This window comes from Botryllus schlosseri, chromosome 16, assembly GCF_051294905.1.
Source record: "Botryllus schlosseri isolate E-star chromosome 16, Bs_hap1, whole genome shotgun sequence".
Lineage (NCBI taxonomy): Eukaryota > Metazoa > Chordata > Ascidiacea > Stolidobranchia > Styelidae > Botryllus > Botryllus schlosseri.
Genome location: NC_137251.1, coordinates 5,559,108 through 5,703,286, shown reverse-complemented (window position 1 = coordinate 5,703,286; position 144,179 = coordinate 5,559,108). Strand labels below are relative to the sequence as shown.

The following is a 144,179-nucleotide window of genomic DNA, read 5'->3' as shown; positions in this document are numbered from 1 at the left end:
TAAACATAACACCTTGATAGTTTCCACATCTTACGTTTATATATACCGTCTGCTATCGGCACAACAAAGTATTTAAAAATAACAAAACAGATTCAACATACCACATATCTTGCAAAGGCTTTTGCTTTCATTCAATATGTCATCAAACTTCTTTAAATCCTCCTCTGTGGTGAGTGGCTTTGGAATTCTTCTAGGATCAATTTCGATATCGTTTTATCATATACAATCTATGGCGGAATAAAAGTTTCGGATAAGTTCTAAAACGAACACAATTTTCCACACAAAAGTCAATTGCCACACGAAATGCCAAATGCTACGGTCCCATTTTACAAGGTATGGCGAGGTAACGTAGTTGGACGTTCCATTATAGCTAAACACCAATGAATTGCGGGTTCGAGCCTGACACGTCGACTCCATAATTCCTACCGAAGTGTTGGCCGTTTATCTAGGCTCCTCCTCGCCATCTGATCCGCATAGCCATGTCTTAAAAAGCCTAGGAGTGGGCCGTGCTATAAGTGGGCAGATGGTTGCCGATGAACTCGGCACTTGGTGAATTCGGCTATTAATATGAATTATTAAACTAATAATAGTATTATCAAGTGATTCGTGAATCTTGTAAGGATGTCAGGGCATCCGTAGATCACGCAGTCACGGCGTGATTAGATCACGGATTGCGTAGCCGCAGGAAATGACGCAGCGCTCATATACCGACCACGCGCGGTCTGCTTGGAATCGATGGCGCGAGTGACGGGCCTGTGCCGTGCAAGTTTTGAGAAGATGGATCTTGTCGTTGTATGTGAGATCGAAGCTGTGGAACATCAAGCGGCGCTTCTTCGTTTATCGATCACAAGCCAGTGTTCCTCATCAACAAATGTTTCGCATGATCACGTCAAAATAAACTATTTTTTGCCTTTGGAGAGACGATTCCACTCTGGGTTAGGGTGTCTCGATAACAGGGTTGAAGGATCCCAAGATTACGAGATCTACCGCGAGCCACGACACGTTTAAATTTCCTCTTTGATACTGTTCATTCATTTAAATGCATTTCTAATGCGAAGGTGTTCTAGTGCCAATTCCTCTAAGGGCCGAGTTCACCAAGTGAAGAGTGTCGCGTTATTTCCCCGCGGTTACGTAATCTGTGAACTAATCACGCCGTGACTGTGTGATCTACGCATGCCCTGACCCCCGTACAACATTGCCAACCACTCAAAGTGCCAAGTTCACCAGAAAACAGTCCAGTAACCAATCATGGTGACCAGGGGCGTAGCCAGGGGGGTAGAATTGAAGAACGTTCTACCCCCTTCCAGGCTCGATTATATCCCGAAAATCCCAAGTAAACGCTACTGCTATAACAACATTTCTTCACGATATCGCCTAATTTCAATTTGCTACGCGCGGCGCCGATCGCCGACGCTTATTACATGCCTTTTTCTCGTCGATCTCTCATCTGCGGAAGCGCGTCTATGCAAGCGTGAAAGGGGCATTGTTACATTTTTCTCTCGGCGAGGCAAGCTTAATCCCCTTCATTCTGAATGCAGTCGTCGAGCAATAATAACATTTGTCGCGTCGTTCACGCATTGGTTTTCTCATCAATAGTTCATTGTAAACGATAACGAACATTGATAACATGAAAATGACAACTTATAACTGAATTAAATCATCTTTTGAAGCAATAGCATCTGATTCGTGCTTTGCCGAACTCAGGCCTGTTCCCAAAACAGCGTGAAGACACAATACATTCGATTCGCATTTTATTTTAGACGCCATTGTTGTGCCTTGTCTTGACCTCGATGACCATCTATACGTCATACTAGATTATGCCTTTCGTGATCGGTATCCCACCGGGACGCATTCAGCCTTCAATAGCCGCGCCGAAACTTGTTTGCGATTACCTCACTTTGCGAATAAGTCATTATTCACGCGCCGATACAATTAGTATATGCGCCATGTTCGAAATGAATGGAATTGAAACGCCGAGCAGACGTTACTCTTACACGCGAATTGAATCATGTCAAAATTCATGAAGATATAACAGATTCTGCGCTGTATAGATTGTTCGTGTGAAATGTTGTTCTTGTATTGTTTCAAGGTCGATTACTTATTTGAATGCAAATAAGATCACCTGCACTGTAACAGGCTGAGCGCGTGCGCATCGTAATATGATCCCGTGCAAGTTGTTGATTGCGCACTCGCTTTCAGTAATTAGATCCACCAATTAGTTGCGCTCTCTAAAGCGTACGGGATACAGAAGTCGCTATCGCTAAAGGTATGACGCATAGAGGCTCATTCTGCCCCCTTTATTCAGTTCTACCCCCTTTTTATCACGGCTGGCTACGCCCCTGATGGTGACCGGTACCGCTACGAGATCTACCACGGCCGAATTCACCAAGTGCCGAGTTCACTGGTAATCGGGCAGATACGGAATAATAAGAAGAAGAACCGGCCTGGTGTAAAATGACCAGTGTCGAACCACCACCATGAACACCACAAACAAACAAACATCTAACATGGAAAAGAAATTACCTTTACAGCCTTTGACAAACACAGTTAACATTGAAACCAGCAATTTAGGTCTTATTCGAAAGCAGAATAACAAATGTTTTACCGGACATATCAAATCAAATGTTGTAAAGTTCATGTAAAATAGCCCAAAATATTATCTTACTGTGACCATATTCTATCAATATGGACTGGCTAGCAAAATTCTCTGGGCCAACATAAACAAGCTGCGTTTGGTTTCAACGATTAATAATCTTGTCACTGGATTCGAGGTATAATTGCATTCAAATATCAAATTTTGCTCCATTAATCAACATCAAGTTGAAAATGTCCATTCTTGCACCAACTTTTCTAAAATCAGGATGCCAGTACCAAGGCAGGTAACCTACGAATCAGTGTTCTACAGGTATGTATCTATATGACTTATAGGCGTAGAAAATTCAAGCATAAATATTATGATATAGGTATAGAAGGTAGGCCTACCGGTAATTCAGATGTTTGAAGCGACTTGGACAACTAGATAATTCTAGTGGTCTAATTTCACTAAATTAGAGCGAAATGCCAGTAATATAATTGTAATCTAATTCGGAAAAAACGGTTTAGCTCTATAATTCTAACCTGGAAACGTTGAGACTTTTCTACAGTTATGTCTACGCCTGGTTTGAAGAAAGTCAAACAGCTCTGGGCGTCATATACTACAGGCAATTCGAAATACCCCATAAGCTATATGCTACTGCATATATACCTTTTACCCGCTACCTCATTCAGTCACAATTCCTATATATTTACGGCATTTACCATACAGAAAGAGCGAACTATGCCTGGCTGCTACCTGTTGCGAGTCAAATCTTTGTCACGCGCGATGACGTAAATTTGAATCGCCGATATATTCTAGAGGTCACGCATCGATAATCATATGCCTAAACGTACAACATCTCACTTATTTAGTTATTCTCTGAATAAAACTATTATCCATACTCGTTGAACATACGAGATTACCGAAAGAGCGAATATATATCTAATGAAGATCATATATATCAGAAGAAAACGAAACTGTTCGGCCTTAGAGCAACAACACGAATATTCAACACCGGTGACATCCTCACGCAATAAAACGAAGGTAGAACATTGTTTTCTAATGGATATAACGAAGCTACCGCTTGAGATCGAACAAAACCGGATAGTGATTTATCGTTATTGAATGTAACACAAATATTATCCTTTCTACGTCTTTTAGACATACCCGCAAGCGATAGAAAATTCGCATTATTAGGTTAACAACGCGATATAATGAAGTCTAACGCATGCCATGGAACAGCACCGAGTTGGAATTTATTCTGATTGAATATAACCACAAGACAACCCTACTACGTATTTTAGACATTCCCCCGACACTTAGAAAATCAGAACCTAATCGAGATGATCCCGGATTATCCTTTTACGGTTTTGTGTTTGCTGGGGCATTGTGTCTTATCGCATTGTGCATTGTGTGTGTCTTATTCATAGATGAAAATATAGTCTTGACGATTATATTTAATTTTTATTATTTTTGATGACATTTCAAGTTTTGTCCAAAACGGGCTGGATAATACTTGCCTAAGCTACTTTCCATTTACTCAGAATTGCTTTACGGGCCTGATGTAAGAAATCCGCACGAATTCAACGAACCCAGGAATCCGAAATCCGAACCTGAATGAATACTAGTCAGCCCTCAACATTTACCGACCCACGACCTGGCGCCGACTGATTTTGTGGCTTATCATTATATATTATCTTCTTTTACTTTCATTGAGTGTACAAACGTAGCTACCGGAGATGAGCATGTATTAGGATTAGGATGAACCAATGATGATGATTTGAGAAAACCGGATTTGTGAATATTTTGATGGATTTGGATTAGGATTAGGATTGGATTTACTGATTTTCGGGGAGATTGATGTCCTGTGGCGAACGGCGACAAAGTTTTACGTCCTACCAAAGTTAGTTAATATACTTCGTCACCCATTGAGACGTATATTTCTTTTCACAGAATAATAGGCACAATACGTCGGCTTTCCAAGTGAAATTACAAGCGCACAAGTACAACACACGAGCGAGATAGTGTAATGGTTATGCGTCCGGCTTCTCGAGCGGTAGGTCGTGGGTTCGGTCCCCGGCCGGGTCATACCAAAGACTCGAAAAATGGTATCCGCAGCTATCCTGCTAGGCGCTCTGCAATCGCGGATAGCATGGGGAGAAAAAAAAACGGGGGCGCAGACTAGATGACCTCATGGGGCGTATCGCAACTCCGTCGCCAAAGCATCTCGATGGTGCAGGCGAGAAAGAATATCATATCTCTCTCTCTCTCTCACGCGCGTCCACGTCGTCCAAATATCACGTGATCGACCGAAAAGATCTGTCAAATATACCGGACCTGATATGTGGAACAGTATCCCGCCGGCCATCCAACAGTCAACGAGAATGTCCACATTCAAGTCGAAATACAAGCAATTACTACTAAATAAATACAGTCCATCCTCAAGATTACCGGGCCACGACTGACCTATCGATCTCGATCGCTTTCCATGACATGCCGACCTATTTCTTGTCGCTTTTTTCTATACTATCTTCTTTACTTTTATTCAGTGTGCATGCCTCCTCTTTACATCGCCTAGGCCAAGGTGGGTGTCTGATTCATTTTTTATGATTGGATTTATCGATTGGCTAATGGTGACAAAGTTTTTGTCCTATAACGATTTTACAAAGTTATTACTTCCTGTACTTTTACACCCATTGAGCGTTTTATTTCTTTTCACATAATTATATAGGAATAAAATGTCGGCTATAAGTATATATAGCTTTCTAAGTGGAATTCAAAGTCAAGTATATGCCGGACCCCAATTGTGGAGCAGCATCATCGCCGGCGATCCGACAGTCGTCGAGCATGTCCGCATTCAAGTCGAAATACAAGCAATTTCTTCTAAATCAAACTAGCCAGTCTTCAGGATTACCGGACCACGACCTAACATCGACCTCGCCCTCCGCCACATGCCACCTCATTTTGTCGCTTTGCGTCTTATATTCTCTGCATTACTTTTCATTCAGTGTGCATGCCTCGTATTTACTTCGCCTTCTTGGCTAAGGTGGGCGTCTGATTTTAATTGTTACTCCAAGTTGTGTCGACACCTTCCCATCTTTTCATTGTATCGCAGTCTTGTGATGTTTTGAAACGATGAAAATATTAATAAACCTGATTGGTTGAATCGGATTAGGATCAGGACTAGGATTTGAATATACCAAATTTTTGGATTAGGTTTAGGATTAGGATTTGAAACTTCAGATTTGGATTAGATTATGACATGGGAATTTCAAATCCTCTCATCTCTGATCTCTGGTAGCTACGTTGCATGCCTCCTATATTATTTACATCGCCTAGGCCCAGGTGAGTGTCTTATCTCAAAGACTTTAGACTACTCCAAGTCGTTCCGTCACCTTCCTATCTTTCATTGTATCGCAGTCTTGTGATTTTTGAAATGATGAAATTTTATAAATAAACTCGAATTTGAACTTGAAAATCAAAATCCAGTCGTAATCGGAATCTGGAATGCTCATCATTGGCAGTGGTTATGGAGCACATGGTTTGCCAGGTGCAGCATGGATTGGCAGTAGACACGTGACATCGCACGTGATAATTCTTTCTCAACGAATGTCGAAGGTCGATGGTTGGAGTTCAGCCATGAGTTCCTGGGCTGTGTGGTGTGCTGTGAACCGATGTGAGCATCGTAAACGGTAGAAGGTATGTGATGCATGGATATGGTAATTTTGATCCAATCATTTGTGTCCTTTCTTCACTAGTACGTTAGACTGCATAGCCGAAATTATTTATTTACGATTTCTTGTAAAATATAACTCTATACGCTATATAGCATTTCGTTTGAACTCGCGTCCGCCTAATAGGCAAGGCAGATATTCGGGCTTCAGTTGTACTATGTTTAGGATGCTGAAAGGTTGCTACTGACAGCACAGCATCGTTACACATAAATGCCAGTGATGATTTGCTGTCCACAGAATCTAAATTGACTGTGATGGAATGATATCAACTAATGCACTACCATCTGAGGCATTTGTGAATAGTGACGATTATATAGTCTGATTTGCCAGTATAAGTGTATCGGCGGATATTGAACAATTAGTAATCTTTACTTGCAGACGTCAGTGCTACCGTGCTGGAAAGACGCTGGAACACTTGGAGTACCAGGTAATGAAATCAAACAGGCTGTTGGCTTGTTGCTATACTCATTTGTAGCATAATAGTTAAGTACATCTGTTCCTTCGTAATTGGAGAAATTTTCTATCAGCTAGTACGGGATTCTTGGTAAGTTTGATGCCATAGTTCTGATCTCATCGTATCTCCTATATTTTCTTAATTTGAAAAATTGGCCATTTCATATGAAATTACCCACTGCCACTAATCATTGTACGCCATGCCTATGATGATTTGGCATCCACAGAATGGTATTTGACTGTGATGGAATGATATATGTTATGCACTACCATCTGAGGCATTGGTGTATCTTGTGATTGCTTTTAGGCCGCTAGGAATCGAAGTTGATTCAATTATATTTCAACTATATATATCATTGCAGATTCGATCTACGAAGCTGCTGAAACAATCGCTTCGAAGGTACTGCACATCTTTGTAATTTTGGTCTGACCTATCCTGCTTAGACATGTTAAGATATGATTTGAAAGATTGATTCTAAGAATATATGTTTGTTGCTGGTTCATTGCAAGGTTGGACTAATTGTTGCCAGAATTTTATTCAGCTCTATGCAATCCCTGCTTGAACATGATGATTAAATTCTGTGCGGATAAATTGTTCATTATGTCCTGCAATTTTGTGATACCTTCATTCTTTTGTAGCCTATCCCATTCCATGCCAGTGATGATTTGGCATCCACAGAATAGTATTTGACCGTAATGGAATGATATATATTATGCACTACCATCTGAGGCATGGGATTATACTTTATAGGACTTTTGTACCCTGGAAAGTGAACATGGACAGTATGTATGTTCTTCAATATTGTTTTTATTTTTAGGCATTCCTCAAGATTTCAGGCAAATATGGTAAGAAAACTTGAGTATTATACTTGGATAATTTCAGGTCTATAAGCCTGCAGCTCAGCCTGAGATGGGGTCACAAATCATGAATGATTGCAAATAAAATTTCTGACCAAATTTCATTCAAGTTGCATTCTAAGGATGAAATTTGGTACAGATGATTCGCCATGAACATAGTCCACTTTTGATGCCAGTGATGATTTGCCAACCACAGAAAATATTTGACTGTGATGGAATGATATTTATTATGCACTACCATCTGAGGCATTGACGGTTATTATTTAGGGAGACGCCACTGCAACTTTTGATATCTGTGTGCTGATTTGGGCTGTGATTTGAAGAATGGATTGTTGCACAAATTGATACGTCAGCCGTGACTGAGCTGCTTGGTCCTTGACTTTTTACCACCAGTTTTAGTCAGGGTCTCGGGACTATGGTCATATTACTATATGGTTTACCAATTAATTTATGAATTTATTTACAGTGACATCTTTTATCGTGGTGAAGTACTTCAGAACAAAGTATTCTGCTATGATTCTCTTTGAACTTAGGTAAGGACAATTCTGATCGAATATAAAATGATGTAGTCGCGCGTTATTTGTGTCGGCAGCACCTCACACGTAAGTGATGATTGCTGTGTAAAACAACTTCTATGTGATGCAATGCACCGCCACCACTGTAACTGTGAATCTGTACAATGTCTGGAGAAAAATCTTTCTTAATTTGATTGGACAGTAATTTTAAATGATGCTGCTACTTTATGCTGAAATTATGATGAAATGTCAAGGCACGCATGAACTGCATTGATACTCCGGAATACTGCAACATGTTATTTGCTCTATTAGGTGCAAGACAAAACACTTGGCTTGATTGATTTGAGTCTGTACTGTGTAGGGAATTTCTCGATGAACATAAGTGGAATGGGTCCAAGCAGTTCATTAGTGGAAATTTAGGATACTATAAAACAATGAACTAGAATTTCTCCGTCTTCGTGGCGACTTTCAAATTTCTCATGTCTGTGTACTGTACATGTAAGTCGTGCTAATGACTGGCTTGATAAACAGGTATGTTTGAAAACTATGACTTTTAGGGTGATATCGAGTCTGCTATATCCTGGTTGATCTGGCAATTTCACTTCGAAAACGATGCAAATTAATCACACGTAGATGGACTGGTATGATGAAAAGAATCTGCCTGTTTTTATGGTATTGAAGTGGGAAATTGTCATCGCAAAATATGTTCCATATACTGATCCGAGTGGCGAGCGAGTTACATTGCGGCTCTTACAACCTAAAAGTCACATTGGTACAAGTCTAGCATGGCCATAGCATTTCATTCAGCACAGTGCGATATACTTTTAATGAGATACAAACTAATAGAATTGATTACATGAGAATCTATGAACCCACAGTGTCTGGGTCAGGTGCTGGGCTGATGGAAACGAATTTCATCTGGAAATGTTTTTGCGTCATAAAGCACACTCGCGACTTGCCTGCTACTGTACCTACTGAAGGAATAACTTGTCATGTGGTGCGGTTTGTGAAAAATATGCGTGAGTGATACGGTGCAAATATAGTCGTAATCTCGCTGCATGAACCACGTTAGTGTTGGTATTATCGTTGTATCTTTTCAATAGGAAACCTTTATCGCAATATAAAGTTGATCGAAAATATAAAAATGTGTGTAAAGGAGTGTATACTGGACAGGGTTAGTGTATGGCCCATGCAGATTGTGTTTACAGGCAAGGTGGTCGTTCTATTCAGTAATGAAGTACTCGAAGTTGAACTTGCCCAGAGGCACTACCGGAACTAGTTACAATTTACGCTGTTTCAGTTTTTTGCTAAGCCACTAATACTTTTTAGTTGTAAATCGCTACTTCTACTTTCGTAGAATTTACGGCCTTGTACTTCTACTTGGGTGCCGACGATGACTGCTTATCCACCCCTGTCTACTTGATTTGAGTAAAGCAGTGATGTTGAGCCGGAACTGAATCAGTATACATACAAAGCAATACCGACACCTTTTCCGGTATAGCGAGGTTCTGAAAAAATAGGGAACTTATTCTACAAACTTGTCTTGTAGTGTTGTCCGGTACTGTACACAACTCAATTCGGGCATTCCAGCTTCCTCGACACCTGTCCCCGATTTAGGAATGATGTGAACTTCATGACGTCGTTGCTAATTCCAATCCCATATTCTTGTGGAGTGATAACCCACACATCAATGTACACCAGTGGTTCCCAACGTGGACGATATCGCCCCCCCCCCCCCCAGGGGCGATGACGTGTTAAAACGGCTATATTGGAGTCAATTCGGAGAAATTACCTTTTTTAGTCAACCCACGGAAATTTGGTTGCAAAAGTGTAAAATTCGACAACGGGCCTGAAAGTTGACCTTTTTTTAGTCAACCCGCCGATGATTACAGATTGTATACCGATTTTTCGGTTCACAAAATCTGGGGGGCGATGATCGGCGCTCAGCTTGAAAAGGGGGCGATGAGTCGAAAAAGGTTGGGAACCACTGATGTACACGATACCTAGCGACGACTCGGGCCGCACAATGCTGAAGTACATATTAACATTTTAAACGTCGCTAAATATATCAATTGTACAATCGAATGAAGCAATAATTACCTTCCGTCGCTTTGTCAACAATTTCGACGAAGACTTGTGAGCAGACTTGTACAAACTACTGAATTTTCAAAAAGCGCAACTAGAACTAGAACTACTCAATTTTTAAGACTCGCAACTATAACTAGAACTACCCAATTTTCAAATTCCGCAACTAGAACTATAACTAGAACTACTCAATTTTCAAAACTCGCAACTAGAACTAGAACTAACGAAATTTAAATATCGGCAACTAACTAACTAAATTTAATTCTCAATCAACTCATTCATTTTTTTATTAGAATTCGGCGTTCCAGCCTGCCACATGAACGTCGGTACAACGAAATTACTGAAAAATCAGGCAGACAGAACTATTCTGTAATCAGTACAGGATAAACTAAACCATTTTCTGCAGCGGTTGCTGATTGCAACGAATCAACATGAGTCGCGAAAATCTTTTTTCGTTGAATTTTGCCCTCTTTGGGAATACAAAATCCCAGCATGCGACAAAGCCCTTTCACTGGGCGCAGATGTCTCAGTCATTCCAAGAAAATCGTTAGCCAAGTTCCGTAATTCTGGCAAGTCGGTCATATTCCGCCAACAGTTTAGCACATTCTGACCCAGGGGTAGTCGCTGTTCTGTGGCATACTTTTCACCTCAGACGGGCCGGATTTAACTTCAAGCGGACGACACTGACTTGGAAGTAGAAAGTTGAAGAGTGAGAGTCTCGGTTTCTTGTGCGCTGGAGAGCCAGGAGGAGACGACTAGGGCTGGGCACAATGATTCGAGTACTCGAATCTGAATCGAGTATTAATTTTAATGATTCGAGTCGAGTAGTAAAAGACGATTTTTTCGAGTACTGTAATTATACTCTCGTCACCACTGAAAGTTGATTTATCAACAAGGAGTTTATCAACGATCAGCGAGTTTATGCTAATTTCACTGTTGAAGACTTGAAACCTTGATTAGCCGTATCGTAGCATGCGAAACATGAAGTACAAAGCTACGAACGTTACTGGAAATAGCACATTTCTGAAGTCATGATCAGCCCACAATATTGTCACCAAGCGCAATGAAATCGGTATGGCCGAAAAAATAACAAAGTATCCTTAATATGATGGATAACGGGCATTATATTCTTTGTGGTCGCTTAAAAGGTACATATTTGAACTTTGACAAATAATATTCTGCTATGTCGTCATAATGAGTGATACTCGATTACTCGACTCGACTCGAAGCATTTTACGTGATTCAGAATCGAATCACTCAGGTACTCGATTTTGCCCAGCCCTAGAGACGACCCAGGCAATTTCCTTTGTAAAGATACCTTGGGCGAATCCAGATCGTCTTCTCTTTGTGCCTGGGCAGGCGTGGTCGGCATCATCATCATAAGTTTAACAGACGCGACAGCTTAGTTCCAAGATAATACTCGCCAGCTCACAGCAGGAGATCATTAGTTCGCATTCCAATTAGTAAACAACCTCAAGATCGCGTGCGCTGCGCACTGTCGATTGTTGTAAATTTGCCGAGTTATCAGTGAACTCGGCATAAAGGCATAATCAATGTATTAACTATGATCCAACAATGAGCATTTGATCCTTTGTCATGATCACATTAGGTACCCTAAGTAACCTCACATGTCACGCGAGGAGAGTTCTCATCGCGCAGGGCAGGACACACGACTGTTTTCTAGTTGTTCGGCAACTAATATTTTTTTGAAATGCGCAACTAAATCTAGAACTACTGAATTTTCAAAATCTGCAACTAGAACTAGAACTACGGAATTTTCAAAATCCGCAACTACAACTAGAACTAGAACTACGCAATTTTCAAAATCCGCAACTACAACTAGAACTAGAACTACTCAAAAAACTGTTAGTTAGTTGACCGTCAACTAACTAAATGTTTAGTTTGTACAAGTCTGCTTGTGAGGGAACATAAGCTTACGCCTTCACGGTCTAGGCCAGACCGGACAATGTATTCGGCGTCTGAGTATTGCTACGTTGATAATGAACTGAGCGTATAACGGGTTTCTATACTTGCTACCGATATTACCCTATTATTAAGTTATACAGCAGTAGCCAACACCTCAATCGCACGGATTTGGTTTTTTATGATACAGTACACTAAACATATGAAGTTGAGATTGACCCCGTACGCCTGCCAGATTTTTTACATCATACAACGATATCAGTCTCACTGATTTGTTGAATGAGCATCATTAACTGACTACATTTCGCTCTTAATGTGTGATTGCGGACAAGCTCACATCAGAGAGTCACTAAATATTCACAAACAGAAAGCTGGATATTCCAAGCAAACTTTTGTAACAAAGCAAGTAAAATCTTTGAGATTGTCAAGCTGCATGCTCGTACAGCGCCATGCATAGAGCGGCCCGCAGTTGAAATGCAATAAATTTCAACCAAGGATATAATTTGTAATATATGAGAAAAGTTCGTTTGTGTACGACGTACGTGAACCTCACGCTCACTATTTCTGCAGTGCGATTGTCGAATGTGTGTGTGTTGCGCGACAATTGCGCCATTCACTTGTAATCACGGCGATCGCCATTTAACAGTCGTCCCGTACGTAATGCTATTCTCACCGTCTGGGTTTAGTTTGCAGAGGTGTGGCCCGCATTTTGCTTATAGTTACTTCTTGCCTAGTGCACGTTGACAACGACGTGTGCCATCAAGACTGGTGTCTTGTCGAACATAAGAACAGCAGTTCTGTATTAACAGGTAGCCGATATTTTGACGATGGCGAAAAAGCACGATGACGGTATTTTCGATGAACGTGTCGTGTTTCAATTCTACTCCAAGTCTCGCGACGTATTGCCTGGCAAGGGCCAGGGGGAGCGTCTTCCCGATGAGCTAGCGCGTCAATATTCCGACCTCGGGAAGATAAAAGACTGGCGTAAAAAGCTTTCCAATTTCTACCCGTGCGAGTTCCGCATCGACGGCCTGAAATGGGCTAGCGTCGAGCATTATTATCACGCTAATAAATACAAAAAGAACTGTCCCGAGTTCTACCGGAGATTTTCGCTTTCGTACGAACCCGGCGAACAAGAACCGCGATGGATCAAGGATTTGCCGAGAAACTTATCCGTTGAACCTGCAGTCGCAAAATCGTTAGGTGGAAAGACTGGCAAATACAAGGGAATCTCGTATCGGCCAAAGTCGTTGCAGCTCGACGATGGTTTTTTCCAAAATCGACATTCTGAGAGGGTTATGGCAGCGGCGCAAGCGGCAAAGTATGAGCAAAACCCGGGTCTTGCGGACGTATTGCTGGCTACGAAAAACGCCAAGCTGGTTCATTTCGTTCGCGGACAGCCGCCCGTTCCGTTCTACGATACTATGGAGATACGTAGCAGGCTGCAGCACGCTGCGAAGAGTTGATAATAATGTTCGTGCGGGAAAAATCAACCAGCGTACTAATCGAAGCGAAATCTATTTGGTGTAAACTAATTCTGTGACTATGTACAGTAGGGCTCTTCAAAAATGTTTTTTTCCTCAAATCGTACTGGCTACTTGATAAAATGGTTAGGTTACCTAATTTAAGCCTACACACAAAATTTGGTTCAATTCCAGCTAGTAACCGCTTTGCTACAGGAGAAGAAAGTTTCTATTTATTATCTAAAAATAAATAATAAAAAATTTGAAAATTTTCTGTTCACCCCATGAAAGTGTTAGGCTATCTATAGAAACGATGCTCACCAAATTTGGTTCAATTCCAACCAGTAGAAGCGGAGTTATTGCCGTCGAACAATTTGGATTTGAATAAAATAGTATTTACGGTGACCGATTCTTTGTTTATTTATTATAGAAACTTACTTCTCCTGTAGCAAAGCGGTTACTGGCTGGAATTGAACCAAATTTTGTTTGTAGGCTTAAATTAGGTAACCTAACAATTTCATCAAGTAGCCAGTACGATTTGAGAAAAAAAGTCATTTTTGAAGAGCCCTAATGTACAGAGCCAAATAGTCCATGAACCTTTGTCTGGCCGCCTTGAATGGGTAACTTTATGGACCATCACCGGTTCACTACACTGTAACAGAGCAATGTGGATCATGACTAAATGGTTATTGATTAACCCAATCCTATGGGGCTCAGGCTCATGTTGCGATGACGTGCTAAGGGTTGTGACAGGAAGCCCTTCAGATCGTAATTCAATCCAACTTGCATCTGACTGTCAATTGTTAGTGTCTGATGGTGTTAGTTCTTAATATATATAACGTTATATAGATTGGTATATCGTTAGAATTGATGCTCATCATGTGGAGCTGTGACTGTCGCTAATAAATCTTGCTGCACTAATCAACATCGGACTGAATCTGGGTGTAGATAGTAGCACAACGTTGTCAAAACACCGATCATTCCCGTGTATTCTGTGTTGATACCTCCTCGATGATTGCCTTGACAAAACAACATTTCTTATTCGAATTTTGACGTGCATTCGTATGTTGCCCGAAACCTTCGATCTCACGACAGGGTAATAGTCACACGCGTAAACGTAAGAGCTCTCCACAATGTCACAGATAACATGCTTTCATAATGTTGAACGACAGCGGTTGTTATACTGTAACTCAAGTCTGTAAGTATGCAAATTACGACACTAAGTCAAGTTTGAAAACTCCGCTTAGAGCTCGACATCGGGATATCTATTATCGACAGCATTAACGCATTCAATCACTAATTTCCCGCCTCGACTCCCGGAAATTGAGTAGGCTGGATCGGTGTCTCCGCCAGCAATTCATCAATGTAAGGATAAATCTCCGTCATGGCCACATTCGGAGCAAATCGGTATCTAAATGAAAATATATGCCATGTACATTGCGCTGTCAATTGAGATGGACCACTCACAGTCAGTGCTAGGCAGTAAGCACACCAGATTCATTATCGCTAGGGTATCGCATCCATTATTTCGGAGGCCTTATGCACAATTGCACCTTCGCATGACCCTAATTGTCGTCAGGGCCGTAACAGCATTTCGTCACCCCCCCCCCCCCCCCAAAAAAAAAAAAACGTTGGTCTTGGGCCCCCGATAGGGTGATACACCGGACTTCTGGGGGGCTTCGCCTCCCATACCCCCCTCAAGCTAAACCCTGTTTACCGCTACTTATCATCTACTTTGGATGTCCGTTTAGTCAGTGGATCTGCTTTTCTCGTCTATTAATTTCTATTAACTGATTACTGAATCGGTCAATATGATCGGGAATTGTATATATATTGCTATCAATTTCGATCCTCTCTCTGCTCACGTAATCTGATTTACCGGTAGAGCTGAGTGAGATGTGTTTGAAAAAGTAGGACCCCTCAATAATAATGAAACATCTCCGGGTGTATAACCGTTGGCACAGGAACGAAACAGCACTTCGTCAGGCCCCCCCCCCCAACAAAACTTGAGTCTTGGGCTCCTATAGGGTGATAAACCGTCCCTCATCACGTTGTTCGCTTATGCCACGAAATTATAGTTGTACTGTTTAGTGAGCCAGCGCGATGCGCAAAAATATTCGATAATTCATGATAAAATCGGTCAACAAGATCGGGAATTGCATATATATATTGCTATCAATTTCTTGTCCTCTCTACTCAGATTTACCGGTAGAGCTGAGTGAGTTGTATTTGAAACTGTAGAGCCAGTAAATAATAATTAAACAACTTCGGGCGGGCGGACCCGTTGGTATGACTTCGTTACATGATAATGCTATTACGTGACCTCCTGTCTGTTATATATCAAAAAATATAGAATCGCCCAAACGTACTGAACTAAAAGATCACACGATTTCAAATTGGTATTTCTTCACTGCCATATAATTTTTCCCTATGCGGGATGGTATTTTTCGTTTGAGGTTCAGATTGCCAAGACAGGAACATTTGGCGCCAGTCATTTAGGCACCTATGGACAATTAAACCTATGTGTATTTTTTATATATAACGAAGTGTTCGGTCAGCTTAAGGGCATAGTCCTTTTCGGCCAAGGTTATTTCACTACCGTTCGTTTTGGCACATTTCTTGGAGTCGCATGTTACATGGCCTAGAACTTTATATGTCTCGGTGCGTCGTGGCGCGGTAATGGGCACCGCCGATATGTCCACTTCTATAAATCCTGCGTATTTTTTCTTGAGGAAAGAGTACCCAATAATCAAGATATAAGGCAACTTGAAATCGCGCCCAGCGCGAAAAATTTTTGAAAAAGTTTTATAAATTTTCAAAAAATTCTCCATAATATATGCTAATTCACGAAATAATTTTCGGCTCCCTTCGAGTTCGGGCCCCCCCAATTGGGGGGTTTGGGGTGCGGCAGTTACGGCCCTGATTGTCGTATAACGGTAACGGTAGCGTATGTATAATATTATACATCGATGTGGTTTAACGCGTGAGTCGAAATGAATTCCACGGAATTTAGTATATAACTTTCCAAGATGATATAGGCCTACAAGAAATGATTTCGAGTAATTCATTAACACGTATGAAATTGTTTGCGAGCTTCCAATATTCCATGTGCTTGCACAAGCCATGTGATTGTATAACCCACCACATACCTGGGTTTCCCATTTTTGTCAATAACAAATTTTTCGTATGTTCCACGAAGATCGCGTGCCACCAGAGTGTCCCAATAAAATGATGCCTTGCTTCCTAACTCTTCGGTGTATGCGGGACAGGCCGACTGAATAAGATGAATCGTATATTATCAGTCACCATTTGTGATTTCAAAGGCAATTGAAAGGACGGGACGTAGTTCATTTTTGTCCTATGTGTTTTTGCGGCATATATAGCCTACACCGACTCTGGTTGTCCAATTTAAAGTTGTTTTAGCACATGTAGCATTCAATGCCTTCAAACTGAGAAGAAAACAGTTACTTGCTACCTCCCAATAGATTAGTACCGATAATATTGTAGGTCTATTAATATTATTATGGAATCAGGGTCACAATACCCTATCTGCATAATCATACGAGAATGAGATAATGTCTAATGATCAAGTAACTACTGAATATGGGAGTGGAGTCAAATAATTCCGGATTAAATAGTAAAATTCTTGACCGGACTTGAATATGGTTTACACCTTGCACGAGGAAATATCGCAATATATACTGTTTGAAAATCGGATCATCGTTTTCGTTAGCCTATATATGAGTGCACAAACTGCACAAGCTAAAGTGTCTGTGAATGATGTGCCCAAATTACGTGTGGAGTCTCGTTCTCATTGTAAATATCTGCTGCATTGAACAGTTTAGAATAACAAATATTCATGTGATTGTTCATTGCTGAGTCGTTGCCATTTTGAATTGGCGAAAATTGAATCAGAATCAAAGCACATAGCCCAGATGTTCTCAAACTTTTTTAGCCACGCCCCCTTTACGACAGTGAAAAAATTCGCGCCACAAAAGGCAACGCGAATGCTAGCAATCCCAACGGATAGCTTGATCGCATATGGGACCTGGGAGGTTATGACTATTGATGAGAGAATTCTCAAATATGAAATTCGAACTATGCACAGAGCATAATAAGCTATGAATTGACGGTAAATGGCGCTGAACGCAAAAAAATATTCAGTTGACCACAGCTTCGCCCCCCCTTCAGATGCCTTCGCGCCCTCCAGTTCAAGAACCGCTAGTATAGGGTAGGCCTATAGTTGCTATTCCTGGCTATTGTCTGTTATGTCCGCTGGCCCGCAAATGCGTTCAAATCGAATGCGTCGCAACATTTTGTTGATAATCTATTTCACGCACCCTCAAAAATTTGAAAATATCAGAGGCAGTATCTCCGTTCACTTCTGTCACTGTGAAAAGATGAAAATTCTGATGCGGCGTCCATCCATTTCCTGGTCGAAGGTATTTGTACGCGTTCAGTATTTCGCCTGGACTGCCCGGTTGTTCCAAGTTGAATTGATTACATGGGAATCCCAATCCGACTACTCCGTCAGCTTCATATTTCTAGAAACACGGTTTCATATACTTATCTGAATTCAGAAATTGGGATATAGGTAGCCGAACCCATTTGGAACGTAACGAAAGAAAGCTTAAAAGCCTCATGAGGTCATCCTGTGAATGCGTAGAAGGGCTTTACCTCAAGAAGAGTATTCATTCCCGTCATCATCTGCGAGGTCCATTCCGAGTAAACTCCGGGATTCATCACAACCGAGACGTAACCAAAAAGCTGAGTTAAATCGACATTTGTTCCTGCCAGGGTCGCCTCGGTGCTACCGTAAACTGTACCCTGTTGAATAATAATTGCACTTGACTGAAATAATTTATAAATTACTCTCAAGCATGACAGTATACTTCGATGATAGGAATAACAGTATTATGGATTGTAACTTTGTTTATGCCTTTAACAGGCTTGCACTGTCGTACTCAGAGGTGGTCACTGGTCAGAAACGAAGTACTTCTACTTTTTCGAAGTACTCAAGTAGTTTTCCTCTACTTCTGGCACTTACTCAAGTAGATCTGATTTTCGCTACTTCTACTTCGTAATATTTTGTGATCTACCTACTTTTCGCTATTTTCAGTTTGTCAAGAAGAAGTAGTTCAATCTTCCAATCAGGAAGATACCCTGAGGAATTTCGGGGCTGTTTTCCCGGAGTATCAACATTTAATTTTCATAAAAGTTTAGTAAAGCCCAGAATTTTCGTCGCGCTTCGCGCGCAGTGCTGGATACGGGGTAACCAGTATGATTTCGCAAAAGTATCGGTGAATATAATTTAGATAGAGGGTTGGCGTGGTTTCGTTCACACCACATTGTCGCCCTTCGTCCATATCAAATAATTCATCACAGTATATAACGTTTGAAATTGATGCGTCGCCATCTAGCATTTACTTGTCATATCGTAATCTAGCATTACCATATGGCGTGTCCAAATCTGGAAAAGTGGACTCTGACTTTTATTTACTTTTAGAGCTGTTTTAGCATACCACCTTTGAAATTTTCTGGACTAAAAACATGAAATACATGTTCTGCTTTTAGAAGTAGTATTTATACTTCACTTTCAATTCCCAGTATCATATACTTTGAGTTATAATTATTATCAGTTCTTTTGTCTGGATAACATACATGTTGAAGTATAAAAGCAAATGTAGTAATGACTTTAATTTCTGGAAATAAAGCTACACAATATGGCATTTTCACGGTCCATCATATTTTTTATTAACGTTTACTAATCGCGCAAAGTGTTTACACCGTATCCTATACAACTTCTCCGTATTGCTCTTCGACTAAACTACGAGCCTTATAATATGGGAAATGGCGCCACACCATGCTATTTTCTAAAACGTGCTGTTCGAGAAAACAGAGGATTAGCATCGCATTTCCATATGAATACCATTATATTCATCCCATGATGTGGAAGAATACTCGTGCTAGCGAAAATTGGATACCTGCTGGTATGAATCAATCTGAATCAAGCTCGTCACCTATCGCATAGCTCAATTTGCTCCTTTTCACAGTCCATGTGAACGAATTAGGATCGTTTTCATAACTACTCACTTACTTGAGTACTTTTAAAGTCAGTCAATTCTACTTCTACTTCAAGTAGTTTTAGGTTGCTTATGAAAGAAGTACTTCTACTCGTACTTGAGTAGATTTATTCGTTGCTACTTCTACTTCTACTTGAGTAGATTTCTTGACTACTTTGACCACATCTGGTCGTACTATAGGGTTACAATACGCCCTCCTTTGGAAGGACTCATCTTCATTTTTAAGAAAATTGAAAATGTCCTTCGAGGACACCAGGACACCTTAAATGTCCTCCTTTTTGGCAACCCATCCTCCTTTACAGCTTTTACAGCTAGGATAATGGACGGAGTCAAGTGAAAATGGGCATAAACGACGTGAATGGTAAATTGAGTAATACGGACGTTCGTGCGGGTCATTCGGGAGTCGAATCAAAGTGATAACCTTTTTTTAGTCAACACCACCAAATTAACATAAGAAGTGGGTAGATCGGGAGTAAAGTCAAAGTGCCGAACTTTATTGCCTCTACATTGTCAACGCAACAATGTTTCCAGTCAGTATTACAGAATCAGCCGTTTTCATTTTCCGTCAACTAACTTTTATGATTTGGTAAAAGTGTCTTCCTTTCCCGATTTCCAAACATGGTAACCTTATATGCAATGCTCACGATATGAACATGAAACGAGTTTAATCTTCACACTTTCTAGTGAATTAGTCTAAGTCAAAGAGATTGTATGTTGTCTCGACGGCATCGGGATACTATTTTTAATATAGGTGTAAGCTCTGCCCTTGGGTGGCACGTTAATTTTGAGATCTCCTGATCGCGTGGCAAATCAGCACGGAAATCCCCATCAAGCAGCCAGCAGGACCCTTTGGCAACATATCACATCTTTGAAGAGCTCTCTATTTAATAGTTAGCCCTTCGTCAAATTCATGCGACAGACTGGCCGAATATTTTCTCTATTCATTGCATCAGTCGAAGGAATACGCTACTTTGCTACCGTGCGCCCACTAATCGAAACAACCCACAGCTGGCTACGTCGCTTACCGTCAAACCTTGACTCAGACATTGACTCCCGTCATCCGCAGCAACTAACGCGGCACTCGCAACAAGCAATGCCCACAGCATATTTTCTTTCCTCCCAGCTCAAACGTAGTACCACAAAAATGTTTCCAGTAACACATCTCCACCTTCCTATACGTGGCGATGTGTCAATACTTTATTGTGAGAAAAAATACGTATAGCGCGGCAGTAGGAAGATAGAAAAAAATCACCGATAACAAATTTGCCCCATCACGATGAAAGACAGTGCAACGAGCACGATAACCGTGCGAACGACGCAGGTGACATGAGCAATAACGCTTTGCGGCGATAGCAAACAGACACGACTGAAGCGAATATATCATTCACCCCAACAAACGCCGATCACCTCAAACCCGAAATTGATGCAAAAACGCGTACGAATCAGAATATATACCTTTGAGATTGCAAAACATATCCGCACTGACGATTAGGGCAGTGGTTCCACAGTGATTTCATTCTGACCGAATATTAGGCTTCAAGTCAACCATTCGAGTCGCTCATTATGACGTCATAAATGTGAATGGCGTGGAAAGTGAAATTGTGTAATTCAATGATACCACACAGAATATAATCGCAGTTTAAGCATTTTTTCCACCATACCATTGCACTCTGTGAAAATGCTGCGAGTTGATCAGATGTGTCATTTCCACCAACGTTCGGAGCTTTGTACTGCATTGTTTCATATGCTACGATACGACCAATCGAGGTTTACAGCCTGCCACGATGGAAAATAGATCGAAACTATAATTCTCGGTCATAAATTAGCTCTTAGTGGTATTGTAAGTATAATTTCAGTATTCAAATAAATCGTCTCTTAAAACTCGACTCAAAACAACAGAATAAATACTCGATTAAGATTCAAGCAGTCGAATCATTGTGTCCCGCCCTACACAGCGGTTTCGCTGAGACATCAGAGTCCGAGCGAGATAGCGTAATGGGTATGCGTCCGGCTTCTCGATCGGTAGGTCGTGGGTTAGCTCCCCGGCCGGGTCATACCAAAGACTCGAAAATTGGTATCCGCAGCTATTCAGCTAGGGGCTCAGCAATCACGGATAGCATGGAGGAGAAAAAAAAACGGGAGCGCAGACTAGATGACCTCACGGCCGTATCGCAACTCCGTCGTCAAAGCATCTCGATGGTGCAGGTGAAAAAGAATATCATATATACCTCTCTCTCTTCTTCACACTCAGGTGGTTCCAGCAGCACCAAGACCAACAACGCAATTACAAAAATCTTGCACACACATTTAGAAAGAATTTATTAACAAATTCTGGCTACTTTGACAGTGGCGTGAAATAAAAGTCACGTCACAACCAGTAAAAGCGCGGAAAGTGGGCAATTTGCCACCGTGTGATTATACTCAAAGTAGAAGGGATGGGGTGATAACCTGCAGCATTTGTTGACAGTGGATTCAGCAAAATTTTTCTCTGCATCCGTTCGGTAAATTCGCAATATATTCCTAGCAGTAATGAGGGTACTCTAGAAAAGCCCGTCCGACTCGCACCACATTCAAAGTGCAGGAAATTTCACCAGCACCAGCACTTCGTCACAGTGACACAGAAAGACTACACTCCAGTTTACTTTTTCCTAGTTTTACGAGAGCCGCCTTTCGCCTGGGCCACTTCCCGCGGCTCAAACATAAGCGGGACCATCTTCTTGTCCCGCGGTTTATGCGGATCCCCGGGAACCCAAGGCGCGTTTGTGTACACCACGCTCCTTCCTGGGTTTGAGTATTCCTTGTACAAGTCGTAAACGACGTTCTTGCCGACATTGGCGATAGATTTTCGGACGCTCATTTTTTGTTCGTTTTCTCGGTGAGAGCATAGATACTCCCCTTCATCGAGACCTGCGATCATTTGAAAAATTTTCGTCAAAAGCTTGGACGTGAGAGCGGAATTGTATCCGGCTTTATCGGCCTTGTCCTGCAGATGTGTCATGCTCAGGGTCCACTCAACATCGAGCATGTCTCTTTTTAAAGGGTCGAAACGTGCTCGAACGATTTTCGTGCATCGCTTCACAAGCATGGTCACCCAGTCGCGACACAGTTCGCTTTGCGTTAACATTTCAAAAGCATAGTCCGATTGGTATTCCAGTTTCGTTCTCAACGATACGCCGACCGGTTTCGAAATGTCCATACCGTATAACTTTTCCGCTGTCGATGTCTTTGGCATCATGAGACACCCATGCAAAGTGTAGCGAATCAACACCCTGACCTTTCCAAATACCCACAAACTGTAGGTGACGTTGTCGTTGTCATCTGGTTGGTGTAAACTCAAGTCGTTTGCCGAGTGACATTTATCTACGTCGGCATTCGGCATCTTTTCAGCTTGGGCGGCCCATTCTGACGAAATGTCTTTTGAGGATGGGGCAGTAGTCGGGTTTACGCCCAAAATCTGACCCAAGACGTCACTCCCCGATACCACAGTATCGGGAAAATCAGCAGTCGGTTTTGAATTATTGCCGCTAACTTTTTTTCGCTCCGAAGCAGACGCGTTTTTCTTGGATTTCGTCGCATTTTTGTTATTCTTGGCTCTTTTTTTGTATGATAAAATCAGGGGCTCGTTATCAGAGTCAGAATCGTCGTTAATCCGCAGGGCAGCTTTCCTTGTAGTCTTGACGCGTGATGAAGGTCGAGTTCGAACACGCGTCTCGTGTTTTTGCACAGCATCGTCATCGCTACTTCTTGCCGCTCCCGCATTTGTCGGAACAGATTTAAGTCTGGTGGAGCGACGTGGCGTGAATTGGACGTCAGAATTATCGGGATCCTCGTCATTAATTTTGGAACGCTTCGACTTTGATGAATTCGTAGGCAGATGAAGCGCCGAGTCGGGCAGCACGCCGAAACTGAGTTCCGCGGATGCGTGTTTATTAGTAGTATTTTCCGTAAGCTTCTGGTGACTGGTGTCATTAGAAGGAGCTGGATTGGAGCGTGCCGAAGTCCATCGATTGACAAACTTTTCACTGGAGAAAGGTTTATTGCCGTTCGAGCCATGTGCTTGGACCTTGCCCTCTGTCGAATTGGTAGACTTTGAAGATTTACGGGGCTTCAGCCATGCGCTTCTCGTTTTGGAAGCGGGCTCTTTTAAACCTTCATCGGTAGCGGTATCCAAATCATCATTACCTCCATCGACTTGAGGTATCATTTCATCGCAACGCCGCGATTGGCAAGACAGACGAGTCGATTGTATAACAAAATCTCTTCGTAGAGTTTTCTCATCGCAATTTTCCAGCACGAATTCGGTGATATTGCACATATTACTATTTCCGTCATCGTTGGCGCCATCTACTTGCATCACATTCTCATCGGAATGCTCGCTTTCAACGGGCTCGCTTTCTGAACTTGTCTCGCGCATTGGAGTTTTGCTGGTCGTCCTGTTAACTTTGCTGAGATGTTTGAAGACTTCTTTAAAATAAATATGATTTTTTTCTCTGGGAGCGACACGTTTTGGAGGCAGTGGTTTGTCAACAAATGCAATCCTGCGTTTTTCATCAAAGTCGAGTCCTTCGTACGTCTTAACCAAGATTGGTATTTCCCACTCCGTTTGATATGGTTTAAAATTGTCAGCTAGTGTTTGCATGGAACTGAGCCCTATCACAATATTAGCGTTCCAAGCGATCGCAAGCCTTTCGGCATTTACATCGTCGCTTATGTCACATTTTTTCCAACGATTAACAGATCTTCCAGGTGTTCGAGTAGGATATTTAATAGATTTTGGAATAGGCGTGTTAAGAGTAACGGCAGTCAAACGTCGCTTATTTCCTAAGTCTTTTGATGCATGTTTGATAGCGCATGGTTTAGGATCATTTTTGAATGGAACAAACATAATCCCAAAGTCTTCTTGATGAACATAATACTGTTTATACTTTCTAATTCGCGATGTCTCAACGGTCATGCGGTTTTCAAACCACTTGTCCGCCTCGGAGTCGACGTGATTATATTCCGAAATAAAATTTGATGACAGGTCCATCAGAAACCTTTGGTACTCCTCTTGCTCTGACAGCACTTTAGACTGCAACGCCTTGAACTCAGTATAAAGCTTGTATTGCTTTTTTTCAAGCTCAGAAAGGCTCACAGTCTTACGGAATATTCTCTCCAGTTTCAAGTACTTGTTCATCTCACTGCGAGACATCGAAGACTTCTTCGGATACGGAAACTTGGACTTGGGAGCTGCGGATTTCGGAGCCCGGTGCTTTTTAGGTTCTTTGTCATCTTGAAAAAGCTCCAGAAGCATTTCCTCGTAATTCATGATATTGACGTCAGCCGTTATATCCCACGCAATATCTTCCTTGGCTTCATCTATTTGTACAGCTTCTATTGCCCACGTTTCATCGGCATATATTTTCTGTAGATCGGGATTCCAGGAGAGATCGTCCAATGAGTCATCCTCACTATTGTTTGTATGATTCATCATCAGTAACTCAGGCAGCAGCTTTTCAGCGCAGTGTCAAGTGAGAAAATACATAACGAATGGGCTATATATGAGAGTAGCAATCTGCATGCAAAAATACAATTATAATGGTGGACTCTTAAGTACACGTCAACAGCGCTCTTGAATTGATAAACGCTCCTGAATTGATGAACTAGGGTTACCATATTTTGGAATTGGGAAGGAGGACACTTTTCAAAATTTTTCAACTTAGAATACCGGTGGAAAGTAATGAAAAAATGGTAAATTTTTTCCACTTCGTAGTCGGTTGACTAAAAAAAAAGGTCAACTTTCTCGCTCGGGGCCCAAAATACAGTTTTTCCCTTCACCTTGTCGGGTCGTTGACTAAAAAAATAAGAAAAAAAGGTCATCTTTCCACTCAGCTCCCGAATTACCTGCCGGAGCGTCACTTCTGTGCTGATTTACATCATCTCAGTCGAATTTTGCTATATATTTGACCAAAATTTCTAAAAAAGAGGACATTTAGGCATCCTCGGAGGACATTTTCGAAAACCTGAAAAAGGAAGACAAATCCTCCTAAAGGAGCACATATGGTAACCCTAGATAAACACTCAAACACGCATATGATCAATTGAAAATCTGTTTCCAAACAATTCGAGCATTCTGCAACTTTATTTCAATATACCGTACTCTATGTTAATTTCAAGGATCAATGTGAAACACGTCATGTTATTAGATTAGAATAGTATATTCAATGTAAGAAATGTACTGTACCAGTAAAATGAGATTTACGAGAAAAATGTGAGATATTGGCTATTTAAAGAAATTAGTAGGCTAGAAATCGAATGACTATTGAACTCGGCAATTGGTGATTCTGGCATTAGAATTGTGTTACAATTCTATTGCAATTATTCAAGTGATGCATTGTATTATTCAACTCAAAAATAGAATATTTCTAAACACGAATTGCGATATGCACAGCTCAGGTTATGGTGTAGTGGTCACGGCTGGTTAAAGCGCCACACTTCATAATGACAGGTGTTAAGATAATAAATTGTAAAGGGTATGTCACTCACTCAACCGGCTTTAAATTCTCATCATGTCTAATCTGTGAGTTTATTAAGGTAGGGCCAACCTATATATATCCAATTAGGCTGTACTTGATCACCCCACCCCCTAACTACGACCTGGTCGCCGTACACATTGATTCGTTGAATTTTTGTTGCCTGCATTGAATCAAGTTTGCGAACCAAGGAAATAATAAACTTGACTGGTTGACCTTTCATGTCAGTCCCTGCTGAGCTATGTTGTTATGATGTTCTTTACTTGAGTGTAGAGTTGACAAAAAAAAACTTTCATTCTGTCCTCATTCTCATTAGTGTTGCTAAACAGCCAAAACATCAAATGTAAAAATACATGACCAATGATAACTGAGCGCGAAGACCCAACGCACAAAATTCGTTTCGCGTTCAGCGCATGCCGGGTGCATCTATTTTATCAATGTGCACAATGTCGGTTATGTCGCAACTATGATGCAATTCCAACGACGGGACTTGCGTATCTATCCGTAGGTTAGTAATCTATAGTTAGGACGAGCAGCGCAAACCGCAAGCGTATTGGCCATTGTTGCGCAAGCGATTGGGCATGGGCGTTCACACTCTCACTATCGAATGTTAACATTCCATGTTCTGTACCACAAATCACTTGTTCAAATACTTTCGCAAAAGGTACAGTGACCAACAATTGGAGATCCTTAATAAGTTGGTCAGAACTCGGGGGAAAATTCGAAATCTACGGTATCATGTAGCCTTTCTTAAGGCTTGTATAAAGAAAAGAGTTGTACCAAAGTTTCTGAAGACGAGGATAGAGAAATCGCGTGCTCGCATCAACTCCAGGATTGAGAGTGCATTTTTACATGATGAGATCGAGAACAGCGTAAAAGAGATGAGTACCGTAACTCAACGTTGTGCCAAGCTTAAGCAGCAGGCAGTGCAGTTTCTATCTTATTTTGACCTGATACGGTTTTGTCGTTATATGGCCAAAATTGATGCACGTAAAGAGGATGAGAAGGTACGGCAGAATGAGCGTAACATCAGCTTGCTTCTCAAGACACGATACGGTACCAAGGCAGTTGCTGGTAGTAAGGTTATTACCAACTTATCGGACTATGAGCTGAGTGACACAGAAGAGTTGGTACTATCTCTTGGTCTGGATTTTTCTGTGCCACCGACAGAAATCAAGCGTGAGGAAGTCTTTGCTGAATTTGAGGTACTACTTGGACAATTGTCACATCATCACCAGAAATTTGATGATGAAAGCAGAGCAAAGGAACACAGTGAGAAAATTGTGGCCCTTAAAGCCAAACTAAGTAGCTTAGCGCATGGTTTTTGTGGAACTCCAATCGACAGAAGTGATTTCACGATGACTTCCGATTGCTACAGGAGCATCAGATCCCTGAAATCCAATAAGTCAATTCACATAACCAAACCTGATAAAGGATCTGGTGTAGTCATTTTGAATAAGTGTGACTACATTTCTAAAATGGATTTAATTCTCGGCGACAAGTCTAAATTCGAAATCCTTGGCCCTGCGTGTGACAATGACAACACCTCCAAGATAGAAGCTCGTATTCAGCGTCTACTATTGACCCTCAAGAAGGCGGGAAAAATCTCTTCTGCTGAATACGACGACATCAGACCCACTGGCTCCATTCGACCACGTATGTATGGTCTTCCGAAGACCCATAAATCGAATGTACCCTTACGTCCGATACTATCGATGGTTGGATCAGCGTATCACAAAGTCGCGAAGTGGATTGCGAGATATCTTGAGCCCGTGAGTTTGTTCTATGGTGGTAACTGCATTCGTGACTCGTTCACATTTGCTGATACCATTCGTAATGTTGATCTCGATGAGTCCGAAATCTCTATGTGTTCGTTTGATATATCTAGTTTATTCACGAACGTGCCAGTTCAAGAGACTATAGAGATTTGTGCCAATGAACTCTATGGTGGTGTCCTTCCATCTCCTCCATTCTCAAGGTCTTCTTTTGTTAAATTAATGCGATTGATCACTTGTGATGTCGAATTTAGTTTCAATAACACCATATACACAGATCGATGGTGTTGCAATGGGATCGCCGCTTGGTCCCATTCTGGCTAACATTTTTGTGGGGTATTACGAAAAACGGTTATTCGAAGATATTGATCGACCATTAATGTATCAAAGATATGTTGATGACACCTTCGCCATATTTGAAAATGAATCCCAGTGTGATTTGTTTCTGAGCAAATTGAATGGTCTTCACCCATCACTGAAATTCACCATGGAAAAAGAGGTCAATAATTCATTAGCATTCCTTGATGTTGTAGTGGAAAAGACGGGTGCTAATTTTGTTACATCAGTTTACCGTAAGCCTACATTCAGTGAGCAATACATTTCGTGGGATTCTTTCTGTCCAGTAAAACGTAAAGTAAATTTGATAAGAACTCTGGTACACAGGGCTCTGATGATTTGTAGTAAAGTCAAACTTGATTCTGAATTGGAGAACATTCGGTCAATCTTTCAGTCAAATGGTTATCCTGATCATATCATTAAAATGACCATAGATCGTAAACTCAAAGATTTCAGAAAAGTTAAACCGTTTGGACCTAGAAAATGTCCTGTTTATTTGCATCTTCCTTGGATTGGGAAAGTGTCCAACAGGTTTGAAAAACAAATTAAATCGTCAGTGAGCCATTGTTTTTCACAAGTAGAACCTCAGATAATCTTCATGACGAAATCTCTGATGCCTGCAACGCAAAAGGATGTGCTACCTGCTACAAATCAAAGCAACATAATATATGAATACACGTGCCGATGTGACAGTCGGTATGTAGGTCGCACGTCTCAGCGCTTGCAGCAAAGAATTCGCCAGCATGTCCCACGGCAAATTAGAATAGATAATGTTTCTTCAACTCCTTCATCGCAGTCTGTTGACACACTGCGTGATTATGATCAAGTTACTGCTTGTAATTCGGCTATTGGACAGCATCTCTTATCCCATCCAGAATGTGCTGATCATTACAATGACAGTCAATTTTCTATACTTGCTCGTGGCCGTTCTCTGTTTCATTTAAAGGTCCTGGAATCTACGATCATAAAGCTACGAAAGCCGATTCTCTGTCGCCAGAAGGAACGCCTCTACACTCTTGGAATATTTCATTAATGTTATGTGTTGTGTTTTCGGTTATTTATAACCGAATATGTACTCGTTAACGTTTGTTTTGTACCGTTACTACCGTATCTAGTCCGTCTACTAGTTGTTTGTTTTTGTTATTATTACGTCATACAGACAAAATAGTTCTTACATTTCGAATTTGATTCACCCCATCACTAACGTTCGCTACTGATGAGAGTTAGTCGAAAAGCTTTTAGCGAATAAATTAACAATATGAAGTTATTGTTTCGCGTTATTCCATACTCTCACTCTCACTGCGCACTTGCTCCTGTTTTGCGGCATACTATTCCAGGCTGCATTGTTGTGTCACAATGCAAAACTCCGTGACAATGCAATATTCGATGCGAATTTTGGAGGGTTCCACGCCACTTTAGGTAGTGGTTTCCAGAGTTGGTCGATAATGAAGTCTGCTACTCGTACTTTTTCAGTGTATACTCAAGTCGTATTGCTTACTTGCCCTACGTATACTTGGGCGATTGTCTTTCGACTAAGTAGTAAGTATACTTGCACTTCTACTAGGAGTTTTTAGGCAAAATACTTACTGTTTCTACTTAGGATTTTGTAAAGTTAAAAGTAGTTTGGGCATATGTTGGCATCACTTCTGTGAGTTAAATTTTCATAACAATGAACATATAACCCCTGCGTCACGACAAATTACTATATTATAGAAAGTTGAAACTGTTTGTAAGGTCATTAACACATTAGTCATCTTGAATTATTCGTGAATCTTCGGACGCGGCCACTTTCGATTAACTTCTAAATAATATGCGACGTCTCTTCCAAATCATGTTCCTGAAACTACTATACTTCAGTACTTTTTATTCCTTGATTATATATTTCTACTTGAACTAGTGACATGTCTTGGAACGGGTGACTTCTACTTGTAGTTGAGTAGAGATATGCGGCGTAACTTCTACTTCTTTACTCCACATGAATATCAACGCTGACTATACTTTGACTACCTATATGGTTTCACACCAATGGCAACCCTTCGTCTGGCCAGAGGTGATCAGTAACGAAGTATAGGCCTACGTATTTAGGATCATTGACTTCACTTGGCTAACTTGCCGGGATTGATTTCATTGACCCGCAACAGTAGGCCTCTACCATCCAAGTTTCGCTATAAGTTTTTTACTTTGGCTTCGAACTAATAAAAATATCAGCCATATCCTTGATATCCTAAAAAAATATAAGATCGATACTTGCATTGGTATTGTATATCAATGTGGTTTCGTTTTTCGTTTTTACTTGGCATTGATATTTATACCATTGCATATATCATTTCTTAGGCTCATTGCTATTGATGAAGAACGTTGTATGCGTAAGTGCGTGTAGGGTGTTGATAAATATAGGCTGATATATACCTGCTTTTGATAGTGTTTAGTGGTCTCATCATAGGTTATACACGATATTAGGGGGATCCCCTGCTTTTTCGCAATTTCAAGTAGCCTACATAACATACATATTGCAAAGGTGTTGTGAAAAAAAAATGTTGCACACATTGGATACCCGTGCTCTCATCGTAGAATTTAGATCAAGTAAATACACATGAATTAATGGGAGAATATCACTATCGAACATTCGATAATATCACACAGTCGGCAAGGAGTTGACACTTGACAATTACCGAAGCTTTCATGTTATGTAGGCTACTGTTTGATTTGACCGTGTTCTACGATCGACATTTGTGGTGGTAGCAGGTCAAAATTGTCTAGTCAATTCCAAGTTGGTGAATCTGGTGAAAATAAGAAAGAAAAGTGAGTCGTGTCAATTATGTTCTGACGCATTATATGTTCATGTTCAAGCAAGTGTGAGGCGAGCGAAAATCTTGTACGATTGTAATGTCGTTTATCTGGAAATCTGGACATTGACATCATGAAGAAATGGTCTTTCATACAAAATACTCTGTCAGTTGTATAATTACATGAAAATAATCAATCTGCAAAGGATCCAAAAATAATGTATTTATTGATCAAGTTGCTTTACGGAAGTACGACCAGGAAAACGAAAATCATGATAATGGTAGAAAAGAAGGCAGTTAACCCGGTGGTAATGATTTCCTTTTTCACAGTAATCATCATGGGATCGGTGTGAGAACTGCGTGCCAGCATTTCTCCATTCTTGTTCTCGTGCGGAAATGGTGCATCGGGCTCAGACGTGTGGAGAAACTCACACAGCGGCTTCCAACCTTCCTTGCAGTGGAACACCAACAGTCGCCCTTTTGGTGCATTCTGTAGAATGAATTTCCAATATACAATTTTTCCAATATACGTCCAAAGCAACTGACTTTATGGATATAGAATACGTACATTGGCAACGTAAGAATTATGCTCTCTGTATTTCTTTCTCAGCATTGTTCCATTGCAACCCGATTCTCCCCATCGCTTGAGGGATAATCCGAATACAACTCTTTCTGGAATCATACATGTAAATATTTTTAGGATTAACAGAATTGTCTCCAATTATAAGCAGGTCTGTCAATGTCCTTGTGCTTATTTTGCTCTATTTTCGCATTACGATATATTTAAAGATATCAAGTTCTACAACCACGTATAAATTTATATACTCATTGACGCTGACCTAATGATTCTTGAGCTTTGAGTATTCGACCGAACGTAGGAGAGAGGAGCTTTGCTGTTGATAAAATGCGGCTGTTACGTAATACTTCCAGTTGCTTTGTAGCACTGATTAGCCATTCCTCCTCGGTCATTCTCGTCGATAGGATTACCTGATGACAAAAGTAAATAATGATGAATCAAGCTGCCGCTAAACTCATAGCGGATATTTTATATTTATCATGTCCCAATCTCATGTATATGTTAGATTTTGAGTATTTGCCAGAAGAAATAGAAGAAACTCTCGGGATTTCAAGATATTACCTTACAAAATATCAATTATTTTATAATGTGTATGTCACGTTGCGGAAGTGTAGCGTAATTGAGTCGGATTCCGATTTGTCTGGAGTTCTCTAGCTGTTGTTACTATGCAGTATGCATACGTTCATCAAAATATCAATAGTAGAAATGCACTATTTTGACTCGAACTCGATGACTTTTAGGCTGCCTCGTATCAAAAGTTATCACCATAGTGTAGTGATTCAGACAGATTCATAATTGCAACCAATGAAACAAAGTATGATTCAACAGTCACAATTACAGACCACGAAAATCGCATTTTGACTTTTACAATTATAAGGCCGTTGGAGTATTTTCAGTTATTCCGATTGGCTTTTCACGAAACTGCAATCTTTTTGTGCTTATATACGATGAACATAGTCAATAAGCGGTATGGAATGACCTGAATTTTCATCCGCGATATGCTGCATGCCTGCATATCTTTCTATAGCACGATTGATTACGCCATCACTATGTATTACTTGTAAATTGAGTAACGTGCACTAAGTCTGTTACGCTACTGTAGACAGGCTTATCGCGCTGGTATATTTGAATACTGATTATAACGGTTTGTTTTGAGCACAGACCACTTCAGTGCGTCATCATGCTAAATGTGATAGCTGATCGGAGCCGAAACTGTCGTTGTCACGAAGTCGTGCCCCGGTATGTTTCACCAACCGAGTCCAAATTCAAATGCACGTGCAATGGGAATTCTGGATGCGAGCAATATTGGAAGCTACAATGCATGTGATTGCGTATTATTATTGAATTTCCTTTCATCTGATCACATCACTAATTTTTTTTCCATAAATGCCATCGTAATACCTCTAGATTTGTTATACAATTTATCCCTCGAAATCCATAGACATTGGACGTGTTCACAATTCACATGCCCTCATTCCATTGCAATGCATCGCGGGCGAGTCCATCAAAATGATTTGAACAGCATTGCGATAGAGTGCAGAAGCTGGTGTTTTTAGAGAGACCCGATGCCAGCACATGAATATAGCTATCAGACACCGGTGATTCCATCAGATATGGCTATACACTTGTCGCATGTCACAATAAATTATATTAGAACAATATCTTATCTACTCTATTTATGATTTAAAAAGTATAGTACATTGATTCTATTGTTGTATGGGTAATGGAACGATATGTCGATATGCAACCATATCGTATGAATAATCCAATCACCTTAGCATCTGGAAAGGCCTTGAGTATCTCATCCCAAAAATAGCAAGCTGGTGCGTCGCATACCGCGTCAATATTTTCGTACATGCTTTTGAAGTCATCACTGTTCCACCCATCGTCCATAATCTGTTTCCATTTGTCCGAATAGTATAGCATATTCTCCGAGTAATCGTAGACGCTATATCCAAGCATGGACAAGGCGGATTTCAAAGATTTGGTTCCGGTTTTCGGAAATCCGGCACAGATTACCTTCATTCTTATAATTAGGATTGGAACCTGCAAATTGGAAAAGTTGAAATTAGAGATTCCTTACAACTTACTAAGTATACTCTCGAGATAAATGTTACACTATACAGGCGTTCCTGGATCGAGAATTTGACGTTTGCATCGCGTTTAGATTCAACAGAATATCGTATAAACCGCACTAGATAATAGTCATTTTTACGCGCGATTGGCAGGTTAAGACATGATCATGATCACATTCGCTGGGTCTCCAGATCAGAATTTACTGTTCTTGTTGGATTGAGCAATGTTTTCGCTTTTACTACATTTACGCGGCTGAATCCTTGGTGATGTACCATCACGGAAAGCGAAAAAGCCGATAAAGCAGATAACTTCGATATAAAATCAGATTCCAAAAATCTCGAGCATCTTCCACGGCACAGCATAACCGCTGTTATCATAAGATTATTTCCCGGCGCTATAACTTGAGATACCTGCCTTGCGTCATAGCGATAACTGTCGACGGTATTATAACCAGACTACATGATTGCAAGCAAATATCACTAATGTCATCAATTGATTGCTATTCTATGTCTTGAAGAAAAAATTTGTGTATACATTAGCTCATCAATCAATGAACCTAATTTCTGATCCATTAGGATTAATTATGGACTCGCTAGTCGCAACTTTTATAGAAACGAAACTTGAGAGTTGTGAAATGAGCATGGATTGTGTTTGGCATCAACCCTAGATACGTCTTCCAGTCTCCAATTCCAACCTTGTCCGTAAATCGACACATACTTTCTGATTGCATTAGAGCCGTATTCATCTACTCATGTACGAAAGTGCCCTGTTGCCCACTTCATGCGAGAAATTACATTACGCATTTGAAAAAAATGACTCAAGTCGGAGTCATTACAACCCTGGGTAGAACTGCAAATTTCGTCCGTTAGCCTAAATATTCAGGAAAGTATTTCAATTACAAGCACATAAACAAAACACGCTATAGTTTCGTAACTTTTGGGTTATTCTAATTCTACATAATTTCGTTCACGTTGTTTTTTGTTTCCTGTCTACTATGTCAAAAGATATTGAAATCGCCGAAACATACTAAACTAAAAGACGCAAACGATTTCAAATTAGGATTTCTTCATTGGCAAATAATTGTTCCTTGTTCCCTGCGGGATGGCATTCGTCTTGGGGGGTTCAGAGTGCTTGGACAGGAACATTCGGCGCCAGCCATTTAGCGCCTATAGACAATTAAACATATATATATTGTATATATAAATCGAAGTTTTCGGTCAGCATAAGGGCAGTCCTTTTCGGCCAAGGTTTTCTCGCTGTCGGTCGTTCTGGCACAGCACTTCGCGGAGTCGCATATGTTACGCGGCCTAAAACTTCATATGTCTTGGTGCGTCGTGGTGTGGTAATGGCCAACGCCGAAATGCCCATTTCTATAAATGATGCGTGTGCGTATGTTTTCTTTGGGAAGGACACCCAATAATCAAGATATCCGGAAATATTAAATCGAAAAAGTTTTCAAAAAATCACTTCATAATTTATGTTATTTCACGAAATAATTTCGGGACCCTTTCTGTGCAGCAGTTACGGACCTGATCAGATCATGATTAGTAATAACAATCGATTACAACGATTACGGCATTTTCAAATAATCGTAATCGCAATCGATTTCATTCGACCAAAAGTCCGAAGTAATCGTAATCGTAATCGAATATTTCCCATATCTAATCGATTTCTTTGAGAAACAACGATTGCTTTTTATTTGTACAAGGACTATGACATTAACTGAACAGAACATTCATGAACAATGAAGAGTGCGATATTGTACTAACAGTGACAGCAAAAACGTCGGATCTTTAAACGCCACTGCTCATTATTTCGTCATAGTATTAGCTTTGCTCGTCATAGGCAACGAATTTCACACACGTAGTAAATGATACACGACATACAAGTAGTAGTGTAGAGTTACCATACGTCCTCTTTTTTGTAAGTGTCCTCGGAAAACGCCCAAATGTCCTTTTTTTGAGAATCTTGTTTAAATACAGGGTAAAATTCGATTGAGATACAGTAAATCAGCACTGAAGTAACGCTCCGGCGGCTATTCGGGAGCTGAGCCGGAAAGTTGACCTTTTTTTATTTATTTTTATTTAGTCAACCAACTGATAATGTGAAAGAAAAACTGCATTTTGGGCGCTGATCCATAAATATAACCTTTTTTCAGTAAACCGACCACGGTGTAGGAAAAATTTACCATTTTTTCAGGATTTTCCTCTGGTATTGCAAGTCTGAAAATTTTGAAAAAGTGTCCTCTTCAGATTTCCAAAATATGGTAACCCTATAGTAGTGTGATTGTAAGAACACCCGTCATATCTTTACGTCATATTTTCAATACACACGAGACGCTATTACCTCGCAGCAGGATAATATTCTTGTATTGATGCTTGGTTACGTTCATAGTTAAACGCAGTTGATCGATGCTGCTTTGGCGAGCAGTAGTCCCATTTACATAAACCGGACAAAGATTTGAAATTTCGTACTCGTCATATTAAATATGACGATTGTCACATCAAGGCATTAACAATCAACGGCTGCTGATAAAAATCATCGGCGAGCCGGCATTTGCCGTTTCACGTATTACGGGAGCTCGCAATATCAGTAGGCAGGACGCCACCGTCATGGAGCTGCAATTTATTGCAGTTTTCACAGGACCTTCACGCTCCAGCTGTTGCGGCTGCGCGTCATTCCTTAACCCGTTACATTGCACGGTGCCTTCACCGCCGCACATGCTCGACGCGATCAGGTAGTCACGCAGTGTACCAGGGATATCCCTGGCAGAGTACGAACTTTAGGTAGTTGTTGACATATTTACTTCATAACAGCGACTGACAACTAATAAAGTTCGTTTTCTGCGTAACTGCCTAATTATAGATAACTAACCCACGTAGGTTAGATACCTATAGCCCAGTGGTTCTCAACCTTTTTTTAGACACGCCCCCCTTTTTGATAGTGAAAAATTTCGCGCCCCCCTTATCGTCATATCACAAAATCCAACTGGGATGCTAGCAACCCCAACAGATTGTTTTGTGGTATGGACGGTTATGAATGTTGATGAGAGAATAAAAAATATGAAATTGGGTCCATATAGAAAGAAACACGTCCATTCAAATCACGTAAGTAATCAAACGGAACGTAAGTTACTCTCTACTCTTTATAACAAAATGAGGTTCCGATAGCGAATCTGTATCATATGAGACTTCACACCTCGATTTACGTTTAGTCCAGTGGTTCGAACCGTTATCAAGCTCAACGCAAATTTTCGCCCCCTCCTACACCGCCATATTTTCGGAACCGAAAAAGAGGACGTATGAACGGGAAACTTAATACAACGAATCTCTGATCGCTGGTGAATTGACTGAAAAAGCTCATTTTTTCGACATGACAACCGAAAGACCCGTCTCCAGCTCGCAACGTATATAACTAAAAACCAGTTTACCATTTTTTAGTCAACATTCGAGGCAGCTTCAAAACAACCTGGTTTTCACGTGCTTTCCTAGGCGATTAGTTAGATATAGCCGTTCCAACATTTTCGCCAACCGCCCCCCATCGCCCGCTTCCTTATTTTCGCCCTCTGTTTCTCACACTCGCCCACGTTTGGAACCACTGGAGTGAGAAAAATGCATATCAGATCATCAAGAAAACGAATGGAGCTCCATGAGCTCGTGATTGACATAAAGAACCATTTCTTCAATGGGCTGCATGTAAATTATAGGTTTGAATTTCAATATTATAGAAATTTTATGAATTATATAACATAATCCCGTTCTGATCCAGCAACAAGTTGTTTACTTTCTATAGGTTGGTCATCTGTGCTTCGTCACGGTTCAGGCAACACGCACACAAGTCATGCATGACCTGAAACTGTCTTGTTGGCTTGAGAAATACTGCACGGGCACTGTGGTGGGAAATGACGATTACGATATGGCGGATATCTTAGCGTTGTCGTAGTTGCATTGTTGTCTTAAGGAAGGTCTCGCAAGGATTATGTAATTTAGGCGAGGGTAGTGTACTGGGATTTTTATCAACTGTTACTGACGCATAACCTTTACTGCTTTCTAAATGCAGAAAAGAAGTATAGTACTTAGAGACTTTGAACATCAATATACTTCATCAAGATGTCGAAAGTTACGTTCAAAATCACGTTGACGTCTGATCCAAAGCTGCCATATAAAGTAATGAGCGTTCCAGAGACGACTCCTTTTACAGCTGTCCTGAAATTTGCCGCTGAACAATTCCAAGTTCCACCCGCAACGACTGCTATAATTACCAATGACGGAGTGGGAATAAATCCATCACAGGATGCAGGAACAGTTTTCCTTAAACACGGATCTGAACTACGTCTCATCCCGCGCGATCGTGTCGGGAACTGGTGATTTTGGTTGCATCGTGGAGATTCACACATTTGCAGTGCTCAACGAAAATGGAGTATGGCCTTATGGCAACTTTATGTGCAATATGGCTCTGCTGTAGGATCAAGCTCAGTCTGTGTACGAATGGCTACAGCCACACGTTTGTACACCATGTGTCCAAAATAATTTATAGTAATTAATAGGCAATTTCTCTTTGATAGGTCTAAAGATGAGTTATGCACTGGCCTTCCAGGGATCAGTAGTTTTATTAATCCATTTGTTCCATGAAATATTCAGAGGATGCATTGCATGTTCATTTCAAGTGGCTAGAAGTGAAACTGTGTGTTGTCATTGGTGTGTATGGATTTCTTGTGAAATACATTTGAGAGGAAGGTCGATAAAAGCGAAATATATGTGAATATGATAGCCTACAATGTTGTCTTTGTAGAGAAGACTTCACGTCAACATATAATAGGCTAATTATCTAGTCGTGGACAAGAAAGTAGGCTACGCCGCTACATAAGCCAGTCACTAATCCTTGAATCAATGTATTGTCAAGCGTTTACAACAAAACCCAGATTTTGCACTGTACCATTCCATGATTTCATACTTATACTGCTATATCAGTTAGGCAAAATAACATTCGCAGTACAAGGGCGCAAGTCTATGGATTTTCTGTCATGATTTTTGCAGTCACTAGGAATGCAAGAACCATATGTCTACTAGGAATGCAAGAACCATATGTCTAACATAAAAATGGTATGACCTGATATGTTTGCAGACGGCACAATAACTGGTGGAGATGGTTCATCTCCTATCAAGTCTGTAAGAGCTTGTGTATGTGTAATTGCTTTCAAAAACGGTTTCCGTGATTTGAGTCCGTCATCAAAACAACTGGACCGAATGTTGATCAGCTATCTGTCCCCGAAACTAACACCAGCATCGAAGGATTGGAATGTAAGCAGAGCACATTCCTGAATAGTGTCAAGATGGTTGCAACTTGCAAGTCATTTGACATCTTTCACAGCCATGGCTGTCAACACGGATCCCAGCAAAATCTTTCCCTGTTCACTTTCATTCAATTTGTATGCTTTCCGGACCTTGGCTTCATTCCGTTTATGTGAAAGTGATTCCAGATTTGCAAGAGTTCCTTGAACCTGACTTAATACAGATTCCATGTCGGCTTCATTTCCAAATACCACAACAAGAATATCCCTCGCATTGTCATCGATTCCGAAGGTGACCATGCTGTTGTTTATTTTGTTTGTAGGCGACAGGTTGAATAGTAATTCCGAGTACAGTGATCTTGTTTTGAGTTTACCTATTTTTGCATTGTGAAGGGCTTTGTTTGCAGCTATTAGAATCTGAAAAGGCTCCAAAATATTCTGAGGGTTTATGAGACAGGCTTGCAAACACCCATTTATTGTCGATTCTTTTAGCTCTGCAGCATTTTCTACATCAGTCATCAATTCAATGCATATCTCCTTGCTTGAGAATAACGGACTTAATGAATATTTAGGCATGGCTCTGAAATATCAGAAAAATTGAAATATGAAATTTTCTCTTTCAGAGAAATACTGCACTTCAACCGAAGTCAATTGTATCTAGATCGACATCAAATGAATGGTACCACAAAACTAGTAATTGCAAATGCTGGTAAACTTCACAAATCATCAAGACGGCAGGCCTAAGACAGCGGATAAGTTCAGCAATTTATAATTTGAATGCGCTGATGGAGTTTACAATCAATTTTATTGGAACTCTAACAAAACAAGTGGCAGTTTTATGATGAGGTGTATTCTGCTGCAGGCTTGGTCAAGTTCACATTACCATCTGCACCTTGATTTCTAGACAGTGGGTGAAGTAACAATTTTGACAAGATTACGAGTTGAAAACACATTTCGATTCTATGAAACATCAGGAACGAGTTGATAAGACTCAGGTTCATCATCAAACATGTAATCGCAGCCAGCAGAATTCGGCTGGGGCCAATAAGAAACGTGGGAACAGAACAGCGATACCAATCACATCATCTATATATATTTGACTACCAAAAACTATCGTCCAAGTTAATGGCTTATTATTGGAATGAGAATTTGGGGGGGAATGTTCAGCAGTAGGCAGAGTAGCCTACCTACTTACATATCTTACATATTTTCATCATTTTACCGCATAGCTTTCACACCAATAACGCATTTCTCTTGATGTTGGCTGGGCAAAAGACGTTCGCAATTTGCACCATAGATGAGGGAGAATGGCTGCAGAAAACCTACGGCTAATCATTCGTTGGAATCATTACGACATCACATAGGCCTACAGTACATACATCACCTATTTGGCAGGTTCGTCAACATACTTGAGCACAATTCGTATACTCTGTGTGCGTGTGCTGTGCATTGCATTGTGCATGCCTCTTCTCTACTTCGCCTAGGCCAAGGTGGGTGTCTGAACTCAAAGACTACCTCAAGTCGTTTCGACACCTTCCTATCTTTTCATTGTATCGCAGTTGTGTGGTGTTTTGAAATGATGAAAATATTAACAAACTGATACTGATACAGTGATACTCTTCGATTAAGGAAGGCAAAATGTCACTTGCAGATATTGGGCTTTAGTTATCAGCGTAACTGTCTTTGTAACCAGTATACTGTCTACCCTACACATGTTATAGATGGGAAATTTCTCAATTCATTGTTTCTAAAAAAATCATATTCCACCAGAACGAGAGCACAGACTTCTAAAGCGGCTGTAAGTTCTCGAACAACACTTATTGAAACTTCCTATCACAGCGCAACGAGCCAACGACCGGTTATGTTGTCGCATGGTGTCAGCAAAATAGTGAGCAACAAGCGAAAGTTGCAATCCCTGAACGCTATCCGCATGATGACTCCGTCACCCCGTTCCTTCGATTTCGTTCTTCACTCGCCTTGCCCACTCGCAATAGACACTTACGTGACCTTTGACACGGACCAATCAGGTTGCAGCAGGATGTAAACAAAGATCAAGCCCGGGCAAACTTACAATGAGCTCTTATGGAGAAAGGGTGAAAAATGAAGATTTTTAGCAAAATGACATTGAATTGGGGATAGCTGGCTTTGATGAATGGTAATAACGCATAGCTAGTATGTTTTTACAGTGTTCTAACCTAGAATAAACTTGAATGGTGGCAAGCACGCATCAGCATGGTGTGTCCAAATGCATGGAGTTTTGACAATTTTTCGGATTATAAGCAACGATTGTTGTATACCAGGGCCGGCCAACCCGTGGCCCGCGGGCCACATGTGGCCCTCGAGAAGGTTTTGAGTGGCCCGCGAGGTCATTTCCGAAATTTATAATATCAAAAATGGATTGCACAGATTGTGAACTTGCAAGGCCAACCAAAAATTTCATTAGTCTGGCCGCAACACTTGAGATGGGATGACTAAAATATCAGTTCCGACGCATTGACAGATCCATCAGCCTTTCACGTATTGATATATCTTCGTACACTACAATAGCGCAGAATAATTTTCGGTAGATTTATCGAAGGTAAAAATTTTCTACAAGCTTGGCGCAACATTTTGTTACTCGATTTCTTGTTTTTAATATTGTTGCCCTTTTGTGAAAATGGTAGAACACCTAATGTATCAGATTGGGTCTAACTATATTCGCGATTACGAAACAAAGTGTCGTTCAATATATGCGACATTGCGTTTGCGCTCGCACTAAGACCGTCGACTACGAAACATAGGCCCGAAATGATTGACGCATGTTGGTCGCATCTGTCGATATCGGTATGTCCAAGCGCCGAATAGCCCAGTCCTCGCAAAATTAGCCCAGCGATATACAACAGGCACGCAATATAGTCAAATGACAATATTATTGACTTATGAACTTCAAAAAATTTTCGCGCTTTGCGCGGCTAGTGGCCCGCGCAATCATTCCACGATCGAATGTGGCCCGTTGGCTGAAAAGGTTGGCCAGCCCTGTTGTATACTATACTACAAGATTGTGGTAATGCGTATTTTGACGATTTCATAGGCTCAAGTCACGAGCAAAATTTTCAAGCTTATCTCGTGTTCAGAAATATATGGTAGAAAAATATAGCTGCTGCCACACAGCACAATTTTGGCGTATATTGATGATATGATGATGATATTGATTGAAAGCTACATGGAGAATCTATCGGATTTTTGGATTTGAGTGGAACAGTATTTTATTTTACCTCCGCGGAGAAATCTACGAAGTATTTGATGGAAGGCTACGTACACGAGGGATAAAGATTGAGGAGACAATCCTCTCTTATTGTGGAAGCAATATTCTATTGTGAACAGCCAATGTTATCACAATTTGCAGAAAAGTGAGATACCACACCCAATGGAAATATCTCAGAAAATGTAGTATTGATTCACCTTGCACTTGTAAGTCAGGGTAAGTAAGGAAACAGACATTTCCTCAGAGACTGCGATGATGCAGTAGATATTGTAACCATGATTTATTTTCATATTATAGGTTCTGATATATTATGGTTACCATACGACATACGTCCTCTTTTAAGAGGATTTGTCCTCTTTTGACTTTTTTGAAAGTGTCCTCGGAGGACGCCCTTTTGTCCTCTTCTTTTGAGATTTTGTCCCCGTTTTTGAGAATTTTGGTCATATTCATAGCAAATTCGACTGAGATGCCATGCACCTTCTCAAGTGAAGGAAAAAACAGTATTTTGGTCGCTGGCGAGAAAATTGACATTTTTTTTTGGTCAACCGCCCACAAAGTAGGAAAAATTTACCATTTTTGAGAATTCTCATCCGGTTTTGCAAGTCTGAAAAAGTGTCCTCTTTTCAGATTTCCAAAATATGGTAACCCTATGATATATGCTCTCATGTATATGCATGGATTAAGACGCTCCAACACCTGAAGCTACAAGGGCTGAAAGACATACATTGTGATTTGCATCATCATCAGTGAGCTCCATCGTGATTACCAAGCCATCTCTCGACCGTACTCGCTACCCATCAACTCCTGCCTCAAGGTAGATTTTGGTGTATCTAGTGTCTTCGGGTTCATAACATTTCACCCACACAAATAATTCTACAACATCTGCACCTGGAAAAATGTTCATTCAACAAATTGGGCATCTAAATGAGATTCAATGCACACCACTGGAATGAATAGACATGCACTGTTGGTAGGCTACACACTGACCATGGAACTGCGCAATTAGGATCTGTAGCATGCTATTAGGCATTACAATATTCGCAATGGAACTGAATTTGCACAATTGCCAAATATGTTGCGTCATTCATTTTTAATTTTTAATCTTGAATTAGAGTAAGCCAATTAGTCCATAGTTGATACACAATGTTGCATAATATGACAACGGACAAAATTTTATACTCCTTGATTCTTCCGATCAGTTGTTTAATATGAATACGATGTCTCGCCATCTTTCTTGTTGTGGAACAGTTTGGCCCTGACATTTGACGGTGTGTGGCAATCATGTGCAGGAATATTAAAATCTAGATTTAATTTCTTGATTTCAGACTCAATGGCAAATCCCTTTTCTGCCATGGTAGCATCTCTTGGTGCACCATAGCTCCATGTGAATAGTTCTCGCACAAAAGTTAGTGCACCACAATCCATCAATCCTTTTAAAGTTGTATGTATTTTATTGTGAATGTAATCGCAATGAGCAGGGCGTTTTTTCTTAATCAGTTCATTACAGTCAATAATCATTCTAGATTTGAGAATTCACGAATGAATGCAAATGGTGCATTTTTAAGAACCACATCTTTACATAGCCAAATCGAAATTTCATGAAGCAGTTACATACAGTTCACCCAATGGTTTAACACTATGCTTACTACAATGATAGAAATTTGACTTCAGTAGGATAAGTCGGGCAATTCAGAAAGAATTTAATGTAGTCCAGTATGTAATTTCATCAGCTTCTCCACATCTTTTGACACTATGGTGCTATGAGAGCTGAACTTCACTAGCAATAATTGTCCGTCAATTTGTAATTTTCTTGGACGAGTTTCCTGTTTTGTGCTTCTATACTTCTTCCAGAAATTTGATTTTCTTGCGTTTTATCCATCAACTTCCTCTTTCTGCAGCTTCATAGAAGATATCCATCAAGCCTGCACAAAATATATAATATGTTTATTGTTTATTTTACAGAGCAACACTGCTGTGCAGGCACCTATCAAGGCGTACTCATGTCGACCTCTACCAATGTCATCAACTATCCATCTCATTATTGAATATATTGCTTTCAACAATTTCAATCCATTGCACACCATCAAGCACTGGAGTGGAATAATATAACACACACCTAGTTTCAGTTTGGACTCATTTTGAAACGCAAAATTGTGTCTAAATGTGACGATTCAATATTTTTGGTACAATAATGCATACATCATTTTATTAATAAAATGAGAATTCAGATGGCTATAGAAAGTCCACATGCCTTTATCCAGATTTTACATTCTTCCGTGCATGTTATCGGCTCTAGGAAAGGTACAAGGGCACACCAGGAACGGTCTGGGTAGCAATCTCCAAGTTACACAGGCTATTAGCACAGTGTTTATGCGGCATTTAACCTGATTGATTCAATACACGAGCTAGAGCAGAAAATGACGATTTCAGCTGGGAACGGATCATGTTCCCTAACATATATTATATTAATATGTTGATTATTGAATATGCAGACAAGTGCCCAGTGTAACAGTAATTTGCTAGATAATGATACAGACTGGACTATACCATATACCAGGGTTGTAACCAAGTCACAAGGCTCTGAGTCAGAAGTCAATCTCACTTTTATAGTTTTGACTCGAGTCATTTTCAATTCACCACCGAGTCAAGTCCAAGTCATCGAACAGAGGTTCGAGTCCGAGTCATGGTATTATGACTCGAGTCCAAGTCATTGTGCTGACTGCTCAGTTTCCAGTTAAAGTCTTGTTAAACCCACTTTTATACCTCTGTTTGGTGATATTGAATGGTTTCCATTTATAATATACTAATTTTCCTCACTTTTAACAGTTTCTGGTCGCATTTTCAAGTACTATAGTACCAATCGACCGAATCCCAATAGGTTGGTTCCTTTACTATTCTTCGAAATCGCAATGAAATGTCGGTCTGGGCCGTCTGAGTCTTGAGTCATATGACTTTGGTTCGAGTCATGCGCAATAACTCGAGTCGAGCCATTTCCGTATTTTGAGAAAATGACTCGAGTCCTCAGAAAATCGTGAGTCGAGTCATTACAACCCTGCCATATACGATTCTACAAATAGAACACATATAACACCGAGCACACATAATGAATACCCCACCTATCCTGTCTCAAGATTCCTCTAATACATGCTATTCGGTACGAAAATCTTATAGTATTGCATACGACTAAGGATAATACAGCAATAGTTGCTTCATCCTAGCGTTGTTAGAAATCCATTAATTTGGACATGTCATGCTTATGCGTGCTTGCCACCATTCATGTTTATTCTGGGTTAGAACACTGTAAATACATACTAGCTATACGTTATTAACATTCATCAAAGCCAGCTATCCCAATTTCAGTGTCATTTTGCTAAATATCTTCATTTTTCAACCTTTCTCCATAAGAGCTCATTGTAAGTTTGCCCGGGCTTGATCTTTGTTTACATCCTGCTGCAACCTGATTGGTCCGTGTCAAAGGTCACGTAAGTGTCTATTACTAAATGTTCTCGACGGCTTTGCCGGGTTCAGACTTAACTAGTCTCGCTAGTGTTAACACTGCCAACAGATTCTACAGAAAAAAATCTACATAGGGAGACGGGTGAAGTGCCGCGGGAACGCCAATACGCTGATTTGCTGTCGCATATATTTTCTTTGTAATGTTCAAAGGTATCGTACTGCATAATAGCGGTGTAGGCACCAATAGAACAGCCTGGGCGCATTTCAGCCGAAATCAAATTATTAAGTTGAATAGATTCATGTAGGCTATATTCTGCAGTGTAGGTTTGGCTTTTTGGTTGGTCAATGGGCAATAATGGGCATGAATAAATACTAATGATTACGTGCTATTTTCTCCGTGAAATTTTGTAAGAATAGGCTTCCAATCAAGAACTACTGAAATTGCGGCGCCTCTCGTTCGACGGGGAGTAATGATAGAGTATAGCTGACGCTGATGCGTTTAATTGGCTTACCTTTACTCATATTGTAGTCCATAAAACAGCCAAGTATTTTGATCAGAGTACACCTTACAGAGCAATCAAATGTGATAAATTTGATTAGCTCATTCATTGGTTGTTGAAGCAAATCTTGTTAGGGCATGGGATTTGGTTGCCTTGTCACAATAGAAAAAATGATAATATATTTCCTTCGTCAACTATCGTTTACATGTATGCCTACATATAACGATATAGATAGAAGATGACATCGTGGCAGTAGGCTACCATGTAGACTGTAGAGCTTTGAAAGTAGGCTAGTAATCGCAAGATAAGGTTAGAACCACGTACAAGTGTTGACATGTATGTTTTATATATCAATATCATGATGGATGATATATCTAGGGATGACGATACAAGGGTGAAGCACAGGGAGGAGTTACAGTCATAGCAGTGAGGCAACTAGCCGCAAGCATTTTATGATAGTTCTGGTTGCATGTTTAGCCTACCTAATACATTTCACTAATCTCATCATTCAAGTGTCAGAATACAATACCCAACTAGATAATGTAGATTAAGCCGTGGTTGTTTTCAGTCTGGTTTAAAAAGCCTGTCCGTTCAAATTTACTGCCTTTTGCATTTATTATATTCAGTATCATAAGCCATTGTTATCCATGTAAAAATGCTTTTCAAAAACTGGCCAGTGTTTGTTTTGTTAACTTAATAAATGATTGTTGGGAATTTTAAACTATTTTGCAAGGCTTGTATGCAAATGATAAAGTTGGAGTAAATTTGGGCGGATTTCAGGAATCAATAGCCTATAGTGGACGGGTAATGATTATAGAATTTATGAAGAATGAAATTATCAAAATGTAACTTTTGATCAATCAGAATTTAGGCTACTTATTCTAGAGCTGGGCATAATGATTCGAGTACTCGAATCTGAATCGAGTATTAATTTTAATGATTCGAGTCGAGTAGTAAAATACGATTTTTTCGAGTACTGAAATGATACGCTGCTTGCCACTGAAAGTTAATTTATCATCGAGAATAACAGTATCGATACTAATTTTCACTGCTGAAGCCTTGAAATCTTGATTGGCGGTATCGTAGGATATGATACATATGGTACGAAGCTACGAAGGTTAGTGGACGTAGCACATTTCCGAAGTCATGATTATTCCACAACATTGTCACCAAGTGGAATGAAATCGGTATGGTCGAAAAAACACCAAAATATCATTTATGAGATGCATAAAATGCATTATATTCGTTGTGGGGGCATAAACGGTACATATTTGAACTTTGACGTATTACATTCTTTTATGACGTCATAACGAGTGATAGCATATTACGGGATTCAGAATCGAATCACTCAGGTACTCGATTTTGCCCAGCCCTACTTATTACACAGGTCATTATAAGAGTAAGAAGTTGTACACTACTGTTTTTCAACTTTTGTACTCTACTTTTCAAGTTTCCGTCAAATTCATTGTAGAAAATAGATTGTATTCCTCAATCTAGCTCACCACATAGTATTACGATGAAACGCTTGAAGCGTACTTTTTCGGAAAAATTTGGAAGATTCAACTCGCTCAGCGACGAGAAGGAGTCCAGGGTTCAGAGCCCAGAGGTCAAATCGGTCGATTTTTTATCCGACCTTACGGCATCTGCTTCTGAATCGGTGCTGCAAGGTCTAAGCGATGAAGGAGCAGCATGCGATAAAAATGAAAACTCCATGAACACAGAAAAAATACATCCCCATCAGGGCCCGCAAAGGGACCAACACAAGAAATATACGTCCAAAAGTGCTCATGATAATGATGGAAATATGTGTAAACCGACATTTAGTATTGCTGGCGACTCCATTTCGCAACGCAACACACTTGGCTCATTAAGTGAAAAGCGTGAAACTGTGTTTTTTGGCCAAGACAATGAAAAAATCACCAAGGAAAGATCTAAATCGGAAAGCATATTATCATCGCCGCGTAGGCCCAGGAGATATTCCAGCGTGTCGGATCCAAAGTCCCCGTTCGGAAAAATCCACAGTTACGAATTTTTGGAGCCGTTAGGCGAAGGGTCCTACGCGACTGTCTACAAAGGACGTTTCAAAGACAGCGATCAGATTGTAGCGTTGAAGCAAGTCTCTTTGAATTCGGACGAGGGAACGCCATTCACTGCTATCAGGGAAGTGTCACTACTTAAAACGTTGAAGCATGCTAATATCGTTGCGCTATATGATATTATACACACTGATTCAAACCTGACGCTAGTATTTGAGTTCATGTACACAGACATGAGTTTGTACATGGAAAAAGTTGGTGTCGGCAAAGGGATTAACCCGCATAATGCAGTTTTGTTCACATACCAACTGCTGCGTGGCCTGCATTTTTGTCACGGCAAAAAAATTCTCCACAGAGACTTGAAACCACAAAATCTGTTGATCAGCGAAAGGGGCGACCTGAAACTTGCAGACTTTGGACTTGCCAGAGCCAAATCGATTCCGACCAATACATATTCGAATGAAGTCGTGACATTGTGGTATCGCCCGCCTGACGTTTTGCTTGGGTCTACTCAATACAACACATCATTGGACATGTGGGGTGTTGGGTGTATATTTCTGGAAATGCTCATAGGCACCCCGGTATGTCCAGGCCAGACTGATGCGTGCGATCAGCTCAACAAAATCTTTGAGTTACTAGGTACTCCTAACCCATCATCGTGGCCCCAGATAACTGATTACGAGCACTATCAGGACTTCTATTACAATTGTTTCATAATGCCGCGTAGGCGTGTGTCTTTATCTGTATTGATTCCGGTTTTGAAGTCATTAGAATTTGGCGAGGACTTTGCTTATAGTGTCTTGCAGTATGATCCGAACTTACGGCTTAATGCTAATGAGGCTATGCGACATTCGTTGTTTGATGTGCTGCCAAAAGAAGTCCATTTGCTCGGAAATAACCAGTCCATTTTTACTGTAGAAAAAGTGAAGCTGGTCCCAGAGGACCTGACATTAACCAAAAGTGCAACTGATTCTTCTCATGGCCGCCCTCATTGACTTTTTCGGTTTAGAGAAGCTGTAAAATATTTATTCACGCTCAAAACAAAGGATGGTTACACTGTTGAAATGAAGCATTATGATTCTCAAATACTTCTGTTACCCTACTGAATGCTGCAGTACACCTCGGTATTTCATGACTACAATTTACGCAATCTGGTTCATTGATAGAGTGTATTGAATCATAATTATGATAACATCGTCAGTTATCTGCTTTACTCATTTCTATTTACCCTCAATACAATCTGTACACATTAGCTTGTATATTTGAGTTCTTTAATTTGGATTTGGTGCTCATAGAAGAATTATATCATGTTCATTCATGTTTTGCTAGATGCTTAGTACCGCTTGTTAAGGCATTAACTCTTTGTAAGTGGTTCCAGATAGAGTAACTGTGATTCAAGATTATCGCATGACAAACTTATTCCTTCGACTTGCCAGAGTATGGTGTAGTATGGTTCTAATAGTGCTTTTGCTGATAATGCACCTTGCTGTTTTGCGACCAGTCATTGTTAATATTGCATTTATAAACATTTGAGTCGTAACATACATAGCCTACCGCACTGAAATTATTATCGAGAATTTATTGTGAACAGTTCCAGTCCTAATTGTAATACTGTCTGCTCTTCAGATATCATATCCCAAATCCAAGTATGCAACAAGGCTGTATGCAATAGATTGTAGATGTTATGGGCTTGCTGTTGCCAATTCCCAAGTGGTTTCCAATTCACTGCTTTGATGACCCTGTTGTATATTTGAATCCATTTCAATGGGTTAACGACTTCAGATATTTTCGTATTCGTTCTGTACCTGAATTAAGGTGAATGTACCTGAATTAAGGCAAGTGCAATTTGTATCAACTTTTGAAATTTCATACTCAATACCCAGACAATAAGTTTTAGCATTAGTTATGAATAAATTTCATGAAATGATTGATATTGGAGATATTATTCGGTCAGTTATGATCCTTCAATGCCACCCAGGTATTCTGCAACTATGCTTGATCTCACATGGCTGTAGCAAATAATCCGGTCAGACATGTTCAAATTTTGCACCTGCGTTAACACATACTCTTTAGGATATAATGACTCAGGAGCTCTGAGTGCGTCAACTTCACTTCCTACTACTTGCGTATTAAGCTCATATATTGCCATCCGTAATGCACTTTCTCTGTTCAAAGGTTTTGCAAAAACCTACATGCACTAAGGCTACGCACTTTCCGTCCAGCTAGCTGAATATGGTCGTTATTGAATGTGTTCAAACGTTAACGTGGGAAATAGTATGCATGGAACAACATCGTGTTGATGTCAAATCTGATTGATGGGGGATTTGCAATACTGCACAAATCATATCCGATGACAACTGAAGCCATAAGATATATCCAACTACATATGATTTAATATCGCCATATCAGCTTGTTAATTTTAAATATAATTGTAGGTAAGAGTTCATCAGTTACACGTCTTTTTTGCAGTAAAGTGCTTGTGCAATTGTTGCACGAAATTTTCTTCGTCTCGTGGCGCGATTGCAATATTATATTTTTTGCGTTTATGGCTGTATTTTTCGATGATACATATATATGCTACAACAGTCGCATGCGCAGATATTTTGTGACTGTTACCAGCCTTCTTTGCAATGTTGAACATTGGGAACTTCTGTAATATATGTGTTCCACCGAGGTGGACAGGTGAACTTCTCAACTGATAAGCGCCTTGTACTGTTGTAAAATTCTGCATGCCGTCGATGTTACAGGCTTACAGTATGACACAAGGGTGATAACGAACCACTTGCGCTTCGCGCGTAATGCGAATCGCCGATACAGATTTTCCTCGCTACTCGTGCTTACGTGGTTTCGCACATTGCTGTCAGCGCTTTTTGCATGCTTCTGGTTGCAGTTCTTCAACATAAACCACTGTGGTCTGAGTTGTTTGTATCGGGTGTAATAAAAGTTTTATCAGTTAATTCTTATGCGTCATGCTTTTGGGTTATCAGGAATTTTTTCTATAAATAGTACCGAAGTGTGGTGAGGGCTAGGTTTTCAATACAAGCCCGACAGGTTTCGAGTTATGTCACGGAGTACGCGGACTATTAGCTAATTCAAAGTCGCACTGCGCATTTTGCAAACAATCGAATTGGAAACCACGAATCTGAAAGTGTTCAGATTGATGTAGGTGTAAGGTAGTCGTATTCTGCGTATCTCAGGGGCCGAATTTACAGAGAAAACAATGGTAAGCTTGATGTTTTAACTGCTGAAAGCACTCGCACATTGACGGATTGCAGGCAGTTTATTCCGACCCTGAATTTATGATCTCATGTCAAGAAAGCGCGTGGGGTCGATACCAAGTTGCAGTTGGTGACAAAAGTGTCTGTGATATTTGATGTTATTCCACGCGTGCATTTCCTAATATGATAATTCGTCACATTGCTAGGCGTCTGGGGAATTTCTAGGTAATGAAATATAATCCTGTAGAGGCGATTATATCTTCCGTGTCACATCGATCATCAGCATCGACGAATCTGCATTTCCGGCGGATCATGCAAGGTTCGATGCAGCTTATATCAATTTTTTATGGATCTCGTCCGGTCGTTTTTCTCCACGCTGTAAATTCTGCATTATTAACTAGTTCGTGTTCTATGAGCATTGCTTTCTTGCCTAATCACTCCGCGTAAGATGTAATCTGGAGATTCCGCTTCGTTCACTTTTCATTCCTTTTCTTGTTAAGGAAAGACGCAGTGATTGATACGGTGCACTCTATTACGTCAATAAATTCGGAACTGCAACTTTGCATCTGTTTTGTGAATACCAACGACCTGAGGGGTCTGCGTTGCTTTTGATTCTAATATGGCATCGCCGCTATGATTACACTGTTGAACAAAATGAAAAAGAAATTTTGTGGCAAAACATCTAGGAGCCGTTTCTGCGAGGTTTTCAAGGTTGCTGATTACGAATATCACATTAGTTTTGGCAGATTGGCTCTAGAAAAGAAGATATTTTTACCCCTAAAATAGCTTGAAATCACTGCATTTACCCTTGAATATTTCACTACGTGGGAAGTAGGGCCTAAATCTTAAATTTTTCTACTTTTATACTATGCGCAGTGCGCATAAATAGATAATTGAGTATGATGAACAGTGAACACCCATGTCGTTCTCAGTTATTTCATCAATATTAGCATGACCTGATGCGAGAACTTTGTTGAAAAAACACAGTTTGTCAAGCCTCAAAATTGTACTTTTGCACAATGGAAACATATTTTCTCCTGTACCAATTGGTCATTCTACCAAGATGAAAGAGGAGTATAAGCTATCAAGTTTTTCTCTGGAAAGCTTAACTAAAATACTCATATGCGTATCATCTCTTTTCACTTGTAAATTGATAATTTTCCGCAAAGCCAACGAAGTGGGTATATCTAGTATCCATATCAAACGAGAAGCTTAGATCTGGAATCTTTAATGGATCTCAGATTCGAATAGGCTATCGGACTAAGGATTCTAATTCCATATTAAGAAAGGTGCTAACCTGCTCACTGCATGGAATCCCTTCTAGGATGTAGTAGGCTACATAAAACTTTTTGGAAGATCACAAAAGCACCCTACTACAAACAGTTGGTCTGAGAATTGGTATCTGCATATGGAAACCTTGAAGGAAACACGAGCATTAAATCTCATTTTCTGTTCAGTCATCTTGATATATTTTCTGATAATACTGTTGATTAGAGGAAATAGAAAGGGGGAAGGTTCCACCAATACATCAAAACAACAAAAGCAAGATATCAGTGCAGATGCGACGAACTGGAGCTGGAACACCTTTCGAAAAACTGCATTAAATTGCTTACAATCGAAAATAGTAGGCTACAATAACCAATTTTGCTTTAAGATAAGTTATTACTATTATATTCCAATTGATTATTTTGAATTTATAATAGGGTGGTTGACATAAAACTGATTCAATTAATGCAACGTTATCTGAGTATTTAGGCAAATAGGCTACCTATATACACGATTGAAGTTTTTTTATGTACATGATATCCGTGAAAGTCTCCAATTATGATGAATCTAATACCCCGAAATATAATTCTGTTGATGTATTTTGATATAAAACAGTCTTCAGTGTGTCAAAATAATAAGTATATTGAATTTCTGAACTTTATAGTACGACTGAGACGATTTTTTATCTCGCCCATACAACGAAAATATGAGATTACAGTCAAAATTGCCCCATGGATTATCTCCAAAAATAGAGCCAATTTGAAAAAACTTAGGTCATATTCGGAATCAGTGCCCTTCAGAACCCCCGAAACCACTCTTCGGTTGTCTGCCTAGAAATAAGTGTTGACCAGTGTTATAGTTTTTTCAAAGACACTTGCACGAAACTTGGTGACCCCAGTGGATCGAAAGGCTGCTTGTCGTACTTTGAAGTCGCGAGATATTATCGTCCTTGATCCTGATGCGATGGAATCGTATCGTGTTGGTAACGAGATGTGCTCTTGTTTTTAAAAAGTCAAATTCAGTTCCTTGATACAGCACAACTGGTACCATGTAATGAAATTTGTTGGATGGGCATAATGTTAGATGTGGAATGTGAATATATATGTGACAAGGAACTTTAGAAAGTGTCAGCCGGGTATGATCTCACTTTCGGATTACACGAGTGTCCGTCCAATGTCCATTCTTGTATACCCTACCCATATAGCGCATGTTACTATTTGGGGTTCTGGTTTAAATCATACTGATTGAAATTAGTGCGACTTATTTCATGTTTTTTATTTTATTTCCACCGCGCTGATTTTAATGATTTTTGGCGGCTGTTTTTTTTTCTGGAGAGACGCGTGAATGTGGTTATTGAAAAACCATGTGCATTGTACATTAACCGGACATAGTTTTTCGCAACCTGAGACCACTCCAGATACCATCAATTGTACTCATGACGAGGATACATATGCTAGTGTTGAGAGTGATTCCGAATTGACTCTACATTAGGGCTGATCGACATCGATTAGGGCTTGACTCTGTGGTGACTAGAAAATAACTCGAGTCAAAACTATGAAAGTGGGATTGCCTTGTGACCTGGTTAACAACCCTGCCCCAACCCTATTCATCGTGTCTCGGAACTGGTTATTGGCGATTCTAGCGACCCATTATTGCCAGTGAGGTTGAACTTGTTCAACTATCCAGGGGCGTGCAAACTGCGGCTCTTTCAGCCTTTTAAGTGCGCCTTTAATGATTGCACAATGCACATTGCACAAGCGTTTCGCCATTTTGCTAGAGAGGTTTAACCTGATTATAAATTGACGCATTTTATCGCGCATGAACAATATGCGTATTGTTTCCGTGTTGTTTCTTTCGTTACGATTTACGCAAGAATTGTAAAATTTAGGCCAGGGAGCAGTGATGAGCGGACTGTGATATTTTTCGGTCCAAGTCCTATCCTGAAAATTTACAACTCAGTCCTACTCCATCCTGATCCAAAAATATTTTCAAAATTCGAAGTCCAAGTCCGGTCCTGAAAATTTTCAACTTAGTCCTACTCCATCCTGATCCAAAAATATTTTCAAAATTTACAGTCCAACTCCATCCTGATCCAAAAATATTTTCAAAATCTTAAGTCCCAATCTATATCTGAAAAATCAGAACAACATGTTACAGAGAATAATTAGGCTCGCTGAAATATAACTCCGGTCTGTGACAAGATCTATTTTTCCAATGTTTGCCTTCGCTCGAAACTGCAGTGGGCCTACATTACACAGAAACTTTCATTTTACATTTCAGCAACACGAATGTAAATAACTAGACTAGCAGGATGGCTATCAATACCTTAACTATCACATCATGAGCAATGCGCATGTACAATGACATCAGGGTTGATCATACTAAGTTTTTTATAAATTTGACTGGCTAGTTGATAAAATTGTTAGGTCGGTTTGAACAAACACTGCACATCAAATTCGATTCAATTCCAGCCTGTAGAAGCGAAGTTATTACAACTGGAGAATTTTCAATATACTAAAAAGTATACACACTTTTTCGAATTATACTGGCCGTTCGTCCCTATGAAGTTTTGTAAGAAAATGGTGCATTACAAATTTGACTCAATTCCAACAAACATGGTATTTACTGTGGGATATTCTTTCATCAATAATTATAGAGCTGCAACACTATACTTTGAAGAGCTTCTTGGAGGTACAGAACTTGAACATACAATTAAATAGTATATTCATATTGAAATGAACCCGAATATTTTCGGCAGAAACTCATCAGCAATTAGTAGAGAATTGAAAAGAACATTGTATATCAACAATCGTATCGCAAAATATGACAGCCGAAAATATGTCAGCCGAAAAAATCCGAGTTCATTCCAATATAAACATACTATCAACACTATTTTTCTAACCCAAAATTTTCCACTTCAATGAATTCACCTACACCGGTTGGAATTCAACCAGTAGCATCTTTAGCCAGTAAATAAAAAAAATAAGTTATATCTATCCAACCCTAATGTACCCACTACCCATACCAGACAAACAACTATATCCCGGGGTCAATACACAACAAACTTGCCATAGTAGTTTGTTCCATGAGCACATAAAATATTTTAGACGAAAGAACCAGCCAAATCACAATATATAGGTGCGCAACTGCGCCAGACATTAACGATCAACTTGAATCAACGTCAATTGGCAACACTGGGAACAATTCTTCTCTCCATCCGCCCGCACTGAGCTATATAAACACTGATCTATATAAAAATAACCGAGGTCGCACTTCTGGTTGCGAAATCAGCGTGCCCGAGTCCGGATTTTGGCATGCTCAAAGTCCAAGTCCAACCTTATTTTTCAAAATCACAATCCGGTCCGATCCAGGTCCAAACATTTTTTTCAAAATCACGATCCGGTCCGATCCGGACCAAACGAAAATAACCCATAATCCTGATCCTGTCCAATCCAAGTCCAATCCAATGCTCATCTCTGCCAGGGAGTGGTGGCACTACAGGGTTAAAAATTTGCAATTGAACTCTCGAATCGAGTTCACATGGACGTTTCAACCGCAACAATGGATGTCTGGTCATCACTCGATGATAAATCATTGTATTCAACAATGAACTTGATTATTTATTACGTAAGCGCAGGTCACAGTCATTTCCGGGATAGTAATGGTGAATACGGCTCTTACATTTTTATTGTAAAGGCTAACAATAATGAAGGAAAGGACGAAGTTTATTTTTTGTCCTTGATGTTTTTGCGGCATATACACCGACTCCTGGACACACACGTTCTGTGCATATGCATGACTGAATGATGTGCATATGCCGCTGGACAAGGAAGGTGCTGATATAGCCTGCTACGGCTATTCTGAGTCTTGCGTCACCCCTCCATGCTATCCCAGTAATGCATGAACGCCAAGCAGGGAAGTCATGGATACCAGTGTTACTAATCAGGTCTTTGGTCTGACCCGGCCGGGGATCGAACCTACCGATCAAGAAGCCGAACACTTCACCATTACGCTATCTTGTCGGTAACTGCAATGTTTGGCCAAGAAAATGTCTTTGAGATTACCGAGTTGAAATCTTCCTTAAATTCGCATCAGTAGGCCTACTTGAAGAAACTGCTCCGCACTGCTTAGACGTCATATCAGACCGATTTCAAACACATGTAAAGCCCTGGTGGAGACGCACCGTATCACCACACAATTATAAACTTCATTTGATAGCCTACATTTCACTGTAACGTCATAAATTATATTAAAGGTTTGTGTTGTGGCTCTTTGAAAGATAAGATTTTTGATATGCCGCTCGCGTATAAAGCAGGTCTGTAGACTCTGTACACTCCTGATTGGGATGGTGATTCCGAGTCGCGCACTATTGAGTTGATGCGATATGGTGCATTCTGACTGACATGGTCGTCATTCATCCCATGTTCTTTTATTGTTTTTATTATGAGTAAAAACCATAAATATAAAAAATCGTGATTTGAATTATTGCTTCGATTAATTTCGCTTTTAATCGGGGGCAATATGATTCTTACCAGAACACTACCTCTCCACTTATTGCGATTATTCAGATCAATGGCCCTATTGGCATGGATATTGGATATATTACAGTATCATTCAGTTTCTATCGACTATGACACAACTAGTTTAGGCCATCGCCAAATGTGATGGTCCTATAGCGAATTTCCCAGGTGTCATTCTCGGACAGTGCATGTCGCATAATGCATAATCCGTTCATATTTTGAAAATATTTCGGAGACTTGCGATTCGAAACCACTGGATATTGACCCGTTTAGTAATCTGTTGCGTGAAAAACCGATCAATGCACTACACATACCCAATTTTAGCTGTCGCTCCGAAGTAACGCGAAATAGTTTTCTCAATATACTCAATGCGTAGGTTAATAGAAGCTAAATCCCACGCCTCGAGGTTCCGATTTGATTTCTCGTAAACGCGTCGACCAACTTTTACGAGTCATCGCAATTGCATGTGTTTTTATATTGGTCTACTGTCCTTTGCATTGTGAATTCGCTTGTAAGTCTTTGGTTCGATGAATACTTTTTATCATCAGTCCAGTGTGACTCATTTTAAATGAACGATTCAGATATAGTCGCATCCTTTCGAAAATGGTATTATAATACTGCCTGCTTTTTACGCTACATGCCGAAATGACTATTAGCACTTCAGCAGCATTGAAATTTTCACAATATTCTCTTTTGTGACATCTAACGGCGATGACCCTACGAACGAACAAGGTCTATTTGAGACCCGGCAGCAACATGACAGACAGAACCTAGAGCGACTGAGCGACATGCCATATTCATGAGTAACGATTTTCGGTTTGTGCTTAATGATAAATTTGCATATGCGCGTGAAATAATCGTTGATATTTTCTCGTTTTCATCTGTATAAAAGTCTTAATTTGTTATTTACGGTGTTTCTGTCTCGGAGGTCATCCACAACCGACTTAATTTTGACACTTTGTGCTGGTGGCGCGGTCAGAAGGGTCGAAAACTGGAAATGCCGCCTCAAAATTTTCGACTTGGGCGTTCGCGACGTTTTAATGGATTTGTGAGTTGACTTTCCCCAAAATGTGCGAGCTACGCATATCGGTATTATAGCGGGGCACGGACCGAAGCCGGACTGGATATCCGGTCGAGTTTTTTCATTGTTGGCCGGAGCCGGATTTACATATTTTCTGGTGCGATCGGAGCCGGATCGTACTTTTTGTTGATTTGGTCAGAATAGCCATTAAGGATATTGATGAGCATTCTGTTGTAACCACCAATTACGCGCTATAATAGCCGCCAAAACAAACCTGTGTTCAATAAGGAACCGTTGAACTGTTGCAATGGTTTTTATTACAATATTCAATATACCTGATCACGGCCATTTCAAGAATCCGGTCTAGGAGTCGGACCAGAGAATTCAAGAAGCAGGTTCGGCGTCGGACCAGAGAATTTGTCGTTCCGCTCCGCACTAACCAGTATATATTTTTTCAGTAACAAAATTATTCAACTGTGAGTTGTTTTAGAAGATTTTCGTTTCTTCTACTTCTACTACGGTCTCTATTTGTAGCCACAGTAACCGTTTTATGTCGGTTCCATTGGTTGACGGCTAGTTCTCATTCTTTTTATTTTTCACATATACCTCAAGTATTCTTTATAGCGGCTGCTTCGTATGAATGATGAATTTGACAATGCTACTTCTAAAATCATACATGGAGAAGTAGAGTTGCATTCAAAACAAATGATTGTTTAAAACACTTATGTGTTTAAAGCATATGTTATAAATTGTAAACATTGTTTTAAACAATGGCCTTTTTTCAGTTGTGTGATTATGGCATAACTGTGTAAATGCTTTCCAAAAAACACGTTGTATGAGCTTATACTGACGATCACCACCCAATATAGCCGACGTATACACGATATAGGATGGTTATTAGAATCCTCGAAATAGTCGGTTGAATAGCTATAGTACGTAGATATAGATAATTGGTACGAAATCAATGTTCTGATGATGATGACCGCCGACCGCAAAACATGCTGCATGACGATGTAGTCCTGGCTAACAATATTTTTGGTCCGTATATAACAGGGGTTGAAAGTCTAATTCGTCAAAGGAGCTACATTTACCCTATATTTTCAATTGTCAATGTCAATTGAATATTCGTGACGTCATGGCTCAAAATGAAAATAAATGAAAACATGTTTTAAACAACGGGGCCTTGTTTCAAGCACATTTGTTTTAAATTGATTTTTGATTTAAATGCAACCCTATGTATGGAGAATACTATAGCGATTACCTTGACCTCGCCTACTCTTGTTACGGCACGCCGATAGCTCGGGCTCATCTATTTACCTTGATATAGATACGACTGGCGCGAATCAATTTGTTCATGATGCAGTCGGGGTTCCTTTCATTCCTCAACTCTGAACTAAATTGCCAAACAATATCACCACCTTCATTTAATGAATATCAATATATTTGCACGAAACTAATCTCATGGGATGCGGGTATATTTGTACTCGAAATCGAAACGATTCACAAATGTCTTTTTTATCAGGCGAATTCACAGTATTACTATTGTTACACAATATAGTCCAAGTCAAATGCATTAGAATACCATAGTTGACTCCTCCTCCCTGTGAATCTCTAGTTTTAAATCGTATGAGTTATCAGTACAGTGACAACTCAATGAAAATTTGAAACTGCAATGAAAATAATGTTTCGCTTCGAAATTGAGAGGGTGGTGAGATTGGCAACGCTAGAAATTGTATTTCCTGTTATTAAGTAATGCTTTCGGATAGAAGGCGACACGGGTAAGCTATCCTCAATGTTGTAATCGGAACTTGGAGGACATCAGTATGCTATGCCGCAATATCCCATGCAATAATTTGGCATATTAGACTTACGATGTCTGACCTACATTGTATCGACTGCATCAATTCGACAGGTATCGCTATGAGTCGGGGGATTCTGTACCTGGAGGGCTAATTTTCGCTGGGGTAGTCAATGGTATTGACGAGACAGATGCTGGCTGAGTAGATTTGCCAGACCGAAAGAGCGACCTGAACAAATCGGAAAGCATGTCAGGTAGTCCAGAGTATATGATTGGGTTCAGTGCACTGTTTATCGGCAACAACACTACGCCACATGTGACTAATGTAGCAGAGTCAACAATGGATCCGAAAAGACACAAGAAAAACAAAATGCAAATCGGAATCCAACATAGAAAGTCCGTAATAAGTATGAAGGTAACACGTCTCATCAATTTGTATTCGATATCATTGGGCGTGGGCGTGTCGCTGTTGATCGACTGACGAGATTGTCTAGTGGCTCTTACCAAAAACACATAAAACGTCGACATGATGATAAAAGACATGGAATTTAAGAGGATAAGTACAAGAGAATATTCCCATCCTTGTTCGTTTCTAGTCCTGAACAATCCCGGGAGACACACACTCACTGTTCCATACACATGCACCCATTGAATATCTTCATCAGTTGAAATTACATGTGACAAGATATTCAGATATGATACATTTGATGTGTAACCTCTATGGTGAGCAGTGTCGATTCTTTGTTTTAACTGAGTTAATTCATTAGGCTTTACTTCATACTCCGAGAAGAGCGGACTCCGTACGAAGGCTTGCGACTGGAAATAGCTAGCGAATGGATATATTGGCGCTACGGAAATAATGATTGATACTAACCACCCAATTACAACACAAATCCGAGTTTTCATAACAAGTGATTCTGAAAACCTTGAGAAAAAGGGATCTTTAATGGTAATGTATCTTAATATCGCCATAAGCACAATATTGTACACCGAAACTTCGCTCGATATAAGGGCTATTACCCCCAACGCCACACATGTGTTTCCCAATCTCCATTTTTTGTCTTCAAGGCAGTACGATCCCGAAAATACGCTGGATTGGATGGATAAGCTTGCAAGATAGACTCCCATTAGCAAATCTGCTAGCGACAGGCTAAACACAAAAATGTGATGACAAATAAATGCGGCAGACTTATTGCGACAAGCCTCTTTCCGGTGTCGCATTTTAGCAAACGAAAAAACGACGACAGAAAGATTCCCCAACACAGCAACAACAGCGCTGATCCACAGAACAGTTCGAAGCCATACCGAACGAATCATTTCGGATTCCGAACTGAGAGCAGTGAAGGAACACTCATCTGAGCCATCGTCACAGTCGAATGCACCGTCAAAAACTTTGTTACGAGACACGAACGTAGTGCGACCACTCTGCATCGCGGCAGCTGTACGATTAGTCGCGCAGTAGAATCGGTTGTCGCCACCGCACTTGTCTTTGGACTCATCAGATCCGTCATCGCAGTCAACTACGCCGTCACACACCTGAAGGGTTGGAGGTTTATCTATACCAGTTGTCCCCAACCTTTTTCGACTCATCACCCCCTTATCTAGCTCGATACCAATTTTCTCCTCCCCCCCACACATTTACGGATCCGAAAAAGTGGACATATAACCGGGAAAATTTATTTACCTAACTCTGATCGCTAGTGAATTGACTGAAAAACGTAATTTTTTCTATTCGTTGAGTTAACCTTTTTTCGTGTCATATGCAGAATAAGCCGTCTTCACGTGCATTTTTGGCCGTATTAATTAAATATATCTCACTGGACGTTCTAACATTTTCCCTCCCTATTGCCCCCCCCCCCCCCCAGTCCCCCCATTGGTATTTTCGGTCCCTTGTTTTTCAAAATCGCCCACGTTGGGAACCACTGATCTATACTGTAGGCTCCTCCTTGATGACGAGTGACCTCGATAGTTGATATCACAGATATAGGTAGAACGTAGTGGTACATTTCGTGAAAACCTTTTAGCTGTGCAATTCGAATACGGTGGTATTCCGAGAATAATGTCTGCTTCCAAAATGTTCCAAATCAAATTTGAGACCTCATCATATATAGAGCGCAGCGCCCCCGAATGATTCCTGCGACTCGGAAGACGTACGATCGCATATAGATCAATTCGTTAATCAAATAAGTCCATGCACACAAAAGCATGGCCAATATGAAATTAATGAAGGAGGGCCAAATATCATCAAAACTGACATAACGTTGCGCGCTGCAGTTATATCGTGATCATGATCGTGCAATCATAAATGTATTACTTCCTGTCGTAAATTACTTGGCGTATATAAGGTAGGCTTACCATACGTCCTCTTTTAAGAGGATTTGTCCTCTTTTTTGACTTTTTTGAAAGTGTCCTCGGAGGACGGCCTTTTGTCCTCTTTTTTGAGATTTTGTCGTCTTTTTTGAAAATTTAGGCAGATTTAGAGTAAATTGCGAGTGATATGCCGCATATTAGCACAGAAGTGAAGCTCCGGGGGGTATTTCGGAGTGAAAAACGGTGATTTTAGCTCTGAGCGAAAAGATGACCTTTTTTTTTAGTCAACCGATCACAAAGTGGGCAAAATTAACCGGTTTTTGAGAATTTCACTCCGGTTTTGCAAGTTGCAAATTTCAGAAAAAGTGTCCTCTTTTTTGATTTCCAAAATATGGTAAGCCTAATATAAAGTCTTACACCACGCGTGCAATATTAAGAGAATCATACGCTCAAACTACTTGCATAACGTTGAATAACTTGTATTGCATTGAGAATATCTGACTCGAAGACAGCCAACAGGAATTCTAGAAGTTAAGTATTCATACAGCTCTAACCTACGATAGAAGGTTAAGCTACAATTCTGAATTCTGATACAGATCAACCCAGAGACCGCAACATATCGCTTCACAGAGCCTATTTACTGCTGCAGCGCATCCATTATGACGCAGCCGAAACCTATGGCATCACAATGCCCAATACGGTAATTTGGGAAAGAGGTGTAAGTGTCCTTCATTCACAGCATAAACCAGAGGTAATCAAAGTAGTCGTCGTTATTTGTTGGTACTCAAAGTAGAAGTAGATGAATTACTATTCAAGTACAGGTAGAAATAGTCATTACCAAGTAAGTGAATAAATAAGTATTCTGAAACATAGAAGCTGAAACTGTTAAGTAGAAGTGGAATTAGTCTAAATAGCCTACTTAACCACTGGAGTAAGTAGCGTAAGTCGACAAAACCTGCTCGAGTATACTCCGGAAAGTATATACCTCCGGCCTCAGCACACCAATTTCCAGAACGCGTGGTTCTCAGCCCAAGTTCAAGAATGCGAATTTGGGAGGCGAGTTAGGTTATGTAAAAACAGAACATTGCTGACTCAAAACTCTCAGAAGCTGATTATAACTGGATTTTAGCCCTATACTTACCAAACGACGGTCGATGCTGATCATCGTGGCGCTTCTAGCATCGCAATAAAACCGACGCTCACAATCTTCCTCTTCATAAGGAACATACGTGTAGTTGCATTGAGGCAGCTTCTGACTGTCTCTCACGCCATTGCAGACAAGATATCCGGGAACGCATTTGCTAGTTTCTCCACAATACTCGGCTAGAGTAGAATTGACAAACTCCGAACATTCCGCTACGCATTCGTCTTCGTAGAATTGACATTCGGGTATGCCATCACACATCACAGCCCGTGACATGAGGGTTTTGTTTGGGTAAATTCCTTTGATGCAAATCGTGGTGTTCAACTGGTTGAATAGGCCGAAGTAGTCGCGATACTGCAAAACAGAGTTGCGGAATCTCGATTAAAGACTAGATTAGCATATCGCAATGCATGCATGTAGCTTATGTACGCATGTTCCTATAACTACAAACAATTTATACGAGCACATTTCATGAAAGCTCAAGGGGTACGATCGTGAAGGTTAAGAAACACTGAATGGCGTAGCTGTAGACTGCAGTGCCTATTTTCTCACGTGAACCAAGAGTCAATTCATTATTTGATAATGATTCAGTCTGAAGTTCGGGATACCTCTTATGTGAATATTATCCTCCGTTATGAAATACTATTTCCGCGACACCAAGCTGTGTAAAACCAGAATAAATTCATCAAATGCAATTAAGAAATCAGGGTATTCATAGAATGAAACCTCCAGTTATTGATGTATGCTTTGCAGAGACGATCGAATATAATGTATTCAAATCCAAATCCTGTTCCGGATTTTAGATTGAAATCTATATCGATTTTTTCGAACCATGCCCAAATCCAGGTATAGATCCGGTATATAATTTATATTTCTTCAAAAATTCGCATGAACGAATAGTATAGTTAACGATCTTTATTCCAAATCCAGCAGCAAACAACGTAAATCCAACTGGTATCCGCATCCGGCTCAAGTCCTGTTTTTCAAGTCCGAATCCATGCTCATCTCGGATGCTGTGGTGAATTAAAAATGCAAGTATACATTGCAAGACTGGTTTTATGGTACGTACTCGGATCAGGTATAGTTAGTTTCTATTTTATTAGAGTTGATGTACATTTATAACGACTTTAATTCGTATAAGCAATACACAAACCTTCTTGGAATAGCAGTGTAGCTCATCGATTCCACTGGAACAATCTAATGACGTGTCGCATACGAGAGACCTCGATATACAGTTCCCGTTACCGCAGCTGATATCACCTGCAAATCGATCTTATTATAAATATAAAATATCACGCATTGCCTCGCGGATACCTGGGGTGGGTATGCGAACATAACCTAACATTATCTCTAGTGTACTGCGAAAATATCTGGTCTACAGCCTCTATAATTTTCGGTCGGCATCCTAAAACCAGAATGGTGTCGAATTTTTGCATGGTCGAGACTTGTCGATCAATAATTTATGAAGTGTGACAAAATGCCTACAGTAAATAAATTCAAAAACGATAAATTTAGCGAAGGTGTCACATTATAGACATATACCAGTGCCGTTGGTGCATTCCTCCTCCGCCAGGAAATCCTTCTCGTACATAAGCCGACATACTTCTGGTGTTTTCACCGAGCTGCAAAGGCACTCATCCGAGAAATCCGAACAATCCAAGACACCATCACAGACTTGATCCGATAATATCACCTGCACCACAAGGATGATTTGATAACAATCTTCTTTCTGCAATATTAATGTTTTGGGACCTACGTGCTCTTTATTCATACACTGAAAACAATGTGGTTTTATTCGTCCAGTCCATTCTCCGGTCGAGTCCAAAACTCTACAATTCTCTGCTCCATCTTCGCACTGATCCTCAGTGTCGTGTTCGTGACTTTGTGGCAACAAACACTTATCGAAGCTCTTCCCTCCTTTGATGCGACATTTCAGTCCGAATCCTTTGATAGCAACGACTTCCGATGAGTAGGCCTATTATCTCATAGACCCGACAATCTTGTATCTTGTATGTTGTTTCGAATTTTCAGATCTCAGCAATGTGTCTCGTGGAGAAATGAATTGATTAACCATGTAGTATTATAGCAGAGAATACAATTTTGGTTGTGAAGACGAAGTATCCTCAAGTTACAATAATGAAAACGGCACATTAGAAATTTAGTAATTTCTCTGGTTAATAACCTTTCTCTATTGCTATAATATGCACTCTTGCATCTCGGGGGGGGGGTGGCAATGCGGGTTTTGATCTGACCAATTTCCTAACATATTAGTTATGCAGGTTTGAAAAAGAAGCCCAAGTTTTTTGCGGTCATGCCGTTTTTAGTCCATATGAGCGGTCTATCAATAGTGTTATATGTAGCAGAAATGAAACGTAGCCAAATGTTGAGCTTGGGATGAAAATTTTGTTGGAAACGGCACCGGAAATCATGGTGGCGGACATAAACGAGATTTCCACCTTCGATTCGATCCTATTCGCTTTTAATTCCAAGCCTATATACATATCAAAACTTCTATCGATATCTTCTATATACGCGGAAAATCTCGACTACTTGTGCTGTAACCAGGGCCGTAACTGCCGCACCCCAAACCCCCCAATTGGGGGGGGGGCCCGAGCTCGAAGGGGGCCCAAAATTAATTCGTGAATTAGCATAAATTATAGAGTATTTTTTGAAAATTTATGCAACTTTTTCAAAAATTTTCCGCGCTTCGCGCGATTTCAAGTTGCCAAGTATCTTGAATATTGGGTACTCTTTCCACAAGAAAAAATACGCATGATTTATAGAAATGGGCATATCGGCGTTGGCCATTACCTCGCCACGACGCACCAAGACATATAAAGTCTTAGGCCATATGTAACATGCGACTGCAAGAAGTGTGCCAGAACGATAGGCAGCGAGAAAACCTGGGCCGAAAAGGACCGCCCTTCTGCTGACCGAAAACTTCGTTTTATATACAAAATACATGTAGGTTTAATTGTCAATAGGCGCCTAAATGTTCCTGTCTTGGCAATCTGAACCTCACAAGACAAATACCACCCCGCAGGGAAAAATTATATGCCAGTGAAGAAATACCAATTTGAAATCGTGTGATCTTTTAGTTTAGTACGTTTGGGCGATTCTTTATTTTTGACATAGCAGACAGGAGGTCACGAAATAACATCATGTAACGAAGTCATACCAACGGGTCTGCCCGCCCGAAGATGTTTAATTAGTATTTACGGGCTCTACATTTTCCAAGACAAAATCTGATTACGTGAGCAGAGAGGACAACAAATTGATAGCAATATACATGCAATTTCCGATCTTATTGTTCGATTTTATCATGAATTATCGAAAATTTGTGCGCTTAGCGCTGGCTCATTAAACAGTACATCTATAATGTAGATGTTTCGTTCCTGCCTAACGGGTATACAATACACCCGGAGATGTTTAATTATCATCGAGGGGTCCTACCTTTCCAAACACACCTCACTCAGCTCTACCGGTAAATCTGATTACGTGAGCAGGGAGAGGATAAAAATTGATAGCAATATATATGCAATTCCCGATAATATTGACCGATTCAGTCATGAATATTGGAATTTTCTCGCGCTTCGCGCGTTAAGGCCGGAAAAGCTGATTCACTAAACGGACACCCAATGTAAATGAAATGTAGCGGTAAACAGCGTATAGCCTTAGGGGGGTCTGGGGGGCGAAGCCCCCCAAAAGTCCGGTTTATCACCCTATGGGGGGCCCAGGACCAACGTTTTTTGGGGGGGCTGATGAAGTGCTGTTACGGCCCTGGCTGTAACATATGAAAATATTTAGAAACAGTAGTTCCATTCGGACCACTTGCACTCGAACATATCATACCTACATGTCTTTCATCTGCTCCATCGGGACAGCATTGCTGACCATCACAAAAAGATGCCGCAGTCACGCACAGGCCTGGCGTATCGCATTGTATTTCCGCTCGATGACTTGAGCAATTGACGAGACTTTCTTCCATGATGCATTGTAAAATGATTTGACTTTCGTCTGTCGCGAGTGATTTGGTAGTCGCGCCCGGGAATATGTATTGTACGATCATCCACTTTTCGCACGATGTCCTGCAATAGGACCGATGCATATTATAAACACGGCCCACTTCTTGGATTTTATAGGACACCCGCTTATACGGATAAGGCGCCTAGATAAACCTCCAACACTAGGTATAGGAATTTTGGAGTCGACCTCGGTCGGACCCGAACCCACAACCCATTGGTGTTGCAGCTGTGGATTATACCACTACGCTATCTCGCCACATATATATGACATTTCTTTACTTTACTTTTATCATCTATAGTCGTATTGCGTCGGGTGGTCGTATTTTGGGGGTTGTAATCAAGTCACTATAGGTTCCGAGTCACAAGTCAAGACTGTCTCGGAGTCTATTTATCAAGTATCGGTCGTGATACAACGAGACTTGAATCAAGCCATGACTCGGTAGAGTCATGTGTAATGATTCGAGTGCAAGTCGAATTAATCACAAAGTGACCCAGGTTGAGTCATCGGAAGATTGAGACTCGAGTCATTACAAGTTACAACCCGGTATATTTAAGTGGTAGCAAGAAGTTGTCGCAATGTGATAAAGTACTCACGAATCAGTAATACGGCAGTCATGGAAAGTTTGACACAAAATTTACTCTCGCTATTCGACTCAAATCATTAACTATCGATCTGATCCTAGTATGGGCTACCATGGCCATGGGGCTACTCGAATCATTGTGCTAGATCCCATAGCGACGAGTGATGATCACAGTGTTCGTGAATAACCCTGTTCAAAGCAAAAATAACAGGACTTCCAAAGCACTATAAAGTGCAAATTCTCGACTAATATCCAATTCGCACAGTCATAATATATTAATATCATGCTATTTTTTATCGAGCAAATCACCTTATTGAATCGCTAACGTCCGGGCAGATGCATTCGTCAATTGCAAATGAATCCTTGCAGTCATCAATATTGTTACACAATTTATAATTGGAAATTCGGGTTTCACCATCTGCGCATACAAAATCAGCTTCTTCCGCGCTAGAGTTATCTAAATCAAAACGGGTGGGAAGTTTTCCTGTTTATTTAAAAGTTTGATTACAGTCTGGTTATCCACCGAGCTCAAGAATCGCCTGACTGTGAAATGGAGCCATTATATTACAGGATTGTCGGCGGAATTTCAGCTTTGTCCAGATGTATACACTGCCTATACTTTCCTGTTACGACTTATTCATTCTCTGTGCATACAAATGAGGAATGGATACTCACAAAGGCGAGCCCTCGGCAGGAACAAATTGTGTATGTAGGTCTTGTAGGCGGTAGGTGCGGGATGAAACGGAGGAGTTAAACTTGTATACAGGATAAAATAGGATAACGATTATTTCCCGCGAGACATGTCAGTTTCTACTCAATACTTATGGCAATATGTGAAACGAACAGGAACAATCAGAATCTTCAACCAAATAACTAAATCTTACCTGAAGTACGTTTTCTAGACTCGATCGCGTCGGCTGAGAAGATGATTGCCAATGCTATCCCGCAAACATCAATCATGGTCCACATAAAGTGCATTTCAAAGTGATATGTATATATACAGTAAATGTATTTTATACTTCAATATGCAAGAAAATCTGTAAGGCATAATAACGGAATTGTCATGCTAATATAATATAAATAATTTTTGAAATTCCGTTGTGAATCATTTCAGAACGTTCAATCGTTTCTCAACTATAGGACGTTGTCAATTCGCAGCGGGGAAGTTCAACTAACCGGACCTTACGTTTGCACTCGAATGCCTCATCATGTCCTGATCTCAATGTGTGTCATTATGGGCCTATGGGTTGAGGATGACAATACCAAACCAATTCAGCATTCGCGGGTAGCGTAATTCAGCCTTTATAATACTTCATCATCATCATCATTGGTTTATTAGCAATTTTATCAGTTCAATACACCACAAAAATGCGATACAATGAAAAGACAGGAAGATGTCGAAGCGACAAGGAGTAGTCTATGGAATCTGACACCCACCTTGGCCTAGGCGATGTAAAGAGGAGGCATGCACACTGAATGAAAGTAAAGAAGATAGTATAGAAAAATAATGCGACAAGAAATAGGGCGGCATGTCATGGGAAGCGAGATCGATAGGTCAGTCGTGGTCCGGTAATCTTGAGGATGGACTGTATTTATTTAGTAGTAATTGCTTGTATTTCGACTTGAATGTGGACATGCTCGTCGACTGTCGGATGGCCGGCGGGATACTGTTCCACACATCAGGTCCGGCATATTTGATGGAGCGATGATCTTTTCGGTCGATCATATGATATTTGGACGACGTGGACGCGCGTGTGTTGTACTTTACCAGAAGATGGATGGATTGGATATCATTTTTATGATCAAATTGACCGACTTATCTGTCATTATTTGTAGTCACGATGGTCGATGAAAGAACTATTTCAGCTCCACAAATTGCTAATTCGTTACGTGAAGTGACGTGGTCGCGACACGAATGGATTAAGCCCAAACATCGGATATGAATAGCTTCGCAAGGAAATCATGATATTCTATTCGAAGTTTCTACAAACTCAAGCACTCGAGGGTGACGTGAGTGATACTCATGCCCTCTTAGATATCACTCGCTCCTAACGCCAGTATTATAAGATATGAAATACTATGATATTTCTCTGAGCTATCTGGCGGTAAATTCCAGTTGATAAGTTAATTTATATGCCGTTATTGCTGTAGATATTTTAGTACTGCATTGATCCGTGTAAAAAATTATCTTAACGGATGCCTAAGCCATCTTGCAGTGGCATTCGAAATATTTGCTAAACATTTTGATGTGATTAAACTTATATAACCAGTCACCTGAATTTGAACATCTGTTGCCGAGTATAAGCCTTACATTTGGCATCCTCATTTAAATCCACGCCAAATGCAAGCTAATTGCGATATATCTTTCACGCGTTTCCCTATGCATCAAAAAATTGTAATTCAAACCCCGACCAACATACACATATAATATAATTATTATATATCCATCTGCATAATGCTGAGTCAATGCATATGTCCTATGGCACTCGTTGAACGCGTCATTCATCACCCAGGAATACACCTTCAATTTCTACAAAACCTTCTGAATGCACTAATCCAAACCCTTTTCGAAGCACTATACAATACATTTTCGTATACGTGAATATATGCCTCATACAGGCTGTATTACACGCGTAGACGTCGTGTGCCACTTTTTTTCACTTTACCTGATGCAGTGACCGACCGACGAAGTAGGCTACAGGCCTACAAACGCGTTCATCTATATGCGCGTCAGGGTTAGTGTGCGCAACATTGATTCAAGTTTATTTGATTCTAAAATTTTCTTGGCACTGCAAACGGTAATCTATTATCTACAGATCAGCTTTAACTCATTGTAGGAAACTAGATGTCGACCGTATCGAAAATATTTGGCGTGTCAGCCGTGTCATGCGCAGGTCGCACGCTTGATGACCTTTCTCGGTATGGCCTATATGTACCAGCAATCCAGCATATTCCGAAAACTCCAATGGCATTCTTTCCCACACTACGATAAAAATTTGATGATGTGTTACAACGTTATATTTACCTTCTCTTAAGCGGATATGTCCCACACTCAATCCCTAACGATCATTTGTGACGCTGGGCAGAACTTGTGATTACAAACACGGTCGTATAAAACAATCATCCATTTCATTCTAGATGTTGATAAAATCACCATCAAAATTCAGTTACCAGGCGCTCTACGTCGTAATGAGAAGGTCGAATATCGACTTTTTACGTGGAATTAGTATCCAAAATATATAGTTGAATTCTCTTTAGACGGCCCATAGAGTCGCAATGACTATTATGCTCGTCACGCGTTTCGCTATTCAAAGGCTTATTTTGCACAAGGGGACCTTATAATGGTATTGGTGAGAGTTATTGCAGATAACGTTTAGATTCACCGATTCGGCAGCAAGACCTCGGTAAATGAGAAACTATTTTAAGCATTCCTAATAGTGATCCGCGTCAACGCACTTTTCACATTCGACGGACCGCAAAAAATATATTTGTCAAACTTTCTCTACAGTTTTCAAACCTAATCCAAATGTGGATTTCACGGTCGCTGAATGACGGATATGCGTAATCTTGTTAGTATTATTTGTCGAGTAAGATACATACAACTTCCGTTCAATTTATGGTATAGTCTCTCTTGAAGGCCTGTGTTTTTAGGTAGGCGCAAGTCATGTTCTCAACATTTTATGCTTACAATATGACTCTGCTTCCAGCTATATTGTCCTATAGTAGCTTATAGACCGTAGTCAGAATGACAACCTCTTGGGACCGACTTGCGCTCTGGAGCGCAATTTTACAAAAAGTTGTGATAGGCGAAAAGCCTTTTCACTTTTTAGAGAGATATAAGATCCCGAGCATACCAATGTTAATTATTAGATATGGTCCGTCGAGACCATACTGCGGTCGAGACCTAGTTGCGGCCTATTTCAAGCCAATTTCCAGGAGGCGTGAGCTTTGGCGTGCTATACAACTTTACCGCGGGTCACGCACCTATATCGCACTATGGCGTCAGAATTTTAACAAGGCTGTTTCGTGACTGCTTTCATTTATAATACCGTTATAGTCGCGCAAATAATTCTTATAATCTGATATTATGAGGCGAACCTCCATGGAGGTAGTGATTTTTGATAATCGTTGATTTTATTTTTCATGTGAGTTTTTTTCGATACAGAATGCAGAATCGCCGCTTATTTTTCTGGATGGCTGACAATTCTAGTAGCATTGGTTCTAGAATGCACAACAGATTAAGAGCAGCTCCGAACCCACGGTTTCGCCACTGTGCCTCGTATAGGAGGACTGCATTCTAGTGATAAGTAATCGGATGGGTCCTCATTTATATTATTCTGATCCCTTGCATGTGGTATTTGGAAAATGTTAGCATTCGCAACATTTCATATTTATTGCCGTCTCCGTAAACATATGCGTTATGATCGAAATACCGCTATACCACAAATCTGAACTCAATATATCAGCATTCAGCATGCTGATTTTGATATTCGGCCCAGTCTGACATTTTGCCCACAAATGTTGTCCAACAGAGCCATGGGACAGCACTAAGGTTACATTTGAAGCAAAAATAAAATTAGCACATACATGTTTAAAGCATGTACCTTGTATAAAATATGTCTTTTTTAGTTTAGCCGTAATTTACTACGGACGAACAACTGGGATTACAATACAGTGGTTGGCGTGAGTGCACTTCATCGAATGCTAGAACGTGGTTCTGGTATTGAAAAAGTAGTTTCACTCGACCATATCGCACACTGTTATCCATGAATAGGTCATCCTGCGCAACGAAGGTATTTGCAAAGTGGCCCCCTCGTGAGGTGACTGAAGACACCATACGATACATGACTCAAGAGTCGCAGGGTATTGATAAACGTCGATTTCCTTTGGTACGAGTTTGAGTCCCCCGATTTCATCGATAATTTCACCATATTCTTCCCATCAGCATTAATTATAGATTGAATATAATTAGTCTTGCGATTTCTGAGTGCTATCCTACCAAGTGCCTATAGAAGTGGTTCGCAACCTTTTTTCCTTCGCGGGGTCCTTTTGGGCCGTCACGGACCCTTCAAGTTTTCGTCCAAAATTAGCTCAATTATCGTGTATTCTGGCATAGTGGTTATGTACATCACAGACGAAAATGGATTTCAGGTCGAGGTTTCAATCCCTGCACTGGGACAGATGACGAAAAAAATTCCAAGAATTTTTATTTCAAACAAGTGCGGTTCACTAATGTGCGGAGACTGACAACTTCAACTACAAACATTTCGAAGTCACCTTTTTTGACCTTCTCCAACTTTTCATTTTTCCACGAACGCCAACAAAACGCCTCTAAAGAGCAATATGTTTGTCTCAGTAGACTGTTAGCACACACAATTCAAATGCGTTTACATAGTAGGATATTTATTATTATTACTATCCTACAGTTAAATTTTACGCAAGTGATATCACAGTTGCACGATAATTGATTGATTTAAATTTTTACGAAAACTCAAGGGTGTCCGCGGGGGTCTCTGACGGCCAAAAGTGGTCCGCGAAGACTAAAAGGTTGAGAACCACAGATCTAGTGCAAGTCGTCCAAAGGTTATTCTTGCTACATATTATCCGAAAGTATTCACACAATTAGGCTACCACATAATTATTGCACCTTTGCAAAAATAAACCTTTTTTGAAATTGCATTTGTTAAAAACTCTGTGTTAAACAAAGTGTATTAAAACACCTCTTGTTCTGAATGCAACCGTATCAATATATTATACAAAATTTCAAGCAAACTTTCGAGGTTCGAGGTACTGACCGAAGGCTCTTTCCTGTTAAAAAACAGTGATGTATACGTCGTATCGCACATTCTCCATAAGCCCCTTCTCCCTTGGAATTCAAGCACTATGAGAAGCGTAAAGATGATGCTGTGATGTGATATCAGAGCTATTTCGGGAAATATAAGTAAAGAAAAATAACCGTAGAGGAATTCCTCCTCACAAGTCCTCAATACCTAGCGGGGAGATAGTGTAGTAGTTACGATAAGCGCCCACCAAGGACGAACCGCGTTCGTTTCCCGTCGAAGGTTTATCTGAGCTCCTCTTCCCCCGCCGTTGCCGTTTTACGGCGACAAAAAAGCCCAGTAAAAGACCCGACGAAAGAAAGCACTCACAAGGAATGGAAAGAATTAGTAGAAAGGGCCGCGGCTTCAAACAAAGATCAACATCGAAATGACTGTGACATCGGGCACTCTAGTAGGCCGAGGTGAATGTTAGAGTGATCGCTACTGTTGCGTGTCGTTCGACATCCTCCTATCTGTTCGTGACATCGCATTGTGTCTTATCGCATCGTACATTGTGTGTGACTTGTTCAGATGGAAAAATATAACCCAACGATAAATATAATTATTACCTAATTCTCAATCGGTTCCGACTGATTTTTGTCCGAAACTAAATGTGAAATTCACAACGCGTAAGTCTTTGAGGCCGGAGCTCCTATCGCTACTGGATTACTTCGGATTCACGGATAGCATGGAGGAGAAATAAAAAAACGGGGGCGCAGACTAGATGACCTCATGGGGCCGTATCGCAACTCCGTCGCCAAAGCATCTCGATGGTGCAGGCGAGAAAGAATATCATATCTCTCTCTCTCTCTCTCTTCGCCCTAACCAGCAATGCTATACCTGTTTATAGTCAACAGATTTGCAGTAGCCTATTTCTACCCTGGCTGTTCACCGGACTGTTAAGGTGAAAAGCGCCACATACTAATTTCCCTTAATATTCATGCTGTTAAAAAGAATCGTGACTCGAAGGTAGGGACAGATCGTGGATATTGACAATAACCAACAATTACGTGTACCATTGCTCATATCACATCTATCTATGCCCTCCGGCGTTGAGTAAACCAGTGCAAGTGAAAACGATTCCCACATCAAACACTTTGGGTCTGCTCATACTGCATTAGGTCAATACTGTCATTCGCATCGGCTGTGAAAATCGAAACGAAAGCTATCTAATAAACACCAAAAATGCCCTAGTTTAAGTGACCTTGAAACCTGAACTTGAAACTTGTCGACTTGAAAATATATCCGATGGATAGACCTCTTCTAGACAATGAAAAGAATGAATGCCAAAGGTAAGCAGCCTGACGTTCATATCGCACAAATGTAATTTGCTTGACTCATAATTTTAGTCGAATTCTGATGCTGCTGACATTGTCCATTTCAATTTATATCGAATGCTGGCAATTTTTCTAGACATGCAGCACGTTGTGCTGAGTTGAGCCTATATCTACAGTAAATCCCTCAAAATATACGACGTATGGTTTAATCTGCCATCTCGATTTACACACTATTTCGGAACAAACACTTATGTCTTTGTACGTACGTGTAAGCCTAACGCTGCTTATGCCGATCATAAATGACAATTATATTTTAACATAATATTCATACTTAATGTTCAGTTCAATACCATAGGACTAATACTAATTTTCTGCTATGCTTCGCTGGCAAAAATATTTACGTCTCTTAATTGACTGCATATTATTATTGCGCAATAATTCGAATTCATGAGCCCAAGTAGAACCAAAACGAGTCGAGGATTAGTTGAAATTGCCCGGGTGAAGTATCGGCAGTCGGTTTGTCTATAGATAACTAACCTACGTATCTATCTATAGTCTGTCTCTGCAATTACCTAAAGTCCGCCATCAAGCGGGAGCTTTATTTGATTAGACAATGATTCTGTTATGCGGCGCATATATTGGGTTTAGTTAGACCAGGGGTGGTCATTTGGTGAACCTTTTTGCTATTCACGGCCGCATTTCGAGTGGACATGTTGCCTACGGCCGCATTCCAGGACACAGTTTGTAATGAACAAACTGGGAGTCAAATACCCAATTTAAACTGTCCATGTCCATTTTCATTGAGCTCCAGACTATAACCTATTCATTCATATCGGCTTACTATTGGCTATGCACCGCAATCGCGAGTGGTTATGTTATGAATAGATTCTTAATTGCGACATGGTCGCGCGATGCGCGAAAACTTTTCAGATGCACGAATGATTTTTTTCATCAATATTCGTAGTTTCATCAATATTCGTAGTTTCACATATTAGGCCTACTATCAATCATTTATTCTTTCTCAGCCAATGTGATCAGATTCCCCGGCAAAGTTGATGGAGGGTGTGTTTTCGAAAATTTACGGCAAGTTATAAATGTTGATGTAGGCTATCAACGGGTGTACCAATTGTAATAAGTCACTTTGTTATGTCTTGACCCCCCATCAGGATTACTTTATATTGGAAAGATATCGAAATCACCCAAACACACCACAGAAACAAATTTCTTTCGTGAGGAGGACACGATTCCAAGTCGGTATTTCTATATGGGGCGCATCATTTTTCGTTGCTGTTCACATCTGTACTGTGGTGGTCATGTTGCAAAGAGCGCTACTACATTTGAAAAATGAAGTCGCGTTGAATCACGCGCAGCGCGAAGCAATTTTCAAGGTTGATCAAAATCTCCAAAAAATCTCGGTGTCAATTCGTAAATACAATTTTCATGTCGACGGCCGCCAACACATACTAATTGAAATACGCGACCACAGCCGCACAAATTTCCTTCTGCGGCCGCAAGTTGGCCACCCCTGAGTTAGACGAACATTCTCAGCGCTGCTGATCTTTATGAATTGCGACAGCTCTGACTGTTGACTCGGACACATCACCCCATTATCTTCAGGTGTGATTGTTAATGCCCGCTGTTGCTTTCACATGATCTATCTATATGAAACTTCTGAGGGAACAGTCGAAAACTTAATTTTCAGTCTTATTCGCGTTCCATCTTCGCACCGAATAACTGCTGTAAATAGGGTTGCATTTAAAATAAACGGTGTTTTAAAACACTTTTTTTTAAACATGTTTTAAACAGTGTTTTAAACAAAGGCCTTATAAAAAAAATGTGTTTTTTCAAGTTGTAAAATTATGCCATAATTGTGTAAATACCATTTCCAAAAACATGTTGTATGAGCCTACGGACAAGTACCACCCGATATAGCCGACTTATACCAATATGGGATGGTTGGAACTCTCAAAATAGTCGGTTCAACAATAATAGTATACAGATATTTCGTCAAAGGAGCTATTTACCCTATATATTTAATTGTCAATCCACTATGACGTCACAATTGAATATTAGTGACGACATGGCTTAAAAAGAAAAACAAACAAAAAACAAAAAAAAAACAGTTTTAAAAATGTTTGTTTTAAATTTATTTTTGTTTTAAATACAACCGTAGCTGTAGAAGCGTTCATATATAGGTAACCCTTTAAGACGGCAGGTTTCGTTAATGCCGTTGTCACAAGCACTCCCAAGTTCAATTCAGCAATTACAGATCGCACGAAGTTTGGTGGTACGATATCAATAAGCACCTGATTTCATGTTTTACTCTAGACCGGTGACCTTTTTCGACTCATCGCCCCCTTTTCAAGCTCAACGCCGATCATCGCCCCCCAGATTTTGCGAACCGAAAAATCGGTATACAATCTGTAATCATCGGCGGGTTGACTAAAAAAAAGGTCAACTTTTCGGCTCGTTGTCGAATTTTACACTTTTGCAACTAAATTTCCGTGGGTTGACTAAAAAAAGGTCATTCCGACGACTTGACTCCAATATAGCCGTTTTAACGCGTCATCGCCCCCTTCGCTATTTGTTGCGTGATAAGAACTGTGCGCTGCAGCAGTATCAACCGAATCTAATCGAAATCGAATCTATCGCCGCAGTAACTAACATCGTTCTGTATACGCAAAATTTACCACGCCATGTATTGCATTCATTTCAATATATTTGAATTTACTGAAACAGGTAAGGAAAAAGTAGACGGTCCGCCGCAGTTACGTGACGAAGATATACTATGTGTGAGCACGAGGAGAAAATAAATAAAAATGATATATCAGTCGGAGCACCTGTTATATACAGTTAGAAGATTCGCACTATCCAGAAATTTGACACTACCGTATATATTTCCTGCGATTGCAACGGACAAAAGAATTAAATGGCGCAGGGTGGCTGTTATCACGCTCTGGCTATCACGCTCATGACATCGTCATGCGTACGACGTTGCAAATTTTGAGGGTGCGACAAGGCTATCGGCGGAAAGTGGAGATGCACAGGTTCAATTTTTTTTTATTCTAACATGACGTAATTTGGGTATATGTTTCAAAACCAGAATTGGTTCCGAGCTCGCGTTTTTCTCAAAGCACCCGATCCGGCAGGACTCGAAATTTCTATTTTCTTGAAGTTTCTTCATGGCTGTCATCAGTTATCATAATTTTATCAACCCGTTCAGTGTCTGAATCTAGAAAAACCTGATCCATAAATATACCGAGGCGTTTTGCGGGCCACGCCAAATCGCCCTTGGCCGTGATACTATCCCGCTCTCACCCACACTGTTTCGAAAAGGCGATTGGGATCTGTATACTTGGCAAGCGTTGCAAAAGATATCTCAACATAATTGCATGGGCTTTTTCATGGCAGTAAGAACAAAAGGTTTGCGATTCACACCGGACGCACGGTCATGGTTCGTACCGTCGGTTCTGTCTATACGAAAAGATGAATAGGGCTTCGATGTAACAGTTGATTGCGGGGACGGGTCAGCCGTGGATATATTCCATGACAACGGCCTTTTCGTGCGGGAACTACGAGCATCGTTTTGTTGTCTGTAATTATTGGAGTCGCCAATTTCATCCGTATCGTTAACAGTTGCGATGCCGCTAGCTGCATTTGCCATCCGTTTGAGATGTTCCTCTTCTGTTTTACATTTGTAGTAAGGAGTGACTATACTTTCATAGTTATTGTTGTCTGTGAAGGATTTATTGCGGTCATCATTTTGATGCGATTGAGGTGCGCCAAGCAAATTTTGTTGGCGGTTTGATGTCGTTACATTTCGACACGAGGGAGAGTCGCATGCGCTGGGTGTGGAATTGAACAATATTTGGTTTTGTTTCAATTTATGTGGATCAAGAAATTGTCCATTCTGTCTAGAATCGATTTCATTGCTGAATTGCGTTGGAGGCTCGATAGTCCCGATTGAACGTTCGATGTTTTCGTTGATGTCTTTTTTAGTTTTGCGGGACTTGTCTACTTGGGCGTAGACAGGCTCTTGCTGGGCGGTCAATATCATGTCCCGTGTCAGCGCGGTGATCGCGTCGACATGACGAGCTATATCTTCTTCGCGAAGGCTGGTTTTCTCGCCGACTTGCTCTTTTCTGTGATTCGCTTTTCTTTCTTCCTTTGCCCTTTTCTTCCTCTCTTTTCTCTCCTTCTCTTTTCCCGCGTCGCTGCGTTTCTTTTTCTCTTTTTTCATCCTCTCCTTTACGTCTGAGCCGACTATAGACTCAGAAAATCCACCGGCAGTTTTCCAGTGCTCGGATGCATCTGTCTCGAGAAGTATATTTCTCTCGTAACCGTTGGATGTTACGCTGCTATCTTGATATACGTCTTCGTATATATTCTCCTCGTCTGACGAAAGACAGAACGAATTGATAACTTCATCTAACTGTGTTATAGCGTCCTCGGGATGAATAGCGTCCTTGCTATCAAATATCTCATTTCCGTGGTCAGTAGGTGCGAAAACATTTCCATGCCTGGCGTTAGCTATTCTTGCTTCATGTTGTGATGTATTAGCGTTGTTCCTTGTCTTGTCGACGACAGCGTATATTGGTGGTGTGGAGGAGGATGCTGACGACGTCGATAAGTTACCCACAAGATCAATGATGCTGCCAACGCTCTCCGCGCTCTCTATACTAAACCTTCTTGAAATATCGTTCACCGAAGCGTATCCGTAATCGATTGCTTCGTCGCCATCCTCGTCGATGGTTTTGCAGGACCGGCGTCCTGAATCGTCAGTGTATTCTTCGCATTCGGAATCACTGTTGAATACATCGTCCGGGCTGGATAGAAATATGAGCATGTTAAGTATAGTGTAGGCTTACCATATTTTGGAAATCTAAAAAGAGGACACTTATTCAGAAATTTGAGACTTGCAAAACCGGAGAAGAATTCTCAAAAATCGGTGAATTTTTCTGACTTTGTCATCGGTTGACTTAAAAAAAGGTCAACTTTCCGCTCAGAGCTCAAAATACCGTTTTTCTCTCCACATTGGTAGGTGGATGACTACAAAAAAAAGGTCAACTTTTCGCTAGGAGCTCAAATCGCCGTTTTTCACTCCGAAATGCTCGCCGGAGCGTCACTTCTGTGCTAATTATAGGCATATCACTCGCATTTTGCTCTAAATGTGACCTAAATTTTCAAAAAAGAGGACAAAATCTCAAAAAAGAGGACAAAACGGCGTCCTCCGAGGACACTTTCAAAAAAGTCAAAAAAGAGGACAAATCCTCTTAAAAGAGGACGTATGGTAACCTTAGTATAGTGGTATGCAGATTATATTTATTGTCTGCTATCTGCCTTCTACATGAGCTGCAATATATACTGCTCGTGGTATGAAAATAGTAACAAAATTCAGATGTGATCAGTAGGTTAACGATTAAGTATTCGTAGTTTTTCGCGGTATACGCAAGGATTTTTTCCTGCTGGCAATACTTGCTCATGTGGATATGTTTTCAGAGTACTTATACTTCTACTTCGATGTTTCCAAAGAAAAACTACGTAATTATTACATTTTGGTTTTGTAAAGTAGGAAGTAGTTATTTCAAATGTTTGTATCATTTTTACAACGACCGGGCGACGTAGCCCCTGTAACACAGCAATTGGATATGTATTTCGAAAATTACCAATATGCAAATTTCCACGTCTAACTTAGCCTGGGCTACTTCTAAAAGTATGCGACGCCTATTGCAAATCTAGTTTTATAAACCCTTACTTGAGTATTTTCTAGATCTTTCATTCTTACTTCTACTTGAAATAATATACTTCTGGTGCATATTGGAAATTCTTCTTGGAATTGCGTAGTAATTTACGACATTACTTATAGTTACGTCTACTTCCACTTACTTCTATTTTAATAGCAATACTTGGACCACCAACTCTGGTGAAATATTCACGTGAATACCTGTCATATCCATCCGCGGTTTTGATGATTTCTTCTAAGAACTGAATGCTTTCTCTTTCTTTCGGTGTGAGAGCTCTCATACTTTGACTCACATTCTCTCGACTTGCCTGATAACAAATAAGAGAGGTTTTATTGGTCCAGAAGTCACTCAGTCAATGATTAGTTGTTACGTTCACTTGTACCTTGACACCAATCGAAGTAGAAATTGAAATACATGCCATGTTTGAAGTGGCGAGATAGCGCAGTGGTATAATCCGCGGCTGCAACACCAATGGGTGCGGGTTCGAGTCCGACCGAGGTCGACTTCCGAATTTCGATACCTAAGTGTTGGAGGTTTACCTAGGCTCCTCCTCGCCACCTCATCCGCGTCAGCGGTGTCTTACAAAAGCCTAGAGGTGGGCCGTGCTATAAGTCGGCAGTTACGGAAAATAAGAAGAATATCGGCCTGGTGTAAATGACCATAGTAGTCGACAAACACCATGAATACCCCCAAAACAAACAAACAAACATGCCATGTTTTACCAAATAGAAACAGTCGACAATATGACCTGTTAATAATTTCGCATGTATTTCTTAAGTGTAAGCGTCACAACATGCAATGAATGGGCACTATACACGCCCGACTCCGGCGTTTTACACGTCATTGTATAGCAGTCTATTAAACCGTGAGATTCGAAAGAGATATAGGTAGTAGACGGAAGTAACCGTTACATTTTCCTTTCGACTTGGGAACCCGTATCTTAACATCCCCCCAGTATAGCCCAAAGAGAGAAAAGACCCTCTTGCCCGTCTCGCATATTTGTTTTGGATATGCCTTCGTCAAATTAATTTGTTACGTTACACGCTTACATCACACTTGTAACGTCACTTCACTGGTGGGAATTCTCCTCCAACCTAAATTTCCACGAGGATTATTCCCTGTCCATCACAATTACAATTCATGATAACCTACTGCCAGCACCGTAACTGCCGCACCCCAAACCCCCCAATTGGGGGGGGCCGAGCTCGAAGGGGGCCCCAAATTATTTCGTGAATTAGCATAAATTATAGAGTATTTTTTGAAAATTTATGCAATTTTTTCCAAAATTTTTCGCGCTGCGCGCGATTTAAAGTTGCCAAATGTCTTGATTATTTGGTATACTCTTCCCCCAAGAAAAAACACGCAAGATTTATAGAAATTGACATATCGGCGTTGGCCATTTACACGCCACTACGCACCAATATATATAACGATTTAGAGCTTATTCCATGCGACTCCAAGAAGTGTGCCAGAACGATCGGCAGCGCGAAAAGCTTGGCCGAAACGGACTGCCCTTACGCAGACCGAAAACTTCGTTATATATACAAAATAATAGGTTTAATTGTCCATAGGCGCCTAAATGACTGGCGCCATATGTTCCTGCTTTGGCAATCTGAACCTCATAAGACAAATACCATCCAGCAGGAAAAATATATGCCAGTGAAGAAATAGCAATTTGAAATCGTGTGCGTCTTTTAGTTTAGTACGTTTGAGCGATTCTATATTTTTGATATAGCAGATAGGAGGTCACGAAATAAAATCATGTAACGAAGTCATACCAACGGGTCCGCCCGCCCGAAGATGTTTAATTATTATTTACGGGCCCTACAGTTTCCGGTAAATCTGATAACGTGAGCAGAGAGGACAAGATATTGATAGCAATATTTATGCAATTCCCGATCTTATTGACCGATTATATAATGAATTATCGAAAATTTTCGCGCTTCGAGCTGGCTCACTAAACAGTGCAGCTAATTTCGTGGCAAAAGCGAACACTGTGATGTTTATCACCCTATGAGAACCCAAAACCCAATTTTTGTGGGGGGGCGGGCTGACGAAGTGCTGTTTCGTTCGTGCCAACGGGTACGCCCGTAGATGTCTAATTATTATTGGGCGGTCCTACGTTTTAAAACAGACCTCGCTCAGCTCTACCGGTAAATCTATGATTACGTGAGTAGAGAGAGGATCAAAATTGATAGCAGTATATATGTAATTCCCGATCATATTGGCCGATTCAATCATGATTTACTGAAATTTTTCGCGCTTCGCGCGTCTAGGCGGGAAAAGCTGACCCACAAAATGGACACCCAATGCTCATGCCAAATAGCGTCAAAAAGCGGATAGCCGAAGGGGGGTCTGGGGGCGAAGCCCCCCCAGAAGTTATGTTTATCACCCTATGGGGGGCCAAGGCCAACGTTTTTGGGGGGGCTGACGAAGTGCTGATACGGCCCTGCCTACTGCTTAATACTTCCTAGTGGACATAACTAACTATGACGCAACTCGAAAAACACGCAAGGACATGCTAATCTCTTTTCTGTTTCTCGCACTCTCTCTATGTCCGATGCAAAATCAGGTGCGAATTTGCGGGCTATGAAATTAGATACCTACCTTCCGAGACTGTTTTATAACATGTAGTCCTCTGGCACCTTTCGAGCGTACTTGATCGCTTTTCTTCTTTGATTTTTTTACATTTTCGTTCTCCCTGCTGTTAGAACTGTCGCTCTGGGACTTGTAGCCGGAATCCCCCTTTGAGAATCTCCACGGCGAGTCTGAGGGAGGTGACGCTGATCGATGAAATGAAGGATGTACTGTTTAGTATATCACACCAATGTTGCGTCTGATAAATGTCAATTGCTGCGATGGTGTTTCGAAGGTTCAATGATTCGAAAATGACGTCACAATTACGGCGGCATCAAAGTTTCCAAATTCAGAGTAGTTGAATAGTCCACTAATAGTTGTCGAGTACGTACCATGCCACTTTCTAACGACAATGTTCTGGTTTTCAAGGTGACGTAACGATCACGTCAACGTCAAAGTTTGTGAATTTCGAATCATAGTCGATACGTTGGAATCGATCTTTTGCGGTTTGGTGAGGATTATGAGATTTACTGCCAGAAATGACGTGAGGAGTGGTTGTAACAAATAGTCGACACGACACCACAGAAAGCGAGCTAATGGACTATTTTTATCACAAATATATTCATTTTAAATGGGATTTCTGTAACCTCGATTTCCGGGCTCAGGTAGTAAAGGTATACACACAAATGTATCAATTATATAGAATCCAACACTATTTTAAAATTCGTAATGCTCCTTCACATACAATATCAATACAGATGAAATGTTGATCACCAACCAACACATATAGAGATGTGGCCAATAATAACATCTTTTACTTTTTAGAGTGGGCTACTAAAGTAAGTTCTGCCAACTTTCCCAGCTTACTCAAGACGCTATGTTTTACACTGCTTCTACTTCTGCGTCACACGGTTTCTAATCAATTCAAAACTACTTGGTATTCACACTCAGTAGATGAGGCATCACTGTAATAAAGTGTTATCATGTAATGTCATAGTGGCACAGCACCCATGAAATCATTGTATGAAGAGAATCTCATGCTAAATGTACGTGTACTTGTACAAGCTACCCCGTAGTTACAACGATATATTTTGCACACTCTTACCGCTATTAGTAAGTTGACTTTTGGACGTGGTTCTTTTGGATAGCGGTGGTGTCACATCTTCGTATATGTGGATATCGGGGCCCAAACTACTTTTGTCCGCATATTGTACCTTCGCAAGCGGTGGTATATGGTTAGCACTAGATGGCGTGGTTGTTGTTGGGGATTTCCTGCTGTTTGGGGTGATAATCTAAAGCGAAAGTGTAAGCGCGTTACGTTGTTATACATGCATGCATCTCAAGCGTAACTTCGTTTACGATTCCCCTGATAGTAGTCATCAACAAACGAGGAATCGGGCAAAGTCCGACTATACGCAAGAATGTATTGAGGGGAATTTATTACTTGCAATCGTAATAACATAATGGCCGAAAACTTACTTCCATAAGCCTATATATTCATTGAACTGAAAAACACTTTGAGTTGAATAGAATCTGTCCTCGAAACTTTCAACCAGCTAGTCAAGCAATAGTCAAGCTTCAAGCATGTCCGACATTTCGTACATTAAATGTGTCAGTTAATACTTTTAAAATAATGTCTTTAGTCCATATGAGACTACGACTGTAACGCCGCTGTAGTGAAATGGAATGAGACAATTGAACTCGCAACGCAGACGTACGTAAAATCAAATTTGAAAAGATTTTTTTCTATAAAATGTGTACCTTCCGCGTACCACTTAAATACTAATTGCATGGAATGTAGAATGGCGTCAGATTCAGCACACCACGACTAAAGCAGTGAATAACCGCTAGCCTCCGTTTCCTACCAAATCTACTTTGAACTTGATGTCCATCTCCTCGATCAATTGTCTCTTGGCTTCTTTATCTCGCTTCTCCTGTTCGGAATGTTGTCTTAAATCTGTGAACGAAGAACATAGTAACGTAAAATTGACTTGAACATGTGCAAAGCAAAGTAAATCATCTGGGATGCGTTAATTCCGCATGAGACCGACTTATGAATGGTAAGTCACGACGACAAGTATACTGATAAAACATAACGTCGCCCATAAGTTATATGATAAAGAATCAAACGATGCCGGTTGTGATATACATTATACAAGTCAAACCAATTGATAATTACAAATGATCTTGGCGGAGAATTGTCGGAGCTTGTATAAAGAAAATACCGGAAGTCTAGTACAGCAACATTATTTCACACATCCATCATTTTTTTTCTCCATATGGCTTTGAGGACGATATAACTGTAATACCGAATCTGGATTATAGACCAAATAATTTATATTCTCATGATGAATTGGTATATTCTAGGGATGGTGTGAACGCGAGGTTCACGTTCGCGTTCTGTGTGTGAACCTCAGAAATTTAGAGGTTCACGTTCACAAACGAACCTTGGTAGGTTCTGCACTGTGAGCCTTTTTCATATATTGCAATTTTCCACGTTATTGGTTAAAATTCATTGCATTTCAACTGCGGGCCACTCTATACATGGCACTGACAGCATAAAAAATCAACACTAAACGAGCATGCAACATTGACAATCTCAAAAATTTTAGTTGATTTGTTACAAACGTTTGCTCGAAACATCTAGTTTTCCGTTTTTAAATATTTACTGACTCTCTGCTGTGAGCTTGACCCGCAATCACACAATATCCAGAGCGAAACACACTACATGTAGGTATAGTCAGCGAATGATGCTTATTCAACCAATCAATGAAATTCATATCAGAATACATCGTTGTCAAATGTAAAAAATCTAGCAGGCGTATACGGATACCATCTTGATTTGATATGTGTATTGTATCACATAAAAAAAAATCGGTGTGATTGGGGTGTTGGACACTCCTGTTTAACTTGTTAATGGGATGATATAGGTATAGCAAGTATAGAAACCCTTTTTACATTCTATTCAATATCAATGTAGCAGTACTAAGACGCCGAATACATATTACGGTTTGATCTATAGACCGTTTGCGGCGTAAGCTTATATTCTTGAAGTCTTCGTCGAAATTGTTGGCAAAGCGAAGGAAGACATTGATTTTATGGGATAATTACATCATTTGATTGCTCCAGTTGATGTATTTGGCGACCATTAAAAAGTCAGTATGTACTTCAGCATTGTGGCATAATGAGGCCCAAGTCGTCACTGAATATCTTATTGTACATTAATATATCACTTCACTGAAATATAGGGTTGGAATTACAAATATGACGTCACGTGACGTCATGACGTTCACGTTCGTGTTCACACAGAACCTTTCAAAAAGGTTCGCGTTCACACGAACCTGAACCTTTCAGAGGTTCACACCATCCCTAGTATATTCACTTCTTCATTTGAGGATTCGGGTCACCAAAACAATTTCTCGTGTACATTTAAAGGGTGTAGCATGGCCTAGGTCTCTAGTGTGTGCTTTGTGCCTATGTATGTCACTAATGAAGACCCATAGGGACCAGTTGGAACAGTATTATCTGAATTCTATCGAAATACAATCGCTGTGACTTCGAGTGGTCAATGCGGCATGAACAGCATTTATATTGCGCAGTACACCGTATAAATCTCATGATTACGGTTGTAGGGTAGTTTTGTTCATTGTCCCATACACAAGGGATATAGTCGATCTTGCCTCAGGCTTCTTTCTAATTTAAATTTGAATATTGCGAGGATTCAATGTCATGGCGTCACAATAGAAGCGTGTCAACGCTTAGACAAGGCTGGTGTCTTTGTTGCGACCAACAATAGCAGCCTGCAAATCCTTCTTCGTTCTAAAATCTAAATAGAGGTCTGCTCTTTGTTGATGATAGCGATATTTGCAGCGTAGCATTCATAAATCCCTCTTGCCAGACTGCTTACCTTACACGGCACATGATTCGATTTTCCAGGAAAGGGGGATTGCCAGGAATTCAAAGAACAAGCCTGTTCTAGACGCAAGCGGCAATCGCACCCTTATACTGTGATTCTAACAGTTTCGTTTGTGATATTCATAATCTGAAGAATATTTCGTTACCATAGTCATGGGGATTTTATTACTAATTTCCGGGGAATTGGGACTACCAAGACTTGGAGCAAAAAGTCAGTTACAGTTTTGCAGATACATCAACCAACCTTAATGTTAGTATTCTACTGAAGTCAATTGTGATAAAACATATCGTTGCCCGGAGTATATTGTATATTAAAGATTCAAATCCTTAACGGCGTATAGACAGGTATATCCCTTTGGGCATTAGTATTTCTGCGCATGCGATACGCCGCTGGTACGTCCATAAAACCTGATAGGATGTTTCGCTACAGTGAGTATCGACCACACGAACAACCCTAAAATATCTTGTCTGGTTTCGCTACGTATAGTTTACTACCACGCTCACTTTGCATTAATAGAATAGGCGAGTGAAGCAATAGCTTATTGGCGGAATATATTGATTGGCTTGACTTTGGACAAGAAAAACGTTACATAATCTTGGATTTCGTACTCTATTATACATTCGACCCCTTCCCTTCCATCGTCAATGGTTCCTGTATGGGCAAAATCGAATGTGCCGCTTACACAACAGTCTGCATAGGTCTACAAATCCATACATGCGAATTCGGGAGACTGATATGCTTCATGAGGTATGAGTCCCAATAGAATTCTCATATTAACGATAACACCTACTTTATTCCGATGTGTGCTGTTTGCGCCATCAACAGAAAATCCGGTGTACGGAAATCGTAAGCGCATAAATACGTGTATATGTATATGAAGATATCGTGAAAGAATGCACTGCAAAGAGTTAATCAGAGCTCTTTTCTATTTTGGATTATAGTCTCACGCATCGATATCATGTCAAATAGTCGTCACATCTCACAGGAGCTGTAAACTCCAATTTTGAATTTCTCGGACTGTTGGATTTGTACTTAGCGCGACAGAGTTCGGATGAGTTTTATTTGGAGGAGTTCTAGTTGTTATTTCATAGAACGCGCTTGCGCTCGACAATTTTGCATTAGCACACGTTATAAACTCGCCAAATCACAGCTATACGCCCGCATTTCGGACCCAGCAAAATAATATACACTGACAACCGTTCGCTATTTCTCCGTAATTTGGATGTCATTTAACGGGATTGGGGGTATCTCAGTACATTGAAAGCTACCCCGTAAACATAGTTTGATGTCTGACAAGCAATCTAAATCATTAAAAACTTCTTCAATCGGATACATTCGATTTCCATGATTGAGCGTTTATTGGACACTTTCTATTCGTAATTATTAATATCCCTTTAAATTCGCTAATTTCGCGAGACCAGTCACGTAAAAGTAAGTGTCATAGAATTCTGCTTTTCGAGTGGTCATCTATTATATGTGGTTGTTCATTTTTTGATCTTCAAAGACGAAAAGACTGTCCGCCGAACTAAACAATGCGATTTGGCTCCGGCACTTCTTACACCAGCCTCATACTAAGATGAGCTTGGGTATTATGTACCTCATCTTAGCTCAATAAATGAAAGCCTTTCAGTAAAGTGCGAGACGCATTAGCACGTTGGAAAAAGACTAAACGCAGCAATCAGAGGTGGAATTACAGAACTACAAGACGAGTCCGGTGGTTTAAAAATTCAAATTATAGCGTTGCTCAAAATCGACCTAACATTCAAATGTCCCATTTCACATCAATATTGTAGGGTAATTACATACAAAAAGCAACGTAAATTATAGTACGTACTTACCGGAAAGGGTTGGCATGGCATTTTTGGACTTTTTCGACAGGAATTCCTCCCTTTTCGAGGATCTCATTTGCTTCAGCGCGGGCATGCCACGTAATTTGGGCTCCGGGACAGCATTTTGAGACTTTTGTTTCTTCGATTTTGAAAACATCATTGACCGAGGGTTTCTATTCCCAGGCAGTACAATTGTATGATTGCTATTTTTCAATGCACCGCAACTAAAACAAGAATACAGAATATTCATCAGATTATACAACGGAAGAGATGTCATTATGTATTTGACTATCCTATCAGCCTACACTTCGCGAGTGGTTACTACTAAGAAGGTTGAGACAAATGAACTTTTAGAATCCCGGCACTCCTTTCTTCCTTAAGACAATAACAAATACTTTTCTGTTCGTAAATATGTTTTCTGTTTCGAGCTAGCGTTTGTCTCTATCCGGATTAGATATCGGTGTCTCAAGTTTAGATATCATTAGTTGGTACCCTCATCTATCGGTGAAATGATCTGTGACGACTTCCCCTTTGTCGCAAGACACCTTGCGCCAGCAATTTCTCTGTCACGTTCTATCGCTAACAGAATGGTATGGTCGCAGTGTTTTCACGCATGTAGATGTTGCTCTAACTCCAAGCAGCTACAAGGCTACCCCATGACGTATTTTCCACACCAACACGCAATCACAACCCATCATGCTTTGTTCGGCATCAATTGCTACTCGACAAGTACGGGCCAAAATGTTCTCAAAAACAATCCTGGTGCATTGCATATCTGGCATCTAGAAGCTAGAGCTAATGACCTTTCAAAATCCTCAACTAATTAGTAGCCGATAATACGAATTACTGAATTGTATATGAGCTAAGAAGTGTTGCAGATAGAATAGCTATTTCAAAATGACGGGGTCTCGAGTCTGAAATGAAAGGGGTTTCAGCTCCATACCTCACGCCTGGCTATACCACTATTAGCAGTGATAACTCTGCGTCAGCAATGGCTGCATGCAAGAACATCACATAACAGAAAACCGGTATAGTGCGATTCACGCCAAACGACGACACATGTTTTGTAGTTGTGATACTAAATTATACTAGAACTAGAACTAAATCTGCTCACTTTCCAAAGTCAGCAATTAGAAGTAGAAATAAAACGACTTACTTATCAAAATTCGCCACTAGAACTAGAAATAGAACTAATAAAAATCAGTAGTTAGTTGACGGTCACCAAACTAGATCGGTAGTTTATACAAGCCTGGCAACTCGGATTACCAATGTTTAGCATACAAATGCTAAACCGGGGCCTACGATATCGTAGTCCCCGACTAAACATTCTCGCAATGGTGCCAATCGAGTGTTCATATGTAACTCACATTAACGTTATTCGCGACTTATCAATAATACAGCATTAGCCCTTCTTACCAAGCCGATATAAATCGCAGTACTCAATCCAATGCATTCGCGCTTTTGTGCGGTGTGAACCGCAACCCTCCAAGTCTAGACGAGTATACTAACGTACTAATGCTACGTTGTTAACTGCTAAACGCGACAATTCGTAATTATGAACAATTGCACAATGGTGAGAAGTGCCAAAACATTCCGGAAGTTCAAGATCTTTCATAAAATGAATCCTTATTGCTTGTTACTATTATCATGCAGCACGTTTCCTGACTTATAGTCGGAATTCAGCGATATTTTACAGCTCTCTATGTTATACTTATGATACGTAGCAAACTATCGCGATATTGGATAAAGCAAATGAAACCGCCGACTTGGCACAGCAGTTATCGAGAAATTAGCTCTCATTCACGACTCCACAGTCCACACTTCTGACAACACTCTGTATGCGCCAACTGCAACATTATGTTTTCCTGCGCTGACATTATACGCGGGTGGTTTAACAAAGACCGATGAAATCACCAGCGAAGGATTTTTCCTCATTCCCCACAGATTAGCGAAATCGGCTTTCCATGAAGAAACATCCACACTATGAGTCTCTATTTCCAACGGAACCCTATATCCACTCTCTGGCGAGGCCAAGTCAAATCGCACACTGTTCAGTTCATTACAGGGACACCTACGCAGAATAAAGTACCACTTATTTGAGCTGAATATCAGATTTCAGTGAAAACCACTAGAACAGATAGACCACATACGGCAGTTTCCATAAACGGGAATACTTGAATGAAACTGCTTGATTTCGTTCTTAGCAGTAACTTAATTATTGCCGCGCTTCTGTTCATGGTAACGTACAAATCAATCGCTAATTCATTTGAAATCATCCGCTTTACAATAAAAATGCCTTTTTAGGCTACTGGATACCATTTTTCATACTCGGAATAATCAACAACTGCGGTACAGCAGCGGCAAAGTCTGAGAAATTGATACAAAAGCGTTTTCACACCTACATATGAATTCACGTGGGAAGCTGACTCACTAGCATCGACCAATCAACTTAGCCACTCTAAGACACTACAAATTCAGTAAATAAATTCACGCGGCATCTAAAAACGAGTTGAATTTAGCGTGCAATTGTGAATGCGCAGTTGCGCACTCTCCGGAGTATGCAATGCACCCATCAAACGCACAGTTGAGCGAAGCAAAATGCCGCCGTGACGATACGCAGGTTACGCTACTGCATCCAATGTATTTGCACGTCACATTCGACACAAACAACAGCTATTCCAAAGCAGGCTGTTTTCGGTCGTATCGTATGGTATATGTATGCTGTATATTTTCGACAATAAACAAATAGGATTTGTTCATTTACGAATACGTTGGATGTTAGTTACATTAGTTCGAGGAATACCGAATCATGGCTGCGTGTAGGCCTATATCGCCAGCGAGTTCCTACGTGTAGAGGTAGTGATTATCTCGAGCTAATAGACTATTTTAATACCTCATACAACCAGTAATTTATTGTAATGGTGTGCGTATTTGTCTACGCATCAGCTTCCGGTTTGGACATTAATCCGACACCTTGTATTTGCAATTTCTTTAGAACTCGTATGACATATTGGCAGATCAATCTTAGCATATACGACATCGTCATCAAATCTATATGCATATGATGATTGATTATATATGGTTTATAAATTGACCACAAAAGAGTCAAAACTTCTTGTCACGTATAGTATATCGAGCAATTATTCCCTATTGTAAGTATACGAGGAAAATTTATGTATAGTGAAATATCATTCATTCTATATTGACGATGTATCCAGATTAAATGAACCCAATGCAACCTTTCCTGTCTTTGATTCTCCAGAATCACCCGAGATGCGCTGTTATTTCAAGAAAGTACTGCCTAATACGACAAGGAAAAGTGGTACACACTAGAAAACAAGCGGTATAGTTTCACGATTACGCGCGAGACGGAAATAGCACTAACTCATTCCGAGAACATAAAACAAATGCAATAGGATTCCTATGGCCAGCAGGAGCACTGCTCACGTGAGCTGTTTCAGAAGCAGTGAGGCGAGAACCGATCCCAGAAAGACATAGCGGAGAAAATTTGCCCATAGAATAGATGTATTCAAACAAGCAAATCGCTCCTAATTCAATAGATCGCTGGTAAAACCAAACGGAGCTTGACAAAAACTCCAATTACCAGAGGCTCAAGTTCAGCATTTTCCTCGACTGGATAAGAACATGTCTACATAGCTACATAACATCTAAAGAACTCTTTCACCGCGTGCAGTCGACCTCGGAGTAAAGTAAATTAATATATTTTCTATCCAATCACTGCAGAATACCTTGAATTTAACGGAAGACGTCTGACATCGTAGTGGTCGCATCGACCAGTTATGTATTTCCTTTGACGTCTCGATAAAATTCGAACATTCTTTTATTACCTCGGGCTATTTCTTGGCATTCTTTAGATGCTAGGCAAATGAACCCGGTTTTGTATATCTTATACACACTTTGTTTCACTATTATATTCTCGCTGAATTTTCATCAGAAACACGTGTGAGCTTATTATTGTTCCGTATTGTAGACATACGTCACGATAACCAACCTCCGGGCTACATCACATTCTGGATTCTCTATAATGTCGATCTGGTTGCATTATAATGAAATGCACAGCTCCTTCCTTAACTTCGCCTGACTTCCACACAGAGGCCTCGCGCTGACCTACGATGCGCTATACAATAGGGAAAACAAATGCACGGTGTGTAGAAGGCAAGAAGTCACGAAGCGGTCGATAAAAGTGACGGGTACACTCAGTGTGCACATTTTTTCTAATTATAGCAAGATAGTTTTTTCTGAGAAACCATGAATACTCGTGCGTAACTTGTCTACAACTCCAACATGTAGCAACCCCTAAAATTTGGCAATTTGGCAAAATGGGTCCCTCGCGACAAAACAATTCTGCAATATGATGACTTTTGACTTGGAAATTTCGTAGGATAGCGGATCAGCCTGCAGCTGCATGTAGTTGGATTGGCAGTATACTTCTCGTATTAATATCTATAATACCTTATGAAAGTGGGTTTTCTCGAGCACGGTCGCCTTCTTCGCGAATCGCAATCCTACTTATTTCAGACAATTTGTCAGAGTGCAACTTGGCCGGGGTGATAAGTCAGGAATATGTCCCGCGGCGATTCATATTACGGTAGAAATAACAGGCACTGACGGTACTGTAAATGTTTTCTTAATCGAGTACAGTGCACAAGTCCTACAACGCAATGAATCGGCGCGTTGTCTCAGCATAACGTCGTAGATATCGACCTCGTTCAGCTCCCAAGAGATTGCATGTGTAATTTAATACGACGTAGGACACTGCCAACCGATTGAGATCACCGTAATATCGAAGGATTCTAGCTGCAGTAAAGCAATTGCCTTAGTTTCACAATTATCCATGCGTACCCAAGATGAAAAGCAAAAGAACGTGGCGAAATCAGAATGTGTATGTGAGAGTGTGTGCATCGTGTTTGCATATTTCATGCGTATGAATGCGAGTGCGCGTGACAAATATAAATATAAATTATATGTTTTGAAATTATTTAAGCAATAAATATGTTGGCGGACAGCCAAAAGAAAATAAAAAGATGATCAATTGATCATGTTTATGCCTACCCGGTATAAAAAAAAAACGGTGGAGTGTAGACTAACTCGAACTATAGCCTTATGACCGTTTGATTGACTTGTGCTTTGCAGATGATGAGCAGTGGCGAACTGGAGATACTTTGATACAAACGCAATCTCGATGTTATGTAACTATTCATCTACCAAGACAAGAACCATGTCGACTAAATTGGTGAAAGAAGACCCTATACTGACCGCGGGCATTGCTGCCTACTTTCTGAGCAATAACAGATCACGAATGGTCAACACATCCTACAGTTTCAAATAAAGTTTTTTGCATGTTACACCGGGTATGATTTGCAATCGAATCTCAAATGAGCCGTTTCAAGTCACAAATTGGTTAGCGTCATTCTCCTTCAATTATGTCATTATTTGTAAACGGGAACAAAGCGACCAAGCTACTCCACGTCAACAGAATTCTGATTTCATGATTAAATCTACGTCTAAGCCTGGCATACGAGATAGTTTCACCAGCAGATGTTCTACTGAAGTTGTCAAAACTTTGAGTGAAAGAGAGTAGAGGAAATGCAACTGATCATCTGCAAAATATTTTTCCATTCGACCAAACGCACAGGCTAAACAACAAGGCTCCGCAAGTCAATGATAGGCCTATATAATATAGAGACGGTCAAACTATAGATAACTAACCTACGTATGTTAGTTATCTATAGTCAAACGGCCGAAAATGTTTTGCATATGCTCTCATAACCTTGCCCCACAAGATGGCGCTGACAGGAGAAATATATTTAGTCGAAAGTGAAACTTCTAAGAGAGATAAACCAACTATGAATAACTAGGTATCCTGTCAATCATTCCAGGTAGAACGAGGAAAGTTCTCATAGATAACCAAAAAACATAGTTGCAATTCCCGCAACTAGTTGCTAATTGCTCGTACGTTGGCGTAAGTAGGCGTAGCCTACTTAGGGTATAGGCCCATTAGCTACGAGATCGTTACTGTGCTCGCGCAGTGATATTCTTTCACTCGAGTTCATTGACCATTGGTCAGTAATGAAATCCGGTATTCACTGACTACTCGAGCAGTGTAATACCGACGGTACTGACTCAACCGGCTATGATTCTATAACTTCACCGCTGACCCTTACTATGGATAACTAATCCGCCACAGCTAAAATCTATAATTGTACACCACTACAACTATTCTCGACATTTCGATGTTAACATTCAAGTCCCCTATCGAGAGGATGCCGGCATAGGCGTCACCAGTGGGCGAAAGACACCTTCGCCTCTTCCTTACAAATTGTAAACTTGAACATTGTGGCGTGATATGTTGGTTCTACGCAACAACGGATCCGTATCATAAACACGGTGTCTGCTCAATGAATGAATCTAGCTAGGGTTGCCATACGTCCGGATTTTCCCGGCCATGTCCGGAATTACACTGTTCAAACTGCATCCGGTAGGAAATTCTAAATTATGCATAAATGCTCGGAATTTGAAGGCTTGAAGTAGGCTCAAATTTTTTTCGTAAATCAACAGGAATAAGATTATGTTTAAGCAGATTTAAGCTATTTGAAATTTTTCTTCGCGCTGGCCGCGATTTAATGCAACGTATATTGATTTTAATATGGGAACCAGGGCCATGCACCGCCCTCGCAAACATACATAAAAATGACCGTCATATACGGAAATAAGTCTAATTGTAATCTAAATTATAAGATAACGGTATATTTCTATAGTTGGTTAAGGCCGATTGGATGCTTTCATTCAGGGAATCGCAAAGATGTTGAACGCTATCAGCTTCCAAAATAGGCCGTGAGTAAGACTGGGCAAGCTGACCTCTTTAGTAATCACAAGGGCAAGTTTTTGTAACTTTTGCAACTTTTTTTTACAGCTTTCGACAACTTCCTACATACTCAGAATCTATTGACTATAGGATGTTCTAAGCTATTTGGAGGGATTTTAGGGTGCAACTTTTTGCAACTTTGCTCTATTTTTCATGCCAATTTTTACGGCAACTTTTATCAAATATTGCTATAAATGTAAGGGAGTGATTTTAACAAAAGCTAGAAACTATTTCTAGTATGATTCTAATCTCTTTGATATGCAAGACAAAGAGCTTTATGATGGGTTAGCTGCATCTCACTGTTATCTATGGTACAATGGCTTGCAAGCAAGAAGTTCAACTACCCCTGACAAGAACCACCGTGTCCAAACAATTTGAACATAAATCGCTTTAGTAATTCTGTCGTTTAAATTTGAGATCATTTTTCATTTCAGGAGCATGCAAGCGAGACGCCAAAAATTACAGTTTCACTGAGTCACCTTTTTCAGGCTATTGCTTTTGTTAAAGTCACCGAGAGTGAGGTTTTCTGTAATGCCTTAGGTCAAGTTTACAGAACTATAAGAGGTTTAGGGTGTGTTTTTTGACTTGTTTTAAGGGGGGGGTATCGCTATGCTTTTTTGGGGAAATTATATTCCCACATTGCGTAATTTTTTTGCTATGTGCCGGAAAAATATGGAATTTTTGGCGGTTGAGTGAAACCGTGCGTTAAATGGCAATAAATCAACAAATTTGACAGCTCTGCAGGAACCAGGTTGTACAACGGTACCTTTCGAGTATCTCATACCCTAATAATTCAACAAAAAATATAAATGCAACTTTTTACCGCAACTTTTGGTAAAATTAAATGGAACTTTCTCGCGACTATAGTGCAAACACAAAATTTGGCCTAGTAATCACTAATCAGCTTATCGATTTTTGAGCTGGACCACAGAACATTTTCAAATTGGAAATAAGGGCGTTACCATAAAAGGTGGGAAACCACCGGATGTGTAAACCTGCTACTGCAATTTACAGTAATATATGGGAACCAATATTTTTGACATAATTAATTTACAAAATGTAACAACCAGATGCATGTAGTAATCCCCCAAGACGTGTCATCGATTACCCTACGATGGGTCAAGATCAGTGCGTTTTGGGCGGAAGGGGGCTGAAATGATGTTTTGTCGAACCTGCTTACAACACATAAACAGATAACCGCACCGACCAAACGGTATAGCACGGTTGTCAAACACACGGCCGGCGGACCGGATACGGCCCGGCAGACGATTTCATCCGGCCTGTGAAGAAATCTGTTGCAGACCCAAGCAATCACCAGAGCTCACGATAAGCGAGATATAGCGTAGTGGTGAGCGTCGGGGACATCCAAGCAGGCTGCCTAGGTTGGATTCCCGGCCTCGGAGGTTATTCTGGGCTCCTCGTCCCCCGTGTCGTTGTTATTACGGCTAAAAAAAGGCCCAGGAAAAAGAAAGGAAAAGAGCAAGAGATAGCTTCTATAAAAGGACCGTCGAAGAATACGGGGACATCGCGAGCACTAGGTTGAGGTGGACATGTTATTTACACCGCACTGTGTGTCTTGTATATCGCATTATATATATTGTGTGTGGCGTGCGTCTTGGGGAGATGAAAATAAAATCTGTTGATTGATTGAGATGGCCCAATTCAGAACCTATATTCCACCACTTCTGCATACAGCAGAGATGAGCTGATTTGTAGTTTCTATGTCCTAATCCAATCCAAATCCAATATAAGCTTAAAATTCCTCTTAGAAAGCCTACATCCTATAATTCTTTTAATGAGATAAAACGCGTAATGAGTGCCAAAGTATATGAAGTAACTTTGGTAGATCGAAAAACTTTGTCGCCATTCGCCACAAGACATAAATTTAGGGTTACGATATTTTGGAATCGGGAAAAGAGGTCACTTTTCAAAATTTTCAAACCCAGAATTCCGGAGAAAAATCTTGAGAAAATGGTAAATTTTTCTCACTTCGTGGTCGGTTGACTAAAAAAAGGTCATTTTCCGGCTCATGCAGCTCCCGAAATACCGGCCGGAGCTTTACTTCAGTACTGATTCACGGTATATCACTCCCATTTGACAGTAAATTTGTCCAGAATTCGGCATCCTCCTATCTGATCATTCCTAAGTTGTGTGTCTTCTATATCGCATTGTGTGTATGTATGTGCATTGTGCATGCCTCCCCTTTATATCGCCTAGGCCAGTGCTTTTCAACCTTTTTGAGCTTCATTCGCACTTTTTTTGTAAAATAAATTTCATGCGCACAAACTAACCGAATATTGTTATACAAAAGGAAGATGAAAATAAAACATTTATTTGCTCAGATGTGCAACAAATTGGCTACTATCTATCTTAAGCTATTAAGTGCCTTATTAAATAGGCTACTATTTTCGCTCGTTTTGATTTCAACTATTTCACTAAGTCCATTCTACTAGTGCTTGGATGACCAGGTCTTGAAGTCTGCTCTGCACTCCTATCCAACATACAGCGTATTTTTCAAGAGTGAAAATGCTTGCTGGACAAAATCGATTTTGAGAGCTGACAAAAAGGTCTAGGAGGCTACAGCGTTTCGGAAGTGCGAATAACTCACCCTCGGTATTGACGTCGCCGACTCTGGAAAAGCGCTCAAGGCGAGGCGAGAAAAGGCCTGGGGCGCGGCAAGACGGCTACATAGCCTCTTCCATTCAAGTGCCTCAACCCAGCTCAAGACCCGTATCTTCCGTGCCACTGTCGAGCAGGTTCTTCTCTACGGAATAGAGGCACTCACGCTGACAGAGAAGCTGGCTAAGACGCTCAACGCTAACTACGACGCACTCCTCCGCTATGCACTCGGCATTCACCATCCGGAGCATATATCCACGAATGCATTGCGAGAACTCACAGGAACGGTCCCATGCCGTCTACTGGCAGCTGAACGACGCTTCCGCCTAATCGGCCATCTAGTGCGGCATCAAGACGAGCAACCAGCCGCCGCCATCATCAATCACATTCCCACGAAGCCATGGCGCAGAGGTGGCTGGAATCGGAAAACATGGCGCTCGACAATGGAGACTGACCTAGCGCAACGCTGGCTGTCGCTTGCAGACGCCCACGACCGCCTACGTTGGAGACGCTTAATACGAGCCTAAAACTGATTATCTCGATGTTTTTTTGTTTCCTGTTTTCTTTTGCCCTTTTCATTTTTATTTTATCTAATTGAAAAGCCGATATATATATACCTGTTTGTGTTGGGGCTTTTGCCTTATGTCTGGGAATATAAGGTCCCATAGATCAAGAAGAGTAGGCACAATAGCGCCCGCTACCGTATGATCCGTTACTCCAACTTTCTTTTCGATTTCACATTTTCTGTCTCGCGAGTATGTGGTAAGAGCTAATAAACTCACCATACTGTGTGTTCTGCTCTTTAGCTCAATCTAACTTGAGAATTCATGACAGTTTAATAACGTTTAAGCAGTTATTTAGACTACCACCAAAATCTGAGTTTTTGTGTCATTTCGCGACCCGAGCCTCACCCATAAAAAGGAATTCATTTTTAATATTACAATAGTATGCTATGATGTGACGGACATACATGACATACAGAACGCGCACACAACAATTCTATCCAACACAGCTCTACTGAATATGTCTGACGCACGCGATTTCAAATTCGGGTGTATTAAATTCCTTTTCGTGTCGCAGTTTGTACTACTGTCTACACTCAGTTAGCAAGAACGGGACTATTCCGCGCTGACAACGGAGCATATTCATATCGGATGAATTGACCATCCAGTATCGGTCATTTTTGGCCAAGGTTTTAGTGACGCTCATGTTTTGGCACCGCATTCTATCAGCCGTTTGTTGACCAAAACTTTCCGTCTTCATGTGACCCGACGCAGAAAGGGTTGACCTCGAAATGAATGAGTCTCATAGACGTGAACTCGCTCGTTGCACATCCCTAGTAACTACAGTAGTTCATCCCAACGGTCTTCGACCATGTTTTCCAGAAAAAACAGTCGGGCAAATATTATAATGAATTCTCATGATAAAGCTTATTCGCTCCAGTACCCAACACCGTGACCTTAGATTTGTATCAACTATCGGAGGATTTTTGCAATAAATTCAACTAATATTACATAAATATTAACAGTTAGCTCTGGCACCCTGTCGATCCAAGTTATATCTTTTGCAGTCCATACTTTAATCATAGTGTCCTATATGGTGTCGACACAAGCAAATCTCACGGCTCAGTGAAATCGATTCACGTCACAATTTCCATTTGGCTACAGGCAATTTGACGGTCATTTTTGACCGGCTTACCGAGCATTAAATTTGGTAAAACGGATATCAATCGAAAGCTGAATCTGCACGTGGTTCTGGAACACCCACAATCAGCCTCGAATTTTTCATTGTTATGGAGATTGGCATTTCGACGCAAGTCCGCCACTACACCAGCTTCCAAACCAAGCTTTCGGCTACGCCATAATTATAGTGCGAAAATATTAATTCATTACGGCTTGTGAGAGCTACGACTAGTGGTGCGTCGTAACTTAAACAAGTTTTTACAATTGCGTCGCAACAACAAATGTTACACTGCCGTTGAATTTCGTATAAGGTATATTTGAATTATTCCATGCCAGAAAAATTGACTATTATTATTCACGATTTTCATTCGCACTCATACGGGATTTTCATTCGCACCGTTCGCACCACCTTCGTCGTTCGCACTCATCCGGGATTTTCATTCGCACCGTTCGCACCACGCTCGTCATTCGCACTGCAAATTTTTTCATTCGCACAGGTGCGAACCGTCACACAGGTTGAAAAGCACTGGCCTAGGCCAAGGTGGGTGTCTGATTCCATAGACAAATCCAATTCGCTTCGACATCTTCCTGTCTATTCATTGTATCGCATTTATTGTGGTGTATTGAACTGATAAAATTGCTAATAAACCAACGATGATGATGTATTGGGCGAATATTGACGAATAACACTTAATTGACGGTACTTGTTGGCCGTTCAAGTTGAAGTTTATTCATAAAATTTCATCACTTCAAAACATCACAAGACTGCAATACAATGAATGATAGGAAGATGCCGAAACGACTAGGAGTACTCTTAAGATCAGACACCCGCCTGGGCCAAGGCGATGTTAAGAGGAGGCATGCAGATTGCAGAGTGGTCTCAAGATCATACACCCACAGTTTCAACGCCCTCTCTGTTCATTGCATCACATTGTACGTTAGGGTTACCATAGTTTGATATCCAGAAAAGAACGCACTTTTTACCACGCAATTCAAAATATCGGACGAGCCACCAGTAAATTTACAGGAAATACTGTTGCGTTGAATAAAAAAGGGTCATTTTTCCAATTCGACTCCAGAAATACACGCTCAAACTTCCAGACTTCGCGTCATTTCTTGCATTTGTTTCCGTGTCGCCGAGCTGTCAAAGCTAACATTTGGGGTTCTCAGACGACATTTTCGATTTACTGAAGAGGACGTAGGCTATGGTATGAGATAGGTAAACCCAGTTCGAACACTGGCCGTTTCCAGCGCTGAACCTTGGCGCCAACTGTTTTTAAAAGTTCTGTATGCTACCTTCCTGCTAAACTCACGCCGTTTCCACGACAATAATTGGAGTTGGGAGTGATCGATACCTCTCCGGCATATATGAAAACAACCATCCACATGATAACAAAGCAAATGCAATCATAATTTCACCGACTACCAGTACCGCACATGATTAATCGGTCAGTCGCCTAAGCCCGCACATTTTGAAGAAGCTGGGTAACCCCCACCCTGCTGTATCGCACACAAATACAGCAGAGGATTAATGAAAATCACACCGAGGTACATTCGAATATACGCCACGAGGCAAATCATGATACAGAGTTAGGATAACAGAGCTGGCACCCGCGAAATCACCGCGGGCACATAGCATGGCGACCACCGTCGACAGGTAAACTATGCCCAGTAACGAAGGACGACGCGTCGGAGGCTAGATATGCGATCGCCCACGCCACTTCATCGGCCTTTCCCGGCCTCCCGAGTGCGTGCGTTGTCTGGCATCTCTCCAGAAACTGAATAATAAATTTCTAATGAATTCGACTCATCCACACACAGCCGACTCTACGTTACCGCTTTATACGCCGTTTCGTCCATGCCGCCTCTTTTATGCAATTCAGTGACCGTAACTCCTGGACTACAAAAGAGACTGGTATGAACGGGCAGCACGATAAGGCGACATACTCACTTGACACAGTTGACACGAACGCCCTTCGTCGAAAGTTCTATAAATCATCAATAGGGAGGAATTACACAACGGAAACCAAAAACAAGCTGTGCTTTTATTAAGCTCGCCGCATATGATTTTGGCATTACACTCTGTGGAGTCGCATGGCGGAAGAAACGCTACATGTCTGGGCAATGGCATGTCGTGGCGCGGTAATGACCGGCACAGAAATGCCTATTTCTATGACTCATGAGTATTTTAGAGGGGTGTCCATCCATATTAAAATGTGGCCAAGCAGCAACATTAAATTGCGCTCTTGATTTACGAAGCAACACCTGTAGCCACTTTCACTTCTTTGTAGAGTCATTATTATCAGATTTATCGTTTGTACCTTTTCTTCAAGCATTTTTCTTACGTTTCAAAGTTGCTACCTTGTACTCTGGTATCATGACTAGGTAAGAAACCAGACATGGGGTGATTACTTCATGAATGTAATCGATTGTGATTACGATTACTTCAGAATCACGCGATTACGATTACGATTACAGCAAAATCAGGAAGTAGTCGATTACGATTACGATTACATTGCGAAAGTAATCACGATTACTCACGATTACATTTATTTTGCATCGTAGTAGTTATATTGGAAGACAATACATGGATTGCGTTGAATAGGCCTAATGATATAACAAGTGTCTTTACAAAAGATGGGACATTTCCTTGTTACGTCATAATGTACCCATTGCCCTTTTCATAGAGGACGGTTTATCGCTCACAACGTTTTGCATTCTTGCCAGGTCCATAACTGCCGCACCCCAAACACCCCAATAGGGTGGGGAGCGTGGTTGGAGGATTGGCTACTCAAAAGTATTTCGTAAACCACCATAAATTACAGAGTATTTTTGAGAGATTTCATTAACTTGGAAATTCTCTTTGAGCTTTGCGATTTAAATGTCTCTAGATAGATTGATTTCGAAATGCATACGTCTCCCCCCAAGAAATAAAGCATGTATCATTCATAGTAATAGGCATTTAGGTGCCATCATTCAATACCGCTCTTCGACACATCAAAAGACATATGCAGTTTCGGCCAACATGAGAATCCACGAAGTGTGCTACTAAAGAAAGACATTGGCGGAAACTTAGGGTATGTGTCCATCGTCAATAGCCGCGCTGGGTGGGCGTGACTAACAGTCCATTCCTTTCAATCTGAGCCCACGATGTAAAGGCCACCCGGGCATCCACAAAGCATTAGATATGACAATTCGTGAGTGTGTCTCATGCAAGTTTTTCTTTTAGTCTGCTATATTTGGGCCACTTCAATCAATATCTTTTGGCTCTATAACAGACCGGAGGTCACGAATTAACAGCATACAATAAAGTAATTATTGCAAGATACCAGATGTTATAATTATGAATTACGCGCCCCCTGCTCTTCAGGTTAATCTGGCCATCGGGCGCTGAGATAGGAATAAAAATGCAATATAATGCAATTACCAATATTATTGAATAAATTAAATCTTCAACTTCAAAATTGACTACTCTATGGGGGCACAAGACCAATGTTTGGGTGGGGGAAACTTTTGCGATTTTGATCCTGATTCTAGTTACAACCCACGCTAACATGGTATATATTAGGGTTACCATACGTCCTCTTTTAAGAGGATTTGTCCTCTTTTTTGACTTTTTTGAAAGTGTCCTCGGAGGACGTCCTTTTGTCCTCTTTTTTGAGATTTTGTCCTCTTTTTTGAAAATTTAGGTAAGATTTAGAACAAATTACGAGTGATATGCCGTAAATTAGCACAGAACTGACGCACCGGCGGGTATTTCGGAGTGAAAAACGGTTATTTTAGCTCCGGGCGGAAAAGATGACTTTTTTTTTTAGTCAACCGATCACAAAGTGGGAAAAATTCACCGGTTTTTGAGAATTCTTCTCCGGTTTTGCAAGTCTCAAATTTCTGAAAAAGTGTCCTCTTTTTAGATTTCCAAAATATGGTAAGCCTAGTATATATAAGCCGATGGCTATGGCGACAGGTCCAAATGTTCAGTAAAGAATTGTGAAATAGTGATTGGCGCCCGTTTTGAGTAGAATAATATGAGAATAAGAGAAAGTGAACATAAAATTCTGCCTTCAACTTGATGCAGATAATGTAATGCAGGCTGCCATTACGTAAACGGCAAACCAACGGCCCAGTTATGATATATATCAGCAGCTGTTGATTTTAATGCGCCGTTGTGGAAACTGTAATGTTTTATTTGACGAGTACAAAATTTCAAGCCTTTGTCTGGTGTAGGTTCGTGCCATATAGGCCCACTTCTCGCCAAGCAGCAAAACTGAAACTGCATTTAACTATAGAATTAGACCTAGAACATTCTATAGTTTAACTAAGCAGAACCAAAATTCAATACAAAAGTTGCTTAGGCAGAGAGGTGATTAATTATCCTGTTGCGAGGTAGTGGTGTCTGAAATGTATTGATAACCAGATATATACCAGATATATATCACACTAATGTACACCGAATATCTATTTACTATGTGTGGACACTTCTCACGCAAAGACGAGCAGAGTTAATAGGCAACCTCTGACGTAATAATGAGCAGTGGCATTAGAAAATCCGACGCTTGTGCTCTCAATAACTGGTACAATGCGTATTCCTTGTTCACGAGTGTTCAGTATATGTCACAGTCCTTGTACCAATAAAAAGTAATCGTTCTTTCACAAAAAAATCGATTAAATATGGGAAGTAGTCGATTACGATTACTTCGGGATTTTTTCGAATGTAATCGATTGCGATTACGATTACTTGAAAATGCTGTAATCGTCGTAATCGATTACGATTACTAATCGCGATTACCCCATGTCTGTAAGAAACCCTGTGGGCAGCTACGAAAGTATATCCACTAGTAACTCAAAGGGAGTGTAGGCTACAGCACAATAATTACCTAGGGCACTACATCTTGTTAATTGATCCAGGGCTGCTTTAGACACATTGTAGGCCAGTGCACCTGGAAACTGGACAAGAATAACTGAAAATGCTCAACCCAATTACTGAACTTCGCAACTTACCGATCGAATCCCATTGACACTTGAGACATTGACTACAGACCCCTTTGACTCAATCAACAGAGGCAAGCAAGACTGCGTCAAGTGAAACACTGACCTTCAAAGCAGACAAACATCAGATAAATAACATTACTGCAGACTATAATAATACGCCGATTTACAACCAAACAATCTTACATACATCAAATTTATAGCCATCAATGATTCAAAGTCTTCAGTCGTCGTATTTTCGATTGTGCCACTCTTAATAATTCCAGCATTGTTGACCAACACATCTAGTTTTTTGAAATAGCTTTGAGATTCTTCCGCCACTCTTTTAACATCCTGCTGAGAAGTTACATCCGCTGGTATAGTGATTACCTTAAAAGTAACACGGAAAATATACTTGACAAATTGTGACAGATCATCAGTGTTCGGACCATGTTGATACCCAAAAGTGGTCACTTGGTCAGAAGGTAGTCGTCGGTGGTATTCAAGTTGAAATAGCGGAGATGCCGTAAACTTTACTCAATTACAAGTTTAAGACAATATGCCTGTACTACTTGATGTCGATGTATGAAATGGTGGGTAGTAAGCAGAGGTGGTCAGTAACGAAGTACTTCTACTTTTATGAAGTACTCAAGTAGTTTTCCTCTACTTCTGGTACTTACTCGAGTAGAACTAGTTGTTGCTACTTCTACTTCATAATATTTTGTGAACTACTTACTTACTTTTCGCCATTTTCAGTTTGTCAAGTAGAAGTAGTTTAATCCTCGAATCGGGAGGTAGCCTGAGGAATTTTGGGGCTGTTTTCACGGGGTATCAACCTTTAATGTTCAGAAAAGTTGAGTAAAGCCCATAATTTTCGTCGCACTTTGCGCACAGCGGATATAGAGTGACCAATCTGCGTGGTTCCGTTCACACCGCTTTGTCACCCATATGAAATATTTCATCCCAGATATATGGCCCATCATAACGTTTGAAACTGATGTTTCGCAATCTAAAATTTACTTATCATATCATATCGTAGTCTAGCAGTCCATGGCGTGTCCTTATCTGGAACAGTGGGCTCTGACTTTTTTTAGCTTTAGACCAGTTTCAGTATACAACCTTTGAAACTCTCTGGGCTAAAGACATTAATTACATTTTCCGCTGTTTGAGGTAGTATATATATTTCACTTTCAATTCCTAGTATTACACTTTGAGTTATACATAGTATCAGTTCGTTTGTCTTGAGAACAGACATATTTAAGTATAAAAGAAAGTGTAGTAAAGCCTTTAATTTCCGGAAATAAAGCTACACAATATGGCAGTTTTACGATACACCACATTTTTTTATTGACGTTTACCAATCGCGCAAAATGTGTACACCGTATCCGATACAACTTCTCCACACTTTTACTAAACTACAGGCCTTATAATATGGGGAAGGTGCCATATCATGATATTTTCTAAAACATAGGATTAGTATCGCATTTCCATATCAATACTATCATTTTCATTCCATCATGCGGACGAAAGTTTATGCTGTCGAAAATTGGACACGTCCTGGTATGCATCAATATGAATAAAGAGCTTCTTGGAGGTACAGAACTTCAATATACAATTAAATAGTATATTCATATTGAAATGAACCCGAATATTTTCGGCTGACACTCGTCAGGGGTAATCGTCAGCAACTAGTAGAGAATTGGAAAGAACATTGTATATCAACAATCGTATCACAAAATATGACGTCACCAGCATGAAATTTCGAATGAGAGAGCGTTCAATGTACTATTTTTAGGTGATACACGAACTCCTTTTGTTGACAGAGTTTTGGTTGGTGTATTTTGATAAAAGTTGATTCCAAGGCACACAAATGGAATTGTGAACGGCCTCGACCTACGATTCGGAATCGGTCGTCTCGATAATTATTCGCACAAATCGGATTATCCAACAGATGTTTGCCGATGGCAGAATTAATGGCTTTTGATCGATCAGCATCAATCTTGAGTGGATGAGTTAAGGGTGAGCTTTTCACATCGCGTGACGCACGTGTTCTGATAAATCTGGGGACATGTTGGTTTATGCGGTCCTGCAGACGTCTTGACGTTCTTCCCACGTAGCCACAATCACAGTGGCACCTATATTCGTACACTACATTACTTTGTTGAAGTGCAGGAAGCACGTCTTTGCGTGTTGAAGGGAGCAGTTGTGTTGTTGTAAAAATCACATTGGTTTTGACTGTATCGTAACATTTACCGACAGCAGAAATCAATTGTTTTTCAAAGCGGGTGGAAATGGGGCCAATCCAAGGTAGATGGATATAAACATCTTTTATTGTTCGTGCGGTGGGCTCTGTTCGTTTTTCTGCGTTGAATTGCGTTAATTTCCTCTCCATGCCGCGGCTGATGACGTGTTCAGGGTAACCGAAAAATCTTACTTGATAACGGTTACCCTGAACACGTCATCAGCCGCGGCATGGAGAGGAAATTAACGCAATTCAACGCAGAAAAACGAACAGAGCCCACCGCACGAACAATAAAAGATGTTTATATCCATCTACCTTGGATTGGCCCCATTTCCACCCGCTTTGAAAAACAATTGATTTCTGCTGTCGGTAAATGTTACGATACAGTCAAAACCAATGTGATTTTTACAACAACACAACTGCTCCCTTCAACACGCAAAGACGTGCTTCCTGCACTTCAACAAAGTAATGTAGTGTACGAATATAGGTGCCACTGTGATTGTGGCTACGTGGGAAGAACGTCAAGACGTCTGCAGGACCGCATAAACCAACATGTCCCCAGATTTATCAGAACACGTGCGTCACGCGATGTGAAAAGCTCACCCTTAACTCATCCACTCAAGATTGATGCTGATCGATCAAAAGCCATTAATTCTGCCATCGGCAAACATCTGTTGGATAATCCGATTTGTGCGAATAATTATCGAGACGACCGATTCCGAATCGTAGGTCGAGGCCGTTCACAATTCCATTTGTGTGCCTTGGAATCAACTTTTATCAAAATACACCAACCAAAACTCTGTCAACAAAAGGAGTTCGTGTATCACCTAAAAATAGTACATTGAACGCTCTCTCATTCGAAATTTCATGCTGGTGACGTCATATTTTGTGATACGATTGTTGATATACAATGTTCTTTCCAATTCTCTACTAGTTGCTGACGATTACCCCTGACGAGTGTCAGCCGAAAATATTCGGGTTCATTTCAATATGAATATACTATTTAATATGAATAAAGCTCTCTGCCTTTTGCATAGCTCAATTTGCAGCTTTTGGCAATCAATGCGAACGAATTACGATCGTTTTCACAACTACTTACATACTTGAGTAGATTTAAAGTCAGTCAATTCTACTTCTACTTCAAGTAGTTTCAGGTTGCTTATGGAAGAAGTACTTCTACTTCTACTACTTGAGTAGCTTTCTTGACTACTTTGACCACCTCTGGTAGTAAGTGTCAGAAATTTTGAAGTAGCATGGAGTTTGTGAATACTACAAATATTCTTGTTGCTGTAAGTTACTGGGCTTGCCTCATTTTTATATACATTTTCATAAATAACTCTCTTTTATATATCTTGGCAAACCCCTCAGCCATCATTCTTCTCAAACAGAGTCCTATCAGCTCATCAATTAAAATGGATTGTCTCTCTTGTATTGCTGTGCAAAATTGAATACCATAAAATACAATTCAATGCACAGTGCAAGAAGATATTTAGCGCTAAATGTGCTTTGGTAAGAAGAACGGAGTGGATTAGCTGAGAAATAGCGTCTCGCACACCAATGAAATGGAAAATCCTTCAACGTAGCTATGTTAATTATTTAAACATTGTGGTAAACACGCAACTACTCGGGGAATGCCCATAGATGAGCGTACCGTAATGAAAATGCTCCACGAAAACGACATGTTATATTACCGACAAAGTGACACTAACATTAAAATGGTTTTAGTAGTAATTCTTGATATAGAGACTGACTTTTACGCCGTTTTTCTCGCATTCTTCCCGAGTCGCTCTCAGATTTTTCTCATTTCTCCCAATAAGAGATAAATCGCATCCCAGCTTTGAAAAGAGCACGCTTGCAGCCCGGCCGATTCCTGAGCTAGCACCTAAAATAAAGATTCGAAACAGTAGCACAAGAAGTAAAGAATATATCAATGAAGAATGGCGATGTACGCCACCTCAGGGGTAGTCAAAGAGTGATAGCCTATTACACAGAACACCTAACTAATGGATTCGAGTATTATGACGGGTGAACAGAACTTGCGAAGCATTTGTTACTGAACAGCAGGGTTGTAACCAAGTCACAAGTCAATCTCACTTTTATAGTCAAGTCGAGTCATTTTCAATTCACCACCGAGTCAAGTCTGAGTCCAAGTCAGTGAGTAGAGAGTCGAGTCCAAGTCATAGTGTTTTGACTTGAGTGTGTGTTCAAGACCAAGTCATTGTGTTCACTGGTCAGTTTCGAGTTCAATCCGGTAGAATCCACTTTTTTAAACTGTGCTCGAATGGTATGGAATGGCTCGCATATATAATATCGTAATTTACCTCAGTCCTAACAGTTTTTGCCACAATTTGCAAGTATAAGGACTGATAGACGGAATACCAATACGTGGTGACTTTACTATTCTTCGAAGTTACAATGATCTAGGTCTGTCTTGGCTGTCCTAGTCTCAAGTCACAATGACTCGAGTACAGGTCGAGTCGATACACAAATTGACTCGAGTCATTTTACACATTTGAAAAAATGACTCGAGTTAGTCACCAAAAACTCGCGAGTCGAGTCATTATTCGTGTCATTACAACCTTGCTAAACGGTTATACCGTAGGCCTACTGTGAAATAAGGGATTGTATTCAGCTGTGTGGCAATGGTTGTCAGACTAGTCACTATTCACTGATGGTAGCATACTGAACTGTAAGTAATAATGTCAATATATATTCATCTTCAAGCGATGACTTCGAAAGGAGGCCAGCGACACATCAAGCAGCAAACAAGAAGTTGGAATGGTACAACTACTCCTACTTGAGAAGCTTCAAGAAGTGGTTTGGCAGACCTTTATTTGTCCATAAGCAATGAAACAAAACCAGAACATGGCAAAGCAAGAGGGAAATAGCCTACTTTGCGGTCTTGTGGTGTTTTGAACTGATGAAAATTTTTAATAAACGGAACTGAACTCGAGTAAGCTATTGCCAGACGTGGTCATTATTAAAATACTTCTACATCTAGAATCTACTCGGATGCATTGGGTCTACTTGAGCTATTATGTTACTAGACTACTTCTACTTGTACAAGTTTTTCAAAGCTAAACTATTTACTTTTCACATTTCTGATTTTGTCCACTAGAAAGTAGTGTTCAAACAAACTTGTATCGATTTTACGGCTGAAACTGTTTCAACCTGGCAAGTAACGATAATACAATATATCCTATGTTAGTTTCATGTTCTTTTTGAAATCAGTCACCAGCGATTGACTAACAAGGTCTACGACGGTTTGTCCGCAGCTGGTTTCTTCAAGCGACCTATTCCAATAATTCCCATGGCTTCCAATCTTTACTTCTGCTTGAAGCAGCCTTCCAGCCCAAATATTTCTACTATTAGTATCAAAGTAAAAATTGTCAGCATGGCTTCCACTTTAGTATTGCAATGGCTACTTTGACCGGCAGTTGGTATTCCAAGAAAGTCGAAGTACGTTGAAACTGATCACCAATAATTTTTAAAAATGAATACAATCGAAAACATAAATTTCACCCACCTGTTATGATGCCAACTTTTCCGGCCAAATCCAGCTGAATAACACAAAACAGAAAATAAATTCACGCAATGCCGCAAAGAATCAATATCCTCATCTCACCATCTGTCTCATCTTGCAAACTAGTTTCAGCGAACAGCACGACTTTAGTACTTAGCTCTGAAACACCACTGCAAAGGAGAAAACGGATCGCATATTTCCAAATGCCACTAATCTATGACGTCGTCAAATTAGTGATGACAGATTTTAATCAAGAAAACCTATTTATACAGCACAGTCGGTGGCTTACTTAACATAAACATTGAATGAACAATTGAACGTTGTACATGGTACAATCAATCAGAAAAGAAAAACAAATGCTTCATGCTAATGATTCAGATGTAATAAACAATGGATTCCCTGAAAAATGATTCAAGATTTTACATGGCATGGACGTGGCTTGGAATTAATATTGGTTTCGAAAAAATGAATTTTTGCTCTGTCCCACAGCAAATTGTGTGTCATTTTCACACAACAGGCTTTACTGCGACCAACAATGCACATTGGTAAGTGTATTGCAGCATACTAGCAGAATTTCCTATGTACGTGCTTGGCAAGTCCCTAACATCTTTGACGATCTCAAACCCAATATTTTTAGCAATCCCAAGTATTTCTTCATACGAAAACTCAACAGACGGTTCATCAGGCATGTCAGAAAAGTGATAGAGTAAAGGGCCGAAATTCACCCACAAACCACCAGGTGTTAATATATCGAATATCCGTTCAATGTAACTTATGATATTGTGAGCCGTATCGATGAAATAACAAGTGGCAACACAATTCCAAGAACATGGGGTCTCGTAGCATTCAACGAAGTCACCCGCAGCCATTGAGAATTCAGAATCAGGAGGCAGGCCTGCCGGATTGACATCAGGGAATTTCACGGGAGCTAATACAGATTCCCATGATTTTACGTTGCATTTTTGGGTCACCCACGGATACATTTGAAACCGATGGAAGTCTCCATTTGACGGATTAGCCGTCCTGTTGAGAACGAAGTCAGAAGTGAATAACATGAAGAAACTGAATTCATTCCCTTCACAGCGATAACCGAGGCGTGCAATCTCCCATGCTAAGCGTCCAAGACCACACCCAGGAACAAGTACGGACATCTTCTTGGCATTCTTTGACGGGGGCATTCTACTAAGGATCTCATCAATTATAGGCTTGTAGCAAGTTTCTCTCTCGTGCTTCCCCTCAGGACTCCAATCACGAACTATCTGTTTTAGGGTTGTTCGCACTTTATCGAGATCCATAGGCCTTGGTTTCGTAGCTGGCGTACCTTTTTGGATTGTTTCAAATTCTTTGTTTTGAAAGGCATTCCCACACGTACGGACAATCATTTGACAAATGACGTTATTGAATTCAATGGATGTTCTCTTCCGTTCGAGGATTTCAAGATGATTAGGAAGGTGGTTTTGGTGTCTTTGAGTGAGGTCTTTGAATCTTTTTTCACAAACCGCTACTTGTTTCAGTGCATCCTTTTTATAAGCAAGAAAAGAATTGACAACCCTGGCAAAATGAAAAGCTTCTTCTTCTTCGGCGGTTGCTTTTTCATCTCTAGTTGGTAGATTCACGCTATCGGCGGACATATTGTCTTGCTCCCCACGGCTGTGCTGCGGTGATACCGCAGTCACAAGACAAGACCAGTACCAGAATTGCCGGAACAACGCGGCGAACTGCCGTGGTGTTGCGAAAGTGCGAGCTAACGAGTAGTCACCAGAGATGCCACTGAGATATTTTGGAAAAACCCAGATTTGGACGTTGAAAAAACCCAGAAAAACCCAGATCCTGTATTTCACTCAAATTTATATGATATAGCTGTAAAACAGTGACTGAGAGTCATCAATGACAGTTATACGGACACGGAAGAAGTTTTAGCCCTTGATATTGAAATCCCAACTGTTCATTGTCATACTATACATTTTGCTGTTAAATGAGCAAATCCATCGAAATATGATGCTTTCCTCTCGACACATTGCTACGGGCATTCGGTAAGGGGGGTAGGTCAATACGTGGTTTATTATATATTCGTAATGTTTGTCACATTGCTAACCCCCATCTATGATGAGGATGATTTTAGGGTAGTTCCAGTGACTGTGAGCTGACCAGATATATTAAAAATAGCTTTCGATTCATTAAACCTGGGACAAGCACTTTTATCTGGGATGTTTAGTCGAAAAAGAAACTGCCAGATCATGAAATTAAGGGTACATTTGAATTTGACAAACCCCTCTCCCTCTGAATAACTTGCCCGGGTGCCCATGCAAACTCTCTCTTTGAGTGTCCCTGTTGAAAGTGAATATACTCTGATGTCAACATGGTAGATTAGTTAGATCAACATTTGGCCTTTCCATGTGCATTAATTGCAACTTTACAGCAGTTACATACTATTTACTGACACACAACGAATTTGTTGCAGCGCTAGCATTCAAGTCCTAAATCGTTTTGAATTGCAAAACAAATGCTCCAGAGTTGCCTTGTGAAAATGACTTTCTGCGACCTAGTAGTCAGTATTCAATTAAGCTCTCTCATCACGCCAAGACCTCTCATTTTAATAGTAAATGGGTATCTTTAGACTCTGCCGTTTCAATCACAGTAGAATCCGTCGACATCATAAGATCTTACTAAGCTAATAATCAATTTTGCGCCGTAAAATTGACCTGACAAACCTGATGTTGAAAAAAACCCAGATTTCAAGCACAAAAACCCAGAAACCCAGGTGATGCTCGAAAAACCCAGATCTGGGTGGAAAAACCCAGGAGTGGCATCTCTGGTAGTCACCGACTAGCAGAGATGAGCATGGATTAGGATTAGGTTTTGAAAAAACAGGATTTGTGAAATTTTGTCGGATTTGGATTGGATTTGGATTAGACATTTTTTTCTGAACGGATTAGGATTTGGATTGGATTTACCTATTTTCAGGGAGATTGAAATGTCGTGTGGCGAATGGCGACAAACTTTATTCAGATCAGTTATTAATGTACTTATGGTTACTAGGTTATCTTAAATCAAGTGAATCGTTGGTTGTGAAAGAAAATTTTCGAATCCCTCCATTGCATAAATTAGTTTTTTTTTCTGAATTTCCAGTTTGAATCGGATTAGGATTGGACGTGGACTTGAATATGAAAAAGTTATGGATTAGGATTTGGATTTGGATTTGAAGGTTCGGATATGGATTGGATTAGGACATAGAAATTTCAAATCCGCTCATCTCTGGGCCGACTAGCGAATACCTAATGATTTGGCGGCTTTCTTAGTTTGAGCCTTGAATTAAAGTAACAACAATAAACCAAGAAACTAATCTGCTCTTAGAAGTATTGAGTGAAGCTAGGCTATGATTAATGCTTCATCAATATAATTGAAAATGAAATATCATTATAGCAAAAAAAACATCTTTTCGATTCCAGCTCGTGAGAATGTGAAATTTACATGCTTTGTTTTCAGATATATTGGCATTGGCGTAGTTGATAGATCCAGCGCCATCGACACGAGAAACCACAGGTCGAGTCCACTGAGTCCTGTCCTGCTGTCACGTTTCGAAGTGTCGGAGGCTTATTTGCGCTCCTACTCCCCTAACTACGTCGCAGTTGTTTTCACAGCGTCGCTGTAAAGATGCTCAGAGAAAGATCCGATGAAAAACGAATGAAAAGTGCTACAAATACGTCTAAAAATTGCGTTACACTTGCGATTAGGCGACGTTGAAGTTTGACTGAGAGATCGTAATTGGTCGTTTCGAAATTTTACCATATGTTCATTACATTACAATGTGTGTGGTTTATTGTGTATATGCACATGTACATGTTGTACATTGTACAAGTCTTCGGCGGATAAATGACAGAAATACATGTTATATAGCTCAGTGGTTATATCACCTATACGCTTGGGTAACGATTTAATTACAGAGCTCAAACTTAGCGTTCTTTTGCAAACCATGTGAGGCGCGAAGTCCTGTGAGCGCGATGAATTGTGAAAATGGGAAATCGATTTTTGTTCATGGCGTTATGGATTGAAATCTAGTTGCGTGGTGGCATGTCAAGGATTTCTATTCTGTTTGCTCGTGAAATCGGAGAATGCCGTCCCAGTATCTTCAGGACTGCCGAGGAGAGTCAGCGAGTATATGAGTAAGTATCAGAGGCCTGCATTTTTTCATTTTAAATAGAAAACTGATACGCCAACAAATATTGACGGTTATGGGCCAATATGGAATCGGTGTCTCGTGCACACCAAAGATTCTACTGACTGCACACAGGTGTGACGCGGAGAACCGCCTTGGCACACCAAAGATATTGCGCTAAACGTACCGGGATTCCAACCTGGGTTATGGGGCTTAATGCCCTTGGATGAAAGTCTATATTCAGTGAAACTCGTCCGATTATATTCACCATGTAAGTTGTCATTCATGTAGTCGACTTCAATATATCTTTTTCTCTTTAATATTAAATTTCACATCCAAGTAATTAAATAATAGGTATGTTATGGCTTCAAGTATGGTATCATGCCTGTCTGGAATCGCTGGCCTTTTTGCTTGATATGTCAGGTGAGCAGCGATGATTTTCCAAGTTGAAGTAATTTAATGAAAAATAAAACATAGTGGGAGCACGGCACCGATTCTATACAGGGTATCATGGTATATAGCTCGTTGTTTTGGGCCTAAATTCTCCAAACAGAAATAATATGGTAGGCCTACATTAAAATATATCAAAATGCCTGAGTCACAGAGATGCTAGTGCTCCCATTCGCAAATTTAAACAAGTATAAATCAGGTCCTTTTCAGAAGAAAACTGTCACTTACTTCTTTCGTGAATTTGAAAGACCATGTCAAGGTATAATTGCAACACTGTTCGCTGGCAAATTCCAGATTACAAATATTACTGTATGTCCCAACATTGAGAATTCGACTAGTTTTATGGAATACAGATTTATTGTCTCATCATTTCAGCTTCCAGCTATCCACCAATTGTGAAGTCGAAAACATTCACAGCAGTGGTATCAATTCGTTACATCTTGATCCACAAGAAGGGAGATAGTGAGTAGATTTTGTTCATCCAATGGATGTACTCACATTGACTTTTTCTTTTTTTCCAGTTTTTTGTTTGGCATTTCTTGCAATCTTGCTACCACGTTAAGTCAAGCTAACTACTTCATTGTTTATTTCTTTCTTCGTACAATACTGGTTGTTCATATATTGTCTTGAGTAGGTGGCATTCTTACTATGCTAATATCAAAGTGTAGGTCTTGGTTGTTGATCAATATTGGAGACCCCAAACATCGTACATCCACTTTGATTGTGTTAACTGTGTCATACCCGCTGTCTGTTACTATGTTATAAGTCATCTGCTCTGTAGCAGAATGCTCAGTAGTGACCCATTCAAAAAACTTCAAAATTTGTCATGAAGTTGTATACCGAACATTTACAAATTTCTTTTACATTTCACAGTTTGCTCAGTGGTTCCTCGGACAAATTAGTTGCAATATATGACACCTGGAATTGCTCTGCAAAGCTGCATTACAAGATAAAAAAAATTGCAGCAGTTGGCAGGTAGACAATTGATTATACTGGTCATGAGGCCTGTATTTTCACTGCCGTAGTGAATTTTCAAAATCAGCCGGACTGTGATAGAATGTTATTCCTTCATTTTATTCCCCATTTGTAAGTCAGACCAAATCAGCTTGGTGTATCTGACATTCTTCTGATCTCTTAGACTTCTAGGAACCTCACTTAGCTATAAATATTGCCAGTTGTGGGTATATGACGTGAAAATTTTACATTACACGCTTGAACTAGTTTACTAGTCTATAGTAATGTATTCCTGACAGTGACAGTGTTTAAATTTATAGTTGTCCTTTCTACATGCATAAGGATGAACTTGGTTATTAGGTATGCTAATAACATCGTGCTCTGATATGAAACTCTTGTATGGGACCGTGATTCAAACCTCTGTATACGTGTGGTTTAATTGGAATGCTTATTACCCACTCGTTTGCTTACGGTACTGAATTGATGGATGGCGAATATATTCCGCAGGCCACAGCATAGCAGATTTGCTCACAAATTCAGCATTTCATGTGTCCAGTGGTATCAACATGATAACGCAATATTCACTACGAGTTCAGCTGATAAATCCGTTAAAATATGGGACACCAATTCGATGAGGGTAAGTTGTACTCATTGTTCCTGGTTATAGGTGGTACTTCAAAAGTTGTACACAAATCAGCATGTGCTCTGGTAGTTGTATGTAGTATAGAAGTTTGTTCTTTGGTCTTGGTGGTTAGTTGGGTGTTCTGTATTGTCGGAGATTCAGTTTTGGTTTCACATTCAAAATGAACACTTTCAAACATTTCGTAGAAGTTCCATATCCCATGATAACAAAATTCCAGCTGCCGTATTTGTGAAATCAATCAGGATGAAACCAAATGTATTTTCACTTTAATGCTACCAAGACAGGACATTGCAAACAAGCTTCTGTGATGCTGCAAAATCATGACCTTATGAAGAACTGTGACAGTGTAACCGTAGATTGTATTGTTACAGATTGCACACATTTATTTTGCAGCCAGCCGAAACCTTTAGCTTCAGCAACACAGTCAACATGCACGCCATGTCCACCGTTGCTGCATCACACAACCTCATAGGGGGTATGGATATGTCGATGTTACTTTTGCTATCGATTCATTACATGTTTTGTCTCGCAGTTGCGACTGGCGACAACAAGGTGTATTTGGCTGATATGAGAACTGGGGCAAACAGTCACATCATGAGAGGTAGGGTTTGATTTTACGCAGGGTTGTAACCAAGTCACAAGGCTCCGAGTCACAAGTCAATCTCACTTTTATAGTTTTGACTCGGGTCAAGTCGAGTCATTTGCAATTCACCACCGAGTCAAGTCCGAGTCCAAGTCATTGTGTTGACAGCTCAGTTTTCAGTTAAAGTCTTGGTAAACCCACTTTTTATAACTGTGTTTGGTGATATCGAATAGTTCGCATTTATAGTATACCAATTTTCCTCACTTTTAGCAATTTCTGGTCGCATTTTCCAGCACCCGTAGTATCAACAGACGAAATGCCAATAGTTGTTGGCTTCGGAATTACAATGAAATGTCGGCCTTGGCCGTCTGAATCTCGAGTCAATGACTTGGTTCGAGTCATGCGCAATGACTCGAGTCCAAGTCGAGTCAATACACTGATTGACTCGAGTCGAGTCATTTCTGTATTTTGAGAAAATGACTCGAGTCATCAGAAAATCGTGACTCGAGTCGAGTCATTACAACCCTGGATTTTAGGGCTACGTGTTTGTACCAAGCTTCGATTTTTCCGGCCCGGCTGAAGCCTGGACGTATCATGCATTGTGGAAACTATAGTTGGCAACTGCTCATGATGACATTGTACATTCACCTCCTTATCCAAACCACTCATAGTATCTCTCATAGTTGTATATGTTAATGAGATTTATATTTATATACAATACATACAAGGACGGTTGACCTGCATATGCATACGTACTACTATTGTTAATTGACAGAATTGTAATATGGATTCGTTCGGCATTTCACTGATCTAAAATGCTTTAGATTGTTCAAGTTCTTTTTTAAAGCACTTTCCAATCAGTGATATGATTATTTCAGTGTTGTTGCACCTTGCGTAGTGCAATTGCTTGACTTCAATACATTCTCTTCGATAGAAATATTTGAAATTTCAGTCTGATACCGATATTTACGGGGTGTGTAATGCAATTAATTTTTATTAAATTGTAGACTGAATTAACGGGTGGTACGGTATATAGTAATGTAATTTCGCCGTTTACATGTCGTGTTCATCGATAATCTATTTGCAACCCTCTTGCTTACCTGAAATTTGTAAAAACGAAACCTGTTCCGTACTATGAAGTTGTAAAGGTTATACTAAATCATATCACTTTTAATTTCGCTACTACAAGCAGATCGGCGACATGCTGGAGGTGGTGTTGCCTAGTTACGATGCAAATTACGTAATTGTCGCTAAATTCGAGAGAGAGAGAGAGAGTCGTGATAATTCACGTACGCTTTGGGTGTAGCGAGCTGGTTTTCTGCGTCTCGAGTAATTCTTTCAAGTGTTGTCATTAGCTAAATCACACCGTGTATCGTGAAACAACGTCTGCTTTCATTTCCGTATCGTTTTGCGTATGTAAATGGTAGGCACATATTATATATTAGGCTACTTAGTACTTACACACTTACACACGTGAGCTTACCGATCATCATGATTATATATGTTCTTATGAATGTTATGGGATCGCGCGTACGAAAATTATGCACGCGCAAACATGGTGGCAAATATATCCACAGATAGGTGACATGGCGATAGTATGTAACTTTGAAGAGTTCTCTATTAATAGTGAAAAGTGATTGATGAATTGCGGTAGGAGGTGTGTCTTGCGCAAGCTTATAAAAATATTTCCACGTTCAAAAATCTGAATCCCGCACATTGCTTAGGGACTGTGATATTCGATTAACAGTAGGTATGAACTTGCCGTTCCGCTCTTATCCATCTCCCGTTATCTCGCAACTTTTTATCTCATGTCCACACCATACCACCCTCGCAACGCCTTAGGCAGACACCAACACCACGGCCCTCTAATAATCGTGACCACCGCGATATTTGAAAGTAATCACAGTGGACGAATGCGGTTATGCTGCTCGTAAACTACAATTTTACGAGGCTATTCTCAACGCTGTAGATGTCAGAGCTTTGATGGTGTTTATTGTCGCTCTGGAAACATGGCAAGCCATCGTAAATTAAAGAATGCGTCTCGTTGAGGCTTTGCTAGCTACAGTCTCGTTTGGATGTACTACTTACAGCTTACAGCTTTTATAAGAGAATCCGACGGACTTCACTTTGATGCCCTTTTGTTCCTGGGTGCCTGATTGACCGCAAAGACACAGAGTTGAGAATGTAGGGACAGTAGTTATGAAATGGCTCGTATAGAACTGCGCCACGAATACTTGGTTGCCAATATACTGCTTGAAAATAGTTCTTCCTTGATCTGGTTTGGAAAGCGTAGATGCAGGTGCGTATATGGAGCGAAGTTTCCTGTGCTGACTTGATGAGTTGAATTTTATTCTTAATTGTTTCAAGTTTTCTAAGATCGTCACCGTTACAAAATCGTTTTCTGTTGAAGGCAGACTTGGACAACTAGAAAATTTTCAGCTTTTCCAAATTATACTAGAATTAGATTACTGGCATTTCGATCTAATTTAGTGAAATTAGACAACTGGAATTATCTAGTTGTCCAAGCATGTACTTGGACAACTAGAAAATTTTCAGGTTTTCCAAATTAGATTAGAATTAGATTACTGGGATTTCTCTCTAATTTAGTGAAATTAGACAACTAGAATTATCTAGTTGTCCAAGTCTGGTTGAAGGCGTGGTGAGGACAATAATTTCGTAGGGTCATTAAAAGAACTTTTTGGGAAAGCGAAAATTTTTCATCGCTGGTGAATTGATGTCACAGTCTGCATGTCGAAAATTGAAGGTTTATGCGCCTTTCGCGGCCTGGCTACGCTCTGCCTGCTGTTCTGATGTATATACCGCATTTGATGTTAACTGTTGTGCTATATTGACGTTGGAATGCATTTTCAGGTCACAGGAATGGCGTACTCTGTGTTCGTTGGTCGCCCCGTTGCGATTATCAGCTGGTTTCTGGGAGGTAAGAACTGTACTGGATATTCGTATTGGCAGGGGTGCCTTACATTAGCACAATTGTATGTGCGTGCTACGTATGTAGTCGTGGATTTACTTTTCGATGTCGGAGTTCCAGTACTTGCTCTTAAAGACTATGTGTTATCTATTCTACGGGCTGTAAATCATCGAGTCGTGTCGCTGCCAGGCGGGGATTGTCATCATTCCGTGTCAGTCGGTTCCGAGCCCAGCAGCTGTGGAAGGGATTGTGCCATTATTTAGCAGTCGCTTTGTGCCTGAATTGACAGTTTCGTTTTCTCGTTTGTAACGTATTGTGCTGTTAGTATCCGCATATGCTTACCCGTCTCTGTGCGCGAAATCGATATATTCGAAATGGTAACGTCGTTACCGGCAATTATTGAAGCAAAAATCAGTTTCGATATCGCGATGGAGATGTTCGGGGCTTCAATGCCGAGCGACTTTGTACGGCAGAGTGTACAGAAAGCGGATGGTGCGCAGATGGACCAATCCGCCGCTTATGTTGATCGAGTAAATGAACTTGCGCTGTGACGTTCTAATGGGGTTGTTTTACATTAGGTGCGTGCACTCCAGCATAATAGATACGGAATATAGCTCGAGAGTGGAGAATGGAGATACGCTCTAACAAATATCTCTAGTTTGATATAAGAACAGAGTGGTCAGTTTCTTTCGGTAGTGAAAGCTGAACGTTCCGAACTGTATTTTCTTTCCTGATAGTGCGGCGATTTATTGTTAGTAGTGATGGATATTCGGACCGGAATCATCAATCGTGCTACCGACTAGTGTCCAGTTTCCAGGTTTTAATCCAGAAATGTGACAATTTCGAAAAGACTGCCGGCGGGCTGGGGTCCCGCCATAGAGTTGGATACGGAAATTGAGGTGTCGTTTTCTGTCGCGGTGAGCTCTGTATTTGGTGGCTGCGGATTCAGGCGATAACTCTTACGTCTTGATCTCTCACCCTTACAGCCGTTTTCAATCTTTGTGTCTGTGATTCTGGATAGTTCAGTTGTTACATTTTGAACAACATCAGCATAGGACAGATTGGCCGCATCTTATTATTGGATGGAAAGTCTCGTGGCGCAGAGCCCGTTCAAAGCAAGAAGACCATCTTCCTTCCGTCAATTGTCGCGGAGAGTCTGTAGCCCTCGCTTATTGCTATCTTTGTCTCGCCGCTGTGCAGAATGTAGAGAGGCCACACTTCGACGCGGTACAATTATTTTTGCGTCAGACCATTTTCTAAGAGAGGATTGACGAGCTTCGTCCCGCCTTTAGCAAATAGTCAAACACGGTCGGCAAGTAAATTAATAAGTGACCGAAATGGCGCTCCGAATCGTAAATTTATGCGACTAAAAGCGCGGCCCGCCCGTACCGTGTGTACACGGTAAGAAACAGGTTAACGCAGTAAAGGTAAATAACTTTTTATATTCCGAACATAATCGCCGGCAGGTCGAGTACCGTATCGAGAAGCGTGCGCGTAGGTTAGCGTCTGGCGTACAGGCAAGGTAAACCAAGGCTTCTTTAGATATAGTGCTGTGTACCAGGAATCGATGGTGGTTGAATGGGTACGACTGACGTTAGCGGATGCACAATTGCACAACGCTCGAAGGTAGCAGACCACGTGCGCTGTAGGTAGATAGCGTTTGAAGCATCGAAAAGCATGGGGAAATGGTGGTGACCGTGGCCGTGAATTTAAAGCCGTGCGTTCTCAACCGATTGTTGAATCCCAACCGCCAGTCAACATTCAAGATCTCGGCGTACCACAGCGTCTTAGAAAGAGACTATTTTTGACATGCAATTGAGAATCCCCAAAGACGAAATTACAATGAAATCTTCGCGCAAAGTCTCGTCAGTTCTATTCGCTTCAGTCATTTGTTTTTATTCAGAATTGGTAAGGCGTTGGTAGCAGGAAGCGTCATGGAAATTACGGATCAATCTGACACTTGATCTTGCACTCTTAACCACGAATGAATGCTGCCAAACATAGTTTTGCAAGATATTTGCGAAGTGTAGAACACAGTTTTTAGACCTACTTCAAGCTTGGTGCCCCCGAAATAGGCTTCAAGGCGCCGGAGTCGCTGTATGGCGCCCATGAGTTGCGTTTGTTTTGGACCCTAATGACTGGAATCCATCGTCGGACATCTCAATTCACAAACTGCGCGTCACCATCTTAATCTCGAATTTTCTCTCTGACGAGCTTGCGAAGTCGGATATCTCACTGGATGCCATCATTAAATGCATATACTGCACTATATAGGCAGCTGAAGATAAAACATTTGCCGGTTTAGTTGGAGCAATTTAACTCTGGCCACACGCGACTATCGACACAATGGAGGTGGATAGGATGAATATCGCTGAATGATAGCGTGTTCGTGTCGAAATTGAACGCCCGAGAAATACTCGATAAATTACACAATATGTCGAAGAATAGATATCGTACGCATGGCGCTGAAAGAGGTGAACACTGAACAGTAAACATTCTATGGAATCTATGCCCTTGCCTTTGACAGATTGTCGGTCATAGTGAACAAAACGCTGGAATACAGACTACGTCAGGCGATTCCAGCAACTGAGGGAATGTGAGGGATATCTATCACTTTTGATCAAGGCAGCGGGCGTGAAATTGCAGGATATCATCAGTGATCAACTGATCACTCATATGTGCATAATGTGCTTACCGCGGTCGATTCGAGCACGGCCGAGCATTTGCGAGACGGATATATTGTGATGGATCGTCAGGCGAGTCTGCCTACGCTTTTTGCGTTATTGTTGCGAGGTTAAGGCGGTCAATTGCGTCCTTCAGAAGTACGCGGGAACTGCTGTCTATCACGAGTCCCGTTCTACTATTTTGTTTTGCCGGGAAATTACAAGCAACACCCGCACAGGCGTACAATGGTACATATCTGATAAGAACGAAGGCACGTGAACCTCAATCTCTACACGCTGATTGGCGCTATGTTATGATGCTGTGTATGCTCGCTCGACCTTGAGTAGCTGAGTGCCAGCTATTTGTGGCGACTGCAGGTTTTAATAGCGTTGCTTCCTCCTACGCATAAGCTGAATTAGGACATCATTCTACGCTGGCTCCGTAAACAAACTGAAATATTCGAAAGTCGAGACGCAAGGTTGGTGCCGACTCACGAAAGGCCACAGTTTGCCCGAACCTAAAACCTTAATAAATATCCCAGTCGTAGCCACGAGGTCTGGACGTGACGTTTCTAGTGCTGTTTGTCCGATATATTGATATCTAATACAGCAGTTTAGGTCAACCGTAATGACATCGCAGTTTGATGCATTCGAGAACCGTTCGATATGGTGATGTACGATATCGGACACGAAAGTATGCCCGCCAGTAAACTGCTCCCTGGGTCGGTCAGATTGTATACCGTAGCCCAGTGTGTACAGGGGTCAGATTTGTGCAATGAATGTGTAGATTGTAGAGTAGATGCATGCGAATTGACACGATTGTTAACGCACAAGCCTCGTAACTTGACTCTGTTTCCGTCCGCGTCTTGATTAATCCGCAATAGCTTACCCTCGTGATAAGTAAGAAGATGGTGAAGTACGAGTTCCACGAACAGCATTGACTGATATAAAATTATCATATTTCAGTTTGTCGAGGTAGCCTATATCCTAGCGAGAAAAGCCTATCAATTCCCGATTTTAGTGCAAGTTTCCATCTTCTATTTAGGAAGGGTTACCATACGTCCTTTATGACAATTCGTTTTTAGAGCTAATATCGTGGACAAATTGTAGTGGGAATGGGCATAAATTGGGAATTCGTGATTCGAACGAAAGTGATGACCGTTTTTTTTTAGTCAACCGACTGCGAAGTGATAAAAATTTACTATTTTTGCAAGATTTTTCTCCGGTATTCTAAGTTTGAAAATTTTGGAAAAGTGGCGTCCTTTCCCGTTTCCCAGCGCGTGAGAAAATTTCCATTTATCGCCATGCCACTTAGACCATTACATGTGTTTTCCCAACCGAGTCTGCGAATTTTATCATATCGATTTAGCAATGCATTCCATGAGTTTAGACCGGGCACTGCGCATTTAGAAGGTGCACGCTAAAATACAGCACGATGTCGCGCATGAATCACGGAACTTAGCGCCGTATCCATTCACTATATGAACCGCTTTCGTATACTAGCAGGCATATGTTTCGATTTGCACAGCCCAGCGTCATTTCCCGTCGCTCGTTCCATCAGCCGCGTCAGTCCCTTTCAAGTGAAGGCCGTTCATTTTTTTGCGTTACTAGCTCGGACCTTTCTATTACACATACCCCCTAGACAGCGGAAATGATGCATACGCAAACTTCTCACTCTTGCCAGCACCAGAAGAGAGTCTTTTCTATATGTTCGCGGCGCGCCACATATTCGAAAGGCGCGTTACCTCCGTTCGCCTGGCGTAGGCGCAGGAAGGTGCCGTGGTAACGGGCGTAAAAATTGTACAAACTATTCACGCCGCGTTAAGTAATGTCAACATGTATCTTTAACCTGCTGCATCATCGAGTATTAATGCGAGAGGAAGACTGGTGGGATTCAAACAGTGAAACCGTACCAAAGCTTATATCATGCAGGCTGTATGATTCTGTCGGTGGACTGCCACAGTTATCGAGTGCTAGGTAGGGTTTGAAGACAGTCTAAAGGTTTGGTTAGCACAAGACCTTTTGTTAGTAAGTATTTATTTCTGTCAATGAGGTAGCGATACGAAATGCTGTGTATAATTCGCGCAGTTATCCCGTATTATAGCGGAAATCCTCCGTCGGTAATACAGTGGAATCTGTCATTCTCAATATCGACGTGCATCCCTTTATCCCCATCTTACAAGCCCCGGTTTTTGAACATTCTTCATTTTCTCAACATTCCCGCCGGGCCGGATATTTTCTCGTACGGTATAATCAATGGGACTTCAAACTCGGGCTTTTGCATCGGTTCAAAATATCAACAGCTTGTCAAATGCTCGGGATTGAAATTGCGCATTGCGTCGCCTTTATGATTTAATTTTTATTAATCAGGACAGTCAACGAGGATGCGACGTACAGGCAGTTTTGAAGTTTTCTGTCTTGACGCTTCGTGTGTGACGTAATAAGCTGGATGTATGTCACCGTGTTAAAAATTGCAAATTTCGGAACTGATACGTCCTGATCTGGATGCGTAATGCGTATGCGCATGGATTGTTTCGCTTCCAACATAAATGTTTGGTTCAACCGGCTGGTGATTTAGTGTCAAGAAGTTTTGATCGCATCGAATACCGGTATATAGTCCACTGTGGGGTTCCAGAATCAAGAAATGATACACAATAGTCCGTTGGGTGACATTAAATACGGCAGAAAATACTTCGAGCTATGGGCTTCTTTGGGCATTGTCTCGTGACGCCTACACTCCTCTGAGCAACTGGAAAAAGTCGGCATCGTTGCATTTCGTATATACATTTGGCTACGCGTGCGACGGGCTCTGTTCACATGTTCATTTGTTCATTTATCCAAATCTTAGAGCAGCATGCATGGTGTTTACGGCATAGGTAAATCAAATTTCAGGCTGTTGTGCATTGCTCGTTTTCAAACAGCCTGTGTTTGTTACCTTATCCGCAGGCATCCAGGTCGTCGAAGAATAGCAGGATGCACGCAATCAGCCGGCTTATATCCACGGTGTCGAATTTTAGTTACCACGTAAACCTGGCCGGTTCGCTTCAACTATATACGCCCTTCAACTGTGGATGAGTTATGAAAGCCGCTGAGCTTGGTGTAGCATTGATTTGTGAATGGAAAAGCGCATTGAAACTGCTTCCTGCCTTTATATTACATACAGTACTGACCGTGCTGTTTTAAATTACCAGGATCTTATCTGTTCAAGCCGGCCGATTCTAGGAAGAATTTTGCGCGTCCTATAGTGTATAATGCATCGTATGTTCATTTTGTGTATCGGCCATAAAGCGAATGAAGCACACGAGTTGAGTATCGCGGGAAGTTTGACCAATGGAATTTCCGTGCAACGCATATGAGAATTGAATAGGCTAAGCGCGTGAGGCCGGGAGCGGTTGGAATCGCCCAAAGTTATCCCGCTATCTTGGCATAAGCATTCTCATATCGCGTGACTCGAATCCGTTTCCGCTCATAGCCAAATTTCGCGTGAATCATAAGAGCCAACTCACCTCGAATCAAGTCGTCATATTCGTATTCATATCGGCATTTTTTTCAAAGACGCGTCGAATTGGAAAGTTTGTTGGCGCGTTCAAATTTTTATGGAAAGCGGTATTTCAGAAAGCGATTTCCAGACAAAGATATCATTTATCAGGATGCGTCACCGGCAGGTGGACTCTACGTATAAAAAGCGGCTTCGAGCGTACTCTGTATCGTTCTGATGTGGTTAAAGGATTACGGATTTTGATGGATAGGTGTCGGCTCCTGTGTGGTCTGGCTGCGCCATCAAGCGTTTACTCGCATTCTTTATGGAGTCAGTAGCACAGTGCGAGCGCAGCGTTTGACTAGGCCGGAGCCATAGTCGGCGTATGTATCTGGTGGTTTCGAAATCGTGATCGATTCAACGAATGCGCCGAACTGTTGGGTATTTTGTACTTCCGGTACGTTTTGAGCAGAATCTAGCTTTATTGTTGTCGTCTGTCGATTAATAGAACAGGGTTTTATCCTATTTCCCAGAAAGCTCGTAACTGCCTTTTGACTCGACGCCCTTCTACGAAATTCGGGCCACGTTTTGAGGCCGTGTATGGTATTTCATCCAGCATTGCGTATTGTCAGCGATGCGTTGCAAAGCATATGTAAATCTGGATCTACATAAGACTATTGTCTTCTGAGATGTATATATATAGCGCGCGCAATTAGTGCTTGATTACTACGCTGCTTTCGGTGCTTCTGTGTTGTCGTGTGTTGAAATGTATGGGATAGAGCTGGGCTGATCACGTTTTGCGCTGCCTCAGTGGCGACAGTCCGTCGCTATTATGGCCGCGAATCATTTCCAAATTCTGGCCGTTTTGAGGTTCTTTCGGTGGGCGTTGCGCGCGCTGGAATTTGCAGTTCCGCGAAGCTATCACGAGAGTCATGCAAGTCGTTCTACCGCCCCAGGAAGTTGTTTCAGTCGATTTAACGAAATGTTCTTTCATCATCTCGCAGCTGCGGTACAACGCGCTAGAAGGATATATCATTGTGTATAGCTCAAAGGCTTTTTAAGCTATATATCCCATAAGAGAAGTAGCGTTCCTGAATTCACAGTATTCGATCAATTGTGATTTCCAATATTTGTTTCTGAAGGCGAAATTCGGTCAGGTCTTCGCTGACACGCGTCCTGCATAGTAAATCTAATTTCTAAGCTCAGCATTCCATTGAGACACAGACGCTAGTTTCTTAATCGTGTTTTGAATCAGTTGCGGGGCCTCGTTAGCAATTCCGGTCGTTATTGTAAATAGTCCATGAATGCGTCCTGTTAGTCGGATTATTTGAGCGTCCAGACGCGCTGTACCTCGCCGGCCAACGTAAGCTTTTGCGATCGTGTGTATGACTACGTTTGCTTAATGTATTCCAACTCAAAGGAAAAGTGCTCTGTAAACACCGTATTTCCACGTATGTTTGCTTATAGATGTAAGACATTTTCGAGCAACAAAGGTTCTCGAGTTAAACAAGCGTTCGCGGTTTTCCGTAATTTACGACCAAACCGTCGCGGGCCCAGTACCAATCGACCGGCTTCCCAACTGGAAGCGCGTCCAGACACTGTATCCCCTGTAGCTTCCAGGTAAATCTTTCAGCTTGTTGTAATCATGGCAAGGAAGCTGTATGCTTTACCTAAAGGCTATAGTGGGTTGAGCATCGTGGTGGTCTGACTAAAACGGGTAAATACATGGTTTTTCGTTAAACCTATCGGGGAAACAGTGGATTATCGCGCGTTATACATGGTGTGGTGTTTCAACAAAAGATAGCACTTGCGTAGACTATTACGTATAAATCGCAGAGCTCTAGTAGGGCGCTCTTCCTTGTACGAAAGATACCGCTTGCGTTTAGTTTTTCTTATAGATCATAAAGCTGCGCTATAGCGCTCTTGTTTTGTTAAAATGTGCGTTAGGTTGACTATCTCCTGCAAAAAGTCATTCTGAAAGCAAGTCCCGCTTTTTTTCGTTTCAGCGAAGACAACAAAATTCTCCTGTGGGATGTCAGACAGGCGCGCGGACACGTTCTAAGCTTCGACCAGCACAATGGAAAAGAAACCAAAAGCAGGAAAGGTTGCCGATGATTCATGAGCTTTTGCATAGAGGGCACTTCCGCGTTGCAACTTCGTGCAGCCGACTCCGAAAGAGTGTCGCGATAACATCTCGCTGCAGTCGAACACATAGGCATAGCCGGGAACTTTCGGGCATGCAACCAACATCAATTCTGTTAGTTGACTTTCCGTTTCCGTGACTTAACGCTGCCGAAATGCGTTTTCAGAAGCCACCGCGCATCGCGGCTTTGTTAACGGTCTTCAATACTCCAACGACGGCTTGTTCCTGTTAACAACAGGCACAGACAACAAGATACGACTGTGGAATGCTCTTTCAGGTATAAGGCTCGTTTCTGAATGCAAATAGGACTTGGAATCGCACAGATGGAGCGATGCGATGCTTTGTAAGCGACTAAATGGTAACCAGTGAATCACGTGATGAATTTGGCGTTAGAAATGCAATAACTACAATTTTTATGATATCGATGCATACATATCGTATAAATAAATTCTAAAATAAATGTTTCACTGAATATGGGGGTGAATTGTGATGTATGTGACTTGTTGAATTCGGCACTTGGCATTAGAAATGCAATAACTATTATATTTATGAAAGCGATTCATCAATATCGTATTAATAAATTCGAAAATGAATGTTTCACTGAATATGGGGCGAATTGTGATGTATGGCACTATGGCAGGTTAGGATTAGGATTAGAGACCGCCAAGTGTCGATTTCAGCATTATCCCATCCAAATTCACTGGTAACCGATGAAATTGGACATGTTACTGCGGGCGCATTCGAATGAGCAAATGCCAATTTCCGTTGCCCTTGTGTCGCATTTGCAACAGTCTGGCGTCACCGGGGTTATGCCGTCATTTAATCGCTCTCACGGATCCTTTCCCAGAATCTTTCCGACAACACAGTGATGACTGCATGTTGCTCACTTCCAGGCGAAAACACGCTGACTAATTTCGGGAGGGTAGATAACGACTTCCGGAAGCCGATCGAAATGGCATGCACCTCGGACTCGAGCGTGTTTTTCGTGCCCGGCAACCAGTTCATTCTGATGGTGAACGCGCACGAGGGTGAGGTCGTTAAAAAACTGACGGGACACTTCAACAGGCCGGTTTGCTGCGAGTACAACCCTTGCGCCCAGGTATGCTGCATCAGGGTTGCCTACTACCGAAACGCTCCGAGTGCCAAATTGTTCATAAAATGGTGCCAAATTATTAATATTCGAAATGACGTATATATAAAGATAAATTAACTTCAACAGTCCAATTAAGCTCAAATTGCGTGGGGTGGTCAAGTTAGTTGAATCTGTAAAGTCCACAATTCTACAGCGGAGGTGAACCAAGGAAACTTTCTAATGGATCAGCTCGCTTGGTGGCATCGCCAATTGTATATATGCCTTGACGATCTTGTCCTGGCTTGGGTTCATATGTTCAAGAAAGGAAGAGTTTGTCTAGTAGCCAAACTGGTGAATGATCGTTAGCATTACAAACCGGGTTAAGACGTAACACGCCTATATGCCCACTGTAATTCCATATTTATCTAGTTCAGGGGTTCTCAACCCGCGGGCCGCATGCGGCCCGCAGACGATTATTTTGTGGCCCGCGACATCTTTCAATAGGAACGGGATTACTACTGGCACAGCATTGTTATGGAAGACCGATGTGTCACATTTGTCGAAGTACAGTTGTTGTAACGAAGCGTAGAAACTTAAAATGACACCACGATAGTTTCTTCTGGAGTTGTACAATGTACAATGTACAATTGTACATATTGCCTGATCTGAGAGAAACCGCTGCGAGCTAGGTTTCAAGCCCATCAATCCATATTTCGAGGCATTGTTAAAATTGCCGAATACGTTACAGACGCATTGTTCAAAATTGCATGGAATATCGCTGAACCCAAGAATCTGTTAGAGAAGGTGTGACTTCAATAAAACTTTAACGTACTGTGCGAATATTCGCTGTTTCCGGAACTTTGCAGCAAGTCCAACAACACCTGACAAATTTCGAAGCAAAAGTTGTCTGATTCAACATTCCCCAGAATAATAACAGCAAAGTCAGTCCATCTTTTATCGCATGTTCTGAAACACGTTGCCACGTATACTTTAGCCTAGCCTTGGACGAAAACATCAACTTTACAAAGTTGGCTTCTGTAACTATTGGTGTAGGGCTCCAGCCATGGAAGGAAAGGAAAAGAGTTGATTGGTTTGCTCAGAAGTGATATTGGCCTCTGTAACGAAACAGTAGCCGTAATTTTATACTTGCTCGCTCACGCATTGAAACAGAGAGTTCGGTTCTCTTGTGGAAGGGTTTGAAGCAGGGATATCTAGAACTAGGAGTAGCCTACTAGCAGTTCTAGATATCCCTGGATTGCATGTGCAGATACCGACTTGGCAAAGTATGCAATGCACGCTCAATGAAGGGATTTACTTGCGCCACTGGAAGTTAGATATTCTCACAAAAAAACAGTAACTGCAATGCTTGATAATGCATAAAAATGTACTAAATGCCCGTATAAGACTGGTAAATGGGCTATAGTGTCCTCTAAATTGAACAGTAGCCCAAAAATACACGGTGATAATGTTCTGCGGCCCGCGGCCTCTTCCGCTGTTAAAATGCGGCCCGTTATGCGAGGGAAGTTGAGAACCCCTGATCTAGTTCTAACATCAAATACTTCCTTGGTGCATGAGTATGAGTAAGCAGCACTAGATACTGATCTGATGCGCTGTTTACAAACTTTCATTGTGATAATTGAAGAAAGTCGAAAGCGCCAAAATACCGCCGACGTGCCAAACTCAGAATTCCGATGCCAACCAAGATAAAAATGGGCCAAAATTCCGAAATTTGGCTCCCAACTGCGCCAATTGGCAACTCTGTGCCGTGCTACATGTTTGTATCACTGGTGGCTGATGGCAATGTACATAAACTTTGTACATAGCTAACTGTGAGCAATACCAAGTGTATGAAGCATATTGCATAACCTTACGCCCAGTGGTCGGATTCAAATGTTCTGTCTGCCGGTTTTAATCACTAATGTCATATTTTCCAGTCTGTTCTGTTACAAAAAGTCATTGACAGTAACCAGTAATGATGACCGCTTCGCTGATCTCATAAAATTTCGTGAGACTGTTCCTAGTACCGGTTGAACGCAACCACTATCTCGCCTAGAACTGCTATCAACGTGATTCCACGAAAGGAAAATTGCTTTGCTTACAAAAGTTCATAACATTTTTTGTCAATGCAGGAATTGTACAGCGGCGGTAAGGATAACAATGTGCTGGTTTGGTCTGCGTCGCTTCCTCAGCCTGGGGATGCTCCTGTAGCAAAAGTCGACTCCCAGGCTGGTTGTGAAGATCCGGTACCTCAGCAGAATTTTGATCCTTTCGCGGACGCCTGGAGTGATGATGAAGACAGCGGATGAATTTGAAATTTTTGGATTATTTTTTCATTGCTTGTTACTTTACGTAAATTTATATAGATCCATTGGAAAAACTGTTTTGTCATCATTTCGTTTACAAAGGTGATACTTGGTAGGACTGCTAAAGATCTCTCGAGTGCTCTTGATCTATACCGTGCAGATCCGAACTGAGAGGGTAGATCACGTGTAATTAAAATTACCAAAGTTCTGCGAAAATCGAGGTTATCATTGAAAGAGATCTGAGCGTTTCGAGCAGGACCCAATTGTTGGAAAAGTAGCTCCGGCTCCGATATATTTCATAAGATGCTATGCTACTAGTGCGGAGCGGATCGACAAATTCTCTGGTCCGGCTCCGATCCGGTTGTTCAATTCTCCGGCCCGGCTCCGGCCGTATCAGGAAAAAGTACTGATCCTGCTCCGGCCCAACACGGTACGGTGGCTCCGTGAATTCATAAATATGGCTCGTTTGTTTCCGCACTAGCTTGGCGGTTAATTACGTGTGGTTGGTTGGAAGTTATTTAGTTATAAACGTCATGCTTATCCATAAAGATTATGGCTTTATGAAAAAAGTACTGACCCGGCTTCAGCCGCATCAGAAAAAGTACTGATCCGGCTCCGATCCGGTCCGGACAAAATTGAAAAAATCCAGCCGGATATCCAATCCGGCTCCGGTCCATGCTCCGCACTATGTGCTACTAGGGCTACTATCAGTTAGATTCCGTAACTTAGCAGCAATCCTTTGCAAAATTGAGAAGTGTTGCCTCTATGTCGCCACATTTTTCAAAAAAGCTGGATCTAATTTATGATAAAGGAGAGAGCCGGAGTAACACAACATTTACTCCTGCTCCAAAGCCCTGCATGTGTGTGGGTAACAAAACTCTACGCAGTATTAAGTCACCCTCGATCTGCTTAAAACCATGACACAGTAACATCTGTGGTTGAACACGTGAAATCTGTCAGGTAGATCGCCTTTGTACTCTCTGGACTAGCCCAATTTTTTTGAAGGAGTCTCACTCTGTCACTATTACTATAGGACACTATATGCTATTACCATCATGTTCTTGTGAGATCCCCTGTTGTGATCTGAGTGTATCCACTTCATTCCGTTATTTCGTCATTATTCGTGTACAATGTTATTGACCGTGGCACAAACGGCCGTCATGCGATAAGCGCCATCCTTTTTGTTTAATAAACAAAAACTCTGTAACTATGACAATAAACAAAAGGGTTAATATGAGGCTGTGAATTTGGATGTCTCCGACCGAATGACTCTTTTGATTGTTATTGGGACTCCAGTGCAATATTTCTGTGACATTCAGGTCCTTTCATCACGTATTTTCTGTACTAACGGGGGATTGTGCGGTCAAGTCGGACGGCTACGGAATTGCTAACATTTTGCAACGACGGCAAGATAAATGTAGCTGCAACGATTTTCTTCGAATGCAATGGATATCTCACTGAACTTTCTCCAGCCAAGTCCGTGCAACGATATTCACCGCTGCTATGACTGTCCCGGCGATAATAGTTTGAAGGATAGCGGAAATACGCAATGGGCAGCCACGGGAATATTTCGTGCAGGCCAGAGTCGCTTCTGCACCGTGGGCAGTAAAGAGCTATTCGAAAATTTCGATCTGGTGGACCCGCAAGTAATGCTTTTCGAAGAAAAGGGGCTTAACATATTTTAAGCAATGCTATATATACATATTTTAAGTATAGAGAAGAATGTTGATTGATAGGACTGGGCATACAGTGGGCAGTGGGCACGACGATTCGTGTACTCGAATCCGAATGGAGTTATCGTTAGTCGATTTTTAAGTAACGAAGTATAGCTCCAAGAGTAGTAAAAAGAACGAAAAATATAGCTTCAATGCGTTATTCCCACCATTGGAGCCTCATCAAGACCTTGCAGTTGGCCGACACTCAGAATTGAAAAACAAGTTGCACAAGCCTAATAACATTCATGGTACGTACGGTTATAAACAAAAATCGATTTAAAACAAACTTGTTTAGAACACGCATTTTTTTAAACCATGCCGGTACGATCCTACAGTTGTGGCGTCACTGTGGATTGATATTGACAATTGAAACTATAGGATAAATAAATATCATTTGACGTAAAAGGTTTCCGAACCATTTTAAACGAACCAAAAATATATTTGACCAGGACTACATCGTTATGCACATTCTTCGTCATCAGAACATCCTTGAACTTTGAGCTGACGACGATTTCGAGTGTTCCAGCGACGTTCTTGATTGGTTATTTTGAATTCTTTTTTATCACTGCGTCCATACAAAACATCAATAGATATCCATGAGTAATGATTTTATTTTTCGGGAAAATAATAATCATATGGCCTACTTCTAGACATGTAGGCCTAGTTCAGTGGTGACAGAAGATATGATCAACTCTGTTACATCACATCATGTCTTGTGTCGAATTGTTAACATGTGTATCTTGATGCAGATAAAAATATCAGAACTACCGACTATATTATAATCATTGTCAAACGAAATAACATCCTTGAGACCAAAAATCATGGAATGTAAATCGATGTGTCCTGCAATATTCACGAGACTTGATGCATACCAGTCTGCCCTCGAGACTACCATACCACAATCTGACATATCGATCCTGCCTACCGAAACAGGCAGCATTCATTTTTGTCGCTTACTTTTGTGTTATACTTTCTTTTATCCAGTGTGCATGCCTCTTATTTACATGCTGTAGGCCAAGGTGGGTGTCTGATTAAAAGACTACATACCAGTGTTGGGATGACTCGAGTCATGACTTGACTCGAGTCATACTCGAGTCACCTTTTTCGTATGACTTGACTTGACTCGAGTCACTTTGCTAAAATGACTTGACTTGACTTGACTCGGCGTATCAGCAATGTGGATTGACTCGTGACTCGGAGCAAAATTCACGAGTCAATTTCAAAGTCATCAAGTAAAAATCACCTTATCTTGCATCTTGTTCGCCAAACTTTTGTGTAACCCATGAGAGCGACCGATCATTAAATGATATAGTGCGTTTTACTGAGCCCCCATCTCCAATAAAGATATTGACCAAAAACGAAGTGATCGAAGCTACAGCTTACGTTGCCGTAAACTAGAAGTAAAGTACTTTCATAGCAAAATATATATTTGTGTTCTCTGTTCTTACCTTAACCGAACCTCTTGTTTTATTGAAATTGTAATCGAATAGAGTTTATATACTCCTCAACCATTGGCGCAGACTCAAATTGTATCATATCAATATGTATAAATGGGTAGGTCTACTGTATTGCATCTTCTCAATTCGTTTCTCGATTCTCTATCTTGGCTGGTAACTATGAAATGAGGCTATGCAATTACTTACGCAGTTCAACAGTTCTATGTTTTTGTGAGCGATACAGACCTTATTGCATGTATATTCAACTCTATATTCGTTCATCGGTTCAGAATCAATGACCAATTAATCTGTTATTCAGAGACCTAGCGAAATGCAATGACGTAATCAAGCTTCATACTTCTAAAAGGCAACTTGACTTGAATTTTGACTTGACTCGTGACTTGACTTGACTTGACTCGACTAGACTCGAGTCACCTCCAAAAATAGACTGACTTGACTTGACTCGAGTCACCTTCGAAAATCGATTGACTTGACTTGACTCGAGTCAAAATGTGCAATGACTCGAAATGACTCGTGACTCGAAAATAGTGACTTGATCCCAACACTGCTACATACCACGTCATGTCTGCACCTTCATGTCTTCTCGTTATATCGCAATCGTGTGGTGTATCACTTTGATAAAATTTTCAATAAAATGACGATGATGTTGATGACGATAGGCTTTACGTGGTGATGGAAGTATCCATCAAAAAAGAGAGCATCAAAGATTTAAGTTATGACTTAAATTTCCCTTGAAAGTGCTGCTTTTGAGAATGTCCTGATGTCGGTGTCGTTCCGATTGAGGACATTGTTCATCAGCGTTGCGGAGGGTCTTCCTTTATTCGTTCTTCTTTCATCTTGATACGTTATTGACTGAAGTCGCGATTTCGGACTTCAAGAGCCATAAACGTTACGGTTCAATAAACCTTGTATGACCTTTGTGACGTAACTGTTATATAGTTCACTGCTGTTCAGTTTCGCCCTCGTTGCCTGCTTTGTATCAGTTGCTAATATTTCGACTATCAATCTTATTCAATCGTATTTACCTCGCAATTTTTATAGATCCTAAAATAATTATTATGAATAGTCTGATTCGAAATTTGTAACTGTCCTCAAGGAAACACCGTCAAGTAAGTATATATTGATTTATCCGGTACTAAACAATTTGTGTTAATTCGCTGTGTATTAATGCTTTCAGAAAACCGTTTTTCGTCTGTATAAAATAAAATCTAACGAAGCAGGCAGAAACGCGTCATCTTGGGGTGTTGGATAGGACAGTTATATATCCATTGTGTATACGTGGAAGATTCCACCCCTCTTTCGCGGTTACATAAAGTTTTTTGACGAATCCACTCAACAAGTGCACCAATCAACAAAGAAAACTCAACTGTCATTGTCATGGATTTCAACAACCAAACCAAAGATCCTGATCTGGATGTGACGCCGAGACGCGAAGAAGACAACAAAGTCACCAAAACAAAAGACAAACCAAAGTCTTCAAGGTCTCATGGTGCCAGATCAAAATCATCAGTTCAAACGAGATCCATGTCAAAGGCTTTAGAGCACAAATACTTGAAAGCGAAAAGTTCAAGCAAATCAAGTTCAAGTCATCGGTCATCAACAGGTACCGGTACTTCTACATCAAGTCATTCTACTAAATCTCGCTATAGTGGAATGAATGTTGAAAATGTCGTAAATTATCACCGGAAACTGCAAGAAATATGCTCTGCACGAGCAAAACAGGATATTGAAGATATCCAGGCTTCAATGAACACTGAAATACAATCAATTAAAAATCAAACTGCGTTGGCCCGAGCCAATCTACAAGAACAAAAAAAGAAGTTGGCAGAAGATCTACGAAAGAAACTAGATGAAGAAAAGAGGAAGTTGGAGGAAGAACAGAGGAAGTTGGAGGAAGAGCAGAGGAAGTTGGAGGAAGAAGAACAAGAACTACAAAGACGGCAAAATCAACAATGTGAAATGATTAAACAAAGGATGCAGCAAAATGCTGACGAAACAGCTCGTCGTGTAAGACGAGAACATTTGCAAAATACATGTGAACTAGAACTAGAACTCACTAGACGTGGTGTATCAACGCAAAGTTCACCTCAACTGACAGCGGAAGAACTGCAGCCATCTGAAAACAGGAGCCTGGCTCCTCAAGTAAGCAATGTTCCAGAACAACTACAGCAAGCAAGTGCTGCTATTCAACCTACGAACAATGTAATAACTTCAATTGCTGAAGCGTCTACAAGTGTTGCTCCAAATGTAACTCCACCGATATCTTCGAATACTTCATACGCAGGTGTGGCTATTCCTTTTAATATCATGTCTCACAGTTCTCGCCAAATTTCTAATGCTATGAATGAGAATGTTTGTGTGCGTGAAAGATCTAACAGTAACTGTGTGACTGCTCGTTTGAACGCATGCATTGCACCCAAAAATCAATCGCCTGTAATTGATGCCGAAAATAGTCGCTTTATTGTAGCGCCTCCCATGATTGATACACAAATAACTCCTAATTTGCCTAGTTCCTTTGCATCTGGTAGCGTACAACCCTTTGTGCCAGCTAATTCAAATCAAGCAGCTACAGCAGGCTGCGCAGTTCAAACAGCTGCAAACTCTGATCTCAATGTAAAGCCTAACCAACCGACAAGCTTGTTTCAATGTGAGAATCCGTATGTCATTCACCAGGTTAAACCTAGTGATCAAATTGTCCCATTAAAGTTGGAACCAAAATGTTTTAGTGGCGACCCAATTGAATTTGATACATTCAAGGAAATGATAAATGCTACTTTGAATCGTCAACCATGGTCGCAAAAGCAGAAGTTGATGCATCTTTTGCAATATACCCGTGGTATTGCCAATACTTTTGTTAAAGCTTGTGAAGATATGGAAAACTGCTTTGATGAAGCTCTTGCGGTATTGAGAGACAATTTTGGCCAACCGTTCCAAATAAGTGACCGCTACATAAACACTGTTATAAATGGCTTGAAACTTGTAGAAGGTGACAACGATTCTCTGCTGTTATTTCATGCATCGTTAACTGCTTGTACCAATAAGTTGACCAAATTTGGAAGAATTCGTGATGTTTCACGCTCTATGGTTGAACAAATTGCCGAGAGACTTCCCCCTTCTTGGCAGCCTGGTTGGAGAACCTTAGTGGCGGAGGTCACTTTTGACCTGAAAACCGAACTGACTGTTGAACATGTAAATGACTATGTTCGCCAGAAAATTAGAGAAATCACTAGTAAATATACCAACCCTCATCATGAAATATCCAAGAAGCAAGTGACGGGTGTATTCAAAACTGGCAAGCCCAAGGCATCATTCAGCACACAAGTTGTGACTCCAACATTGGAACTTTGTTTCATGTGCAACGAAAAGCATTTCTTGAATCAATGTGTCCAGTTCCGCAAAATGCAGTATCCTGATCGCGTTGAATTCGTAAAAACCAAAGGGCTCTGCTTCAAGTGTCTAAAGTCAGGACACTTCGGAAAAGCATGCAAACGCATTCAAGCTTGTATAAGGCCTGGTTGCAAAGGCAATCATACAACACTTCTTCACCCACCTGAAGAAAAGATAAAAGAGGTTGCTAACAAAACCTTGGATTCAGCAAATGAACAAATTGAAGGCCAAGGCAAAATTTCTGATTCAAAAGAAGCTACCTCTTTCTTCAGTGCTTCCTGCGATGACAATGAATATGATGATGATGAATGTGTGACTTTGAATGTAGTTCTGGCAAGACTACGGATCGTTGGCACTGACAAGTACATCGTCACCTTGGCATTGATTGATAATGCAAGCAATTGTTCATTCATATCTGAAGAACTGGTGAAACTACTCGGTCTCGCTGGGCCCGAGCGAAACGTAACTTTCCAAACAATCGAACCATCTAAAAATACCAAGAGGTCAACCATTGTTCGTGGTTTAGAGATTTCTGATTACGAGGGATCAGAATACGTACCTCTGAAGTCACTGATATCTACAAAGAAAATCGCTCTAGACAACGACCTGCGGCCAACACAAAGTGATGTACATCAATTTCGACAATTTGAAGACATCCCAATCCCAGATCTTTCTGGAGACATCGGTCTGCTGATTGGTAAAAACAACCCCAAAATTCATAAGCCACTGGAAACTATCTACGGACCTGAGGATTACTTCGCAGTGAAAAGTGCCATCGGATGGATGTTTACATGCCCAAAACAATCCGAACCTTTCAAACCTCACACCTATTTCATTCAAACCAATCCAAACCCTTTGTGCAGGATGTGTCACGATGATGTCATTTCCATAGCAAATGACAAAACTGAACTCTCTGTAAATGATAAACTATTTATGGAAAAGGTGTCATCGACAATCCTACTTGACTCGAACGGGCACTACCAAATGGAATTACCATTGAAACATCCGGATTTAACACTGCCCGACAACAAACATCAAGCAAAACAAAGAATCAATTATCTGCAGAAAAGATTCCAAAAGGATCCAAAGTTCTTCGATGAATACAAAGTTTTCATGTCTGACATGATCACAACTGGATATGCCGAGAAGGTTCACAATGATGGGCCAGTTGGTAAAACCTGGTACCTGAGTCATCACGGTGTGTATCACCCTGAAAAGAAGACTATTCGCGTCGTTTTCGATGCCTCTGCAAAATTCAATAACCTGGCATTAAATGACCTTCTGTTGCAAGGGCCAGACCTAACAAACAACCTTGTTGGTGTTTTATCGCGCTTTCGCAGAAATGAAGTTGCGATCCAAGGTGACATTCGATCAATGTTTCACCAGGTTAAGGTTGATGAGTCTGATAGAGACCTGTTACGCTTCCTGTGGTGGAAGGATAATGATCCAAACCAACAACTTGAAACGTACCGCATGACTGTGTTTTTATTTGGGACTGTGAGCAGCCCTAGCTGTGCCAACTTTGCTCTACGAACTGTCGCTGAAGACAACAAAAATGCCTATGACATTGATGTCATAAATGCGGTTCAAAAGAACTTCTACGTTGATGATTTTCTTGATTCCTGTGAGGATACTCCTGCTGCAATTCGTCGTGTGGAAGATGTCAGCTCTCTGCTAAGCAAAGGTGGATTTGAACTGACAAAATGGGCAAGCAATTGCAGAGAAGTACTGGCAGCAATACCGGAATCAAACAGAGCCAAAAACCTGAAAAATATTGACTTGTTAACTGATGAGCTACCGATGGAGAAGACATTGGGGCTTGCGTGGAATATAGAAGATGATTCGTGGTGCTTCCGCGTCAAAGAAAAACACAAACCTTGTACCAGAAGAGGAATTCTGAGTATCGTGAACTCAATTTTTGATCCGCTGGGAATGGCTCAAACTATAGTGCAACCAATGAAGGTGTTGATGCAGCACTTATGCAAAAATAACTACAATTGGGATGACCCGTTACCTGAAGAAGCCACGAAGATTTGGTGCGACTGGTTATCTCAACTACAGAAGCTTGAAAACTTTACGATTCCAAGATGTTTCAAACCGTCAAAGTTTGGACAGGTGACAAGAATCGAACTTCACCACTTCTCAGATGCCTCTGAGTTGTGCTACGGTGCAGTATCTTATCTGAGATATGTGAATGATGCAGGTGAGATTCACTGTTCTTTTGTCTGTGGAAAAACAAGACTCGCCCCCATTAAAGGTTCTACCATTCCGAGAATGGAGCTATGCGCTGCAACAATATCTGCCAGTAATAACAAATTTCTGCTAAAAGAGCTGGACCTGCCTATTGACGATTCATACTTCTGGACTGACAGCACAACTGTTTTGAGATATCTCACAAACAAAGACAAAGCTTTCAAAACCTTTGTTGCGAACAGAATCAATATGATAAAAGAGTCTTCAGAATTATCGGACTGGAGGTATGTACCTTCAAAACAAAACCCTGCTGATATTGCTTCTCGGGGCCAGACTGTTTCTGAATTCTTGACTTGCGACATGTGGAAATTTGGTCCAGAGTTCTTATGGAAAGATTCTTCGGAGTGGCCTCAACAACCAACATTTCTAGAGGAGTTGTCTGGTGATGACCCAGAAATCAAAAAGCCAAACAAATTGTGTTTTCTTACAATTACCACTCCAAGTTCTGTTCTTGATGAACTCATCTCCAAGATCTCAAGCTGGACTCGACTGAAAAGGGTGCTGGCATGGGTTTTGCGCTTCAAAAGTAATCTTCTTGCCAAAGTGAGAAACAAACAACCAAATGCAAAGCTGACAAACAAGGCATTGACTTTAACCGAAGTTAAAGCTGCTGAAGAAATGCTTATACGTCATGAGCAAACAAAGCACTTCTCTGAAGAAATAGAAAGACTGAAGACTGATGAACAAATCAAAAGATCCAGCCCGATCTACAAATTGCTACCATTTCTGGATAATGGGACCCTCCGGGTTGGAGGCAGAAATCAAAATGCTCCTATTGGTTACGACTCAAAACATCCGATAATCATCCCAAAAAAGAGTCCAATTGCAGAATTGGTCATTCGAGATGCTCATGTGTCATGTGGCCATAGTGGCCGGGAATATGTTATAGCCCAAGTCAGAGAAAGATTTTGGATTGTCACAATCAATTCCAAAGTACGATCCGTTCTGAAAAATTGTGTCTCATGTAGGAAACGTCAACGAAAACCAGAATCTCAACAAATGTCTGATCTACCATCTGATAGAGTAACTCCGAATGATCCGCCGTTCCACGCAGTTGCGGTTGACTGTTTTGGTCCGTTTTTGGTAAAGCGTGGTAGATCTGAGTTAAAACGATATGGCGTTTTGTTCACTTGCCTTACCACTCGCGCTGTCCATATTGAAATTGCGAATAGTTTGGACACTGATTCTTTCATTATGGCACTGCGTCGCTGTATTGCACGCCGTGGACAAATCAGTTTGATACGGTCAGATAATGGCAGCAACTTCACATCGGGTGAGAAAGAGTTGAGGCAAAACATTTTAACTTGGAATCAAACAAAAATACAAGATTTTTTGGTGCAAAAACAAATAACTTGGTTGTTTCAGACCCCTTGTGCATCCAATCATGGTGGTGTATTTGAAAGACAAATTCGAACAGTGCGAAAGATTTTGGGTGCTTTGTGTGATGAACAAATATTGTCTGATGAATCGCTATTAACATTGATGTGCGAATGTGAATCAATTATGAATAATCGCCCCATTTCAACCGTGTCTAGTGATCCTCATGATCTGACCCCAATAACTCCTAACAGTCTGTTGTTGTTGAAAGATAAACCCATGCTACCACCTGGTGTGTTCAATGTCAAAGATATTTACTCCCGAAAAAGATGGAGGCAAGTCCAGTACTTGGCTGATCTTTTTTGGACAAGGTGGAAGAAACAATACCTTCCACTACTTCAGATTCGCCAAAAATGGAATGAAAAGAAAAGAAATATCACTGTAGGTGATGTTGTGCTTGTGTTGGATCAAAACCTACCTCGTAACATGTGGTTGCTAGGTCGTGTGATTGAAACCCTACCTGACAAGTCTGGGTTGGTGAGAAGCGCGAGAGTGTTTACTAAAACGAATATTTTGAAACGACCCATAAACAAATTGGTGCTTCTCTGTGAAGCTCCTGACTGTTAAGAGCTGAAATTTGTTACAGTTTTTTGAGTATTGTAACCTTTCATTTCTTTGTGTTGTCGTTGTGAATTTGCAGTTGTGTAAAAATTGCCAAACTTGCATAAATTCAAATTTTCAATTTTTAAAGGGCCAGGATGAAGTCGCGATTTCGGACTTCAAGAGCCATAAACGTTACGGTTCAATAAACCTTGTATGACCTTTGTGACGTAACTGTTATATAGTTCACTGCTGTTCAGTTTCGCCCTCGTTGCCTGCTTTGTATCAGTTGCTAATATTTCGACTATCAATCTTATTCAATCGTATTTACCTCGCAATTTTTATAGATCCTAAAATAATTATTATGAATAGTCTGATTCGAAATTTGTAACTGTCCTCAAGGAAACACCGTCAAGTAAGTATATATTGATTTATCCGGTACTAAACAATTTGTGTTAATTCGCTGTGTATTAATGCTTTCAGAAAACCGTTTTTCGTCTGTATAAAATAAAATCTAACGAAGCAGGCAGAAACGCGTCATCTTGGGGTGTTGGATAGGACAGTTATATATCCATTGTGTATACGTGGAAGATTCCACCCCTCTTTCGCGGTTACATTGACTTCACGACATTGTCATTATAGGTTTTCGAATTATGTGTGCAAGAAATTTAGCTTGTTGGTGATCAATGAATGCTGAGAGGTCTTCAGTGCGACAGATTCTATGAAGATTGTGATTGCTAATTTTGAATGCGTGATCGGTTCCCCTTCGAGTGTATAGCCTCCGTGTACCATTTTTCGCAAAAATTGTCTGTAGCAGACATCCAGGACGCTTCTTTG

At 40.8% G+C, this 144,179-nt stretch overlaps 11 protein-coding genes, 2 long non-coding RNA genes, 3 other non-coding genes and 1 pseudogene across 20 annotated transcripts in view; 8 read left to right on the top strand and 9 right to left on the bottom strand.

Annotated features, from left to right (window-relative positions):
* LOC145459335 (uncharacterized) overlaps nt 1-608 on the bottom strand; it is a 3,168-nt gene extending 2,560 nt beyond the window's left edge. The window contains exon 1 of the long non-coding RNA XR_013921352.1: nt 102-608. This is a non-coding gene — a long non-coding RNA (uncharacterized LOC145459335). The remainder of the gene's footprint in view (nt 1-101) is intronic.
* Nucleotides 609-6,518: 5,910 nt separating this feature from the next.
* On the top strand, nt 6,519-6,603 carry LOC145459528 (small nucleolar RNA Z195/SNORD33/SNORD32 family). Its single transcript, XR_013921449.1, has one exon. It is a non-coding gene; the product is annotated as a small nucleolar RNA Z195/SNORD33/SNORD32 family (small nucleolar RNA).
* Nucleotides 6,604-6,936: 333 nt separating this feature from the next.
* On the top strand, nt 6,937-14,531 carry LOC145458274 (uncharacterized). Of its 4 annotated transcripts, none has more exons than XM_080336603.1 (4): nt 6,937-7,162; nt 7,581-7,608; nt 8,087-8,153; nt 12,953-14,531. In XM_080336603.1, exon 4 carries the CDS (start codon nt 12,971-12,973, stop codon nt 13,607-13,609), a length of 639 nt encoding a protein of 212 aa, XP_080192729.1. In that variant the 5' UTR covers nt 6,937-7,162; nt 7,581-7,608; nt 8,087-8,153; nt 12,953-12,970; the 3' UTR covers nt 13,610-14,531. The 4 variants fall into 4 exon arrangements, with proteins under 4 accessions (XP_080192729.1, XP_080192731.1, XP_080192730.1 ...); XM_080336605.1 differs by having other exon boundaries at nt 7,888-8,153; XM_080336604.1 differs by lacking the exons at nt 6,937-7,162; nt 7,581-7,608 and having other exon boundaries at nt 7,637-8,153.
* On the top strand, nt 7,414-7,497 carry LOC145459529 (small nucleolar RNA Z195/SNORD33/SNORD32 family). Its single transcript, XR_013921450.1, has one exon. It is a non-coding gene; the product is annotated as a small nucleolar RNA Z195/SNORD33/SNORD32 family (small nucleolar RNA).
* On the top strand, nt 7,789-7,871 carry LOC145459530 (small nucleolar RNA Z195/SNORD33/SNORD32 family). Its single transcript, XR_013921451.1, has one exon. It is a non-coding gene; the product is annotated as a small nucleolar RNA Z195/SNORD33/SNORD32 family (small nucleolar RNA).
* A 299-nt stretch (nt 14,532-14,830) lies between the features above and the next one.
* On the bottom strand, nt 14,831-20,854 carry LOC145458273 (glutathione peroxidase 3-like). Its single transcript, XM_080336602.1, has 5 exons — nt 20,715-20,854; nt 18,284-18,433; nt 17,947-18,150; nt 16,756-16,880; nt 14,831-15,017 (listed from the first exon to the last, which is right to left on the bottom strand). Exons 1-5 carry the CDS (start codon nt 20,793-20,795, stop codon nt 14,903-14,905), a joined length of 675 nt encoding a protein of 224 aa, XP_080192728.1. The 5' UTR covers nt 20,796-20,854; the 3' UTR covers nt 14,831-14,902.
* Nucleotides 20,837-26,585, bottom strand: LOC145458272 (little elongation complex subunit 2-like). The gene has a single exon (XM_080336600.1). The coding sequence runs from the start codon at nt 25,160-25,162 to the stop codon at nt 22,328-22,330; it is 2,835 nt and encodes a 944-aa protein (XP_080192726.1). The 5' UTR covers nt 25,163-26,585; the 3' UTR covers nt 20,837-22,327.
* Nucleotides 26,586-29,710: 3,125 nt separating this feature from the next.
* LOC145459447 (uncharacterized) lies at nt 29,711-31,643 on the top strand. The gene is made up of 2 exons (XR_013921421.1): nt 29,711-29,851; nt 31,429-31,643. It is a non-coding gene; the product is annotated as an uncharacterized LOC145459447 (long non-coding RNA).
* Nucleotides 31,302-33,741, bottom strand: LOC145459446 (uncharacterized). The gene is made up of 4 exons (XM_080338081.1): nt 33,449-33,741; nt 31,938-32,085; nt 31,667-31,770; nt 31,302-31,588 (listed from the first exon to the last, which is right to left on the bottom strand). The coding sequence occupies exons 1-4, from the start codon at nt 33,698-33,700 to the stop codon at nt 31,340-31,342; spliced, it is 753 nt and encodes a 250-aa protein (XP_080194207.1). The 5' UTR covers nt 33,701-33,741; the 3' UTR covers nt 31,302-31,339.
* A 5,080-nt stretch (nt 33,742-38,821) lies between these two features.
* LOC145458936 (EKC/KEOPS complex subunit TPRKB-like) lies at nt 38,822-40,225 on the bottom strand. Its single transcript, XM_080337450.1, has one exon. It carries the CDS (start codon nt 39,615-39,617, stop codon nt 39,102-39,104), a length of 516 nt encoding a protein of 171 aa, XP_080193576.1. The 5' UTR covers nt 39,618-40,225; the 3' UTR covers nt 38,822-39,101.
* Nucleotides 40,226-47,601: 7,376 nt separating this feature from the next.
* LOC145459037 (uncharacterized) lies at nt 47,602-51,232 on the top strand (annotated as a pseudogene).
* An 8,493-nt stretch (nt 51,233-59,725) lies between these two features.
* On the bottom strand, nt 59,726-69,472 carry LOC145458920 (uncharacterized). Of its 2 annotated transcripts, XM_080337431.1 has the most exons (8): nt 69,045-69,472; nt 68,470-68,617; nt 67,407-67,642; nt 65,311-65,498; nt 65,097-65,247; nt 64,708-64,814; nt 63,552-63,908; nt 59,726-61,636 (listed from the first exon to the last, which is right to left on the bottom strand). In XM_080337431.1, exons 1-8 carry the CDS (start codon nt 69,136-69,138, stop codon nt 60,221-60,223), a joined length of 2,697 nt encoding a protein of 898 aa, XP_080193557.1. In that variant the 5' UTR covers nt 69,139-69,472; the 3' UTR covers nt 59,726-60,220. The 2 variants fall into 2 exon arrangements, with proteins under 2 accessions (XP_080193557.1, XP_080193558.1); XM_080337432.1 differs by lacking the exon at nt 68,470-68,617.
* Nucleotides 69,473-77,957: 8,485 nt separating this feature from the next.
* LOC145458599 (uncharacterized) lies at nt 77,958-91,291 on the bottom strand. Its single transcript, XM_080337015.1, has 6 exons — nt 89,332-91,291; nt 85,443-85,534; nt 84,683-84,869; nt 83,608-83,783; nt 81,201-81,307; nt 77,958-80,082 (listed from the first exon to the last, which is right to left on the bottom strand). Exons 1-6 carry the CDS (start codon nt 89,597-89,599, stop codon nt 78,636-78,638), a joined length of 2,277 nt encoding a protein of 758 aa, XP_080193141.1. The 5' UTR covers nt 89,600-91,291; the 3' UTR covers nt 77,958-78,635.
* Nucleotides 91,292-101,854: 10,563 nt separating this feature from the next.
* On the bottom strand, nt 101,855-111,447 carry LOC145458830 (3-oxoacyl-[acyl-carrier-protein] reductase FabG-like). Its single transcript, XM_080337324.1, has 9 exons — nt 111,342-111,447; nt 111,243-111,276; nt 109,468-109,598; nt 105,686-105,864; nt 105,508-105,601; nt 105,384-105,453; nt 102,461-102,497; nt 102,346-102,409; nt 101,855-102,287 (listed from the first exon to the last, which is right to left on the bottom strand). The coding sequence occupies exons 1-9, from the start codon at nt 111,351-111,353 to the stop codon at nt 102,129-102,131; spliced, it is 780 nt and encodes a 259-aa protein (XP_080193450.1). The 5' UTR covers nt 111,354-111,447; the 3' UTR covers nt 101,855-102,128.
* Nucleotides 111,410-112,993, bottom strand: LOC145458829 (carnosine N-methyltransferase-like). Its single transcript, XM_080337323.1, has one exon. The coding sequence runs from the start codon at nt 112,868-112,870 to the stop codon at nt 111,746-111,748; it is 1,125 nt and encodes a 374-aa protein (XP_080193449.1). The 5' UTR covers nt 112,871-112,993; the 3' UTR covers nt 111,410-111,745.
* Nucleotides 112,994-115,192: 2,199 nt separating this feature from the next.
* LOC145458629 (DNA excision repair protein ERCC-8-like) lies at nt 115,193-132,742 on the top strand. The gene is made up of 11 exons (XM_080337054.1): nt 115,193-115,402; nt 116,221-116,307; nt 116,719-116,820; nt 117,307-117,436; nt 117,836-117,917; nt 117,975-118,043; nt 120,897-120,963; nt 129,102-129,199; nt 129,405-129,515; nt 130,132-130,337; nt 132,440-132,742. The coding sequence occupies exons 1-11, from the start codon at nt 115,311-115,313 to the stop codon at nt 132,614-132,616; spliced, it is 1,221 nt and encodes a 406-aa protein (XP_080193180.1). The 5' UTR covers nt 115,193-115,310; the 3' UTR covers nt 132,617-132,742.
* Nucleotides 132,743-136,742: 4,000 nt separating this feature from the next.
* Nucleotides 136,743-143,949, top strand: LOC145459054 (uncharacterized). Its single transcript, XM_080337633.1, has one exon. The coding sequence runs from the start codon at nt 137,163-137,165 to the stop codon at nt 143,367-143,369; it is 6,207 nt and encodes a 2,068-aa protein (XP_080193759.1). The 5' UTR covers nt 136,743-137,162; the 3' UTR covers nt 143,370-143,949.
* Nucleotides 143,950-144,179: the final 230 nt, after the last annotated feature.

What these genes read in the sequence shown, in the direction of transcription:
- LOC145458274 (XM_080336603.1), top strand. Translation starts at nt 12,971, where the DNA reads ATGGCGAAAAAGCACGATGACGGTATTTTCGATGAACGTGTCGTGTTT.
- LOC145458273 (XM_080336602.1), bottom strand. Translation starts at nt 20,795, where the DNA reads ATGCTGTGGGCATTGCTTGTTGCGAGTGCCGCGTTAGTTGCTGCGGAT. An exon ending in GTCTGAGTCAAGGTTTGACG is followed by an intron (nt 18,434 to 20,714) that starts GTAAGCGACGTA and finishes ATTATTCAACAG; the next exon opens with GGTACAGTTTACGGTAGCAC. An exon ending in GAATGAATACTCTTCTTGAG is followed by an intron (nt 18,151 to 18,283) that starts GTAAAGCCCTTC and finishes CCGTGTTTCTAG; the next exon opens with AAATATGAAGCTGACGGAGT.
- LOC145458272 (XM_080336600.1), bottom strand. Translation starts at nt 25,162, where the DNA reads ATGATGAATCATACAAACAATAGTGAGGATGACTCATTGGACGATCTC.
- LOC145459446 (XM_080338081.1), bottom strand. Translation starts at nt 33,700, where the DNA reads ATGAAGGTAATCTGTGCCGGATTTCCGAAAACCGGAACCAAATCTTTG. An exon ending in AGGCCTTTCCAGATGCTAAG is followed by an intron (nt 32,086 to 33,448) that starts GTGATTGGATTA and finishes TTTTGTCATCAG; the next exon opens with GTAATCCTATCGACGAGAAT. An exon ending in CAAAGCTCAAGAATCATTAG is followed by an intron (nt 31,771 to 31,937) that starts GTCAGCGTCAAT and finishes GTATGATTCCAG; the next exon opens with AAAGAGTTGTATTCGGATTA.
- LOC145458936 (XM_080337450.1), bottom strand. Translation starts at nt 39,617, where the DNA reads ATGCCTAAATATTCATTAAGTCCGTTATTCTCAAGCAAGGAGATATGC.
- LOC145458920 (XM_080337431.1), bottom strand. Translation starts at nt 69,138, where the DNA reads ATGCACTTTATGTGGACCATGATTGATGTTTGCGGGATAGCATTGGCA. An exon ending in AGTGTATGAATAAAGAGCAC is followed by an intron (nt 65,248 to 65,310) that starts GTAGGTCCCAAA and finishes CTTGTGGTGCAG; the next exon opens with GTGATATTATCGGATCAAGT. An exon ending in GGAATGCACCAACGGCACTG is followed by an intron (nt 64,815 to 65,096) that starts GTATATGTCTAT and finishes ATCGATTTGCAG; the next exon opens with GTGATATCAGCTGCGGTAAC.
- LOC145458599 (XM_080337015.1), bottom strand. Translation starts at nt 89,599, where the DNA reads ATGACATCTCTTCCGTTGTATAATCTGATGAATATTCTGTATTCTTGT. An exon ending in TGCCATGCCAACCCTTTCCG is followed by an intron (nt 85,535 to 89,331) that starts GTAAGTACGTAC and finishes CTTCGTTCACAG; the next exon opens with ATTTAAGACAACATTCCGAA. An exon ending in TTATAAAACAGTCTCGGAAG is followed by an intron (nt 81,308 to 83,607) that starts GTAGGTATCTAA and finishes ATTTGTTATCAG; the next exon opens with GCAAGTCGAGAGAATGTGAG.
- LOC145458830 (XM_080337324.1), bottom strand. An exon ending in AAAAGTTGGCATCATAACAG is followed by an intron (nt 109,599 to 111,242) that starts GTGGGTGAAATT and finishes TCTTTATTTTAG; the next exon opens with GTGCTAGCTCAGGAATCGGC. An exon ending in GTGTCAATGGGATTCGATCG is followed by an intron (nt 105,454 to 105,507) that starts GTAAGTTGCGAA and finishes ATTCTTGTCCAG; the next exon opens with TTTCCAGGTGCACTGGCCTA.
- LOC145458829 (XM_080337323.1), bottom strand. Translation starts at nt 112,870, where the DNA reads ATGTCCGCCGATAGCGTGAATCTACCAACTAGAGATGAAAAAGCAACC.
- LOC145458629 (XM_080337054.1), top strand. Translation starts at nt 115,311, where the DNA reads ATGTCAAGGATTTCTATTCTGTTTGCTCGTGAAATCGGAGAATGCCGT. An exon ending in GGGACACCAATTCGATGAGG is followed by an intron (nt 117,437 to 117,835) that starts GTAAGTTGTACT and finishes TTTATTTTGCAG; the next exon opens with CCAGCCGAAACCTTTAGCTT. An exon ending in AGAAACCAAAAGCAGGAAAG is followed by an intron (nt 129,200 to 129,404) that starts GTTGCCGATGAT and finishes ATGCGTTTTCAG; the next exon opens with AAGCCACCGCGCATCGCGGC.
- LOC145459054 (XM_080337633.1), top strand. Translation starts at nt 137,163, where the DNA reads ATGGATTTCAACAACCAAACCAAAGATCCTGATCTGGATGTGACGCCG.